The sequence below is a fragment of the Scomber japonicus genome, chromosome 1, assembly GCF_027409825.1.
Source record: "Scomber japonicus isolate fScoJap1 chromosome 1, fScoJap1.pri, whole genome shotgun sequence".
NCBI lineage: Eukaryota > Metazoa > Chordata > Actinopteri > Scombriformes > Scombridae > Scomber > Scomber japonicus.
In genome coordinates, this window is record NC_070578.1 from 23,008,762 (window position 1) to 23,152,940 (window position 144,179).

A 144,179-nucleotide genomic window follows, 5' to 3' on the forward strand; every position below is an offset into this window, starting at 1 on the left:
TGATCAATGTTATGTAAATATTTTGTCACTTTCATACATATCAAGACTGTTCTATTTTTTCATATTTTGTTAAATTGTAAGTGTGCATATGAAAGACACCAGCTATTTCTAATACCAGCTTTTTTTGTGTGTGTTGCTGCAATGTTTTGTCGTTTTTGTTTGTTTGCTCCATACGTGCAAATGCGTGACTGTAGGATTTTTAGTACACAGAGGGATGTTGGAAACACCAGGGATCATTAGTCCAACTGCCCTCAATGAGTTTAATGAGCTTTTTTATGTGTATATTAGATGATGATGCGTATTGTCTTGCATTTTCACAGATTAAGCATGCCACACGTTTGAAACACTCCATTTTAATTTCAACCGTCTGAGCACATTGACTCGAGTAGATGTGGTTAGACCATGCATGCAGTACGTTCCTCTGCCTTTTTGGAATAACAGAAATGATGTATTTATTTCTTTTGTACAGCTTCCAATGAAATGACAATGCATGTTGTAAAGCAAATGTTTTTTAAAATAGATCTTGTAAATATGGTGTTTGGCTCTTGGTCCATCCAAACCTTTTTTAGATTACAGGAATGGCAAACCACTACTAACACAATGTTTCTGAAAGGTGCTGAAAATGTACCTTTTTACGCTAAACCAGTGTGTATCTGTATTCACCAAGTTTTACCAAAATTCTGCATCTCATTTTCTCAAACATGTCTCTCTGAATGCCTGCAAAGCTGTAGCCTGTGCTTTTAAGTTTGCACTGATATGTGTGCAAACTGCAGGGAAAGGTAGATGCTTTGCTGCGTTATCGGTGTCTGTGAGCTGTAATAGTCCTTTTCTGTTTGATTGCTAATTGCATGCATAGGTGAGGACATATCTGTGGTCACAAACAGCATACAGAAAACACATGGTCTGCATTTTTTCCTAAAATGTTCTGAAAATGTGTTTTGATTGTCACTGCTGTGATGTATGTTCAGAATCAATTGTCAGAGTTCAAACTATGCAGACATTTTGAATGTGAGAAGTGCTCTAGTGCTGTCCATCACTTGTGCTCTTTATAGCATTAAGTTATGGATCTTGATTCAACCAAATTGGCTTGTAAAAAGCATCCATTACTTCAGCAATAATTTTACATTTTCAAAGTCACATTTCATAATTGTCTGGAGATATTACTAATGTATTTCATGTTAAAATAATGCTCAGATTGCACAGCTTTAGCCATGGTGCATACTGTCTTTCAAATTTATACTGCAATGACAGCGGTTGTTTTTTAAAAACAAAGTATATTATTGTAAACCATCTCAAACTTCATCTATTAAGTTGCTTAATATATAAACGTTATGCGGCAGGGTAGTTAAATGCTGAACATGATTTATGATTCTTATTAAAAGGAGAATTGCTGCTTCCTTTTAAACTGGAATATAAGCTTGTATTGTCCTTCGGGAGTTGCCATATTGATTTTTGCAAGGTACATTTTGGGATGTGAGGTGTGCCTTAATGAATTACCTGATCTTTTCATTATGATGCTCATGTAATTTATAATTATTTATTACAAATCTTTCTTTTTTAACTGAAATTTTGAGATAACTGGTGTAGAGCCTTTCAGAAAGTCTGTTTTTTGATTTTGTGCACTTCCTTTGAACATGCAATGTAGTTTTTTTAATGCTTCTTTTGTATACTGTACCACAAAGTAGAAATGTACTGTAATAAAAAAAAATTGAAAATGTCCCTGAAGTATTTGTTTCGACCGATAGATGGTGCTCAAGAGCTGCACAGAGAAATACTTGGAATCAACACTGGGTTTACTTATGGGTTAAGAGTTTTCTCCTTCGGTTTACAGATGTTGAGTAAATTGCCCAGTCAAGGTCAGCTGTAACATTCCTAATTGTACGTTTCCTTATAAACCCGAAAATTGTGACCCTTTCTGTAACTATAGACTCACCATTTTTTACTCTACGGTGGTCATAGCTTTCTAATGTGATAGTATGTAAATATGTGATAAACTATGACTTAAATAGTGGTTTATGCTATATAATGTAGCTGTGTTTCCTAAACTTAATCACAGAATCTGGTTTAACGTCTGCTTAATGACAGAAACGAGCCCTGCTGAAGACTCGTCTGGAACATTTATTGAAGACCAGTTGTATTAGGAAGGGAAACTGCAAATGCTCAAACATTTTTTTTCGTTTTAGCGTTACAGTATTTCTTTGACAACGTAAGTACGGGCTACACGGCGTTCGTCGTGTGTTTAAACCTTAGATAGGCTATATATCCGTAGAGGAATAATCACCTGACCTCATAACGGAGAGTCCTTACCTTTTAATGTCCGGGTACCGTTGGAAGCCGTTTTTTGAAGTTGGAATCGATGAACATGAGTTGCCAAGCAACCACGTTTGACTAATTAATGTTATTTATGATGGCTCGACAGATCAAGGTGAGGAAGGTTACTATGGAAATGTAATAGGTTACAGTTTACTACTCATCCTATTTAAAATGTAATATGCAATGTAACTATTTCAATTACTTAATCAGGGTAATGTAACTTATTACATTTACTTTTTGATTACTTTTCTAATTTGATTTTCTAACAAAGGTTTTAAGCGGTTGGTGGACCAAAATCTAAATTCAGGTGTTTTTCAGGGATGCTGACGTGATTTATAAGGGAGGTCATTTCTTATAAAGCAAGATGTATCTCTCATTTGAAAATGTATTCATTAGTTAATGTAGATTTTGGAATATAAAGTAAAGATATTTTATGAAAAAAGTCTGGCATGGGTTTAATTGGTCCTGTGACAAAATTTAAGCCCATGTGCGTTACCTTTAAGCCCACATCATGATTTATTTACAATATATATATATATTAAATATTTAAAAATGAGGGAAAAAACCCTCCTCCTGAGCAATATCTGAAAAATCTGACTTCAGATGTAACCTCCTTTGTAATCATCAACATTTTCATAAGTAACTGTAATTTAATGACACATTTTTCTCAGTAGCTGTAACAGATTACATTTACATTTATTTTGTCATTAAATCACGTAATGCCGTTACATGTAACTAGTAACTCCCAACAGTGACTGATGTGACGTAATTTTGATATAATAATTTCATTATGTCGCAGACACGTCATATTTTGTCGCGCATTATGATTGGGTAGTGTTACTACTGTCGCCATGGAGATTGTATTTTTCGCTGACCTTGCTTATCGATATTTTGGTCTGTGACTTTAGATAACTTGTAACGTCCTTTTTAAATTAGTGTAATGAAACTCTTGTAATTATTAATTAGTAATAATGTAACCAAACAAACCGGCTGGACGATGGTATCCAGTTACCATGGAGACGACTGAAAACTTTCGCTGAAGTTTAAATCAGCTTTTAATGTTTTAGGACTAACTAAGCTCACTTTTGGTAGGTAGCTAAGTTAGCTAATCAACCTCACATCACATCACTCATATAACTTTGATATAATGGTGTGGTCGTATTATATGTTCTAGTTATTTCTATTGCATCAGTTTGTTATGTTTGATTGTTAAAATAGACACCAAATTACCAAATGCCGTTTTCACGGACTTTAAAAAAAACTACATCAGGTCAAGTTTAACAACACGTGTAAGAGGAAGTGTGGTCTTAACTTTCACAATAAAAGACTCATTACGCACAGACAATGTGATGTGTTTTACATAAAGTCTCACTACTTCCGGTACGTCACTGGAGACTTGACGCTGCTCTGTTTCAAAAAGCGGGTTTTTCGCTTTCACGTGTACGCGCGCTCACACACACACACACATACACACACACACACACACACACACACACACACACTATTACTCACTCCTTTCTCTTTTCAAAAGCCCCTTGTGAGGCAGATTGACAGGCTAGAATGAAAATGAGGCGGACGCTCGGTCACGACTTCAGTGCGTACGCGTCCTTTTGAGGAGACCTCTAAACTTGGATCATATCACCATGGGAGCTATTTGGGCTGCAAGGGACTTTTGTTTGTTTTTGCTCTTGTTAAATAGTCGCCAAAGCGCAGCGCTCGCAGAGATTCGAGGTGGGACTTTAATGTGTGTGTGTGTGTGTGTGTGTGTGAGAGAGAGAGAGTGTGTGTTTATGTGTGAGAGTGTGTGTTGTGTTTTCCAGCCGTGTAGACACTACTTTACGCACGCTTTTAGGGGTGCGCTCCTGTTGTTTCCACTGTGGCGACTTAAATATTTAGTTTCTTGGTGTGTGGCTACATAAAAACTGAAATTCCCATCGTTACTGTAGGAACTGATGTGCTCCCTGTACGCATATAATACAAGTTTGTTTTATAGGTAACTTAATAATTCAGTCTGAGGCTAGTCTTTAATTTGCTTGTAGGGTGCTGTTATTATGGTAGTTTATGCTTTACTCAGTTTTTGTTATTAAAATCCTGGTTGTCTTAGCGTATGCTTATAAAATAGGACAAACTTTAAAAGTTATTTTAGATCATATATAGTAAATGTCACACTCTTTGAGGAAGTGTTAGTCATAACCTATTACACCTATGTGGCTTTCAGCAGATCCATGTGCAGAGGGAAGTGATGGCTGTCACATTGACGCTATTTGCCAGACTACCCAAGGCTCTTACAAGTGCACGTGTAAAGCTGGCTTTAAAGGAGATGGGAAACACTGTGAAGGTAATTGTGTCTTCTCTCTGTTCATATCTGGTTACCGACCATTTAAGTGTCAGGCTGGGATCACAGAGTTAGGATGTTTGGGCACATATTTTAATGCTGAGTGGCACTTTGGAGAGTTATATGTCAGTAAAACAAACTACATCTTTGTTATCACCATGTTATACTCTTTTTAATCTATATTTCTCATTTCTCCATACATATACGAGCATACAATTTCTTGCTGATGCTGGTAGCCATTTATTCTTACTCTAGTTCTTTAAAATACACACTATTTATCTTTCTATTGCACTCATGTTCTTGTCTTTTAACTTAATTCTCAGTAGTTAAAAATTGACATGTGGTGTTTACTTCTCAGATATTGATGAATGTGATTTGGAGTACAATGGTGGCTGTGTACATGAATGCAACAATATACCAGGAAATTATCGCTGTACTTGCTATGACGGATTCAATTTGGCACACGATGGACATAACTGCTTAGGTAAGATCAATTTTACACCACTAAGTGAATATCTATTGTGATAGACAGAGAGCTTGAATCTTCAGACCTGTCGGCAGAGTTAACATGTTGTCTTGACCGCATGTGAAGTTTCTCACACTAACTTTGAGGTCTCTCTTGTAAACTTGTAAAAATGTAGCCTAAAATACACAGTTCTGGTTTTGTTCATGCAATCACTTAAAAGGCTGATACATATTTATGTCTGAAATTTGACTATAAAAATCTGAATTTATACTTTGACAGAACAGCTTTATTTGATTTACATAAGTGAAAAGCTCAGTTTTGAATATCACAAATGCTCTTCATAGTAGTGTAAACGCTATTCATTAATGAAATCAATGTGATATCTTGTAGATGTGGATGAATGCAAGTTCAACAATGGAGGGTGCCAACACACTTGTGTCAACACCATGGGCAGCTACGAGTGTTGCTGCAAAGAGGGCTTCTTCCTCAGTGACAACCAGCACACATGCATCCATCGCTCTGTGGGTGAGTGTACGACATGCACACTTGTTCTGTAAACAGCAGCCGTACCTGACAACACAGATGAATTGAACTGAACGTGAAGTACAACAAGAGTTTGTGGCAGTAAGGTTTAAAAAGTCTGCAGCAAGTGATCTTTTTAACTGTGCCTTGTCCGTTTTTAGTTTATTGTTTGTATACTATAGTTTATTTATCATGTGTGTTTGTGTATGCTTGTTTTTGCTAATTCAGTCATGCCGTATGAAGCAAATTCTACAACATTCTCTTACAAATCTGAGATTGACGGCACAATGAGGGCTGACAGCTTCAAGCTGGCTCCCGTCTCTGAGCTTTTATCTGCAGCAGCGGCATGCTGTGGGAAAAGGATCTCTGTGTCCCGGAGAACAAAATAAGTTAATAACTGCAACACTCCGGTCTATGTTGTCTGTGTCACAGATTAGACTGAAGTGCCTTTGTTTTGTCTTCTTGACTGAACTGAACTAAAATGCAAGTGCTTTCCACTCCATCGGGTCTTGACAACCCTTTTAAATCCTGCGGGCTGATCCACTCAGCTGTGACCCATCTAAATAAATGGTGCTACATGTCTCATTTTCTAGCTCAAAGCATTATTGAGAATGTAATAGATGCTAGGATGGTTTCTGGGGTGAGCTTTCAGGCAGCTTCTGCTCTGCTCACAATATTTCCTTTTCCTTCTGGAGGTGTTAGAAATAACACAGTGGTTGGTGTTTTTGGATGGTGTAAAGCGTGAGAACAATCAGTGTCTTTGAGGTTGGCCAGACTAATCTCTCAGTATGAGTGCCTTTGTGTATAGTCGGTCAGTCACTGTAGGAGAGCTTCATTGTGTACCTCTCTCTATCCCAGAGGGCCTCAACTGTATGAATAAGGAGCACGGCTGCGCCCACATCTGCAAAGAGACACCCAAGGGGGGCGTTGCCTGTGAGTGTCGTCCAGGGTTTGAGCTGGCCAGGAACCAGAGAGACTGCATCTGTATGTGCTCAACAGCATGAAGCTAACTTTACCACACACCTGCCTACACATACACACACACACACACACACACACACACACACACACATACACACACACACACACACACACACACACACACACACACACACATACACACACACACACACACACACACACACACACACACACACACACACTCACAAATGTTGCACTGGCTGTTTGGCTCATAATTGTCTGTTGTTGACCCGGCAGTAACGTGCAACCATGGCAACGGGGGCTGCCAGCACACCTGCGAGGACACAGAGAACGGCCCCATATGCAAGTGTCACTTCAGGTACTCACTGCAGCCTGACAGGAGGTTGTGTGTAGGTAAGGACACTGTTAGTTGACCATTACTGGGAATATAAAAACATGTAAAACATAATGCTGCCATCAAACTTCTTTATGGAGTTGTCAATTCTGTCTTCTATAATATCCTCACATCCATTTTTAAAACTCTCCTTTAAAGTCACATCTTAATCCTGGGGAGGATGCAGCCATATTGTCTTAACCACTTAAACCCCACTGACCTGCCAGTAGGTCAGTCATTACAAATCATACTTTTTTATATCTAAAATAAACACTGCAAAAACTCAGCATTTTATTTTGGATTATTGAGGAGATTCCAAAGTTTCCAACTATACCAAATATGTCAGGATGCAGTTTTAGCGAAATATGTATAAAAATAATGCTGAAGACACCCAGAATATATCCATGATTTCTTTTACAATCTTAAAGCTACTTAAGAGTAGAGTTAATCCGACAGTGTTGGCTGGAATGAAATGGACATCAGAGGTGTGATTTGCTCAAGTATTTTGATCTTGTTCCTCAGAATTAATTGTTCTTAAAATCAAAATAGAAGAAAAACTAAAGTGCAGATTCATTTCAAATATAGTTTCTTTTTGTTTGCTCTAGTAAAGCAGACGTTATCTTGATGAATGAATGAATGAAAACAGAGTAACATCTCTCTGTGTCAGTTCTTCTGTTATGCAGAGTACATTTTTCCTTACAATGGTTAGGAAGGATAAGGATCAGCCTTCAGATATCGGGTAATATCTCTCTCTCTGCAGCGGTAGTGTGTGTGAGGTCCAGGGCGTATCACTGCAAGGTTGTCTCCAGATTCACTTTCCTGATGTGCTGCGTTATCTGACAAACACCAAGCCGCTACAAGTTGAATATCACAAGTGTAAACATGCATCTGGTTACTGAAAGGTGACCACGACAAACACCAAGAGGTGCTCACCTTAAGATGAATTCCTCAGAGTGAAGTCATCTTAAGTATATAAGGGTGTGTTATTTTGTAAAGGTGGTGAATTTGTGTACCATTGTTTAATTGTATTTTTGATTTGTTTTGTGGCACAGAGCGAGATGAAGCCACCACCGAGGCCTCAGACCACAACGCCACATCTTTTACTGAGGTGGACAAGAGGGTCAAACGAAGGCTATTAATGGGTAATAATTACACTCCTACATTCATTTTGTTAATACACTGGACAAACTGATACCAAATGATGGCTAACAGCTCAATTTTGGGCTGTACGTGATAGCATGTTGAGCTGCCAGGAACCACTCAGGGGTGTTAACCAGGGGAGAGGAGTAATGTCTAGTAAACCAATGCATTCCTCAGTCTTTTGAGCAAACTGTGAAATGACTACACACTCGCTTTCTTGCCCCCAGGTTCCCCCCAGAAAAATATGCATTTGTGACAGTGTGGTACATTTCACATTTTCCTTCGATTTTGGAAGGGCGGAGTGTGAATCTTTTCTTGTATAGTTAGTATTTATCAGTTGTGTGATTTTGGGTCACTCTATACATGTAAATCTAGAAGTTTTTGGCACTTTAAAAAAGTACATGGCTTGCACATGAGCTCTGGAAGTTTGGTCTTGTGTTAAACATAATACATGTTGTTATAGTAAGCTCGTCATCTGTGTTATGTTCAAGTTATCCTTCCACACTTTGCACCACAGCAACCACGCACTGTAGCTTAATTTTTCTTTGTCTATGAGAAATCATAAATTCTTAATATATGAATTCTATATTTTGTTCCAAGCACCTAAATTGATAATGAAAAATGTCAAAAATGTACAGTAGTATTATATCATCTCTACAGTCCAGGTGTTTTGTGAGTTAGATGCTCAGAAATTCAAGATTCTGTTTTGTGGAGGATCCAATATCTTTCATGTACATTCACATTGTATGCTGTATTTTCAGAGACCTGTGCAGTGAACAATGGGGGGTGTGACTGCACTTGTAAAGACACATCCACAGGCGTGCGCTGCAGCTGCCCCATCGGCTTCACACTGCAGCCAGATGGAAAAACATGCAAAGGTCAGACTTCCAAGTCCACTGAAAACCTCCAAGAGAGGAGCATGACACTCATGTACTCCAGCTGCTTTGTGCTGTTGTGTAGGAGAAGTGATGTCCGACTATCACCTGTTTCCCACAGATATTGACGAGTGTGAGCTTCACAACGGCGGTTGCGAACACTTCTGTAGGAACACCATTGGCAGCTTTGAGTGCAACTGCAGAAAAGGTTTCAAGCTGCTCACAGATGAACGATCCTGTCAAGGTAGAAATAACTTCTGACTGTTTTCCTCACACTATGGACAGTCAGCAAAATTTGGATAAAGTTGTGTTGCAAACAGAGTGGCATGACACTAGGAAATGTTTGGGGCATCCATAGTTCCCGTGTACATCAGTTCTTGTGATTTTTTTATTCTAAAAGGCCCAATCCATAATTTTTGACTATATAAAATAAAGTATATTGGTTATTGGTTGTAATGATGAACCTATAAACCATTAGAAAACATGAATAATTCCATTAGTCTGTGTTTTAAAAGAACTGTCAATCAATGTGGGACTGATTGTAGCTTCCATTACTGTGTTTTTATTTTTGGCAATAGATCAGAGTCTGTTTCTTTAATGATGCTGACCTGATGCAATTACAATAAACTGTAAGGCGTCTCAGTAAACTGCCGCCTTCTTTTACCTGTAATTAAGCTAAGGCTATCTTCCCCAATGTAGCACATGCCACATTGCATTTCATTTAGTGGGAGGATTCAGGATCAACTGTAAATGTGTGTCTGCGGGTGGGAAATCCCTCATGATGAAGATTGCAACTGACTGCCCTGCTATTATGTCATCCTTCTGATTTTGATTACAGATATAGATGAGTGTTTTTTTGAGCGGACATGTGATCACACGTGTGTGAACTCTCCCGGTGGTTTTCAATGTCTGTGCAACAAAGGCTACACCATGTATGGACTGGCCCACTGCGGAGGTGAGACAAAGTTTGATGGGAAGCAGGGCTACACATATAGTTACAACTCGAGAGTAACACACCAGTGTTTGATTTAGAAATATGTTAAAAATATAATAACTTTTCTATTAATGTGCTAGAAAAACAGAACCTGTAATTATAATAATGATTTTCCTCTTTGCTCTCAGATATAAATGAATGCAGTGTGAACAATGGTGGTTGTGACCAGGGTTGTGAGAACACCATGGGTGGATTTGAATGCTTCTGCCATCCTGGCTATAAGCTACACTGGAACAAAAAGGACTGTTTTGGTAAGCCAGGGCCTCCTCCATATGAGAGGCTGTCACTTTGGAAATAATGTGACAAAAGAGTTTATGATATTGCACATTTTGGACTAAAACTTGGGGGACAAAAACAGGAGATACTTTGAATTCTGTTCTCTTTTTCTCTTTGATTCTCTGTCACTTGGTTTTCTTGTGCTTGAGAAATATACTTCAAAAACTCCACAATGCTGTTGTTGCTGTCATGATGTTGGTCTGGTTTGTTGTTGTTCTTTCTGTGCCACCTCTTCTTCCTTGTTACAGTCAAATGTTTTCTTTTTTACCTTGGAGTTTTATTGTGGTTTCTATCTAGAGGCTGGGGGTTTACCACCTGAAAAAACCCCCTCTAAACCTACCTTGAACTGTAGTAAGCAGGAGGGAGGGGACCGTTGCTTCCTGACATGCCAGTCCCAAGTTCATTTCAGCAGCGGTGAGTTGGTTAAGCCAGATGTCCATATAGCAGGCTTTGACTGTGCCGCACCTGCTGTGAGAAGAGCTTGTGCAATGAGCACATTTCTAACTAAAACTAACAAAACTACTGTTCATATAGTAGCTCTTGCATAACATAAGTCACTGTCAGTTTTGTTACACTCCTGCTTATATTGCTGCTCTTATTATTCATCAGACTGATGAAAGCATCACTATACACATAGTGCAGTTCATCAGACCTTTAATGAAGTTTGCTTGATCCATACAATGTTTCAAACAGAAATATGTAGATTCTGTGGATAAAACAGTGCAGGAAAATGTCAAAATCTATGTCATTAAACAACAATTTAGCCTTTGTTGGCTAACCCTTGTGGCCCACACAGTACTCGCTGCAGCTGTTTCACATTGACAGCCTTCATCATTTCTTCGTTTACTGCACCTTTCATGTTGTTACAGTTCTGAGGCAGCCTAATCACTACAATGACATCAAGTGCATAGTAATGATTAACATTTTGCAAGTTAAACACTAAAGTTTTATGGCAAGAATTCATTAATTCAACAAAGTCTAATAGCAGGCATAAAGTGAAGAGAAGGAGCTGCAGAAAATGTTGAGCCTCTAGTACTAAATTCCCACTTGATAAAAGTTGGTTTACATTTAAATTTGGACAATGTTTGGTAATTGTTTGCTGGCAGATAAGTTTGAAATATTTTATAGGGTCATTATGTTGGTTAAATAGTCAGAACAGTGACTTCTGCGTTACAACACGTCTCATCCAATCAGGTGACATGAAATGACACACCAAAGTCGAGCACACCATTGCCTTTTGTTCATGATACCAAGCAAGACCCAAATTATGGGTTTCAGGGAACACAGCTTTGACTGTGTTTAGGAAACACAGCTTGCCACAGTACTGAATGACAAGCAGAATTAAAACATGCTAATGGAAACATAATTAGTCAATAAGTCAACCTGCTCAAGGTCTAGTTGTGTGAATAGTTGTCAACATCCTTCTGCAGAGCAACGCTTCATGTTCCTACATGCTGCCTGTTTGCTCTCAGCAACTAGGCTTTTGTGGCCTAAACTTTTGTGTGTGTTGGTCTCTGTGTCACGGCCTCTTGTGTGTTTTCAGGGACGGAGGATTCCTACACTGTGACCTGTGGAATGCCTTTGCCCTGCATGGCTGACGCACAAAAGAACAACAGTGGCTTGCATTGCTTAGGCAAGTACAAAAGATAACAGATTTACATCATACTTCTATCTTTCCTCTCTGCCACACAAAACAGCAACAACACAGACTTTGATTGTTTTCAGTTGGTGTTTAAATTGATCAAAATGAGAAGATGTTTTTGTTCCTCTGTGCTGCAGGTCCACAAATGTCCACGGTTCCACGCATTAAGACCACAGCCACTTTCAGATCTGGCACTACAAAGTGCAACTTAAAACGGAGCCAAGAGAGACTCAAGGAGAGCTTGAACTCAGCACGCTCAGGTACAGAGGTTGCCACACAACAAGTCAGACAATTCCTCAAAATACAAGACTTAGATCACAGATAGACAAGGATTAAAATTACAGCTCCTTCATGTCACTGGTTAAAAAACGCTTTGGGTTTACCGAGAACTGCCAGCATCTCAAGCCACAATCTTTAGGAGATAAAGCAGACCTGAAGGCTGCTTCAAAGTAAACCAAAAACCAAAGGCAAATGTGAAAGAAGTTTGTGGGGAAAGTGATGTGGTTTTGAGTGTCTTGAATGTCTCAGTGCAGCACTTTGTCTGGCAGTGACAGGGGAGGATGTAATTAGGCATAGCATGCTTTTCAGTTGGGTCTGACCTAGCCATCAATCAAATGAGTTTTCAATTGTAGGATTATTTTGCTTCTCCAGAGGGTTTCGGCATGGTCTTTTACATCCCTCACAACCACTGAAAGGGCACATAGTTGTTTCAAATAAAGGAAATTGTCACAGTGACATCCCATTCTTTTCCATTTTCCAGTCTACATGTGCAAAGATGATCATATTAACTGCATACAAGGGCTGTGTTAAAGATCCGTGTTTGGAGTGGCATTATTACCAACACTAAATTAGTTTATTGTTTCCTGTTATACTAGCTGTGATTTTCTTTACCAATTGTGCGATTGTTTGTGTTGTGTGTGTGTGTGTGTGTGTCTGCTGGATGTGATGTGGTCGTCGGGGGGTGGTTGTCTCCCATGTCCACAGATAGCAGGTTCCCCTTCACTGAAAATGTCCAATTCAGCTACGTGAGCCTCCGTTGCACCTCCTCAGGACAGCGTCTGCGCAGCCGCCACGGCAGAAAAGCAGGCGAGGAGGACGGCTCCTCCATCACAGCTGAGTTTGAGCTGGATGTGAACCTAGAGGAGGTAACAGGTTGGTCTCTCTGTGCTTCCTGCTTGCCTGCCTGCAACATCTGCTTCTTGTTCTCTGCTTATTTCTTTCATCGCTATCTGTCACTTAACAAACCAAACTGTTAAAGTATCTCCTGTTTTGACTTGGCTGTGGTGGTGGTGGTGGTGGTGGTGGCGGAGGTGGGCTCTAGTTTGGGATACAAGGTTGATGTGTTTTTTTACTTTTAGGATTGTTCTTTCCATGACTTAATGGTGCGTTTGTTTATGTGCATGCCTAGGTCAGCATGTGAACATCCAGGCATGAATTTATTACAAGTGTACGAGATTACATTTTTCTCTGGAGACAGTTGTGGTATCTAGTGCTTCTTTCAGCAGAGAGCTGTGATCTTAACTGTGTGCGTCGACGGTCAGAGAAGAGGCTCAGGAAGACCATCAGGACCCTGAGGAAGTCCATCAACAAGGAACAGTTCCACCTCCACTTTGCCGGCTCTGACTATGAACTTGCCAAGAGTCTGGGTCAGCCGGCAGAACACCCAGGACACTGTGTGGCAGGACAGGTGCTGGTGGGCAGGAAGTGTGGTGAGTTTGGTTTTCGTGTTTACTGGTTATTCAATGCAGATACCAAGGAAAAGCTCAGGACATGCACCTTTCAGCCAGACCTCACCTCTATTGGAAATAGTGATGTTTTTCATGTCTCCAGAGTGCAGATCCAGACCCTTTTGTCACACCTAACACAAGGCAGCAATGGCTCTGACTAAGCCTATACACACAGTAGACTCATAGTCATGTCTTTAAGTAATTGAAATAGTCCATGCCAGTGAGATATATTTAGACAAGCTGGTTTAATGATTGGATTTGGAGCAGGTGTTGGCCAGATGAGTGCCATATTTGGTTTGCAGACATGCTGTAATGAGCTGGTTTGAGGGGAGAGCGAGCTCACATGGAAGAACAGAGAGACTGTTGTTGGCCCTCTAAGCTGTGAGATCTTCCAGCATCTCTCCGGGATAAGAGTGTAACGTGAGGGCTGATGGCAGGTCCTGTGGTAGTTGTTGCCTCTCGCTTGGGTTTTATATACAACCTGCGATGGAGCAAATGTTCATTAAGTCAGACCGCACACTGTCAGTGTTCCTGAGCTGAAGGCTGGCATGTGTTTTCTCTGGCTGTTGCAACCGTGCGCCCCTAGTTTCGGGCCTCACAGTAAGTTTGCTGCCTTCTACACACCGTCTTAATATCATTGAGAGGAAACGGGTGCCTTTCCTCTGTTCAAATGTCTAAATATTTGTTCAAATGGTATGCGTTTTTGTTCGATATACGCACACGTCTACCACCAGTGTCGAAGATGTTGGAATTTGATGTTGGCCTAATCTCCAGATCTTAAGTAAACCTCACACAACTGTTCAAGTGTTTTTTGTTTCCCCCTCATGAACCACCATCCTCCACTGAAGGATGGGGCTGATGGTGGTGTTATTCCTCCTCCTCTCTAGGTTTGTTCATTTTTATTGGATACCAAAACAATTCAGCCACGCCACAGTTCCTGAAGAAGTTTGTTTAAAAATGTCACAGAATCCATCTGCCTTACATTGCACATATCTCCCTGTATCACTGTGTTTTTTCAGCTTCCACATTAACATTTAAGTTATTTCTGCTGTAAAGCTGAGCTGACATGATATAAACATAAACACTCCCAGTTTACAATTTTTATCTCTCGGTGTTAAGTGTCTTGATTCCTTAACTCCCCCGCTACACTTTCAGGTCAACATTAAGCAGTCTATTGGCCAGGGCAGGGGTGTAGACATGTAATTTGGCAGAGGAGGGGGGTGGGGGGGGACTGAAAGGCATTCTTAAACTCCAGCTCTTTAAAGGAGCTATATTTTCCCCTCCTCCCCCACCTCCCGCTCTGGCTTAGCTCTGAGTGCAGTTTAGTCCTTTTCAGTTTGCCCACTCCATTGAATACCCCATTTGGGTCTTGTTCTCATTGCCTCAGAGGGAGTGTATCCCTCCACGACAACACAGCCTCCTGTGCATTTGGAGAAATGTGCCTCACCTCTGTGCCCTCTTTCTACTCTCATCCCCATGTCATTTGGGTCACTCGTTGAATTTGTTATAACTGTTAAGGATCATTTAGTTTATTAATTATGTAAGTATTTTGTCATTCAGATGGTTTTGGTCATTTTTTTTAGCTTAACATGATCAGAGTGCGACCGTCGGAATAAGTGCGAACAGGTCAACAATTAAAATGTTGCAGAGTCGTTGCGACCAGTGTGCATCCGCATGTTCACATCTTTTTGACAGTGGTAGTCAACTTGTTTGCATGTTTGTTTTAACATTGAAGATGTTTAGGAAGTGCTGTTGATTCAAGCTGGCAGTTTGAGTGCTGTGTCCCCCCTGCCCCCCAGCTGGGGCCACTTTGCATGACCCCCAGCCACTAAACTGCTAAAGAGAATTGACTTCACCCACACCATGGGAATCAATTAGCATCAGCTGTTTGGGCCTCTGCTTGATGGGCGCAAGCAGCGATTGGGCCAAGCAGAATGGGGGGATTCAGAAACCTGACCCCTTTTATTGGGTTCAGCTCCTTACCACTGTGATACCGTAGTGTTTTCCTATGTCATCAAGTAGGCAAAGACTGAGGACTTGAATAGAGGTGAAAGGTCTTTTAAACCTCTTTGGGGCCATCAATTCGAGGACTCTATAGAAGCGTTCTTTGCATTTGAAAGGCTTCAAGGTTTTTTTTCTTTCACTCTCACTCTCTCTCTTCTCTCACTGCTTCCCTCTGTCAAATAAAAGCTGTTAGAGAACAATGCTATGATGGCTCCTCATGGTCTTTCAGGATAAACAATAGGCTTCAAAAAATGAACTGCTCTTGAGAGAATTACATTTTCTTTCTTTAAAGGAAAATCGAACAATTTGCTGAGCCACATCTAATGAATCTACGTTAAAGCTTTTGTGTGTCAAGCTTTTGGAGATAGTGGTTTTCTACTACAGCTTAAAGGCTACAACCGAGGCACATTTTGCACTAAAGGCCCGGGGATTTCATTGATTTATTCTTGTGTGAGATCAGCCTCAGTTTTCAAGTCAAGTTCTTAAGACCATCAGACAGACGCAGTAATTCCCAAATTAATTACAGGCACATTCTGAGTGGGAGGAACCAAAGCAAAATGGTGCTTTGGTCCCTTTAATCAAGTCTTTGCACTTCTGTGAGATAAGAGGGAAATGCTCTCTTTGATTAGCTTCTGTGTTTGCTTTTAAAAGAGGCGAGTGTGCTTATGGTGGTATTAAAAGTAATTCCCTGATGCACAGCCATGTTATATCAAGTACCGGGACGTGTCAGATGTAGGGCACAAAGGCAGCTGTGGAGAGAGAGGCCCGGTGCTCTTTTGTCTCAGTGTTTTTTTCCTGGATGCATTAGGTTGGTCTGTAAAGGCATTTTAACAGCTCAGTGCCGTGTTGATGTGTCTGTCAGTTGTTTACTGTATGTTTACGACTTTACTGCATTTCATGAAAGGCAGATGTCCATGTCTCAGTTTGTGTTAATAGGATTATGCAAGAAAATCTAATTCAGAGTGTGAGTGTTTATTTACTGTAGTTATTGAAAATGTGTTAAGTAAATATTAATAAGAAAACTCAGTCATATTTTTTTGTAATAAAAGCTAAGGAAATGTGTTTACTTGATAAATATCCAGATTGAAATTGGAAAAAAAAAACACAAATCACAATCCTGATTCTTCTCTTTCTTGTCAATTACTATTCCATACCATAATTTCCTAATTCATTACTATCCTTTAACACTGCCCCCACTAAAATAAAACTTTTCATTCCTCTGTGGAAATAATCCCTTTAGTTAGATTTACACATTTATGACTACCAAGGTTGTGTGACTAAATTAAACACGAGTGATGAGCAGAGCTGTTTCATTTTACTGTACAGTCCCACACCGTTTAGTTACAAGACTCAGTAAATGCACCAACGAAATGGCAAACAAATACATGGATTTAATTAATAAAACATACTCTTTAAACTGTATGTCTATGAGGTAAGTATTTAGGATCTACATGATAGTCCTGGCTGATGTACATGCTCTATATTTTCTCAGTTTTGATGCTTATTTAATACAAAAGTTAACTAAAACACTATATTCACTTTACATTAATAATACAACATTCATGACTACTTTTCTATCAAAGGTTGTGTACTGATGACTGGATTGAGAAGTTTAAAGTATATATTCAACAATAATTACCTAATTACCGTCATGTCAAGTTATATAACGATTTATGGGTACTTAAAAACGCATCAGTAAGCATGATGTATTCTGCTACGCTGCTGTTTATGAGTAGTTATCTATTTAATGTTATCTGTCTGACATTTCTGTCAAGTACTCATAGATCATAACACAAGTATTTTTTGGGCTGTGCCCTAATGAGCTACATAGTTGAACTGAACTGGGCTGTTAAATTGCTGCACCACTTTACGCTGTGATAAACTGCATCGAGGTCAGTTATATTTTTAAAGTCATTAATCTTGAGGCATTGTGCCCTCCATCTGCCAAGCCTTTTTTTCACTCTCACTATTATTAGGCAAGTGAAAATCTCAAATCTGTTAATACACTGATATTTTCATCAGGATCAGTTTTAAAATGAATGAGAATCAGTTAATTTGATGACTAAAAGATGCTGAGTCATTAAATCATGACTCTTCGCTGTGTTTATCTTTTTCAAGTATCTACATGATCCTGTTTGATTACACTGGAGAGGCAGCTGATGAAGTCTGGCTTACTTTGCTTTTATGTTCCTGTCATGCAGTTAAACAGCTGTATTTATAGTGTAAATCTACAGTGTGGTCAGGACTGTTTGATTATGTGTAGCCATAGGGCTTACCGCTATATTTGTTGATTCATGTCTGTATTTTACATTATCTAGCTCTCCTCTCATGGGTTTTGTAGTCGAGTGCTATCTGACACACCAGACACTGATCTGTGTGCTGAGTTAATGTAAATGACAGTAAAATACACAACACTGAGTTTTGTTTCTTAATTCTTTGTTTTCATCTTATGAGGAATCACAGCATTATTTTTGAGAGAATAGCAGACACATGTAGTGAAATCTCCACAGCACTAAGACAAAATTGTCACTTTTCAGAGCGATGAGAAACAGCCACGAGTATGACAGCTCCTTGTAGAAACACTTGTAAAGTTTGGTTTGTGTGAGTCTTACTACAAGTGCGTCATTGCAGAAATAAACGTTAATCTATCCTGGTTTCATTCCCCACCTGTCTGTTAGTAAGCTGCAGTGTCGGGACGTACTACGACGGGGATCAGGGGCGGTGCGTTTTGTGCCCAGCGGGAACCTATCAAGATGAGGAGGGACAGATGTCCTGTGAGGTCTGTCCTGGACCTGAAGGAAGAGAAGTCTCCAAGGTGGTCGGGGCTCGAAATATGTCAGAGTGCGGAGGTAAAACACTGTTAAACAAACCACACAGATTATCCTGCAGTATCCAGATACAACAAACACAGAAATCATATTGCCATAACATTTTTAAAATGAAAGCCTTTATCTCTGTGATTAAAGCACAGATCTGACGTTTTAATGTTTTGCTTGACATTGTACATACTGGTATTTAACTGCAAAATGTCTGTAAATTGAGCAAGAAGCTCAACTCAGCAAAAACTTAGAGATTAACATTTTATCTGATAAGTCTGTTGTTATTCTATATTTTTTGTTGCCAACAAATCTCATGAAAAGACAGAAAACCGAACATAATGTATAATCTGTGTAGCCAAAGTCTGTTAAAGCTCATTTCCCATTGCAGTAGATCTTCATTTAAAACATCTATTTACATGTTTGACTGATGAGTAATTATTCTTATTTAGCTTATAAATCTATTTTACTTTTTAAAGAATAAAGTAGGAATAAAATGACTTGGGGCTGAGTGCCATAGGCAGGCTCTTGTTGTTTGTTTGGTCTTTTCAGGGGATTTTTTACAATAGTTTAGTGCATCGACCGATTTATCCTGTAAAGTAATCAGCACCATAATATAAGAAGAGAGCACATCTACAGTTCACCTACATTCACTGCCACTCAAAGTCTTATAATGAGGATGTACAAACAGATTGCATCAAAGATCTGAGAAAGGTTTTCTTTCATGCTTTTGATACTGTAAGAGTTTTACCATTAAAAAACAAACATGAAAAGGCATAAACTGACGGGAAATGAAATATGAAGTCTAGGACAAATAAACACAGCAGGGGAACAGAAATAAAGGCACAGAAAGAAACTAAATGTAGATAAATGTTTAGTGAATACGAACAACACAGGAAGCGATGGTGCCTCGATAAAGATCTCTCCCTGCCAGATGTTCTGCTTTGTGTAAAGCCAAAGAAGCTTGAGCTTAGATGTTGAAGATGTATTTGAATTCAAAAGGTGAACTCCAGTTCTGAATAAAAGCTGAAGGAGCCACCATGTTTTGGTCTCCTCCTTTGCTGTTATCGCAGTCACTTTATGGCTGAATCCCAGATCCCATCTCCCATGACAGACTAAACAAGGAGAGCTATCAGTAGACTCCCAGTGGCACCCAGTTTGTATTAGTCATCCAGGGGATACAGAGGGTGAGAGGTGGTGCACTTCTAGATAAAACATGGCGTAACTTTCTTATTTTGAAGCTCTTGTCTTAATGAAAGGGAGTGCTTTTTCAGTTTTTCATGTGTAACATAGATAACAATGTATCTAACTTGTGCAACTTGTTCCAAAAGATTTGTAAAAGAGATTTCCTTGGCTTCAAACTCAGTTTACACTCCGTTCCGTGTTCAGGTCAGTGTTCCCCAGGTCAGTACTCTCATGATGGCTTCATCCCCTGCCTGCTGTGTCCACTGGGAACATACCAGCCAGAAGTGGGACGCACCAACTGCTTCCCTTGCGGAGGAAACTTGGTCACCAAGAGCAGCGGCGCCACTTCTTTTCAGGAGTGTGAGACCAAAGGTGTGGCAGTCAGTCATCCTTGTTATTGTTGTTGCCAGATAAAAACCCTCATAATATTAATGTTGTTCTGTTTCTCAAATTTAAAAAAGGGTTGGATTAGATGGTCCTTTTAGAGCTAAAACATTTATGAAGACCTGAAGCTATGCAGATGGCTATGCATTTTTAAATATAAAAGGACCTTAACTGGAGATGCAAACTGTTCACCCAACAGATGAACTGCATTATACTGACTAACATCCTTCTATCACTGTCTCCTGTAGTTCAGTGCTCTCCGGGACATTACTACAACACCAGTACACATCGCTGCATCCGCTGCCCTATGGGCACATATCAAGTAGAGTTTGGTCAGAACTACTGTGTCGCCTGTCCTGGAAATACCACCACTGATTTTGATGGCTCCACTAACATCATGCAGTGCAAAAGTATGTATGTCTGCACACAGTGATGAATTTATATGTGCTATATTACTCATAAACAATGAAGTTAAGCAGCAGGCAGTAATTCAGTTCTGGATCATTTATATTGCTACACCAAGAACAAAAACACAACTGTGTCTTCTCACAGACCGGCAGTGTGGTGGAGAGCTGGGAGATTTTACCGGCTATATCGAGTCCCCCAACTACCCAGGAAATTACCCCGCCAATATCGAATGCACCTGGATCATCAACCCTCCGCCTAAACGCAGGATCCTCATTGTCGTCCCAGAGATCTTCCTGCCAATTGAGGACGAGTGTGGAGACTACTTAGTCATGAGAAAAAGCTGTGAGTCTGAGCTGTGTTGTGTTTGGATAAAAACAAGTGTGTAATCAAAATTGTGTAAAAAATTATTCGGCTTGTATCACAATACCAATCAGAAAACATGTATGTATGTACCAGAAGCATATTTACATTGTCAGGATTACCACAGACCAACAGCATTATTGTTGTAAGCAAATTATGAAGGATGTCCTTTGATTCTGATATCACAGCTCTCTCCAACTCTGTGACGACCTATGAGACTTGTCAGACTTACGAACGCCCCATCGCCTTCACCTCCCGCTCTAAGAGGCTTTGGATTCAGTTCAGGTCCAATGAGGGGAACAGTGGGAAGGGCTTCCAGGTCCCGTATGTTACATATGATGGTAAGAGGAAATGTTTTGCTTTATCATATGGATGTGATGCTGCAACTGCTGCATGTATGCAAATGTGATTTAATTTGTTGTACTAATAAGTTGTTTACTTTAATTGTTTTTAGAGGACTACCAAGAATTGATAGAAGACATAGTCAGAGATGGGCGATTATACGCTTCCGAGAATCATCAGGAAATCCTGAAGGTATGCAGTTTACACTTGTCTAACACAAATGTTTAACAGTGTGATTTTTGCATTTGTCACTGTACTTGTTTCATCTTTCATTCTGCATCAATATTGAGTAGAACATTTAATGGAAAAAGAAAGACATTGACTCAGTATGTATTTAAGTGTTCAGGGCTTCTGTTTGGATCCAGTGGGTCTGTACTGCCCTCTTTTGGACACTGGTAGAAATACAAGCTGATGCTCACATTGGCTTTGTTTGTCACATATTGAATAAATGCCTCTTCTTTCCACTAATTTAATACATTTTCTCACCAGGACAAGAAGCTCATGAAGTCGTTGTTTGATGTGCTGGCTCACCCACAGAACTTCTTCAACTACACGGCACAAGAATCGAGAGAAATGTTCCCTAAATCCTTCATCCGCTTCCTGCGCTCCAAAGTCCTGAGATTCCTTCGTCCTTAGGATGGACTGGTTTCCACACAGTTTCTGAATATTTGATGAATTAGCTTAGATACTGGCCACAGTATCTGTTTTGTCCACTTTCCAGTTTGAGAGTATTCTGTAGTTATCTGTTTTCACACGGACCAATACGAGAGTGGACCATACACCTGATAAAACTGACCCTGAGAAGTAAGGTAGTCGAGGAAGCAGACTTTTAACTGGAGCTTTAAGAGGGAGAAAAGCAGTTCAGACCATCTTCAGATAGGCATCAGGATCTCTTCCCTTTGTTTGGAATATGTTTTAATTAGCAACAGAAAAATTGTAAAGACTTTATGACTTCCTTTAAATTTTAAAATCACAATCTCAGGATTCAAATCCAAAGCGCAGGTCTGCCTCATTATGATTTTGTGTGCCGAAGAGTTTTCTGCATTTTCATCTAATGATATTCATATATTTGAATACTGCTAAATACTGTACATTCTAACATTATGAGACTTTTGCTAATAGCATGGTGATGAAAAGCAAATACAGTAGCTAAGCAAATATATACTGAATCTCAGTGATGCTGTATAGAGTGTGTATCTAGTTTTAACATAGGCTACTTTCACAAGTAGAGTTGAACTGACAGAAAGAAATGGCTAAATGAAAGAAACAATTATAGCACAAATGTTTTCTTGGGAACATTAGCACTACTAAGAAAGTAGTGGGACCACAAAAGCAATTATTCTGATGAATGTTTTGTATATGATGTAAAAAGTTTTAGGTGAAACGCTATAATGTGTGGTATCGACTACATATTTGACAGTATAGAATTACTGCAGCTCCTGTCTCAGTGTTGCCGCTGTCCTGAAAAACCTGTTTAGATTCCCAAAAATTGGATAGTGGCTTTTTATGCATTCATGACACATTAACAGCTACATCAAAATGACACCAGTGTGCATTAATTATCATTTTTAAATTTTGAACCAACAACCAAAGACGGCTGTTCACTCTGCTGAGAACTGAGGACATAAGAATGATGTGTTTTTGAGTGACATGAGGTCAGGATAAATGAAAAGTTTTGTAAAATAGAATTGAGCTATTCACCTGTTTTAGATGATACATGTATGTATATTTTTATGGTTTTGTACATCTAATATGCTGTAAATAAAGATAGGAACCTTATTTTGAATTGTATTTCACTTGCATTCACACTTCAAACATTGTCTGTCCAATGTGACTCATTTCAATTATACAGATAAAGCGTCTTTTTGGTCACCACTCCATAAAATCTGACCAAAAGACTCACATTTTAAATAACTTTTGTTGTGTAACTTGCAACCTATATTCCGGATGGATATCTGTCCTCCATCCTTTATAATCTTGTACCAATACAGCAATGCAAAAATACAGTAAATACAGTAAAAAGTAAATTAAAAAATAAAATCTCTTGTGAAAGTAAAAGTACATAGGAATTAGCAGCAAAATATACTTTAAGTATTGCAGTAAAAGTAGCGGTTTTATTATAAATTACATAATTAGATTATTAATACTGAAGCATCCATGTTAGAGCAGCATGTTACTGTTGTAGCTGCTGGAGGTGGAGCTAGTTTGAACTATTGTACTTTATAAACAGTTAGCTGGTTTAATCCAGAGGGTTCCAACCAAGGGGTCGGACCCCTCTAAAGGGTCACCAGATAAATCCTAGAGGCAATGAGGTGATGAATGGGATAAGTTTTGACACACAAATCTGTTAATCTTTGATGTTTGGTGAAATATTGGATAATGTGAACACTCATTGAAATGAAACCATGTGAGAAGTGTATAGGGAAGAATCACTATTTGGTGGAACTGTTAACAACTCATAGACATCTGAAATGTGACCCTGACTACACACTACTTTTTATAAGACAAATCAAAAGACCAGAAGACAAAAGGATTGTAAACCATTAGTTTAATCTTTAACAATGTGTTGTATTTTAAAAGCTTAAATATTATCCATTGTGTCAAATCATCTGAAAAGTAACTAAAGCTGTCAAAGAAATGTAATGGAGAAAAAGGATCTCTCTCTGAAATGTAGTGGAGTGGAAGTATAAAGTGGTATAAAATGGAAACAGTCAAGTAAAGTACAGTAGTAGAAGTGTGTATTTGAGTACAGTACTTGAGTAAACGCTCTAACGTTCCACCACTGGACTTTATATCATAATAAACTTCGCCGTCCCCTGACGTTCCGCGGGCCAAAGTTTGGCAGACTGTTTACTGATGATGTAGAAGAAAATGGTGAGTTCGTTATATGTACAAGGTACTATTTCTGGAATCGGGAAGGGAAGGAGTAAAGCTACGCGTGTATGAGTTTACGGCATTTTAACTTAAACTCATCAAAGACATTTCATTCAGTTGTTGCACACTACATCTGTGGTCCCAAAACCAAAAAGTGGCCACTCGGTTCGGTATGAATCGGATTTTTCACCGCCCGCTTGGACATTACTGTGATACTAATGGAGCGCACTCAGCGGTTCAGTATGCGGAAGCTGAACGCTTCATCTCCGGAAGCTAGCAGTCAGCTGCTAGGAAGCTGAGTCTGTTTATCCCTGAGGTAGCTGAATGGCTAACGTCTTTAGTTGTTAGGTTGTTTTTACCTGTCGTCGCTGGTGTCGTTTGTGGAAACATTTTGAACTCCTTTTATTGAGAAACTGGACATCTGAGGTGAAGATGAAGAGTGTGTTTCTGCTCCAGGTTTTCGTGCTGGCGTGTTTTGTGCCGCTCAGACAAGTGACAGCGAAGGTGAGGCTAATGCTGGCTAGGCTAGCGCGGTTTAGAGATAAAAAAAAAAAAAACTTACATCTTTTCCACTCTCACTTACTGTTAAAGTGAGTTTTAATTTGATTAAATTACACTTTAAGGTTTTATTGATACGACCTGAGACGTCACACTGTAATACGGAGCTATGATCACATAGTCTTAGTTTATTGATTATAGGATTTAAAAGTCTTAATTTTAACTCACGAAGAAGTAAAAAATAAATTCTAGACACTCATTGGCATTAATGTTAGCTATAAAAAATCCTTTTGATGTAACTTTTTCCAGACCTAAGATCCTAAATGAATTAGGCTAGTTATCTTTAAATTGGCGAATATAATCATCTATTCATCCATTCATGTTCTGCTGCCTAGCCAGGTCATGATTATTGATTCGTTGGTTATGGGGTGGATTAGAGTAATGTGGGACACCTAAACTCAAGTGCATTTGTCGCCCCTTCTACATCAGTAAAGTGAACATGATTGGATGATTGGTGTTGAATCCAAGTAGGGGTGTCTTGTCATTGAAATCATGTGACTTTGTGGGTGCGATGTCACAAACAGGGGCAGGGAAATAGTCAAACAAGAAGTACCCCTTCTGAGGTCAGTGACATAATCAATATTAAGGATATGAATCTGTCACGATTAAAATGAAGAAAACTAATATATGTGCCATTTTCCCTTTGAGTATAATATCTAAAAATTGTCTTCTGATTTAACAAGGAAACATCTTGGGGATTTCATAATGATATTAGACATTGATTCTGATATTGGATCCATGTATAAATAAGGTAAACAAGTCAGAATTGCAAAAAGTGTCCCACATTACCCTAATCCACCCATTGAGAATGATTGTCATATTCTGCCAGGAAGTAAAGACAAAAATGTGAAATGAATTTAAATGAGCTGACATTTATCTCACTTAAATCTAGCCATGATAATCCCTGGTGGTTGTTATTTGATATCCTTCACACTTTGAACCCAGGAAGGTAATAGATTTGCTGTGTGTGCACAAAACTTAACATACACATTAAAAGAAACAGGAGGTGTTAGCACTGTCGCTTCATAGTTCTTGAGGTTTTGGGTTTGCATGTTCTCCCCGTGCCTATGTGGGTTCTCTCCAGGTACTCCGACGTCTTCCCTCAGGCCAAAAACATGCAGATTAGGCTGTAAGTGTGAATGTGAGTCTGTCTCTGTATATGTGAGCCTTGTGATGTCAAGGGCGTACTCTGCCTCTCGCCCAATGTCAGCTGAGATCGGCTCCAGCTCCTCCACGACCCTCGAGAGGAAAGACGGTAGAGAAAACGAATGAATGAGTAGACACTAAGAAGAAAAAACATCCAGATACAGAACAGATGCTGTGGTACAATATATAAGCTGGATTTAGTAAAGCTGAAGGGAGACCGACATAATGCATTATTGTAATAAGTGTGTTATGAAAGTTTAATAAGTGTGTTGAGTATGCATGAGTGTTCCAAGAGTCATGGGTTATGTACAAAGAGGGAGGAGATGAACCAAACAAACAAATGAAAAGGTGTAATATGTCCGATCAATCTCTTTCAGAATTCTGAAGACATCCGCTGTAAATGCATCTGTCCGCCATACAGAGATATCGAGGGTCAGATCTACAAACAAAATGTGTCTCTCAAAGACTGGTACGTAAAGTATTTAGTCATGCTGTTATTTTCCTGCTTACTGGTATACTACTAACAGGGGTTGTCTTCTCTTCCAGTAACTGTCTCCATGTAGTGGAACCAATGCCAGTTGATGGGAAAGATGTGGAGGCCTATTGTTTACGTTGTGAGTGTAAATATGAGGAGAGAAGCTCAGGGACCATTAAGGTATGTTGATGATGAAGTATGTGCTTCAAACAGGGTATATGAGTGTTGATTACTTTTCACTGTTAACGAGAGCAGCACGTAATCATTATTTTTGTGTAGTAGTGCTGTTTAGTCAGTTTGATTAGTGGATTAATAATACTCTAATTAATATTAGAAATGATCAGCCACAGCTTTAATTAACAGTTTACCATTTAAGTCATTTTTCAAGCAAAAATGCCAAACGCTTCCTCGTTCCAGCCTCAGGCATTTCCTGAAAGTCTTTTGGCAGTTTTTGATTGTTATTTTAACAAAACAAGCAATCTGAAGATGGTCCCTTAGTCTTTAGGAAATTATGACAAAGCATTTTTCAAATGTATTAAAAATTTCATTGACAAATTGATTGGTCAGTTTTTTGAGAAATTGACATATTAATTGATAATAAAAATGATTATTTGCAGCTTTATTTTCATGATCAAATAATCTCTCTATTTTTGGAGATAAATTGGGTTATTGTTTGGTCTTAATAATATAGGAAATTTAAGGATTCCCAGAATCCAAGGTCCAGTTTTCAAATGTTATATTTTTTCAGAGAACGAAAGATATAAAACAGATTAAAGCAACTCACTTATGAGAAGCTGGACTGAATTAATGTTTTTGAATTTTTGCTTAATTAATGACATGAGAAATTCATCAATTCTGAAAATGCAGTTTTCTGGCAGTTGACGACTTGCTTATTTACTTTACTATTTTCAATGTTTGGATTGTACAAATGTGGAGGTAAACCAAACTCACCGGTACTCCTTTCATATTTAGTTCACCATCATCATGTACCTCTCCATTCTGGGCCTGCTGCTTCTCTACATGGTCTACCTGACCCTCCTAGAGCCCATATTGAAAAGGCGTCTGTTTGGACACTCGCAGCTTATCCAAAGTGATGACGATGTTGGGGTATGTTTGGCTCTTTATATTACAACATTTGTTATGGTAGTGCTCCTCCCTTTCCACACAGAAAAAGACTCTGTCAATAACCTCTTTGCACCGTGAGTCACGTGGGATTCACATCATCTGAGTAAAATTGAACCAAGTTCATGGGTCTCTGTGATCATTTTCAAATCTTTGTGGGTGGCAAGGGCATTGTGTTGGTGTATTTGTGTGATGCAAGAAAAGCGCCTAATGTCCAAAATCCAACACAGATCCTTTCTTAGCTGTGTCTGGTTCTAACTTAACAGATGCTGTAAGAAATCTTCTGTGGTAAGATTATAATCCAAACAGAGAGGGAGTGATGTATAGTTTTAAAAAATGCTTGCTCACATATATCAGATAGATTTTTATGTGTGGGAGGGCTCACTGGAGAATCCATTAGAAACCACAATCGCAGACAACAGACTGCAGTGGGGAAGCTCTCAAACTGAGTGCCTGATGCAGACAGCTGTTAGCATTTCTTTTTCACAGCACAACTACAGAGACTCGGGTTAAAAGGACCCTGGATAATACAGCTTGATTTCTGCTAGGTTATTGATGTGAACATGGATGTCACAAAGACCACAGACAGGGAAAGCACTGTCTGTCCCTGATTGTAGTACAGCAGGATTAACTCACTATTTGTAGCGGTGTGTTGTTTCAGCCAAGGTACAAATCAAACTAAACTAAGTAACAGGCTGAGTAATTTTCCATAGCCGAACAGTAGTCTGTTTTTTAAAATGTGTTCTTAGATATCCCATTGCACCTGCTTTGGGCTCCATATAAAGAAGTTTATCCTCCTCAGAAAGCACTATAAATTACACATTTCAAATGACCCAGTATCGGTTGAAATGTTTGGTAGTGAGTATGATTCCAGCAAATGCAAAACTATTCTTCTAATTTCTGATGGTAATCTGGCTGTTTACATACTTTAAGTACAACAGATTACAGTTAAAATGGTCAAACACATAAAAAGACCAGTAAATCAGTTTGGTCTTCTTCGGTATGACACAGTGTTTTAGATATCGACTCCTCTCGTCCTCTGCCTGAGGGGAGAAGGGAAGTGCAGCTGACTGCTTTGTGTTTTCACTGGCAGACTTCAGGCATGAGGAAGTTCGACATGAGAGCTCTCTCTTTCTTTTCGCTGTAAAAATGTATCTCAACAGTCAGGACAAAATGTTTCATATGGTTGGTGTGAATAGTTTCTTTAAAGGTCTTTAACTTGAATAAAACAGTTAGGAATGGAAAGTGACAACTAAGTCAGCAACCACAGATTAGCCTAATGTAAGTGGTGACATTCTGGTAAATAAACTCTGACTTGTAACTTTTATAAAGGTTTTTTGTTGTTTACCACTAATGAAATATTTATGTTCCCTTTATTTGTGGCAGAGCGGTAGAACACAACATTTCTACTGCTGAGAGATCTTGAAAAGACTGTAGTTATCATATTGACCCAAAGTTCAGATTCAATATTTGTTGCACAGTAGCTTCCACTTAATCTGTCACTGAACCAGAACAAAGGGAGAGAGAACCGGAAGTGCCGCTGCTGCATTAATTATAGAGGAAATGTTGGGCTTGTAAGGTTTTTCACTCTTTGATTCACAGAGGCCGTTCACTAAAGAAAAGAGAAAATGTTGTTTTGCTTTACTCAACATGTTTACCACAGATGCCAGCTGCGGCTTTGATACTCGCAATCCTTTATTGTTCTGAACTTTAGTTTTATTATGTGGTTTTCTGATAATGATAGTAATAACAGCCGTCTATTGTTGCACTTTTACACAAACAAGTTATACAAATTCAGGAAAAAAAACACAAATTCAGGAAAAGGCACAAACACAACTCAATAAATCTTATTTCAGCAAGTGACATATATAATTTGTTTTAATTAATTGGACATAAAAGAATAAAATACATAATACAAGAAAATAATAATACATGCAGAACTTTTTTGAGATTGGGAAAAAAAGAACGAAAGAGAAATGTGCGGGATGAGCCGATAAAACCCAAACCCAAAACAAACCTTCTATTGTTGGACATAAAACATTAAAACTAAGGACTTAAGACTATAATACAAGTATGAATGAAATAAAAGCACAAAAAGATTCAGAAGAAATCATTTAAAAGTCAAATCTACATTGTTTTTAAAGAGTTTTGATGGGTGGAAGGTCAGAAATACACCATAAATACCATCTCAAGATCCATTATAACATGTACTGGTAACCATTGTCAGAATGCTAAAACTGTGTTTATGTACAATTTTATCCCCTTATAAGGACTCTCTCTCTCTCTCTTTGGCCTCAATCAGACAGCTAAACCACAGAATCACCTGTTCTTAGTCTGATCATAATTATGCTGTGACTCACTGTTCAGATCATAGTCATAACAGTCATACATCTTCAGATACTAAGCAACAGCCGCCACTAGTTTCTTCTCCAAGACTGTTAACTCCACTTGTTGTCATCACCACCACAGAAAGCTCCCTTTTCTGATTTGAGTTCAAGTTTTTTCAACCCGAGGCTTTCACTCGAGGTGAATAGAGTGGAAAAATGCAATGCAAAAGCAGTGAGCAAAAAGCTTTACTCTCATTGAAAACAATTACAAAAAGGCTCCAGGCTGGTAAAAAGCACTGTCTGATCAAGGCTTTATAAGAGAGGCCAGTTAGTGGGTGGTGTCAGATAAAGCTATATCAGACCCTTCCAGCTGATAGCTGTTTTTTTTTGTTTTCCCTCTGTGTATTCAGGACCAGCAGCCTTTTGCCAACGCTCACAATGTCCTGTCCCGTTCACACTCTCGACCCAACGTGCTGAACAAAGTGGAGCACGCCCAGCAGCGCTGGAGGAGGCAGGTCCAGGAGCAGAGGAAGTCTGTGTTTGACCGCCACGTTGTTCTCAGTTAAACTGCCCCGCAAAAAAAGAGTTACAGGTGGAGCAAAACAACAAAAACACTGTGACAGAGCCCTCAATTTATATCTCTTCCTTTCTCTCATTTGTGGTTTGTATCTCATTACGTGTGACTCTGTAGAGCAGAAGTCCCTGGCAGATATTTAATCAAAGCGAGGAACTGTTGGGTAGTCTGCAGGCGGCACAAGAGATTACAGTGAATTCATTATTGCACAATGCTGAAGGAGAAGTCTTTAAAAGCATTTCCAGAAGTAGAATTTAATCTCTGCCTGCTGTCCAATTTGCAGAAGTGCCAAGTCACTGGAGAATTTGTAATGGAAATTTAATGGTAGAGACTAATAAATGCCAGATTAAAAAAAAAAAAAAAAAAAAATCCTTCCAACTTCATGTTTCACAACATTCTATAATCCTCCGGCCAACAGTCTGACGCTGACCAGTCTCACAATTTTACGAGCCAAACGGGCTTTCCGAGTAAAACATGCAGATGTTTGTTGGTGGCACTCCACATGGCTGGATAAATGGTCCAACCCACTTGACTGCAGTAATGATCAGTGGTGGGTATTTTCCATCTAACAACTAACATAACTTACAACTACTGCTCCCTCCGCCGGGCAAAGCAAATCATGTAAAATAAAAATCTTTCAGCCTCCTTTGAAAATGCATGTTTTATAATAAATCTTTTATAAATGTGTTTTCAATCCTTCATCCTTACCATGACTTTTACTTTCTGATTACTGATGTGGAATCCGTCATTTAATGCATTCAATGAAATTTGATATTTGACAGTAGTTTCAATTGAACCTGGTTGCAGGTACTGATGCAATTTCTTGGTGATGTCATACAGTAGTAAACGTAGCTGTGCTATTGATCCTTAACTGTTGAAGACATTTAAACTCAGTGCCCTCTTCGACTGCCTGAACAAATAAAATGAGTATTTCCTTTACGTTTGTGGCATGTCTGTGTGCTTGGTCTAACATCAGTTCCATTATCAAGGTCCTAAATAATATTTGTTGTCTAACAGGCAGCATCGGTAGAGCAGAGTGGTGATATTCTGAGTTACAAGAAGTTTCTTTTGTGTATAGTTGAGACGGAATGAATGGAGAATCACAGCTGGGAGTCCTTTTGAAAGTGTTCTTAACTATTGTATATGTGATACCTTTAACTTTGAAATAAATTTATGTAATATTTGTGATTCTTGGATTTGTATTGTATTGAAATTTATTGTTGTTTTACATTAGCAGCAGGCTGAAACAGCAACTTTCCTTCCAAGTGCAAAAACAAAGTGCTGGCCAGTTTGTGCAGCAGTTAGTATATGCATACAGATTTATAATGGTTACAATCATCGAGGATTAAATCATAAAAAAGCCCAACAAACAAGAGTGATAATAAGAACATAGAACAAATACAAACAATTTACAAATGTCAACAAGTGTGTGTGTGTGTGTGTGTGTGTGTGTGTGTATGTGTACAATGGTTAGGTAGTGTGTTTTTCATGCTCTGAGCTCTCTTCATCATGAATATCAGGTTGTATACTGCTGAAAAAAACATATTTTGAAGGCCACTTTGAATATGTGCATTAATGTGATGAGGTTATTGGATGAGGGTTGTTTCATAGTACAGCTCTGTTGAATGGTAGCTGAGTACATTTACTCACATTCTCTACTTTACTTGAGTATTTCCATTTGATGCTACTTTATACTTCCACTCCACTTCATTTCAGAGGGATAATAGTATACATTTTTTTAATGATACAACACTTTGTTAATGATGAAACTAGTGGTTCACAACTGTTTTGACTTTTGATGTCTTACAAAAAGAAGTGTGTGATCTGAGTCACATTTCAGATGTTTATGCGTTAACAGCTCCACTAAATAGTGACCCCCCCCCCCCCCCTCAAAACTTCTCACATGGTTTCATTTCAATAAATGTTCAAGTGATCCAATATTTCACCAAAAATCAAAGATTAGAGAAAAAAAGTCCAAAAACTGGAAACAGATTTGTTTATCAGAACTTTGTTTTTCCCTCCTTCCTCTCCCATTAATCATCTCAACCCCTCACATTTATCTGATGACTCTTGGGAACCACTGGACTAAATTAGCTAACTGGATATGAAGTAGTTCAAACTAGCTCCACCTCCAGCAGCTACAATAGTAACATGCTGCTCTAACACTGATGCTTCATTATTAATAATCTAATAATGTCATATATAATATCATTAGAGGGGGGACCAAATCACTACTTTCATTGCGATAGTTCACATCACAGTAGTAATACTTGTACACGTTTACTTGAATTGGATTTTTCATGCAGAACTTTAACTTGTAATGGAGTATTTTCACATCACTGTATTGGTACTTTTATTCAAAGTAAAGAATCTAAGTACTTCTTACACTGCATATCCGCATCACGTTAAAACTTCATGTTGCCTTTATGTGTGTGAGATACGGTGACGTATTGTGTGCTGATGTTTTTGTGGAAAAAATAAATCAAATGAAATTTTTGAACATTTTTGTCACCATGTTGGCATCAGTTTTCTGATCAATAAGCATTTGACATAATGGAGAAATACAGATTTTCAGTTTGTTATAAAAATCAACAGGTATGTCACATTTGCGTTTAAAAAGAGGAGGGAAACTACGATTAGCCTAATTGGATGTATCAATTTCTGGCACATTCAAGAAGTAACTTTCACTGACTCTAAATCAATCTGGAAATGACCTGTAAAACTCGTCGTTCACATCCGTTGTGCCAAAGCGTGACTAACTTAATTTTGAAGGTTGTCTAAGTTATACTTTATGTTTGAAAGCCATAAAGTATCATCTTTTCTTTTAGAGAAGTGATTTACATACTGCTGCGTCACCATTTCCTGTGCAGTCCACTGTTTTTTTCATGCAGTTATACTGAGGAGACTATTTTTCCGCAGAAAAAGAAATCAGCTTTCAGGCTGCACAGACAGAAACGCGACAGAGCCTCTATTCAAGAATGGATCACTGACCAAACACTTCAACTACACAAAAAAGGCAGGTAGGTTTTTCTTTTATCTCACTACATGATGGAAATGTTGAAATCTAACGAAATGTAACTTTTTTTGGAGTAACTTACTGTATTTTCTGGCATCTGTGACAGATATGTTGATAAGAGAAGAAAATGTCTCCATATTCTACAGTCTGCTGTGTTGTTAAAATTTTTAACATGGCAAAGGTTAAAGTCATTAATTGACACTTGGTTTGATCGATGTTAGTAAACTGTCAAATCCTCCTCTACTTTAGGGGGGAAAAAGTTATCTTTCCAAGCTTTTGTGTTGCATTTTCATAGTTGAGCCTACAGGGGGCGCCTCAGCCTTTGGATTTGCTCTGTTCAAACAATCAATGTCTTTTTGAACCCTGCAAACATTTCTCATCAATCACCTTTACTTAATCTATTTCCTGGCATATCCCAACAAGTTTCTGTTCAGTTTTCTTTGGACAATTCATCAACCTGCTCTTACATGCACACTCATGCACAAGCTGTATGAAACCTCACACACCATTATTCAAGGTTTCAAGGTTTCTGAGCCCATGATGTTGTGGCTGCTGTGTGGAAACAAAAAGAAAAATGTCATGAGATAAAGGAATGTCCTTGTGCTAAACTTTGCTTGAATCATTGCCGCTGTGCTGTCGAGACTGCACTTATTCAAAGCATAAAGCATTTTAGCGGCCGTAGTTACTTGTTTTAACATTTTATTATTCATCTGTTAATCAAAGAATGAATGATTAGCTGCAGATTATTGTTTGTCAAAAGTAATCAGTTTATCATCCCAGTACTTTTCTTTCATTATTGAGTGTGCTGTTTGTCACTCATCATTGAATTCATGATGTGTGACAACAATGACAAAAATATGACAAAAAACATCCTCAGCCCTGGCACTGCCAACACAATAAGGGAGTCATGATGTTGATACCAGTTTTCAGCAGCAAAATGGAGTCTGCATGCAAAATAATAAGAGTCCAAACAGGTTTGAAACGTGCCTGAGGCTGCAAACTCTTGAATATATGAATAATCAAACAGCTCACATTCCTGAACAACAACAGAATAGCTAAAGTAGCACAGTAGGAGTGTTGTGCAGTCAAATATTAAAAAAAGAAAGTTTGAGGAGCTAGTCACACTATTTTTATTTCACTTTTTCTACAGAAGACACTTGCAGCTTATTTTTCTTTGCAGCTCATATCTCTGCCAGACAAGTTGTGTCTTCTCAACCTGACTCCACTTAATTCTGAAGTTTAAGAGTCGCCTCAGGTCGTTTCCCGAAACCAGATACAGTGTTTATTGCCCCAAACTTATTTTTATGACAAAATGGAGCAGATAACTATGCAGTGACTTCGACCTGTTGCTGTTCTCCTCTCAGATGTGTTCAATATTTCCATACTTTTCTCCACTCCTTGCTGTCTGGAACATGCAGAGGCTGAAAGAGGGTTAGGGTTAGGAATTTTTGGAGTGTAGGTGGCAAAAGCCCCATAGCTCAGTGGAATAATCCCACTTGAACGTCTGAGGGTTTTGGATTTACGGTGGATCCTAAACAAACACACATAAAATTCAGTGATTTTATTTCTGATAATAAATGTTCCCTCTTTTGCGACTGTGGTTTAAGCCAGTGTCTAATCATGAGAAGCCGAGCATAATGCTGAGTTTTGTCACAGCTGTAAGGATTTCATGTATCAATGCAAGTGTATACAGTGTATGGAGCAGATGCATGCTGTGGTTTGATTTGAACTTGGTTTAATTCTCCTGTGTCATGCTAGAAAAAGGAAGTGGCTTCTCATGAGAAATCCAGATGGCTCAGCGATCACTGGAACAATGAATTCCACGAGTTTAAGCTTACTTTCTGGTAAAACATCCCACAAAAAGCAGTGAGTGTCTCCCTCTTTTGTGTTCAGACAGTGAGGATTCGCAGGAAGGACAATCTTTACGAGGCCTTGAAAGGTTTTGACTGAGACCGAGAAAAGCTGCACAGTGGCAGAGCTGTAGGCTTCCTGCTGACTTGATGCTACAAACTGTGATGACGGATGTCTGTGTTTTGTGACTTCCTCTGTTCCCAAGTCTGGGGGATGATAAGCCACCCCAAGAGACTGAATGGAGCAGGTTTTATGGACGGGCAGTGCTTCAAACCTTTGGTGTGTGGATGTTTTGCATGTAGCAGCATTGACAGTTTACCATAAATGGCAACAAGATGCACATTCATTAGTGTGAGGTTCTTAATATATAGAGAACAGACGCTCTTGACAACAACTCTTGACCTTGGAAACCGCCAACAAAACACCCTCCACTATCACACAGTCTTCATCAGCAGTTTAAATTTGCTCATTTGTAATGGAGCTTTCATTAACTTCCAGCTGATAAGCAAATAAAACAGTAATTGTTCAAATTGCGTGAAAAGGCTCAACGGTACTGATAAATCAGATTAAAAAGGGGCAGAAAATCCCTTAAATGATGATGACCCCTGTAAATGAGATTATGATGCATGTCGCAGCAGCATAACTGAAAACAAAATGAAGTCTTCATATAAATATGCTTGTTTACTTCTACTGAACAGATACTGACCAGCGGATTATTGAGAAGCATGCAGTACAAGTACAAGTTGGACATACTTGTGGCTTTCTCATTTCGCTGTTGTAATCTTTAATCTTTGTGGAAATGCATGACATGAACTGGACAACATCAGCTGACACTACAAAGATGTGTTTTATTTGTCAGAGCCACAGTGAGAGTTAAGAGGTTTCATTTGGTTGGAGTTAACTCAATCCAAGGGGGGATATTTCATTTTGGGTGAATATTGACATTTTTGTGGTCACCTTCAGTTTTGGTCTTGGTCTTGGTTCAGCCCCAACACAGCAACATTTTATGACAAAAAGCCCAAATACATGCAGTAGAATACAATTCGAGAAAAGTACTGCTAGGATGTAACTATGTGCTCCACAGTTTTACATGAGTATTTGTACTTTATTTGAGTATCACAACTATATATCATTTTATAGTTCCACTTCCCTATATTTCAGAGAATTGATTAGAACACTTCTTCATCTGACAGCTGTAGGTTTTACTTTGCAGATGAAAAATATACAGTAAGTTTACAAAATCATTTGATCAGTTAAAATGTTATATAACAAAATGTTAGAGATTAAAATACACTCCTACACAGCTGCATATTTAAAATGTTGTTTAACTGTTAATGCACCTGGAGTAATAATTCAATAACATAATATTTATAATAACAACAGCTGTGATTCTTTTCCATTATGAGTACTTTTAACTTTTAAGACTTAACATATGTTTTGCTGGTAATATTTATCTACTTATACCTAAAATATTTGAAATGCATGAACAGTTTTGGACCATATCTAAGTACTGTGCTTAAGTACAGTTTTAAGGTATATGTACTTTGTGATATTTAATATTCTGATGCTGCACAACAGTGTGTAAAGTAGTTCCAATTATCCTCAGTTCATTAAGATATGTTATATTGTTCTGTGCAATAATATAACACTAGCCAGGGGCCAGTCTATTGCATGAGTACTTTTAATTTTGATATTTGAAGTACATTTTTCTAATTATGTATTGTTACATATAGTTACACATTTTACTTTTCATAAGGGAGTATTCTTAAACTGCTGTATTGCTAAATCTACTGATCTACTAAAGGATAAAAATACTACTTTCTATTTTCATACCTTATATTTTTAATAATATTATAACTGATGAGCCATTTTAGCTATTTTATAGTATGACATTTGTACTATAGCTTGGCAGTTTAACTAAGTGCATTTACTCAAGTACTGTACATAAGTACAATCTTAAGGTACTTGTACTTTAGGTCACTTAATACTTTTCAGCTGAAGATGTTGCAAACCTTTTCTCATTTTACAAACTGCCCAGCAGTATGTAGAGTGGCTCAAATCAGTTCCAACTACCTCTATAATAGAAACTGTACTGGTCAGTGATATAACACTGATAAGGACTATGATTCTGCAAAATGTGTTTGTTTACTTGTAATACATTAACTACATTTAGCTGATGTAAAGGAGTACTTTTAAATTACACGCAAGTATAAGATGAATACTTCTTTCAACATGTAATCTTTACACTACTGATGTACACAGTACATACAGTGTTTAACTATTAAATCTATAAATATTTTTATAAAATGATCAACAATTTGTATGTAAAATATGAATCTGTTACCATTAACTATGACTCATCACTCATTGATGTACTGCAGTAAACAGGACAGTACTTACCTCTGAAATGTATACAGCACAAGTAAATGGCACAAAACTGTAGTAAATGTAAGCAACCTTCATTATAATAGAGAGATAGATACTTTCATTTAGGCATCCAAAACGGCCAAGAATAAAATAAAAACTCTGGCCATCATAAAAGAGCTATCACTATGATAGAGTCTGTGCCAATGGAGGATGGTTAACAGTGCAATAATAATTATTATTACTGTAAATAATATAAAATACAACTTGGAGATAAAGCAGTACAGCAGTCCCACCAATGTTAGACATATAGTCATGTCATTGGGACTGGATTAAAAGTGATTTCAGTGCTCTCCTTGGTAGCAAACCTTCATCTTCTGACAAATGAAAGCCATCTTTGTGTGTGTGGGTGAAATGTATGCAGACAATGTCCCATAAGCTGCCCCCATCCATTCAACTGGTGCATATTCATCCACACTCCTCAAGCCCGGCGTGACAATAAACAAGAGGGGAGAGAGTGTGAATGCCTGGCTGAGGAGGAGGGCATGGGGCCAAATCTGGAGAAAAGCGGGGGGCAAACAACCCGTCTCCACGGCAACAAGTCCTGCCTCCCACTCTGCGGGCGGCTGTGAGAGGGGAGACAGGAGGGCTTTTTTTTTCTCTCTTTTTTTTGTCGGTTTTGGTTGGAAAGACATGAGTCGGAGTTTATTGACGAAGGCAGGTATCAGACCAAACCAGCCAAAGTTTCTCGCCGCATAGACGAACTGGATTTGTGTGCGTCGCATTGGGATTACAATCAGAAAATGTCAGCAGCCATGGATGAGAGGGGAAACCTGGAGGTAAAAAAAAAAAAAAAAAGAAAAGACAAAAAGACGCGAGTTAGTTAGTTACTGGACACGACTTTTAAACAGGAAGGTCGAATGTTTAGATAGCGTTACAAACTAGCGAAAACATGTATTAAAGTTGTGTAAAAGATAGTTTGTATTGTAGTGTAAATCTTCGCGTGACCATATTTGGTCATAGACATGTTAAAGCATGAAGTGCAGCAAGCTGGCTAAAACACTAGTTGTTGTTTTTTTAGTTGACCCTTTGAATGCAGGGAAATGTCCCAGCAGCGGTGAGGCTGTGCATTGTAATGAACCTGGACCAAGTGATCTGAACTAAGCTAAAACAGACATAAAGTTAAAGCAGCAGATAACAGCAGGACTCACACCACTCTCAACTGGACTTAGAGTGTCCTTTTCCTGTTGTAGTGTGTTCTTTTGTCTTGGGGGCTAAAACTCACATGAATGTTTGACTTTATGAATTATGCTTTATATTTGATCTGATATGATTATGGTCACACTTTCTACAGATTTTATGCAAGGTTGCACTCATGCAGCTGTATCAGTAAGTGCTTTAGCCTATGTATGTGCCATATACATCACATCAACAGTGCACACTCACTGTAGTGTATAGTTATGTACTTACATAGGTATATTACTGATATGTATTGTGTGTACATTAGGGCTGCAGTTAATGATTATATTCATTATCCATTATTGTGTTGTTTATTTTCTCAATGAGTCACCTGGTCTGGAAGATGTCAGAAAATGTTAAAATTGTCAATCATTATTTCCCAAAGCTCAAGATGTAACCTCAAATGTCTTCAAAGATATTGAGTTTACTATCATAAAAGACTAAAACAGACCAAAAATATTCACATTCGAGAAGTTGGAACCACAGAAGTTTGGCATTTTGTCTTGAAAAATGACTCAAAACAATGAATTATCAAAATAGTTGGTGATTTATTTCAACTTATTGATTAGTTGACTAATCGTTGCAGCTCCACTGTATGGTTTATGTACATTGTGTGTACTGCAACTAATTCATTTCATTATTTAGTCGACTCATCTGTTGATAATCTTCTCAATCAATTGATTAATTGTTTGTCCTATAGGAAACAGTGAAAAATGCCCATCCCAGTTTCCTGGAGCCCGAGATGATATGTTTCTATTATTACAATGATTCATCTATTAATCGACTAAACATATGATTTATTTTGATAATTGATTAATTGTTTTTGTCTTTTTTTTTAAGTCTCAGCTTCTTAAATGTGATTATTTCCTGATGTCTTTTGTTTCTTTAGTCGTCCAGGACACTAAAGTGAATATCTTTGTTTGGGTTTTGGTGTTGGTCTGAACAAAACAAGACATTTGAGGTTTCATCTTGGTCTTTGGGAAACGGTGATTGACGCTTTCACCATTTTCTGACACTGAATAGATCAATCAACTAAAATAATTGACAAATGAATCAATTATGAAAATATTTGTTAGTTGCAGCCCCATTCAAATGTCTTGTGTTGTCAGACCAACAGTTCAACACCCCAAATATATTCAGTTTAAAATGGTATAAAACAGTGTTTTTATGTTAAAATTAGAAGATTTTGATCAAATTTGGTTAAAAACCAAGCAACAAGTGATGGATGGACAAAATGTTTCCCTAGGGAAAGATTACCATTTTTTAAAAACATTTGATCTATTTTTCCATTAACTCCTACACCAAGAAAACAGTTCACGTAGTTTTCTACCACTGTGTAGGTAGAACAAGTACGCAACAAGTAGTTTATAGACTTGGGACAACATCCGCAGTTAAAGAAAGGCGCGTTTCTGCCTGTTTACATATTAGTTTTCTTGACAAAAGGATATATATTTTTATTTTATTAGTTTATTTGTCAGGGACAGTGCATATTAATAAACATTTCTGTAAATGTGCCAGAATTAGCCCAAAGGCTAGTTTTCATCTGTTGTCCCTGGCCAGGTGAGATTTGGCAGCCTAAAATCAAGATCAAGAAACAGATTTAAAACATTAGACAGGTTAGTTACAATAAGTATAAAACACAGCGTGACATAAGCAGCACACAGTAAAACAAAGCAAACTACGACTGAACAAAGCGACAAACAAACAGTAACGGAGCAGTTAGACAGGAGCAGACATAAGCAAGAACTAATGTGAGCTCAAATGGACATAAGCAGGTAAAACATATATGAGCAGCAATCAAACAAGAAGCAGGACAGGAACAGTAACACAACAGGACAATTCAACTGCATAAACAGGGACAGACATAAGAAAAACAATTTCAAGAAACATTATAAAAATAAAATGGGTCAGGCAACAAGACATTTTGACAGCAAACACAAAGACAGACTAGCAGGAACGAGTAAAAACAGGTAAAACATATATGAGTGAATACATGAATGACTCAATTTGTATAGGATTACTCTACACACAATGCACACCTAACAAAACCGATCTGTTAGAATGCTTCAACTAATTTTATTTAGCTCTCTTTATTTCCCAAAAGACTTTCTATTGTGCAGATCAAACAATGACCTCACTGGACAGGACTGTCAACATGAAGCTATTGAGGAGGTTCTGCCCTGTTCCCCTTTCAGTGCAGCAGCAGTGAGCCTGGCCTATCACCACACACTTTCAAAGGGACTGTTGTTCATGAACATCACAATAACACCTCTCTTTCCTCTTTTTTCATAGTACATCAAGCTTAAAACAACTAAAAACGACAAGTCTTTAGTACATTTTAGATAGATTTAAATAGACAGTTTTGACTTCCTGTGTTTGTACTTTGGTAAAAAAGGATTTCTCATGCAAATAGCAACAAGGTCTGTACATTTTTAGAAGTCACCGTGTTTATAAAAAGACGTTGCTGATGACTTTTTCATATGTACAGTGCTACTGTGTGTGCTGAGTTGGGGCTACAGCCAACAGCTCTAAATAGAGACACTTCAGGAAAGAGAAGTTTTATTGTGTTTTTGAGTCTCCGTCTTTAACAGAAAAATTTGCACCTTGTTAGCAGCTGATTCATACTTGACTTTACACAGTGATAGATGTAAAATCATTAAACGTAATAGACAGAGGTTGGAAAGATATTTTATTCTTTCCATCCATTGTTGCCTGATCATGTGACAAAATGTAACAATAAGGTAACAAACTAGTCATTGATGTTTGAAGTACTTCCTGTTGTTCCCTCAGTAGAGGCAGGGTAACAAGTGGAGCAGCTTTTTAAGAGGGAGGCTAATCTTTTTTTTTACCTGTTAAAGCTCCAGTGAGAACTTTTACATATAAATGAAAGACCATTACATTCAAGCCCTCGCCTAACAAGTTCACACAATGCTGATTAAGCCTATCACTACTGTATAAATCTCTTTGTATTTCACATATACCAGAGTTTTTCATCAAGTGTCAGGTTTGACATTCCTGCACTACTGCACATGCTCAATGGGCAGACTTCTGCTGGCCGAGCTGGCTAACTTCCTATTAGCTTTCTTCTAGCTTGAATGGGGATAAAACAGTGCAATCGCTCTTTTAGACTTTTTAAGTGTTATTGGAATAAATACATCAAATTCGGATACTAAAATTAGTAATTTGACGCTCCAAACTATTTATCCACCATTTTACTGTCACAACAGTCGTGACAGAGTAGGCTAAAGCAGAGTCTATGATGTAAGCATGTGTCGACAATGTTCTTGTAATTACTCTAACTGCCAAAAGGGGAAACAAAAGTCTCAAACTCCAGCTTTAAGTCTTGGAAAACGTTATTTGTGTAGCTGAACTTAGGTGCTGCAGGTATTTGTGTAGAATATGATCTGCAGTTCTGGCAGTTTCAGGAATAACTTTTGGTGTTTTTGGTGGTAGTTTACTTGCATAGTTTCACAGATTTTCAGATGGCACATAACCTTTTAGACCTAGAGTCAGGGGGTTAGTGGTTTACAGCTATGCTAGAGGACGGCGAGGAATGGCGTTGGTGGGATGGTGTTGATCTGTTGGTCGGTCAGGTTTTTAGACTCTCGCCTACAGTCTTGTTTGTCTTCATTTATACTGAAATGTTTTTGGGAAATCTTCGTTGTTCATCAGTATTTTATACTTCACACTCATACAAACAAACACATGCCTTGGAGTTGCTGAGTACAAGAGTCTGATGATACTTTTGGCTGTGGAGCAGCTCTGAAGGAGCAGTTTTGTTCATCATTTTGCCAAAGGGAGTTCAGATTTTATCTGTATGTATAATTTCCATTTGGCTGATCTCTCAGTCAGGACCATGAATTTTAACCAGGGTCGAGGTCACAAGACCATCTCTTCCTGCTTTACCCCCGAGCTCTAATAAAGTTATTAATCACTGAGAGAATTCCTCCTTTGATATAAAGACAATTTTTCTTTCATGCTTCATTGACTGGCATGAAGCAACCAAGCTGATGTGCATGTAAATACTCATTCAGTTATCTTTGTAACCTACCAGTGACTGTAGTTGTAGGCTGTGGCTGTATTGTACAATGTTTCAGCTTTTGTTTCACAATCACATGGCTCAAAATCACACATGAATCACACAAATGAAGATAGTAGGTACACTTTTAAATGCATTTAGGTGAGCAGGTAGAGTATAAAATAGTAGAGATTGGTTATAACCTCCATACTACATACAAGGATTAAGAGAGAGTGAGTCAGTATCCCAGAGGTAATGACGTGCTGGAAGAAAGCTTCTGCAACCATGTCTGTGTTGAAACAAATGGAGCAGAGTTCAACTCAAGTTCATCTTGAACATATTCTTTGCTTGTGAGTTTACAACATTGAACTCTAGTACATATACACGTCTGTTTTGTTTATTTATGTCTCTTTTTCCCGTCACAGACATGTTTGACTCTGTTGTGAGAACACAAGAGGATGTATTTTAGCTTGTTTAAGCCTGTTGTTCCCCAGTTGCTAGCTACATTCATTCTTTTATTATCCCTGATTCACAGCCTCAGACTTTGCTTTTATACTTGCTGCCATGGAAACTATTTTTTTTAAAAGCTAGTTAGCTTAGTGCAAGTGGCACCTCTTTAATGCCATTTCTTTATGTTTGCTGAATAGTAAATATATAACATTATAACCAATTAATAATCTGATTATACACTGTACATTTAGTGGTGTGATAAATTGGTCCTTTTTTTTCAGATGTGCATGATGTGCAGAGCTGTTCTTCATATCGTGTCACCATAACATGATGTCACCATGTGAACACGCCGGGCTTACTCATTGTCTGTGATTACTAACACTTTTATGAAGTTGATGTGTATGACGCTTTCAGCGGTTTAACACTTGTCAGAACCTGTTGATATTCAGAATAAATGGTGCACGTCATTTCTCAAGGCTCTCGATTCTTCTTCCTCTTTATAAAGTGGACAACTGTAATAAAGTGCTTACTAGGAACATATTCGATTAATATTAAGGACAGATGCAATTTCTTTGTCTGACTTTGTCATCATACACATTATGGTTTTCCTTATGAGATCACTTCCAGTTATCTTTATTCATTCAGTGACCTCATATGTCACAAGCACTAATGTAATGAGTGATGGAAAACAGAGGACATTTTGTATTGAGAGAGGCTCATGCAAAATACTGATGGAAACAGATTTTTGAATAAATCTCCTCTTGTATTGTCGTTATGGGCATAAAAGTTGTTGATAGAAAAACATTGATTTGATTTTTTTTTTTTTTTTGCTAACTTTTAAGATTTTTGTTCAGTATTTGCTAATTTAGATGGAAATATGACATTATAGATTCTAACCTGCTTGACTGGTAAAAACTGAAAAATGCTCTTATTGAAGAGAACGTGAGCAATGCAGGTGATGCAGCTAATCATTTTTGTTGGGTTAGTCAAACTTTGACTTCAGTGGTAAACAAGAATACACCTTTACCTCCTTTTCCGGGCAAAAGTCAAAGACTGTGTGTCAGAGGTCAGCTCTGTGACGAAAACAATCTACCCCCCCCCCCCCCCCCCCACCACCACCACCACCACCACCTCTGCTGGAGCTGAGATGGATATAAGCCTGTTTTCCACATGCCTGCCTCTGCAGCTGTGCATGCTCATATCTAGGTTACACAGGAGGGTTTTCCCTCTTTTCCACAAAGAGCAACATGCCATGATTACTCAGAAAAAAAAGAAGCTGAAACGGCTAAAAAAGGAGATAAAAAAAGATTCCAAGAATTGGTTGCACCTGGCTAACTGAGCTATATAATGGCAACATGGCAAAGTATGTGGTAGAGTATGTTGGTAATTACGTAGGTATGGCTGTGTGCAACTGCCAGTAGCATCAACCTTGGCGGTTTTCTTTTACATAGAGACACATAGAGGCTGTCAGAGCCTCAAACGGGCCTTCAGAGAAAGATTATGAATGGAATACATGTATTTTCAATATAATACATCAGTCTTTATGTTTCAGCACAAAAGTTTAGCTCTCCCACCATACACAGTTCATATGTGTGTTGCAAATGCTTTAATGTGAAGTCAGATGATGCAACTCAACCACTTCAAGTCTCTTTTTTGTTCTTAGCGGACAAAACTCGTCTGTCTGCTCATTTTGCAACAATGGCATGGATCAGTGTGTGGGCTCATACACCCACGTCTGCCAGTGAGTTGTGACGTCTGGGAAGAGTTGAGAATCGGCAGAGATTTTCACTCTTCCTGTACCCATAGCCTCTTGGATGCATGTAAGCTCTGTGGTGGTTTTTAAAAACCTTGAAGACAGGTTGCTGATCAGCAGAAACGGAGGAGCGGGTCAGCCAGGAAAGCTGAGTAGCAGCAGACTGGAGAGAATTACAGCATTAGCCTCTGTTTATGGGAACTGCTGTGTCTCCCCCTGCATGCTTTTAAGGATAAACAAAGATCTCATAGGAAACCCAGTCGCAGAAGGTTACTGAAAGTTTGTCAGCCATGATGTCACCTCATTGAGTGAACATCAAGTGCCAGGTGCTTAGACTGTGCGTAATTGTGTGTCGACTTTGTTGAATGAGAAAGAAGCTCTTCTTGGCATCAGATCCAGGTGTTTCAGCCCCGTCTTTTGTGTTTTCTTTCACTCTTTGAAAACATTCTTTAATACTCTGAATGCAGCGGCGGTCTGATGGATAGGGCAAATATTAGTACATTCCTGCATGAAGTGAGGAGAACTGTGTATCAGATGATCTGTCAAATGTGACAGGGCCAAGGACGTGTGGGCGCTCTTTTGAAAGATATTTAACCTAATTAAGTCTCTCTCTTCCACACACACACACACACACACAAGTGCGCGCACACACACACAGAGCTGATAAAAGACTTACATTTTAACCACCATCTCCCTCTCAAGGACGTATTGAACACAAAGGGCTCTTTTATTCCAGACCCAATAGTCTAATGGACACAGTGTTTCAATTCCATTTCATGAATATAGTCTTGTTGCTGAGGAAAATATGCATCACTGATATGCCTCTCACGTAATCAATTAGTCCTTCTTGACTTGAACATAGCAAAACCAGGAAAGCCCCAGAAATGGCTAAGCTAGGTCATTAAGATGATGGTGTTGAATTTCTCAATGGGGCAGTTTGGCTTTTGGGATTTATTCTCATGTAGTGGCCAAACACAAGCCAACTCATGGATGAGTCTTTACCTCCCTCTGTGTTGAGTTTGACGTAATGGGAATAACTGAAGGAAATGTAAAAGTATATCTTTACAAACAAAGGGAAGAAGAGCTTTTACTGTAACTTCTCTGAAGCTGGATGTCTTGTTTTATTAGCTATAAATTGTACATTTTGTTTTATTTTGTCTCAAATTCTATTATATTTTTCATCTATTTCTGTTTTTCTGTTATTTTTTGTTTATTGTTAGTTGTGGTCACTAATTCATTCATGATGATGTGATAGTCCGCTGTCAGACAGAAGTGTTTATGTTACTTAAGAGCAGATGTGCCTGGGGGCGAATGTGGTGAAATGGTTGCTTCTCTGGAACATTGATACACATGGGTGATGGTTTATCCTGACGTCATGATGCACAGCTGACATAGAAAAAGGACTGCGTGACATCCTTTAGACTTGCTTGTGTTTGTTACCTGATTTTTTTGGTTAGTTACATTACATAACAAAACCATAACAAAATGTTTTTCAGTGGCTTGCAACTAAGTTTTCATCCTTGGCAATATTGTTAATTGTATTAATACCCATTTGAGCCAATTTTATGAATTTAAGAGACACAAGCATTCCAGCATTTTCTCACGTTTAATCAAAATCTTCCACTAACTCATGTCTTGAATTAGTCTGGCTAACACCAGGAGCCGTTCATTTCCTCGTATTTGAGGCAGGATCAACGAATGTCGATCAAATGCTTCTGTACGCTACTGGACAAACTTACAGCCAATCATATCAACGATACACGATGACGTATTCAAAAAAAAATCATGTTTTGTTCTATTTTCAAAGTGAACTTGCTTTCCAATTTATTTAGCACACAATCTATTGCTGCTTCGAATGGTTGCTGCACCTCTGTGGCCGCCATGCTGGATATAAAAGGGTTCCCATATATATTAAAGGGGACTTATCATACTTTTTGTGATTCCTGTTTTTTTATTGGTTTGTTTGTTTTTTTATTGTTATGATGTCCAAAAATTCGAAATCAGAACAGAGTGGGCTCAGAGGGCGGCCTTAAAGAGACATTAGATAAAACTGCCTGTTTCAGACAGAGGCTGAACTGAGGGGCTGCTGCATGGAGATTATATTAAATCAGGAGGGTTTTTAACTGTAAATTATGCAAGTATTTATAACAGTTGATCCCCAGAATATAAACATGAACCTGAAAATGTGCACAAGACATCTTCTTTAATGTCCTTTTGTTTGTCATCAGGAAAGGCAAGGCAAGGCAGTTTTATTTATATAGCGCATTTCATACACAATGGCAACTCAATGTGCTTTACATAAAACAGAAAAACATGTAATTTGAGAAACATTAAAACATACAATTAACCCCCCACCCCCACCCCCCACACTAATAATAAAAACAAAGTACAGAAATAAAATGCTAGAATAGAGCATTAAATATAAGATTGCAGCATGAGATAATGATTTGCTTTAAAATCATTAAAAGGACATAGAGTGCAAATGAAAGATTAAAATGTAAAGTGCTTTAAAAGAGCCCAATCATAAGCACAGGAGAAGAGAAGTGTTTTTAACCTGGATTTAAAAATGTTCACAGTTGGGGCTGATTTCAGTTCTGCTGGTAGTTTGTTCCAGTTGTGTGCAACATAACAGCTAAAAGCTGCTTCACCATGTTTAGTTTGAACTCTGGGCTCCGCTATCTGACCTGAGTCAGTAGATCTCAGAGCTCTACTGGGTTTATATTCTACTAACATGTCATTCATGTATTCTGGACCTAAACCATTCAGTGATTTGTAGACCAGTAGCAGAACTTTAAAATCTATTCTATAGCTGACTGGGACCCAGTGTAAAGCCTTTACAACTGGAGTAATGTGCTCTGATCTCTTTGTTCTGGTCAGAACTCGAGCTGCAGCGTTCTGAATGAGTCCAGTCAGAAGACCGTTACAGTAGTCGAGTCTACTTGAGATGAAAGCATGAATCAACTTCTCCTGGTCTGTTTGAGACATAAAACCCTTGAGTCTGATCAGCACGCCAAGGTTTTGGACTTGGTCCCTAGTTTTTAGAGAGAGTGACTCGAGATGTTTACTGACAGCAATCCTCTTCTATTGCCAAAAACAATTAGCTCAGTTTTGTCCTGATTTAATTGAAGGAAATTTTGGTTAATCCAATTAGTTACTTGCTCTAAACAGTGACACAATGACTGTATTAGACTGTAGTCATCTGGGGACAGTGCTAGGTATATCTGCGTGTCATCTGCATAACTGTGATAGTCTACATTAGAGTTCTGCAGAATTTGACCCAAGGGCAGGACTGTTCTGCTGAGTCCTGCCCGTGTTTCCAACCTGTTCAACAGTATACTGTGATCCACAGTGTCAAACACAGCACTGAGATCTAACAGGACCAGAACTGACACCTTGCCTGAGTCAGTGTTCAACCTCATGTCATTTAACACTCTAATAAGAGCTGTTTCTGTACTGTGGTTAGGTCGGAAGCCTGATTTGAAATTTGTCAAAAAGGCCACTGGAGTTCAAGAAATTGCTGAGTTGATTAAAAACCACTTTCTCAACAATCTTAGCTATAAAAGGAAGATTTGAGATAGGTCTATAGTTGGTTAACATGGAAGCATCCAGTGTTCTCTTTTTTAAGAGTGGGTTAATGACAGCTACTTCTAGGGGTTTAGGAAACGTGCCTGATTGAAGTAAGCTATTTATTACTTGTCGCAAATTAGTTTGGACAGAGTTCACAATAGTTTTTAAAAAATCTGATGGTTTTAGATGCTGCACTGTTTCCTCTATGTTTTTTTGGTCAACTGTTTTAAATTCTGACATCGCAGTTGAGTTATTCCTGGGAGGTCTTAGGGATTGCGTCATTTTATTGTTTTGTTGATTTGTGTTGATATTTAACCTGATGGACTGGATTTTTTCACTGAAAAAGCAAGCAAATTCATTGCATTTTTCTGTGGAAAGGAGTTCTGGAGCTATCTGTTTAGGGGGGTTTGTAAGCTTATCAACCATAGCAAACAGAGTACGAGTGTTGTTGATGTTCTTATTAATAATTTCAGTAAAGTGTCGCTGGCTAGCATTGAGTAACTCATAGTTAAAATTACAAAGACTTTATTTGTAGAGGTCATAGTGAATTTGAAGTTTAGTTTTTCTCCACTTACGCTCTGCTTTCCTGCATTCTGTTTTTAAAGCCTTTATCATCACAGTGTTCCTCCATGGTGTTTTCTGATCAAGATCGTCTTAGTTTTAATAGGTGCAACAGCATCCATGACATGTGAGATTTTCCAGTTAAATTTATCCAGGAGTTCATCAACTGACTCTGCACTCACATAGCTATAGCCTCCATAAACTTTGCACTGGTATTCTCATTTATGTACCTTCTCCTAACAGACACAGAGGTTAACTGGACATTTGGAATGATCTGTAAGTCAAAGAACGCACAGAAATGATCAGAAAGAGCCAAGTCCTTAACATCAACAGAAGAAATATCAACACCTTTAGAGATAACCAGGACCCAGTTGTGCTTTGAAGAATGCCTCAAATCAGCATGAAGCTGTTGACTTTTCACAGTTGACCGTTAACTTGCCTTCGGCTCTGACATCTCTAGAGAAAATTTGTCTTCAATCTGGTTGAATGCACTTTAAAGGTACTCTTGAGCTTTCTTAGAAGTGGTTGTTTACAGACTGTGTAGGGAGATGGTATCAGACCTCAGGAAGTCAGTTGGCTAACGCCTTGGTGTTTACACTGCAGAGTCCGTCTTGGGCCTCTGTGACCTATTTCTGTGATTGTAGCTTTCTTTTTCCAAAATAAGAAAAAAGAAAGTTCTTAATTCCTACAAATGAACATAACAAAGGTGTGAAGAGCGAACATAAAATGTTAGCAATTTTATTTTCTTTGCTGATTGCAGTTTTTCCTAATTGTTTTGCTTTCATTAAACAACCAGTGCTTAATGTGACAGAGAAAAATCTTTTAAGCCAGTGAGAATATTAAGTCACACTACGCAAAACATACAATATTTTTTCAGCAAGTATTAATCAGAGGTAATGTTACACAGCTGTCACTGTGTCTGAATGATATAGGTTGAAATATTCCACCCACGTAACATTCATTTGGTTTAATTTAGGGCAATGTGAAACATTGTATTTCTCAAGCTCCACATATTATTTCTCAGTTTCCTTTTTATGTTAAATGTCCAGAATGGTTTGTTTTGCTTAATCTTGCAATCATGGATAAATTATTTAGCTACTTTTTGTTTATTTTGCTATACAAAAGTGTGTCTTCACTGAACAGTCGTTGATGCCCTGAATATGGCTCTGGCTCTCTGATTTATGAAAATAATGGATCAGATGTTGCTCGATAGGAAACTCTATCTCACATGCAAACTTGTCAAACTTTAGTTAATGTATTTTAGAGTAATTGTATGTTTAAAATGTCTCTGTGTCACAGAAACTATAGGATCTTAATGATTCTGCCCTATTTTTTTTTTACCAGTTTTCTATAAAAATGCACTTTGATTGTAAGGTTTTTCATGTTTTACTCTCGCAATCTAAAACACAGAATGACAACAGGAGAGGACAGTTATGAGCAGGACAGGACAACACCATTCTCTGTGTTTGATGAAAATAATGATGCATGGCCCATCCTCTTAGCACAGGCCACAGTTACAGGAAATAGCTGACAGCAGGAATGCTCCCTCGCTCTCCTCATCTGTCTCTATAGGACTCAGCTGCACTACTGGTTGGCTGGCTACTTCATACAACAACTTCCTGTAAACAAGTCATGCTGCCAAGCACCCTCCCATCCTCCACCTCTGATCTCTATGGATCTCCATTTGACCTCCTTATGCACCAGAACAATCGCTTTGAGCTGTCTGACAAGGGTCAATGCTGCATTTAAAAAGTGATTTTCAGGGGCAGTGGCCTCCAGTTTAAGGGGATGATTTGACTGAGTGCTAATGGGTCTAATTTGAGATTAAGTCCAGAAAGTGTTTTTTGTTTGTTCATTTGTTAAGACTTGTCATTGTGTTGAGTGATGATGTTGCATTACTGTAAATGAAATTCCTAGGTAATAACACCATGTCTCTGTGTGAGCATGCTTTTAGGAATACCCAACAGTGACCTGAATGATTTTAGCATTACCTACAGCCGTTCACCTCCATTGAAAAGTCTGTTAAGCTGTGTTGTATTCAGTCAGAGGCAGAAATCTCAGACAGGGATAATTTGAAACCATGGCACACAAAACCAAACCTACATATCTGCACAGTTAAGTATTGAGCAACTGTAGACCAGTAAATGTCTGCCAGGCTGATATATTGGCTGAAATTGTACATTAGTATCTGCGTACATGTCAGCTAATAAGCAACAATAAATTGCAGAGTAGAAATGCCAAAGATATGATTGTGGTCATTTAGAAACAGTGTCTCTATTATGTTGTTTGTTCACCAGAGAACACTGACAAGGTTATTGTTAAACACATGTAGGAAATTACCAAGTTATTAAATATTTCTAACTCTCAGTTTATCTTTTTCTGTGGAAGTGACATAATTTTGTGTTGTTTGATATTTGATGTTTTTGCACAACATTTTCAAGGGCTGCAATTCACAGTATCTTTCATAATCTACAGATTTGTTTGGTAATAAATCAATTCATCAGTTGGCTTAAACCCCAAAACATATTCAGTTCACAGATGACCATCGGCAATATTTTCAATGTAGATTCAACATGGCAGGTGCAGTGAAGTGGGGAAATCTGTAGCATTTCTTTCACAGCTTACCGAATGAAATGTTGTCTAGTGCAATACATTACTCTCCTCTTATGGTTGGAAAAATGTTGAAATCAGGGTTCAACGGGGTTATACTAGTAAAGTTTTATTATTATGGAAACAAGTGTTCACTAGTGATATCAAAGTTAAGCGGTCGGATGTACATTGAACCCAGGTGGTGAGCAGAGCTGGGAATTCGGCTCACATGAGTTATCCTGTTCATACTGATGGCACAAACACTTGTCCTGGGTCCTTTATGAGCACAGAAAGTACCTGTTTTGTTATGAGACACTGGATTAAGATCCATGTTCATGACAGTATTGCATCTTTTCATTACTTTATTAAGTGTAATCCCAAAGCTATTATAATAATAGCATTAATTCCCAGTTTAACCTTAGATTTTAGTTGCCATTATCAGTTCAGGGGTTTTTTTTTTGTAAAATGTATGGAATGCTGCAGCTTTTCTAATGTTTAACATCCTTGTGTTTGTCCAGCAGGTGAGTGGGCGGCTTGCAGGCAAACATGACTGCCAACAAGAGTTCGAAGGCTGCGCCTCGTGCAGGAGGGGTTAAAACTCCCCGGGACATCCCCGACAGGTCAGTAACAGCTGGGAAAGGGTGGGCTCATTGGTGTGCTCTTCCTGTAATGCCAAATGGTTATCAAAGTATATATCTGGCTGGATCTTTTTGCTCTTTTAATTTGAAAGAGAAACAAGTGCTCTTTTTTCCCCTTATGGGAAACTACAGGCAAAGATTGCCAGTCATTATAAGACATCCAAATCTTTTGCAAGTATGATCCTGTATCCTGGACAAGGGCCCCATCCAAATCTTAACTGTGAGCAGTGAGCTGAAGCTTGTGTTAGCATGTTGAGAACCGACAGTGTCCTGCTGCGAGAGAAAAACAAACATTGGGAATGATATGTGATATCTTGACTGTTCAACCTTACAGTCTGTCATCCTGTCCATTTTTATCAAGTCAAAAACTGTCAGTCCAGAGGGAATAGTCAGCTTGGTGAGAAAGGGTTTTTTTCTCATGTCACAAACAGCAGTTACACTTGACAATCGTACGTCACGGTTGTGAAATCTAGTTTGTTTACATTGTCAACGGTACACCAGTCTGGCAGGCTGATGGCTGATTTTGAACTAGATGATTGTTATCAGTGGTGCTTCTTTTACTATTGGACTGGCAGAGTCGCTTATTCCTTCCTTCCTTCCTAATTGTCTGTGCTGGTAAGGCAATGCTTAACACACAGGACAATATTTCTCACACAGCAGCTGTGGCAGCAGGTTTCTGTAATACTTGCAGTGTAAATTAGACCTACTGGAAGTGGCAAACCACATACTGTACATTTGAATCATAATGCTATTATTAGGATATGGATTAAGAAAAGTCACTTTCATTTGTTGGTAAATGTGCACACAGAGTTTGGGAAACCTGGAAAATATAAATGTGAGAAAACCTTATCGCAGAAGCACAAAGCTCTCTCACCCTGTTGGCTGCATTCCTCTGACATGATGACTGTTCATTTAACCCTTTTTGATTAAATGTATTTGTCTTCGTACTACAGTCTTATTAACAGCTTAGTGGCCTCGTTGGTTCAAGCTACCCTAGATTCTTTAAGATTGCATTCAAATCTCATGACGCACATATACTTTGCCTCTGCACATTTTAACAGAAGGGGAGATATTAGTTGTGTTGGGTAGCACTGCATAATACAATCCCTTAAAGTATAAAATCAATCTGACACTAGCCTCTAAGCTTGATTACACCTACGCTGAACATTATAGCCTCAAGAGGCACACACATTGCAACATGTATCAACATGGTGGGAAAAGAACAAAAAAAAAGAAAAGAAAAAACATCATCGTCTTGTGATGTGAGTCCACTGTGACAGGATAATTGGAAACGTACACAGTGTCTTACTTGGCAATTTTATGACGTTATAGTTTGCATACATGTCAAGTATTACAGTGAAATACAAACAATAATCCAGAGAGTGATTTACTACCATCTGTGACTAGTGATTTATATAACCAGAAATACATATTCACTAGATTGAATTACAAACTGCTCTGTTTGTATATGTACTGTATATCATGCACATGAGCAAATTTAACCCCAAACTCTCCTGATTAAAATGGGACATACTGTTTGCTAATACATAAACAAGTGGCAGTCAAGGCATAACTACACACTTATCTATGTTGAGCTAAAACAGTAGACATGCTGCTCTTGTAAAAAGTCTGCCCCCTCCATCCTGGTCAGTAACAGGAAGTGGATTGTGGTTGTCTTGCCCTGGTTGCCTGAGTGAAAGCCAGAGGCCAGGTCGACACTAGCATTTAGTGCTCTGTATGGTACTTTATTTGTGGCCGGCTCAGATGAAGCTGACTAAACTGGGATTATTTTTACAAGCATGATGGAGAGGCTAGCAGAACTTCCTAGAAAGTCCCCATGCCCCCAACAGACCCAAATTCTGCACATATTTTCTTTTTGTGTCTGAAAATCTTCACACTTGCAGTGTACAGATAACTAAATGAGCTCAAGGTTTTATTGATTTCATTTTTGCAGTTATAGAATCTATTGCTATGTAAGCAGATAAAATGTCAATGGTGTTTATTAGAAACTGATTTATGAACCAAAAAAAGTACACAAAAACCAAATAATGATATGAGATGAGGTCAACCATGTGCATTAAAACTGATACTAGACGTTCGTTAGTGAGTGTTTGGTCTGGTTGCTACTAAAACATAGCCATTGATACTTAACTTCAGAGACACTCTTCTCTCTCTCTGGCTTCCTACTTTAGCCACATGACTTGGCAATTTAAGTTAGGAGTTTTTCCGAGGAGCTGTTTGGGTTTTAATTTGCCAAAGACAAATTCAAATGACTCCCTTCTGAATCACTGCAGCCTCTGTATATTGACATTGATAACTGTATTTGAGTGAGAATATAATAAGAAGACCTGTTCAGAAACTTTAATGCCTTAGTTAAATAAAAAAGTTAAAAGTGAAATTCACACATTACCAAATATTAGACTGAAAACAACTTTGTAAGAACTATCATATTCAGTGTATTCCCTGCTAATCTAGCTGATACAAATCCTGTTGATTCAAACCACTTTTACACTTTTTTATCATTCTGGTTAAGGCGGGTTCACTGGTTCTGAGTTCTCATATTTCTTCAAGTGAAGTAAGATAAGATGCATCCATCATACTACTTGCAGTTTTGCAGGTTCCTAGGTGTTGTAAAAGTCTCTCCGCCCTGGAGCAGGAGGAATGAAACCAGGGAAGGGCAGATAGGTGTGAAGCCAGATATGTCCCAACCTGCATTGTTGGATCACAGTACACAGTCCTCAGCTTCCTCCTCCCATAACGCTTGTTATTCTAACCATGACTATGACATCAGATCCCCAAATTCTCTACTTTCGCAACAACTCACCAGCTTCCAAGTCATGAGAAGGTTCCTGAACGACTATGAGTACTAAGGTGTCTGGGATCTACAGGGAAAGTTTGGCCTCTGTGGAAATCTCTAATGAGGCAAGCACCGTGAGAAACTGTGTGTGCGGGTGGTGAACGATGATACAGTCAGCAGTAAGCTGGGGAAAAGCACTTAGTATCACTTAGCAGCAGAAAGCTTTGAGGACCAGAGAGGAACAGAGAGACTTTTACAGGTAAGACCTCTGTAATAAATCCTGCTTTCTGTGTGAGGTCCACTGTGATTCTCCTCAAGATAGTTTGATTATGTGGAAAAATCCACAGTGGCATTTTAATGTAGTCTGTATTTCCTTTGGCCTTAATTTTTATCTTGTGTTGCCAAAGACAGAATACTTTCCTGTGGTTATTCTAAATAAGTGGCTCAGGTTTTCATTCGAACTTTGATCTTGGAAATTAATTCAGAGTTTTCTCCCATCTGTTCCACATTGAGATTCTGCTGCAGCAGGGTTGGAGTTGTTGGCAGCTCCTATAACTTGCCTCGTTCAGTTTGTTTGTATCTGTTGGACTGAAATGCTTTTTTGTTGTTGTTTTGTGAAATATTTTTTCATGCCTCTTTTTTTTAGGTGCCAGTCTACATCACCCTGTCCTGTCCTATCTGCCTGCCAGGGGAAGAGCCAGCAGCCTCTCCTCAGTGACAGTGAGAACTCTGGGAAACAGAGCAGGTACGCCAGGACTGACGGCAGGTTTCTGGTACGTGCTGGCTGGAACAGCAAGTCTGCTACCCTGTGCAGTGGTGCATCTCTCACTGGTGATACTGAACCCCAAGGCCGTCTCACCAAATCCAGGAGCATCAGTTGCCTGGACAACAGGCTCTCCATCTATAAGCCCCCAACTCAAACCAAGGAGCATCAGGAAAGTCACGGTGTTGAGGACCAGAAGGACAACCAAGCGGCTCTCTCTCTGGGAGATGGACTTAATGGTAGGCCCCTGAGTTGGAGCACACTCTCACTAGGACCTCACTCTAGCCAAAGCCACAAGCGCACCCTATCTCTCACCCGCTCAGTAGCAGGTGTTCCTCCCATCACAATCCGCAAAAAGATCTCAGAATGGGAGTGCAGAAGGGTCTCTCTGCCTAGGATGAGCTTGTGTCTGGATAAAAGACCAGGAGGGGAGCGTGTAGGGGGCAGTGAGGGCTGCCCGAGCCTGCTCTCTTCTCCCTGTAGCGAGAAGACGTTTGACTTTAAGGGGGTTCGCAGGATGAGCACTGCGTTCTCAGAATGCTCCTACACAGAGACAGAGGAAGAGGAAGGAGTTTCAGATAAAGATGGCCTGGGTCGCTTCCAGAAAAGGATAGGCAAGAACGAGTCCTCAGGAACGTTTGTACGTTCCCTGTCTGCTCGGAAGGAGACATCAGCAGTCCTCAACAGGATACAAAAGATAGAGCAAGCCCTGAAGGAGAATCCCACCCCACCTCCTCCACGCTATCTGAGTAATTGCTATGCTCCAGACAAGATAAGACAAAAGTCTTTTGTGATAGGTGATGACTTGGACAGTACATGCACCAGCAAGCGCAGCAGCATTTGCTCAGTGGCCACTGAACCAGACTCTGTTTTGGTGTCTGATAAGCTCTCTAAACTCAGACAAAGGTTTAGTGTGAGCTCAACCAGGTCTGAGAGCCCAGAGCCACCCAGCCAACAGACTACTGTGGGCTCTCCAGTCAACCCCTTACCCAAACCCAAACGCACTTTTGAGTACGATGCCAAACGGGATCAGAAGAACGCGTTGCCATCCAATGGACTACCTCCAGCTTCTGAGTCTCCCCCGCCTCTCCCCTCGACCCCTGCACCCAGCATGACACGCACGGCAAAGTCGGAGGGGAGCACTCCCATCAGAATCCAAGACAGGTGAGACAAGGATCAGTGTATTTATGGTTCTCCACATGCTGATGTAAAAATACTCTATATTATTAAAAATCAGCTCAAGCATGGAGATCAACTGTGTATCAGTTTGTCTACTACATTCTCAGACAATAAAACATTTGTGTCCTTTATCTTGAGCCCCTTCAGATTAAACAACATGTATCAGAGATGAAGCGCCGCTGCATAACATTGCACTTTACAACCTGCTTCCTGCTAGCAACACCCCTTTGGTGAAACCAACAGTTGTACACACTAAAGTTTCTAACATGTCTGATAAACTTCTGCAGAACCTGTGGAGTGTTTGCTTTGTTCCTGTTGCAGTATAATAAGTTACTTATTAACGTGTCTGGTTGTAGTGTTGGAGAACTTTAATTTGCTTCTCATGTAAAAAGCATTGTGTGGTGTTATAAAGGCTTTCCCAATGTAATGTCATGATTGGTTTATCATAAGGTGAATGCCTACTTGGTAGAAAAGGCAAATAATGTTTGTAAACACTCATAATAAATCTATATTCAATTTCTTACTAAAAAAGTTCACTTGTACACATACTGTAATTGAAATATTGTCATTCTCCAACTTCCTTTAAACTGGCAGCAGCAAATAATAGAAACTAGTAAAATCTTACACTGAATCATCATGTTCCTCTGTTGCGTTCATATTGGCAGAATTTTTGCTGTTGTCGTCTACTCTTATTTATATTCTTATAGTTCTCAGGATCAGATGTCCTCAGATTTTTTGGCGTGAGGGTGGGGCCTCTTCCAATTTTCCCAATGTAAAATGGGGATGAAAATCCTTAAATGTTCATCCCTTGGACTGTGTTTAAAATTCCTGTGGTTCAAGCAATTTCAGACCAAGCTTAAAAGCCACAAGCTGTCGATGGAGCGACATGACCGTACTGTAGATCCCTGCTCTGATGTACTAAATTTCCTCTGCAGTGCCACAGCATATGTTGTGTGCCTTATAGTGTGCAACGAGCACTCAGAAATAGTAAGATATCTGCATGTTACTTGTGACTTGTCAGGAATTTCCTTGTGATTGGAGCACATGTTCCTCGTGGCATTTCTCTGTAACACCCTTTTCTGTTTTTTATACTTAGTAGCCTCTGATTTGAGGCATTTTGAAGGATATGTTATTTTTTGTGAATTTGGATTGGATTAAAAGTGTCTTAAGAACATGTTCAGGTTTTTTCTGTGAGCAGTTGGCCAGTAGAGAGTGCCTTACTGCATTCTTTCTCTCTGCTTATCTGTCTTGCGTTGTGCAACATCTTGCCCATCTTGCTCTGTTTTGATTTTATTTCATTTTCAGGGAATCGTGTGAGTCAGAGGATGCTGCAAGCTTACCATCTTCATATCCGTCCTCACCTGCGGAGAATGGCACAATAACCACAGAGACAAGGAGTCGACCCAATTCCAAAAGCACTTTAGAGGAGAATGCCTATGAGGACATAGTAGGTAAGCACACTGTTACGCAAACTTTGAAAACAGGGGTGGTGTCTGCGTGACCTTTTGGATGCAGTTTGATTCAACTCATATTGGGGAGATGATGTCATATTAGTTAATATTGTTATGAGTAAGACAGTGAAAGTATGTGAGTAAGCTAATAGTTACTTATCTGAACTCCGGATGAAGTATTCAAGCTCATTTCAATTCAAACTCTGCAGCACTGCGAAGAAATGCATTAATCTTGAAATTCTTAGTATTTTTGAAAAGCTTTGTTTTTAATTGCTCTGTACTTACTTACTTTTTGGATATGTAATAATACATTGACTATGAATTGAAAGTATACTTAAAGTGTAAATTCATAAAGTATGTTGATGATAGTGAATGTAGTAGTGACCAGTAGACAGATGTTTTACTGAATGTGATACAGTAGCCCCTGTTTTGCCTGGTTTAATAAGATTGTCAGTGTTGCGTTGCTCCTCCTCCTGCATCTGCCTCATGCAGAAGTGTGGGTTATAGAAAAAGAGTCAGTGAACACTCCTGTGGCCTGAGAATGAGATTAATGGATAACATGTGGTTGTATTTTACTGTCGAGATTGTGTGGTTTTCCACCAATTTCACATTGCTGTCCAGCACTATCTGAAACGTATAGAGAGGATGAGCAATCAGAAACTATACTTATTTTAGCTATAATAGTGCAGCTTGAGGACAAAACTAAAGGTGAAATCTATACTTACCTTAAATTTGGATTCTCCAGCATCATCTTCTCACATTGTAACTCTTTTAGAGACAAGTCGTGTGTCTCACTGTAAACAGGATTGACTTAATAGTTCTCTGAGGTAATGTGTGCATGAATTTCTGGACATACTAAACTCAAATTCCTTTCCGCTAGCAAATGACCCCAGGACTTCTGCCCAGTCCAATTGCCGGATCTCTTAGTGCATATTTAATGTGGTGGAAATGTGTGTCAGTGTAATTATAGTTTTGCTTAAACATCATGAATTCTGTGTTTCATGATGAAGCCTGACTTTGAGGTGTGGTAAAAGGTTTTCACACACTGAAATATCTTTCATGATAAATGTTCAGCGATGATCAAATAAGAGTTGAATGTTTTTGATATGCAGGTATTATATTATTTCATGGTATTCCTACAAGTAGCCGTTCAGATCAGTGCCGTGAACGTCAGCAGTTTAGTGAAGCCGAGGATGTGCAGCAGTCTCAGAGAGAGCGTAAGGGCATGACTGATTTTCATATGAATCCCAACAAAGCCCCCATTGTTCCGCCAGCGTTGTAGAGTGTAGAGTTTGCAGTTTAGAGAGGCACTTCTGCCAATGTCTGTTTGTTCCTGACAGCGACATTGTCTCCGATTGAGTTTGAAATTGTTCCAGCTATTTCCAGCTATTTCAAAACAGGTTTTCAAACTGAGTCCTAATGGAGTATAACAGTGGTTTCCAACACCACTATGCAGTGGTTTACAGGTCAGATGATCCATTTGAGAAGCAGCCACAGCAGACGGAAATGAGCCATGTTTCAGTCCCTCTGTGCCCCTATTTTAACAAGTATCTTATTCAGAGAACCAGAACTCTCCACTTATTTCTCTCAAACATCTACTGTACCAGAGTTAACATGAAAATGAGGATGCTCTCTCTGAAAATCTTGTCTTTTGGCACATGTTTATGATGCCTGATGTTGACCTTGAAGTAATTTTTTACCTTTGATACCGTGCTACTGCAGTCTATACTTGATTAACAGTGCCCCAATAAGTGATTTCTTTACAGGCTGATGAATCACACCCCATGCACTTGTGAAACTATGATTCAGCTGTCTGAATTTTTGAGTCCTAGCCTGGTTCATCCTCACAGTGTTGCGTTACCTTCACTGACGTAGTTTGCCACTTTAATTCTTGTGAATAAATCTGGGAGAAGGTTTGGTACGTGTTAGGAGTGATTCACATTCAAATCAAGTTGCACTGGCGCTATTGAGCCTGTAATTTTGTTAGTCTTTGGTGCAAAAGATATGAAAACTACTGTCCATTACTTTACATAGTTTGTATGTGGTCACAAGGAGACTGTTCTCAGGATGGACACACTGTATAGTTTGCAGTGCTGCCAAATATTTTAACAATACAGTAACCTATTTTTTCATCCCATGCACATTTGTGTTCAGACCATGAATGGGCGGGCAGGGCAACTACACTGTAGCTTGTCCATTTCATAGGGTAAGCTGATACTGACATTGTTGGTATAGTCTGTTCTGTTCCTCACCCTGCCCAGAGAGTCCATTGTGTACAAAGAAATGTACAATCACAGTGTGCATTTGAGGTGTGTCCACTCCCCACATATTACTGTGTGTCTGGGAGTGTGTTAGAGAGATCTGGATGCTTGCAATCAGAGAAGTAGATTAGTACCCTCCAGTATATAAGCAGCTATACAGACATATCATTTTCCCAGCAGGCTCTCATTACAGGTCTACTTCAGTTTAATGGAGTTGCAGCACAACATGGGGTCAGACTAAGCCCTCTTATTCTGCCCCTCAGTTTCAACGATGCACAAAAAATCACCCCAGTAAGCTAATTTACTTTGTGACACAGCATGTACAGTGCATGTTGTCTACATGTGAGTGCCTGGGTGTGAGTACTTACCTAAAAAGGTTTAATAATTAACCTCAAAATAAAGAACAGAACAAAGCTCTGCTTTAGGTTAATGTTAATCATTTTTAACACACACAGTCATTATTTGACATTTTGAGTTCATCAGGTTTTCCACTAATATACTCAGGAAGAAGGAACACAGCTACCAAATAGATTTTGTTTTTTCCCCTTTTCTATTGACAGATAACGCTGCTTTTCTTTCTGTTAAAAGTTTTTCTCAAGGATTTCGACGCCATCTGGCTCTGTTTTTATACTTCAGTGTGGTTTCTTCACTTTCTCACAACCTTTTTTAGACCCTGCCAAAAAGCTATTCTCAGAGCACATGTCTGAATAGACATGGACTGTGGTGTTACACAAGTTTTCTCTTTATTGAAGTTGGCCTTCTGCCAGGTGACATCAGTGAGAGCTGTGCAGAGCTCTGTAATGTGCTTTTTCTTTCTTTTTCTGCTATCATCTATTGACTGAAGTATATCTACAGAGAATACAGTAGCAGCCACTGCTTATTGGGATTTGTTGAGGTGCAGTGTTGAATTTTTCATGTCATTCCTAAAATAGAAAGGAGAATTTAGACCCTAGTCAGAGTTTTAAAGCTTATGGCTCTGCTCTGTATTTTTCTTATTGTCATGTGCAGAGTTTTGATATTGTATGTAAATTGTGTGTGTATCCAAAGCTGCATTTATTGTATTCCTCTGGGCTGTAGATCTCTGTTATTGCACAAAAGCTATTAAAAACACGTCTATGACCCTCACGGCTGCACTGGGTGACGTGTTCCTTGGCCCGGAAGAGTTTGGACATAGTAGTTTGTTTAGAAATGCCTCCAAAGACTAATAACAGCAATCAAATTTTCAGTCTCTGGAGAGTAGTTCTGTTGTATGCGCGGGAACATGGTTCCATTTATAGAGATTTGCTAGCTTGTTGTGCTAAATATCCTAACCTCTTGACTTTATGAAGTTATTTAGTTATTTAGTTATTTTCAATGTACAATGTAGTACATATGGATTTGTATATGGGAAATGCTTCAGTACTTCACAAGAAAGAAAAATATGTGCAGTACCTTTCAAAAGATTGACACATTCTTATTCAAATTAATAGGAACATGTGTCCAAGTTTTTAAGTGGTACTGTATAACAAAAGCTATTCTAGTCATATTTGTACAAAAAACTTTCATATCCAGAATTGTTGTCTTAGAAGATGAGCCTCCTCTTCCTCACTGGGAGCAGACAGTTTGCATGCCTGGACAGTGACTCACCAGCAGTGCTGCATCCAGCAGTTTCAGCTGGGCCCACTGGGGCCTGAGGGGCCCAGTGCCAGCAGCAACTGTTTTGAAAAAAAAGGAACTCACTTGAGCCATTTGGGAGTGATCTTTGACTTACCTTTCATGACTCATCTTCTGTAAGACAAACCATAGTGAGGCCCTTCTGTGCCCCTGACACCTTTTATTGCTCTGTTTACCCTTTTTGACCCTATGACTTCTGGTGTCTTCTGTCAAAAACAGCCTTTGGCCTTGGACAGTTACTGACATTATGTTTGAGCCACATTGAATATATATATCATCCCCACAGAGAAGGAGAATCCATATGAGGATGTTGACCTGAAGCGGAGGAGTTTGGGTCGGAAGGCTTGTCTTTTGGAAAGAAATAGACCTTGGACCACCATGGACAGGAAGCTGAACTCTCCACCTCAGGTAAGTCATAAGCCTGATGGGATTGACAACCCTGACATATTTTCCTCTTGTAAACAGAGCTCTTTTTTTTTTCTGGGGGAGAGTGAATCCACTCAATGGATTTCAGTGCTGAATACCCTGGAATAGATCCTTCTAAAGAATCTCACACCTCGTTTGTGGTGCTGCATGAAACAATTTGACCTGGTGATGTTCCACAGACAGGTCCAGCTGCAGATTTATCTCTCACAAAGCACTTATTTCCCTTAAAAATAGGGATTTATTTTTACATAATTAAAAAAAGTAAAATATTTAGAATTAATGGACTGGGATGAGTGTCAGGTGAAATGTACTAAACCCTCTGTCTTCTGTTCTCTGTGACTAGTTGCCTTCTAAACCCAGTAGCCAGTCCCTTCGCCTCTCTGGTCCCAGTGACAGGACAAGCCTCCGGTTGTCGCAGTTATCCAAACGCCACAGTCATGATGAAATGCTGCTTCTTCCTCAGCGGAGTGTATCAGCTTCACCTTGTGGCCTGCTGGACGATAGCCTCTGTGGCACAAGTGATACCCTGGCCTCACACAGGCACTGGAGGATCCCCAAGGTACACATGGCTAGATCCTACACAAACACCTACGCTAACTCCTTGCAGAGCTCTGTCTCCATCCTCTTTGGCTTCTCAGACCAGCTCAAGTTTCTTTAGTATCCCAGTCAGAGTTAGAGCAGCTCTGGATCAGTTATGCTGCCTTCATTTAGACAATAGGTATTTATAAAACAGTGCTTCAATGCATGTAATCACTGCTTGAGTCTAAGCCCTTGTGGTACCATTTCTCAAGAACTCTTTTTAGCCTTTTTTCTGCAACACATGTACAGTGTTTTAAAGTGTTACGTTTGGCCATGTACATCATCTACTTCCTTTATACTTAGAATCAAAAGAAACAAAACTTTCAAAGGTTTCCCACAGAGAATCTCTTCTTTCCTCTGTTTACTGCAGCTGGTCCAGAGGATCAACTCCATTTACTGCACTAAACGTGGGAAGAAGAGGCTTAAGAAGCTGTCCATGTCCAATGTTGAGACTGCATCTTTGAGAGGTAAGGACTCCCTTTTTTCTCTTTATCCACCAGACAGATAAGTGTGTAAATATTTGCATCTCAGCCACCCACATAGAGTTCTAGCTATGTTCCTTCTAGTGACATAAACACATGTTTGTGGAATTGCCCTTTGACCCGTAAAAAATCTTCTTGTTTGTCTCATGTCTGCCTCCAGATGACAACAGCGAGAGTGAGAGTGACTCTGACGACAGGTTCAAAGGTGAGTGACCACAGAATCCATTTCCATGGGTGAGGTGCTGGACTTCTGTTTGTTCTTACGTTTTTCTCTGAGCTATTTTCTTCTGTATTTGTGGAGCAGCTTCTCATGGCAGTTATGGTTTTAACAGATGACCCGAATTACAACAGCCAATACAGCAACATTTAATTTCTTGACTGTCTGAAGATGAATTTCATGTGTGTCTAAAGTTGCATTTCAGTATGAATGAATGCTTCCTTCCCTCCTCAGCTCACACCCAGAGGTTGTTGAAACTGCAGTCCATCCTTCGACGGGCCCCCAGCTACCGCACACTGGAGCTGCAGCTCATTGAGTGGCAGGAGAGAGAACTCTTTGAGTATTTTGTGGTTGTTTCCCTGAAAAAGAAACCCAGCAAAAACTCTTACTCCCCAGAGGTCACCTATCAGTTCCCCAAGGTAAAGGCATGACAATCATAACTGAAACATGCTGTTGAACCTTTTAGATCTGGCATACCATATATCCTCAGTGACTGGATTTATTTTTACATGAATCCCAAAAGTCTGTGTGCCAGTGCCCTTAAAATGCTTCATAGTATGTGATTTAGCTCAGGAATGACAAAATACTGCCTGGACAAACCACTGCAGACACTATTTCAAAGCTTACCCAAAATTCCTTGAGTTAACATTTTGTTTTTGTCTGTGAGATTTGATGTCATTTTGAATGTCAGGCTGGAGGGTCAACATGTTGTTAAATGAGAAAAAAACAAATTGAAATGGTTTTAATAATAATATTAATATAAGCTGTAAAATGTTGCATGTGGATCACAGCAGAGATTACTCTGTGTTGATCACTCCTTGTTTGTAGTCCACAAGAATACATGTGCACAATACAAACAAAACAGGGACCCATTCTTAAAAACATTGCTCCTGAGCACTGCTAGTGGTCAGAAACTGCACATCATATCCTAAAGATTTATAACACAGAGCCAAGGGAGTCTTGGGATCCTGTTTCAAACACCAGGATCCATTTCTGTAGCAGTTATTCAAAGCTATATTTTAAAGATGTTAAGATTTGGCTCTGTAGAAGTGACTCTTGGGAGAAGTACATCTCTGCCAGCCAGAGGAAGCATACACTTAATTGTTAAGTTGATGAGAATCAGATGGGGCAAAGGTTTCAGTTTGTATGGGAGAAATGTTAGTCAGGTCATGCACTGGTCACTCTGAGATCTATGGGGATTTTTAAAAAAGGAGGCCAGAGTTTTCTGAATGAGAGTGAGCTAACTGAATCTCCTCTCCTCTCCTCTCCTCTCCTCTCCTCTCCTCTCCTCTCACAGCTAGAGAGGCCCACCAAGCAAATAAGGGAGGCTGAACAGAGGCTCAAAGCAATTCCTCAGTTTTGTTTCCCTGATGCAAAAGACTGGAGTCCTGTGTCTGAGTACTCCAGGTATGGCTGAGAATCCCCCCCTCGTCCAGGGTCATATTCATTACAATGAACTGATCTGTTGTCTGTTTATTGTTACAAAATATTTATGTTTGTGTAAATTAAGGTTTAGAGGAAATGAACTATCTTTGAAAACAGAAACAACTATTGTCTAAGCAGACCATTGTGAAGCTACTGTATGTCATAAATAATTATTTTATGTACAGTTTATCAGTGTGATTATCTTGAAAATATCTCCACTCTGTCATTGCTGTTATACAGAATGAAATGTTTATCCATGTGGTACAGCAGCTGACAAGAGCTCTGTACCTGCCTACCTTACTATGAGCGTTTCTGTTGACCTTTGCTGCAGTGAGACCTTCTCCTTTATGTTGACCGGTGAGGACGGCAGCAGGAGGTTCGGGTACTGCAGACGCCTGCTGGTAAGTCACCATTCAGCTCCCGGTCCTCTGCTCCCTGTTCACACCCTGCTGCGGCCTGTTTGTTGTGACAGACCTTTTCACTCGAACATGGTCTTCCTGTGTATTGCGTGAGAGTCCATTGTGGCAGCAGGAAAGAAAAATCTATAAAGACAACAATAACAAGTCATGACTACATTGGTGTGAAACATGTTGGCGCACAAAAAAGACCCACACACTTATAATCACAGCAGAAAATCTGCATGAGGATACAGGGATTTCTCATCCTTTTACTGTTCAGTTTTGCCGAGGAAGTAAATACACATACAAGTAGTGTAGTATTAAATATGTGAATCTGACATAACACATTTAGTTTGAATGTGATATAATCATAAATTGATCTTATAAACACATTTACTTGTGATCTTAATAGATTTAATACCACAAAAAAAATCAGTAATAGAAAGTTTATAATAATATAATAATTTAAGTTGAAACCCAGTTAAAATGGACTAATTTAACAAGAGTTTCTCAGGAAAGGCAAGACAAAGAAAAGCCATGAAAAATCTTAACTTTGTCATTGTGGAGAATTTCTTCTATGTAATGAGGCTGCAGAGCACTTTGAAGTTTTTTGTTGAGCTTCCCGTTTAGCTTGTGGGCACTGACCATGACTATGTGGGATTCTGTGAATGTGGTGATGATTTTGTTTGTCGTTTGGTATTTCTGAGTGTGTTTACAGTACTGCAGTGTGTATGCTCTCAGAGGTTTACTGGGAGTGTCTTTACCACTGTGCATGTGCTCGGTAACATTGTGTATATGTGCTGGGTAACAGCCGGACATCTTTTGAATTCTTTGACCAGGCTAACCTGTGTTTCTCTCATGCTTGATCTCCTCTGAAATTCATCTTGATAGAAGCAGAGTTTAATGAAGGTAGAGGAAGAGGTGAGCCTCTCTCCTCCAGTAACTTTGTTTCCTCCCCGCTGTCTGTCCAGCAGTTGGCAGTAACCAAGCATTCCTGAGGACTTGAATCAAGCTCCACATAGTTGATTTAATCATCCATTTGGAAAAGCGGAGGAGAAACAAGAGGAGAAAATTGTATACCTAATATGGACAAGTAGTTTGGCGTTTCTTGAGTGCTTGTGTTCATTTGTGTCCGTGTGTTTGAGTGTCTGTGTCTGTGCCCCGATGTCTCGAAGCACATAATGGCCTATGAGTGTACATAGCAAGGTAGATATGATCAGCAGAAGCAGATAAATCACCTGTGTTTAGGAAGTTGGTATCCACATCAAAGACTTCCATCTCTGATGACTAGATTTTAGACTTCATCTACAGTATTTAAGTAACTTATCTGCATATTATCTGCTGATTCTTTGTGTTTCTATGTGTTTGTTTATTTTAAGAAAGTTTTTCTGTGTTTGTAGACAGCTCTCAGAATGTCTGTGAATATGGTTTAACACATAAAACCACTGTCTCATTATTAAGTCTGTCATCGACTCTGCCCAATGAGTTTCTGTTGCTTTCTCTTTCAGCCGAGTGGGAAAGGACCTCGCCTGCCAGAGGTGTACTGTGTCATCAGCAGACTGGGCTGTTTTGACTTGTTCTCTACGGTGAGCTCAGTCTTGCCCTTTCATATGTACATACATACAAACACGCAGCCACAGTGAGCTAGCTGTGTGTGTGATGTAGCTGTGTTAACCCATCTCATAGCTGAAGTAAATGACATTCAGCAGACCTTCTGCTGAACGTCTGCTCATTGGTAAACCTTATTTCAGTCTATTTTTTTCACTGTCTGATACCCCAATGTAATTGTTTCCTTCACTTTTGTCTCAGTGGTGCTAACAAAGAGCAGAGCAGACAGTGTGTTTGACTTTTTCTGCCTTATCTGGTGACTTATTAATTCAAAGTGAGAGAGTCCAGACTGGTGAAACAGAGTTGCTGCTATATGATGTAAAAATAAAATAGCATGGTATATTTCAAACATGTTCCAGTGTTTAATAATGGGGTCCTTGTGAAGCCCTTTAAGTCTATAAGTGAAGTGTGATCAAAATTTCCTTGCAAGTTAAAGCAAAATAGTTGTGTCATGTAGGTTAAGTAACCATATACTGCAGCTATAGTTGCTTTGTTTTTATCATTTATCATTTAATTTGATATGTGTACTTGTACTATGGTTTGTCTGGTTTTGCATCATGTGATATTTCAACAGTGAATATCTGAAATGTCTCCAGTTTGGTAATGGTACAGCAACACACCTGTGACACAAAGGAAATTAATCTGATTTTCTTTTGAACACTTTAGAGTGCTTTGCTGGTAAATGGTAGAGGATGGAAGTGTTTGATTTCAGAAGCAGTTGTGTGTGAGACAGACAGAGAGATGGAGAGAGAGGTGATATCATATGACCTTGAAAACAAGTGATTCTCTTGCCAGACAGGAGGCAGCTTCAACCAAAACAGACAGACAGGCACACTGGGTGGAATTTTCCAATCACACAGACATGGAAAGAAATTAATTTGCTATTTTTGAAAACAGAAAAAGAATACTGAGCTCCAGGCAATTTCTAATGATAGATGGATAGATAGATATGAAATATGTTGAGGAAATCATTCTTTTTTCTCTCAATGTTTAGATCCTGGATGAGGTGGAGAGGCGGCGAGGCATCTCAGCAGCCCTGGTCTACCCCTTCATGAGGAGTTTAATGGAGTCACCCTTCCCTGCACCAGGGAAGATCATCAAAGTAAAGACCTTTCTGCCTGGTGCAGGAAATGAGGTCAGAACTGCTGATAGAGCAGAACACAGCTCGTTTTTCTGTCATGACTTTTATTATACCATCTACATGGTATTGATAGCTCTCATCTGATAGTATATTTAATTAAAGCTTCCTTTATTTACTCAAATTGTTTCCACAGTCCAATTCCAGTTCTTTGTGCTTGTTCAGGTCATTGAGCTGAGGCGTCCCACTGACTCCAGACTGGAGCATGTGGACTTTGACAGTCTGTTCAGTTGCCTCAGTGTACGGCAGGTGATACGTGTCTTTGCCTCGCTGCTGCTGGAGCGTAGAGTCATCTTTGTGGCTGATAAACTCAGGTGAGGCTTCATCACTATCGTCATCTGCAAAATATCTTAATTTCAGATAAACAAAGCCATGTAATTTTCTCCCTTGCCCCTCTTTGATTTTTGAGAGTGGCCACTCTGATACTGTTGTTTTAACCTTTGTACATATTTTTAATAATTTGTTCAAAACAATGGATTATTTCAGAATCGATAATTTTAGGAATTTTAAACAAAATAATACAGTCTGAGCTACTCTTGCATTTTTAGGTTACTGTGTCCCCACAAAGACATGTTGGCAGTAACATTTCTCAGCAGTTATTATAGTTAGTTCAGTGTCTTAACTTTTCCAAAGAGAATTTGCTTAATGGTTGTCCCATGCGTAGAGCTGCTTGATTATTGTATACTGACTAGAATGAGAAGGTCAGAACACAGGTTATTTAGTTAGTCAGTCAGTCAGTCAGTCAGGCCAGAACTAAAGTAGGTCACAGAAATCGAGGAGAAAAGGGTGGGGCTGATAAGATGTGAAGGGTCTCCAAGGGCTCAGTGTCCCAATCTGTCCTCTTGTTACAGAATAGAGAGGGGTACTTTTGGAGGCAAGGGTGGAGTGGGAGGAGATTTGAGTAGAGAAGTAATCTCTCCATGTATCAGAGCCCAGTTTAAACAAACATCAGTGGGGGCACTGACTGTGAGGGGAAGGAATGCACTTCCTGTGTGCGCGACTCTGCCCTCTGATCTGTGGCTCGACTGTCACCGTTTGACTTATGATGCCACGTTCACTCCCTGTGTATGAGCAGCGGCACTCTCTGTGTCCCTTGAGAAAATTGGTTTTAGATGCTCATTACCAGAGGTGATAATATCAAGGAATCACTGGGTGGGAATCATGAACTAACTCATGCTACAATACTAATAGAATATATTGTCAAAGATAGTGATGCGTCACTTGTATGTTATCTTTCAAGACAGTAATTTATCACAATCTTTGTAACCGACTAAAAAAAACATACTTCTAAACTAAACTACTAAAAAACTAATTCAATCATCATAAAAGATTCAATCATATAGTACATAATTTAATACATTATGAAATAGTGCTAGTTTCACAAAATTTTGTAGAACAAAGCCCACAGTGTTTTAGCTTGTTTTTAACATAAACAGTGACACCATTCAAATTTTAAATGGTCATAAATTTGTTCAAAGTTAGGTGACTATGAAGCAGAACACCAGTTAAAATACTTACAGTGAAAGTAGATACATATATTACATTTTCAAACTGCAAATTAAGTTACAGAAAACTAAAATAACTACAAAAAAGCAAATTGCAAATACAAAATCTATAATTTTGTTGCTTAAACTGGAAGTCACTGTCCTTGATGCCATTTACTGCATGATGTGCTCAAGTGTGTGTGTGTGTGTGTGTGTGTGTGTGTGTGTGTGTGTGTGTGTGTTTAAATGTGCAAGCGTGGATGAATACATTTAGAGCTCCTGTGTTTTGGTTTCATTTGAAAACAGTGACACATTGCAGCATTAATGACTTCTATGATAAAAGGGCTTCTCCCACTGGGGCTCTTGTACATAATCCATTCCCAAAATACCTCGGCAGTAGAACGTGATGTATGTTTCTTTCCCTTGAAATGTATATCCAATACAAGCAGGAACTGAGAGGAAACACCATGTTAGGAAATGGTTCTCTGTGGAGTTTTCTATCCTCTGTTTCCTGAGCGTGTTGCGTTCACTTACCTGTTCTAATATTACATATTAAACCTTTGTTTGTTTATCAAAGGTGGTTTCTGCTTTTACATGAAAGTCTGCAAAGACAATTTCTTTTGAAGTGATCATTCACTGTTCACTGCCTGTAATAACACATTGGATGCGTAATCAGATGAATTTACCGTTAGCTATGTCACTCTGTAATTGCTTAATTCAATTGACCGGCAAATGCTGAGTGAGTTTTGTCAGTGCTGCAGACTTGTGTAAACATTCTCTATCAGTCCTCAGGCAAGAGTTGAGGACTGTTACCAAATTATATGTGCATGTCTGGATTTATCTCTTGGCAGGGTGATGAAATACTCCCAAAGTAAAAAAAAAGAAAAAAGAAAAAAAAAGACTGCATATTGGATCTTAATGACTTTCCCTCATGTGACTCTATTGTTTGGTAGTTGACTTAGTCCTTCGGAGGACAAAAAAAGCAATCATAGTATAAATCCAATGCATTTTTGTTTTTTTAATCAACCAGTAAGACAAAAATGTTTTGCAAAGGAAAGACAGATGAATTATTGCACCTCAAAACACCTTTAACCTTTTAACACCTTGTTAATGTTTGCACCGCTTTCTGGTTCTTTCTGGCATTTCTTATGCACCTGTATTTGTTTTTTCTTTAATGCTACTCATAATAGCGCTCATAGCCTTTTACCTGATCAGCTACTTGAGAATTTGTACCATGGCTCTTTTTGAATCACTGTCTTCTAACACATGATTGTTTTGCCTCATGTGTAAGTGGCTTTCGATAAAAGTGTCTGCCAAATGACGAAATGTAAATCTTAAATGTATTAGACATAAAAGAGACAAATTCTTAACTTGATAATGAAGTTGAGAGCAAGATCATACTTGTCATACTTAGGAGAGGGTTCTAGCTGCAGACCTCCAGTGTGGGGCCCCTTCCAGTGCAGGCTCCACTCTCAGGGCCACCTCCAGTGTGAGGCCCGGAAATAACAAACACACAGTTTGTTGTAGGCCTAATAGTTAATGTTGCTGGCCGGCGTAATCATGTCAAATGCTACAAATAAAGGATAGACAACATCAAAAGTGTTCTACATTTAAGAAACGAATGTTTTTCAAGTTACGATGTTGATTAATTAAATATAAATCCAAGATGAAGCTGCCTCCTCCAAAAGCGATAACATGATTTTATTTTGAAGTTTGACGAAGCTGCCTCCTCCAAAAGCGATAACATGATTTTATTTTGAAGTTTGACGAAGCTGCCTCCTCCAAAAGCGATAACATGATTTTATATTGAAGTTTCTTGTGCGCACTTCCTGTCTCAACCGGCCTAACACTGGAGGTGGCCCTGAGAGTGGAGCCTGCACCGGAAGCGGCCCCACACTGGAAGTCTGCAGCTAGACTATCTTGATATTTAGACTTCAGCTGATGTGTTTACTCAATGAGCATCAACTCTTTTATTCTTGCAATAGTCAGTACACATGGCTGTTCATAGTTACTTAATGAATCATATTATTTTAACTGTATGTTCTCCACATGTCACAATGCCGTCCCTCTCCAGTTTGAGAACCACAGGTTAAGATGTTTCAGTCTTCCTTGCATTATAATAATTAGATTCACCACAATAAAATAACATTTGTTACAGTAAGTTTGTGTCTCACAGATTGATTTGGGTAGCTAAGGAGAAGAGTGAGGAATAAAATGAAAGCTGAGAAGTCTTTGTTTGAGAGGAGGAGAGAAGGGAAGAGTGAAAAGGAAAGGAGGGGACTGTAGAGGTAAACTAAACAATGGCTCTGAAAGCTTTTCTCCTGGCCATGTTGAATTAATCATGTTCTCTTTTCTGTGGTACAGGCGGCTGCTTGGGTTTCTGCATAGACACTCTCTGGTTTCTCTTTAATGCTGTTCATTTTGGTCTTCATATGTGCCAAAAGCAAACTCAAAACTGGTTGTTGAGGAGCCCCCTGGTAGCCAAATGGTACAGTGCATGCCACATTACCACAATGTCCATGGTTTGACTCTGGCTTGGGACCCTTGTTGCGTGTCACCCCCCCCTCCCCGCCCCCCCCCATCTCCATTATTAGCTCTCTATTAAAAAAGACAAAAACATGCCTTAAAAAAACAACTGGTTATTAAACTGGATGATAAATAGTTTCTTTTGCAGCTGCAGTATTATGATAAATGGTGAAGACAGGTAGAGTTATAGTCACTGCTGCTGGCATTTTTCTAATCAAGTTTACTTCATTTAGTCCGTTAGTTATTCTGAGACACTTTCTGTAACATGCTCTGGAGTACTGGCACAAGGCCAAAACCACTTTTAACAACTTAACCAGTTTCCCATGTGGTATTTAACTCAGAGGTAAAGTGAAATCCACACACTGTAAACATGTGACATGTTTCTGTTTTCAAAGAAAAGAGGAGGACCCAGCTATTACCAGAGCCTGAACAGCTGATTTTTACATCAGTGTTTCTCTCATGAATGCTTACATCCCCGTATAGACGCTCACATTCACATGTGTACCCAAACACCTGCACACATTCATCTGTCCTCTAGACAGATCAACTGATCAAACTTGGACATTATTGTGGTTTTAATAAGAACATGTATAGGGTTTCCTATTGGGAAGACATTTTTCATTGTAAAATGACTTCTGCTGCTGTCTCTGGAGCTGGAGCCGAGACTGTGAGCTGGTGGTGGAGAACCTTATAGACAGGAAGAGAGGGAAAACCATTTGGGGACCAAGGGAGCAGAGATCATTCTGCACAAGGATAAAAATACACCCTGCACAGCTTGTCATAGTAATCCTATAGGTCTATGTACTCTACTCCTTCTTTATATGATTTCTAGGTGTTATGGGGAACTTGGGAAGAGCTTTAACATTGAAGAATGGTTTTACAGAGCTTTGCAGCACAGCTGGTGTCTGACAGCTGTGGCTCAGTTTGCTCTCGGCCTAGTCCTCTTCTGTCCTATGGAATCAAGACTTTGCAGAGTCAAGACTGGTAGACACAATGCTTTGTTTTAGCAGAGCTGTGAAGCATGTGGTGGTACAGGCTTTTATCTGCCAGTTTAGCCTTACACACGCTGAACCAGGCCTGGCAAACTTGCAAGAGCTAATATGTCAGGATTAGCTCCCAAACCTCAACACATAACAGCTCTGCACAGCCCTCACCTCTGCAGACCTGCTTCTTTTTTATTTTCCCAGTCAACACCAGCATAATAACTTTGCTCCTTTGACGTTGTGTAGAATTTTGGGTTTCATTAAAATTGCTCAGATCAATATTTTCATAACAAAGATTCAAATGACCACGTGTGATGTTAAAGGTGCAGCTTGTTGTAACCAACCAGAGTTAACAGCCAACTCTGTAGTTCTCCATCAGAGCATTATAGTATCTTTCGCCGAATTCTTTTGGTATTACAGCCCACAACTTCACTGTTTTTTTTTCACTCTCAAAGCTCTCATGAGCTTCTCGTTTCCAGCAACAACAGGCAGCTGTTTTCATTAAAAAAAGGCTCAGATGCTTCATGCCCAGCATTAAACGGCAGACAGGAAGAGTTAGCAACTGGTTGGTGAACATAGCAGAGCATTTAGCGGCTAAAGAGACACATTTTTCCCTCAGGAGTTGGTAGAGACCAAATGAGAGCTAAAAGGAAAATTAATACTGAAATTATATTCGTCAAGTGCTAATTTGGCTTCATATCTGCTTAATATGTAAAAGGACAGCTTTTTGCTTACACTACAAATTAGTCCTCTTTTAGCTATGCTTTGTTAGAAACCAGCATATAGCATAAAAGGTTTGGAGTTAATTTGTCCTTCTTTTATATGTTTTAAAGAGGGACAAAATAAAAAGAACATCTTAACATAATGCTATCTGATATAAGGCTGCTCAATTTGATCGTGATTATGATTTAGAGGCCAAACGGTCTCAAAACTAATAAAATCGAGGCGAAATTATTTTGAATAATAATGAAATATCACACAAGAACAAAGGTTTTATTTTGAAAAGTTTAGACCGGAAGCCGCCGCAGCTCTATTAGTTTGACAGAAGCTGAAACACACGGCGAAAGGTTTTAACTGTAAATAAAAGTGCAGAGTTTCCAGCCTGCTGAGTTTGCTGACTAATTATTAAAATGTGTGAACTATTGTCATCTTAACCTGCTCAGCACTAATGTCTGCACATTTTCTGCTGTGTGTTGCGTTAAGCGGCAGATAAAAGGCTGCTGCTTGGAGAGAAAATTAATTAAATCGAATGGACAAGAAATGCAGCATGTTTCTAACGTTTTAAAAAATTGTTTTAATAATTGTGATTTCAATTTTGACCCAAATAATCATGATTATGATTTTTTCCCTAATTGAGCAGCCTTAGTCTGATACACCACCAACACAGCCTCTATATGTATGTACATAACAAAGAAGTATCAAATAGTGAAGTAAAAGCAGACATTGCTCACAAAATCTCCCCTACTCCACTTTAATTCAGGATGTTTAATTTCCTGTTACTTGTATGTTATCCTCACCTATTAGAAACCATTTCTCTTTGTATGGCTTTTATTATGACCCATGTGTGATCCTGGAGTCTGAAGTTTTGGTCTGGATAAAACAGGAATGTCCCTCACTTTTTCCAGAGTTGAGTGGCAACCTCTGGTAGTGCAGAGTGTTTTCATTGCAAGTTCATCTTCTCCCAGGAGTGTGTGGTTGGGGAATGAGTGTAATTGATCCTTTTGGTATCAGTGTTGTGTCGGACCACGTGTAGCCCGTGGCGAAGGTTTTCAGAGATCTGTGCCCCATCACTCCCTGTTGGAACTCGTCAAACCCAGGAGACGGGATCTGTTAGGAATTATCAAGCCCTCCTCAGGCAAATGGAAATTAGACCGGCCAAAGCAAAGCTGCAAGTGCTTCATGTTATGAGTGAACTGGAAGAGGCCTAAAAAGACTGAACGCTGTGGTTATTATAGCCTTTGGGTTTCCACTGGTGTAATTCTATTTTATCCTGTCAAGAAAACACATTTTAATCTTGGCAATTTGACTCATGGGAAGTTAAGATGAAAAGGCCTGTGGCAAACATATAGCCTGGGCATGTCGTTTATCTCAACACGTTGACTATGGATTAACATCTTCTCTGATCCCTGTATGTTCTTCAAAGGTTTCTCTGTCTGAAGCTGAAGCTCAGTGTGAATGAGGTTACATAAAAGGGAGTAACTTGTGTTTACTTGGATGTTCTGTCTGCTGTTGATGACAGCAACCACAGAAAACATTCCTCATTAAAAGTGTATATATCTCAAGTGGGGTGCGTTTGCATACCATGTTTGATCCCTGGTCTTGTTCTTGATCCATACTGATTTAGTGCTCCACTGAGTGTTTCTGTGTGTGTGTGTCTGTGTGATTGGATCCACAGTTTATTTTCACTCTCTTTGTGTACATGGACTGGACAGTATGTAGAGGACAGAGGGGAGGAGGGTCAGCCACTGTCAACAAGCGACGGATCGTGAGAAAGACTGGCTGCTATTTGTGATCTTGATGTTATACCACAGCTGTCGAAGTTAAACCGAATTGGTGCTTGTTGGTATTGCGTCAACAAGCCTCCAGTTTAACCACAGCAATATGTCAGAGTCACGCCACCCCTGCAGATAGAGTAATGTTAATTACTGATGATAAGGCTCTTTTTTTTAAATTACCATCCATCTATGTGGTTTGTATTAAATCAATTTACATTGACATTGAAGTGAACCCTGTCTGTCGGATCCCGCTGTCCCTCAGATGAGCTGCAGGAAGAGCAAAGTGTCAAATCCAGAGTACATAGTTGGGCTGTTACGCCTCATATAAAAGTAACAGTTTCAAGGAAAAGGATCAAGTAGTCAATTTAACTTCGGGAAAGAGCTTGGAGATGGAAATGGACTGTTTCTGCTCATATAGAACACTATGTCCCCCAGTCAATGATTTAATGATAGTGATTTAAAAGTAGTGATATTCTGTTTTTTTCACTTTACAAAAGTTCCTAATTGCAGTAGGCTGTTTTTAGGAAAAAGCTGTTGCCACAAACTCACCACTCCCCTTTCAGCCTGGGAAAAAAAAGATTTTCATTATCTTGTGAAACATCTGCCCTGCTTTTAGTTGAATCTGGTGTGGCCTGCTGCAGGGCGGTGCTGCGTGAGTGTAAAGGTGATTGATGTTGTTTGTCCTCTTTTTTTTGTGTCTGCCATCATCAGTACCCTGTCCAGCTGCATGCTCGCAGTGGTGGCGCTGCTCTACCCCTTCTCCTGGCAACATACCTTCATCCCTGTACTGCCAGGGTCCATGTTGGATATTGTCTGCTGTCCCACTCCCTTCCTGGTGGGGCTGCTGTCCAGCTCATTGCCTAAGCTTAAAGAGCTGCCGGTAGAAGAGGTAAGTTTACTCTCTCTGGATTCTCTCTGACCATCTGGTTGCAGTTTTTTTTTTTTTTTTTTACCAAATTCTGTTGTCTGTTAGGTCATATGGATATCACTTCAATCTGTCTCTCTTTGTTCTCTGCCTAATTGAAGTGTGTTTTTTTGGAATAGTGCACATTTCTGTCTTGGCTGATAAACTTAAGAAATACAGATTCAGAGTAATTCCATTATGAGTTTGGCTGGCTACTGCTGTGTCTGTTAAACCTCCTCTGCCTCTGGTCTTATTATATTAGGGAACCAGCCAGGTGACTTCCACAGGTTTACATGGTAACATTCAGACCATGTGAGCTTTTACGCTGATCACAAATGGAGTTTAGATACAGATTAGTGAAAAGTGTCAAAATTAACATAAGCAGAAAATACTCTCATGTTGCAAATTTGACAGTTTGACATTTCAAAATATTGTATAGTGTAGCCTAATTTACATGTGACTTTTTGGTGATTTTTGATTGATTGATGATTTCCTCTTTAGTAAAGGATTGAGTGTTTTCAATAAGTGACTCAAAGTGTTTCTTGTTAGTTTTTTCTGTAAAGAGCTATAACATTTAAGCTATACCTTTTGAAACTTTGATTTCAGTTCATACTGTGCAAGCCTGTGAAGTGTTGCTGAGCTCAAAATGAATCATCCATGTATTACATTCATACTGTACATGTACGTGTAAATATTTCACACAGATACAGAGCAAGTCATCTCAAGTAGTGCTGGTAGGGTCAGTTGGTAAAGAGCCAGAAAGTAGCAGGCCAGCACCAGCCAAAGATCTCAGGCTTCCTTCTCATAAAAAGTTTTGGCAGGGGAATTTGACAGGCCTAGGGAAGCATGCTACTTAATTAGTGCATATAAAATACAGAAAAATGAGGAAATGCTGGTTTTTATTACATCTCAAGCGTGATACACTTTTTTTTTTCTTCTTCTCAGGCTTTAATGGTCGACCTGGGAACTGACCGCTTCATCCGGCAGGTTTGTCTTTTAACTTGTGAAACAAAAGAGAGAGAGAGAAAAAAAACTTGAACATGATTAAGCTGCGGTCAAGTCAGTTTTTATTGTATAGCCCAATATCACAAATCACTCATGTGCCCCAGGAGGACATTACAGTCTGTACAGCTTCACAAAAACATTGATCCTTAGACCCTTGATTCAGATAATGAAAAACTATCCCCAAAAAACCTTTTAACAGGGGAAAAAATGGGAGAATCATTATAAAAACTATTACATTCTCTGTTTTACGTACTGTACATGCCTTCAAATTTAATTCTCCAAACATTGTAGATGGATGACGAGGCCTCGCTGTTGCCGCGGAAACTTCAGGCAGCCCTTGAGCAAGCGTTGGAACAGAGGAATGACATCATCAATCAGGATTCTGACAGCGAGTCAGATGAAGGTGAATAAGAGACAAGTCATCTGACTCATCAAGACAGATGTTTTCCTTGTTAATTAAAACAGTTTCTGTCCCAGAACATGTGCAGTCAAAGTCTGTGTGAAACTACTTAAATGACAATGTCGTCTACCAGACTTTTTATCACTGTGAGTCACTATTGCTCACCTGAGAGGTAAAATGATAGTGTTATTCTGCTGATGAGAGCTATATGTTGAACTGTGTGGTCGTAAATTATATGTATTTTTGTGATCCCTAAGGCATTCATTATTTTAATTAATGTGGTCGTATAACAACCCTCTAACAACCACAATTATTAGTAGAAAAAAACAAAGATCCATTTCCAAGCATTTTTCTTTTCAACATTTTTTTTTTAAATTTTCAAACATAAGGATGACACCAGAGATGCAGAAAACTTTTTCGCATCATTTTGTGTATTTTCCATTTTGATAAATATTTTTTTTATATAAATGTGGAATGATATAAGTTATGTAATATCAGTTTTTTTAAATGCTTCAGACTTTCAGTTGTTTTTCAGATGCTAAGGTTAAGATATTACTTTGAGCATAGTCATGTTTTGCAAAGTTGCAGCTGTAACCTGATATCTGAATGTACATATGCACCTCCCATATGGTCTAGCGGTTAGGATTCCTGGTTTTCACCCAGGCGGCCCGGGTTCGACTCCCGGTATGGGAACTAGGATTTTGTCAATTGCTCCCAGGGGATGAATAATATCTTTATTTTATGAAGCAAGTTTTGCAACAACAGTAACGAAATGCTTCCCTGAGCAAAAATAAAGTCAATATTATAGACAATCACAAGACAATAACAAAAAGCTAAATGTTAGTTTTTGAATGACTGTTTCATGTTTTTATACTAACCACGAAGAAAGCCTAGACGTGGCAAAAACTTTCTGTCTTTCTGCTTCCCATGTCTCTTGCAAACATAAAAGTTTCACCCAATAACTAACACTGTTGTTAAATCTACTGCATGTCAATAACAACTTGCTCAAGCTAAAGCAAGACACTTGCGTAGCATATAGTTTGTTAGATTAACTAAAAGTTTAAGTTTGATTTTATGTATTTATGACTACACATATCAATTAAGTAACTTGTAATATATATATAGTGTACATTTCACAATATTTACTTTCAAAAATAGACAGTGATTAGAAGCAAATAACATAGAGTTAGCATCGTAAAATAAACTAGCCAGAGGGCATACAGTAAAAACCTCAGTAAAGCTGGATTTGTCCTTTAATGAGGCCCCAGATATGAAGTTTGGGTTCCTCGGCTCTTGTGGATTTCAGCTATTTCTGTAATATTCACAGAGTTTCTTGGCATGTACAGTAGCTATAGACAGATTTATCTTTGGTCCTGTTGGCTTCAGCTCATATTGTTTGAGAAAATCTTTGTCAGAAACCTCAGAGTTGATATTCGCTGTGTCTTTTGTGGAGTCATGAAGGTCTGGGCCAGTGCCCATGTAAGCACACTGAAATATTCAGATAGCTTCAGGGTAACAACCATTTAACATCAACAATACTTTGATATCACCAATGTAAAAGACCTAGTTATAATAAAGAGCTAAATACTTTGTCATCATTATTGTTATCTCTTCTTTGTTGCTTTAGGCTGTAGGATCATGAGATATATCCCCAAGTCAACAACAGCAGCGGCTAGTTTTTATTGTTTGTGTGACTGAGCATTGAGCCAAACCGTGTTTTTACCCTAATCTGACTCTGACTGCTCTCAGGCCACTTAAAGACCCATCTAACAATTTCTTTGAAATGTGTCAACATGCCGTCCAGTTTGAAAAGTCTGTAGTGAATGCCAATGCACTTAATAATGTGAATATTCTCCTTTCCCCTGTGTTTGCAGAGTACAACTCCTTAAACAGTCTGGTGTCAGAGGCTTTCATCCGCTTCTTCCTGGAGACCATTGGCCATTACTCCCTGTTCATCACCCAGAATGAGCGCGGGGAACGCGTTTTCCAAAGAGAAGCCTTCCGCAAGTCTGTGGCGTCTAAAAGTATACGTCGCTTCTTGGGCGTCTTCATGGAGTCTCAGATGTTTGCAGGGTTCATTCAGGATCGGGAGCTGAGGAAGACCCGAGCTAAAGGTAGACTGTCCATCCCAGAGTGTCACTTACTTCTTCTTTAAAGTTTTACTGTAGTCTATCTCTTTGTAATTATTATTTACTTATTATTTATGTGTATGTATGTGTGTGTATATATACACTGCCTGGCCAAAAAAAAAAAGATGAAAAAAAGGTGAAAAATTAATGCAACACTGGATGGAAATAAATCTTGTGACATTGCAGAAGCTTATCGAAACCATGCCACAGTGAATGCGTGCCCTAATCAAAGCTAAAGGCGGTCCAACGAAATATTAGATTGTGTGACCTTTGTTTTTGGTGGCAACTTTTTTTTTGGCCAGGCAGTGTATATATATATATATATGTGTGTGTGTATGTGTGTGTGTGTGTGTGTGTGTGTGTGTGTGTGTTTGTATAAAGATGTATTTATTTCAGGGAATGTTCTATTGTGTTAAAATGAAAAGAAAAGCGAAAAAAAGTTTTTCTGTAATGAAAAGCCTGAACCTCAGTGGATTTCCATCCCAGCTCTAACAGAAGATACTGCACTAACACTGACCTCTAGTGGCTCCCTGGCAGATCAGAGTCATTAAAATATCCTGGAACAATCTTCATATCTACATGTATTATTATTATTTTTATTCTTAGCATTATATGTTTATACATATATATATATACATACATATATATATATATATATATATATATATATCGTTAGCCTCATAGCATAATTGTAATTATATATATATAATCTCCTCTATTCTGCTGTCAATAGGTCTGTTTGAGCAGAGGGTGGATCAGTATCTGGAGGAGCTGCCAGACACAGAGCAGAGTGGAGTCAACAAGTTCCTCAAAGGCTTAGGTGAGTTCTGCAGGAGACATAAAGGACCAGGCTCAGACTCCAAGAGATTAAAATGAGGTTATGAACACTCTCTGAAAACTCTCACTTTGCCTCAGATTTTCACACTTCAAGTTTAGATTACAGATGACACTTTGTTATTACGGTTATGTTGCCAGAGGGAGCCACACACCAACTTTTGTCTTTTCATGATCACCATTTGTTGTTGCTACTAGTTTTCTAAGAAAGCAGAAGGTTCAGATAAGTTAAGTCTTACGTATCTCACAGGGAAGAAATCATCCAAAGTTCATGATAAGGTTTAAGATTTTATCAGACATTAGCAGATACTCAGATTTCTCTACAGACTACTATGGGACAGTTTAGGTTTAATTCAAGCTTCCTGTTATCTCAGTTTGTCTTCATCACCATGAATTGTATAATAACTAGACTTAAAAAGACATACATTACTGTGATTATACTTCTCATGTGGTGTGCATTATGCATGATTTAATGGATTTGTTTTCACTGTTTTTAGGAAGTAAAATGAAGTTTCTCCACAAAAAGAACTGAGAGGAAAAGATCCTGTTTTCAGGCATATACCAACAAACTGAAGACCTGACGTCCCAAATCTCTGCATCGTGATGATTCTCACTCTGTTTTTCTGTGTAAACTTGTATATATTTCACTGCAAGCTGGCTGTGATACTCTTCAGTGTATGTTTATAGTACCTAATGAGATAGTGATAGCAGGACGGTACACGACGAGTGAGCCATAGAGTAACCACTGATGTCCAGGTGTGCTTGTAAAGAATGTTATCAGAATGTGTGAGCGTATGTGACTTAATATGGGCATAGATGTACAGTTTCTATGTTTTCATTTTGCATTATTTCACGACAGTGTTGTCCTCTGTTTAAGGAGTGTAGAACCTATTCGAAACTGTACATGCATCAAGACAATGAAGAAGATGATTGTAACTGTTCATAAAGTCTTTTGCAATCTTTTATTAAAAAAAACTATAATTCAAATGTACCAAATGGTTTAGTTTGCTAATGAGTTTACTAGTGTACATGTTATATATTTATGTTGGTAATTGTTGTTTGAAGGTGAATCTGAGATCCACACCTGCCTGGCATCCTAAAGTTGCCATTATTTTTTGTACATCAAGAGTTTTCCTGTCATATGAATCAATTCTTATTAACAACAATATGGCTTTTATTTATTTCTTCTCATTGTTTCCCAAAAATCAAGGCCCAAATCATACAGATGTCACTTTTAGGAAGTGAAATATGTAATTCACATTTTGACAACCAGTATAAAATCACCTCACTTTACATGTGACAACTCAATGACAGCTTCCCCCTAAGCTATGCATTAGGAGAAGCTAGTAAGATCCCTAAAGGCGCAGTTAGTCTAGCACCAGCTACCACATGCTGCTGGTAACCTAATTACGTCTGTGCACATCACTCTGGTGGCTGTCACTGCCATGCTGTTATTAGCTCTCCTAACTGAGAGGCTCACTGTTGATTTCAGCCACCATGTTACTTTTCCACTGCTTGCGGCCTTTACGGCAATTAAGGATGACATTTGATGCTAAGTAAGTGTGTTCTGTGTTTCAAATAATCCTGAAAACCAAACTGAAATTACTTATCTCACAGGACGTCTGTGATGTCCTGTAGGAAAGTATATTAAACAGTCATGTAAGATTTCAAGGTACAGTAGAATAATAATTTCACCTCAACAGCTACATTTCAAAAGAAGATATTTAACTTTCAATCCATTATATTATCTGATGTCTGTTGCTTTGCAAATTAAGAATTTACATACCGAAGATGAATGTGTTTCTACACAGCAATAAAAGACACAGGGCAGTGATACTGGACCACCTGCTACTTTAAAAGACTGTTTGCAAGTCGGTGCATCAATAATTGAACAGTGAGGAGGGCATGGTTCAAAGTGAAGTTAACTTCAGTGCATTTACTGTTAGTGCTTTTATCTGTATAAGAAAATGATTGAACGCTGCTTTTTACACACACACACACACACACACATATATATATATATATATAGATATATATATATAGAAAACGTACATGGTGGTAATGGTAACTTAGCTCCAGACTTAGTCAGTCAATTATTTCAATTTCAGTTTGTAGTAATGTTTGTTTCAGTCCATGCCTTGGTATAAAATATGAGAGTAGATGTGAATCATTAATATATGTAGTCATAATAATGTGTCAGCTGTATAATGCACTTGCAGCAGTGAGGGAAGGTTACCAAGAACATTTTCTGCACTTGAGTTTAATTTTGAGCTACTTGTTCTATATTATTCAATACTCAATTTTCTACTGTATACTTAATCCCATTTTAGAGGTGAACATTGTACTTTTTACCCCACTACATTTATTTGACAGCAGATTATGATTATGATCTTTAAAAGCTGTCAAAGCATATAAAATATTATCAATTTTCATATAGCATATTACACTACATTAAAATGTTTTTATGTCAGTGCATCAGTAATATTATCCATTCTAATAATATAGTATATAATATATACAATATATGTCACACCATGAGGGAGGTTTTTTTTTTTTTGCTTAATAAACTTATTAATTTTTTTGTGTGGTTATTTTTAGCTTAATAAACTTATTGACAAACCCCACAAAAAACCCTCCCTCATAGTGTGACATAGATAGTATATATTATATACTATATCATTAGAATGGATAATATCACTTATTAAATACAAGGATTTTTAATACTTGTATTTAATAAGTCATTTTTAATAATAAACTTTTCCTTCAAGTAGAGAATTTTCTCATTATAGTATTACAACTTGTATTTACCCTGTGCAAAACCTATATATGATATACATAACGCCATGTTGTAAACTTTATAAGAACAGTGAATACTACAGCTTTGAGAAACGTCAGAAGTATTGCATGACTGTAAAATCTCACGATTAACTGCGAGACTTGAAATCTCCAAAATTTGGCCGGGCCAAAGAGCAACATCCGATGGGGGGATCGTCACTCGGAGATGAACGGGTCAAGGTAAAGGGGAAAACAACCTCTCACACACAGAGCAGGACAGCTGACATGATTGACAGGCTGACACTAGAAGTTGAGTTGCTCTGCAGACACACTCGTCTCCTCGGGACTGAAAACAGCACTCTGACATCCCCACACGCGCACATAATGTCTAGTTCTAGGATGTTTTGTATGAGATGTGCACTTCACAGCAGGATTTATATATAGGCACACACACAGTCTCAGGAGGCTTTGTAGTGCGTGCTGTCTTTGTGCTGTCCTCTTGTTGTGTTTTGGATTGCACCACGCACGATGCCATGATAGGGGCGTAATCTCATGCGCACTTTCTAAAAAATAATATCACGCTCAGTGATGCGCTGGAGGTGAGGCTGCCAATGAAATGCAGAGGATGCGGGGGCAGGCACTCTGCAGCTCTGACTGACACCATGGTTGTTGTTAAGCGAGGACGCGTTAAAAAAGTGCTGTCAGACTGACACGTTTATGAACAGGTGGAACAGGAGCGTGCCGTAAGGAAAATCACTGGAAATCCCAAATTCCCACAGCTTAACAGTGAGTAACAAGACACAAAACACACACAACTGTATACGTGCAGGGATTTATTGTTTTACAGTGATATATCTCAAGAGAGTGACACCATAAATGACGATGATGATGATGATGATGATGGTGGTGGTGGTGGTGGTGATGATCGAGCTGAGATGAGCCTGAGTTAAAGCTTACTCTAAACTTCAGTATCACAGAAAGTGCTGCATGCGGCAGATGTTATCAGGGGAAAATCAGATGTATACTCTATTTGAATTTTTATCAAAGTTTACAAAGGCATGGCCATAAATGAATGCTGCACCAAACACACAGCCTGCACACTGCATGTTGGATTTTTTTCAGTGAGTTCAAGTACGCTTTAAAAAATGAAATTGTAATAATTCTGGTAAAGGGATACCAAAAACTGCATTACATTTTTATTTATATGTTGCCTCAAAAAAAATAAAAATTGAAAATTCAACTTTAAACATATTTAGTTTCAAAAAAAGAATTAGACTTCAAATCTGTACAAATTAATCACAAATTCATAAGATCACAATCTGATCTTAACAATAAAAACACAACAAATACTGGTCAATATTTCTATCATTTTGTTTAACATGACACATAACAGTTTTGGGATCTTTTAGATTTGGTTATTAAATAATCTAGACCATGATATGTACTTAGCGGGACATCTCAGCATGCCAGTGCTCGCTGGTGGATTGACTGAAGACACATTTGGTATTTCTGTAATGTCAATTGTTGTTAGTTACAGGTCGACAAATACTGATATATATCAGCAATAAGCTCAAATTGTGCTCTTTTTATATTTCAAACTGCCTGGCACCTGTTTTATGCATTTTCAGTGACAGTTGGCTGTGTTTGTTGTGGTAAAATGTTGGCACAGACTGCAATTACAGTTTTAGAAATCAACATGCAAAAGGCTAACTTAACGCTGCATTTATCACTACGTTTTATGTTAATACATGTAATGTAAAAACTATTACAGTGACAGACACATAGACAACAAAGAAAAGTCACCCAACTCTGCTGCTCTTTGAATCTTTTGATGTCATTGTTTTTGTGTTTCATGGCCCACACTTAGCAATTCTAGCAATACTAGCAATTTCATCTGAGTGTGTAAATAGGCAGTTGTTGACTCCCATGTCAGCTAACTACAATGACTTAAAGAATCCCCCCTCCACTCAAAAATAGGTTTTCTAGGTTTGTCTTTTAAATGAACAATATTTGCACATTCATATATTCTGAATTTTTTATTGAGGGTGAAGGATGTGGTGTAATTTCTAGAACTTGAACGTGGTAATTATACTTTTTTGTGGAAAAAACTATCAGACACACGTTATTGTTCAAAGTAGAGTATTATATGTCTTAATACATGTCTGTGTCTCAGCTTGTATTAAACTTTATCTGGCCCCCAGTGGCTAAACATTAAATTGCTGTTTTGAACGACATGATGGAGGTTTTACTAAGTTTTAAGATGGGAGATCTCTGAATGCATAAGTGTGAGGTGTCACAACAAACAGAAAGTAAAACTGCAGTAACAAGCAGGATGAGCTGGTCAACCTGTTGTAACCGTTTGACAAGAGGCATGGTGGAAACCCAACAGTTCAAACTCTCCATGAGTACAAAATATTACAGAATACATATTTTTTCAGAGTCTCTGTCAAGTTGCAGTGACTGAAAAACCCTTCACCTAGAGTTAATATCATCCAGTAAGAATTTCTTTTTCAATGGATAAGCAGAAGACTAGTGAAGACTCTTTTCTGTGCAATTCCTGAATTGTCTGAGGAGAGAAATGGTAAGATGTTTTAATATTTTAAGACTGGTTGAAGATAATCCTGCTTTCTGTGTGATCTCATCAACCTAGTGTTAATAGATGTTAAATAGGGGTGCTTTCAAGGGAGAGATCACTGTGCAGGTTTCTATTATTGTGACATCTCTTGAGATGGCATGCATAACTGGTGCCAGGTTCACTTAGCTGTACACGGAAGCTGGCGGGAGGTTTCTGTTTGAAAGATAAATGCACGGCGGGTGCAGTGAACGTATGTGCGCAGTCTGAAGATGCTACAGAGCTGAGTGAACAGGAGGCAGGGTGCACTACAACTGACTAATTGTGTTTCAAATTGGGTCTTTGACTGCACAATGGGGAATGGGATTGCTCTAAGCTCTCCACTGAAGCACCCAAGGATGAGAAAGTTGTCAGATTTGTAGGTCAGGCTGCAGGGGTTGTTGTTAGGCAGACTTGCTCGCAGCTTCAGATGTTACAATGGTTTCATTTTGGGTTATATTTGATGTTTGGTGTGTGCCTCAAGTTTCGATTGGTTTTAACACTGTCCTGTGCATCAGTTCCCTTTTTCAACTATCATCTGCAAAAGAAGACACTGGCATGGTTTTTGCAGAAATACAGTCAGAGCATTGTAACCGTATCCTCTCTGTGTCTAGATTTTACTTTAGGTCTTTGATCCTACACTATTTGCCATTCACTTGATCTGATCTGCTGTGTTAAAGTCTTAATTGATTTCAGTCCCATCTGGAGCTTATCAGAGCCTGACCCGGTTTTGGTGTGCCACGTTAGTGTGCAGCTCCACTGGGACCTGTCCCCTCCTTGTGCTGACAAAGGGATGAGGAAGAAGGCCACAGCCAGCCCATTATAGCCCAAAACAACTTGAGCCTAACATCACCTAGTACTTCCTCTCATTGCTTGCTCTAAAGACCTAAACAGTGCTTACAGTACAATTCCTCCCTCCTCATTGTAGGTCACTTGGTCTTCCTTCCTCCATTTTGGAAAGCGCTTCCGGGGATATTTTGCCCTACAAAAAAATAATTATCTTATCTCCCTAATTCCCAATTATTATGCACAGGCTTATTTAAAAAAAAAAAAAAAAAAGGATTAGATTTTCTCCCTTTTTTGGTGGCTGCACCAGCGAGCAGGGGATGAATTTGAATGTGACACTCCTCTCCTCTGCTGCAGTGAGGGGGTCCTACACATGGATGAACTGGGGGAGGAGAGAGCACAGTGAGGCTGTCATGTAAGCCATCTCCTCTGAGGCCACCTCTCGGTGCGCACTGCTTCCTGCCTCAGGTAGAAGCCTTAGTGTTTCTGCTGCTGAGGCGTCAGGCTGCTCGCTCTCCTCTCCTCTCCCTCCTGCTGAGAAGGCAACTCCACTCTCCAAGCCATTGAAATGGAGAAGGTAAGATATTTCTTTTACCATTGTTTCCGAGATGTCTGAGATGTTATTCATGTTATTTCTTTTTTTATGGTTTCTGGGTTTGCACTGTTATGTGCTTGAATCCCTTCAGGGCAAACCAGGGCCTATTTGTATGGAGTTTGCATGCTTCTTATGTTTGTTTTGGTCCCTTACCACCCGATCAGAGTAGTCTGATCTTCAGTTTGATAAGGCACATTTAAAATTAGAGTTGGTCCCTGGGTGCTGCTCAACTGCAGAGGATGAATTTCTCCACAGAGAATAAAAAAGTATAACTTAAGTGAAAATAACTTTACTGTGCAACATCTTAGAGGATTTCCGGTGACAGCTTGAGTTATCTTTTACTGCTTTTATAGCAAAATTAGATGTAATTTTTTGATAATAACATTGTGAAATTCATGCTTTGATTTATGTACTTAAAAAAAAAGTTGTACATAATAATGTTGACATGCTTATGGTTGAAAACTTCAATTAGTTTATAAATTACAGTAAATGATGATCCCTGTACAGGTTTAGTTTCACCCTTGTGAGGATTCACTCGTATGCTTCTGAAAGTTGTTCTCAACCACAAGAAAACAACAACCCTCTGAAGTGTGATTTAGTCCAAAGTTAGGGTGCAACTCATGTTTCTGACATGCCACATCATCTTTTTATCATATGGCCCTCTGTGTGTGTGTGTGTGTGTGTGTGTGTGTGTGTGTGTGCATGTGTGTGTGTGTGAGTGTGTTAAGTGTATATTTTCAACACAAGCTTTTTCTTTATGTGTCTGTCAGAGCTGCTCAGAGTGTTCAGAGACAACACTTGCACACAGCCTGTGCACACTCTGCAACAAGTGGTTGTGTTACCAGTGTACAGATGCACATCAGCATCAGAGAGTCCCTTCTACTTCCCAGTACATAGACTTGCACCAACAGAGGCCCAGTGCTGCCCAGTGTCTAGACCTGTACCAGAAAGGCTCCAGCTCCCTGCCTCCGACTGGACAAGGCAAGCATGGCTATTTACATATTTCAAGAGTGTGTTGCCTCCACTTTCCAGGCCAGTATGACAGATTATTAGTGTGGCTGCACAGTCTGTCCCTTTGTCATCTAAGACAACTGTTTTGTTTTTCTTCTTGTGCCCTGTTTGTTTGTTAGTCATGTCTCAGTAGGAACCATTGCTATGAATTATGCATGATGGCAGTGATGGTTGATAATCGTTCTTAGAGATCCCTGTTTTATTGCACCTTTATTTCAAATGTGGCCCAGATTCTTAGGGGCCTGCATGATTTCATTTTTGCTAATATTAGTGTGTTGCTATTTAAAGACCCTCCAGTATGTGTGGCAGCTTTGTTCCAAGCTGCTTTTGCAGACCTGCTCAGAACTAGTTATGAAATAATAATGAGAGGACTCTTGACACCTTTATTGTGATGCGGGAGTGTTACTGTTTGGTTTGTGTATTTGTGAGAACAGCAGTGTTACTGCGCTGACAGTCAGGATGTGGTCAGTCACATTGGGTTTATGCACACAGGATGATGCTCAGCTCAACCACAGATCTGTGATGAGCAGCCGCGTACAGGCAGGAGGGGGTTGGCTGAGGTGAGGCGGCCAGCAGAGAGCAGTAGGGCTGCGTTCATTAGCCTTAACTGGCTATTGTTAGATTAACGTTCTGTGGGCCAACAGTTTCTACAGTGACCTATTTAGAACAGTGTGAAAGACGTTTTTGCATGTGTGCTGTTGTATTAATGTGTTGCGGTTCCTGATGCATCAAAGACAGATTGGACAGGGCTGAAATATTGTTCACTTACATCTTTATTAGTCGATACTCTTTAAAACTGTCTTACTGTAACCTCAACTTGAGGCCTAACATCCCACAATTGTATCGTCTTTGTACAGATCAAGGCCTGCTAACATTACAGGCAGGCTAATATAACTCATCACAGTTTCCTTTTAACCACTCACTGTTCTGCCTGTGTAATGCTTCACCTTTTCACAGACTGCTTATACTGTGAAAAGTTTAAAAGTATTTAAACAAATAAGTGTATAAATGGGTTAGACATTTGTCTTTCAGTCATTTTAACAAAAACACCCTGTCGAAAAAATTGTACAGGTTCAACTCCTGGTAGACTATATCCAGCTGAAACCTTAAAAACATGCTGTCTACACAGCTTCAGAATAGTCTGACAAGCATATATTAAATTCTTGAAAACTTGATGCACAAATTCCTTCAAGCAAACAAACATCAGATTTTGCATGGAGCTCCAGCGGTTTAGTATTGCATTTCCATAAAGCTCAGACTTGTAAAAGAGAGATATTAAAAAGAATGTCAAAAAACACAAAAACACACTTCCCATAATGCAACTCAGAGGTGTCTTTAGTTTAGACCCCCTCTCTCACCTGCTAATCAGTCATGTCATTCAATTTCTTTGTCCCAAGTTTGTAAAGCAGGTTTTCTGTTAGAGTCTTATAGTCTCCAAGCCTAAACTGAGATAATCTTTGCAACATCGCTATGACATCATCAGGGTAATTTTTTATGATTTTAGAAAGCTCCCTCCAGATCCTGAGACATTATAAAGCTTTTTTCACTTCTTCAAATATGCTTAAAATAGTACCAGTACAAGCTTTTGTTCTCCCCAAATGTGCTCTCAGCTTTTGCTCACATGCTGCACACTGATAGCGCTCTTCTTGCTGTGGGTGTGAATTGCTTGTCGAGTGTTGCTAATGCTCCATGCTCTCTCCCTCCTCCATTTCTCCCCTCCGTCTGTTTTTTAGGACCGGGGTCGTATCCTTGTTCCCTCCTCATGTGCCACTCTCACAGACAGGAGCCCTTGGAGCTGTTTTGTGAGTCATGTGACCTTCTGTGCTGTAGCAGCTGTCACCTGTCCTCCCACAAAAAACACAGGTCAGTCCTCTGACACTCAGCACAAGGACGCTGCCGAGAAGGGCTAACCGCAGGTTAAAAACTTCCTCTAAGAAACAGTGCTCTCTAAACGCCCTGTCACTTTTATCAACACTATCTGCATACACTACCCTTGGCCTGCCTAATGCCTATTAAGTATTCATACGCTTTTGTTTTCTGTGATGTTATAGTACAATAGTTGCCTCTAAGGTCACCTGCATAATGTCTTGTCCCCAGGAGTAACAAATTTAATTCTGGTGTTCTTTGAGCCCAAGGAATAAATTAATAAACTTTCTATCTGGCTCATGCTGTGATCCTCTGCCTTGCGTGTTCAGGGTGGTGCAGATTGGGAAGGCCCTGCAGGATCAGCAGTGGTTGTTTGAGAGCCTGATGGTGCAGGTGGAGGAGAGGAGATCTGCTGTGGAGAACAATGCCAAGCAGATAGAGGACAGGTTGGTTTAGACTAAAGAAAAAGCCATCTTCTAACACAAAAACTCAAAAATGAAACAGTGTTCAATATAGAAAATGCATAAATTAAAGACTGAAAAAATGCTAAAATGATCTGCATTTGGGATTTTCCTGCTAAGGAGTGAGACATTTATTTTCTCCTTCCTGTCTTTGTAGAGTTCACGGAGTGAAGATTGCACACAGGAAGGCCGAGAACCAGATTAAAATGGCAAAGATGATTATGATGAATGAGTTTAACAAACGAGCCAACCTATTAATAGAGCAACTGGAGGTAATTACTGTCTCTCTTTCTTTCCCTCTTATCGTTCAGCCAGCCATGAACCTACATGCAAAGAATCAGTAACCAGTGATCTAACCAGTCTTAAAAGCAAGCAAATGAGAGCCCACAATAATCTAGCAAAGCTGCTTAATCCAACATCTCAGGAACTATATCTGTCAAAGAAACAGAGCCACTGATTAGTCCACAGTCCAGCCATGACTCTCTGTGTGCCAGTGCTTACTGTATGTGTTTTATTGGTTACTTGCAGAAAATCTCAGAGGACTTCCAGCAGCGTCTGGAGGACCAGCTGCAGGGGGCAATAGAGATGTGTGGCCAGCTGGACCACGTGCAAAAGTTCATCACCTGGGCTACAACTCACCACTGCAGAGGCCCTGTGCTCTTCAGCAGGGCACTGGTATGCTGACAGGCCAGTCAACACATGGCCAGTGTCTTACTCTAACACACAGTCCTGTGAGATAGTAGTAGTTCATTTCTGTGGGGAAAAGAAAAAAAGCCCAATGTCTTTTTTTAAATTTAAATCTACTTTGTAAACCCCCCGCTAACAGTTACCATAACTCAGTTTAAGGGATTTTTTAAAGTCTTTTTTAGCACATGTTAAACGGCTGAAAGTGTAGGTTTATTTTTAAGGGGGAAGTCCAACATTTATACACATATAGTTCAGTTTATTAGTCACACATAGTACTACTCAGCCTGTTGTATAATGTATTCTACATCTCTGGAGGAGCTTTGTCACTGTTCGATCCACACGAGGGGCAAAAAATCAGAATGTGTTTCCTAACTGCTTTTAATTTGCTTTTAAAGTTGTCTCTTGTACTTTATGGAAGTGCTGTACTCAATTGTGACTACTCTTTTAACCTGAAGTTGAATGTTAGATGTCAAATGTCATATTTGATTCCAGTGGCTTGGGTTCCAGTGAAATTCATAAATCATTGTCTTTCCAGGTGTTTGTTGAATGCACATCTATTTTCAGTCATTTTACCATGGAAGTCAGTGATGTCACATACAGAAGGAGAAGTCTGCAAAATGCAATTTAGAAAATATACATTATTCTTTCAGATTTCACTCCAGATGCAGCAACTGCTTGAGCCATCACTCCATCCCGACTCCTGGAGTCCAGTGAAGATCAGATTCAACTGGGATGCTAGTTACTGGACAAAGCAGATTTCCTCTTTAGGTAAAATTAATGTCATTAAAGCAAGCTGGGGTACTACATTGTTGCATGATGATTTCTCACCAATTCAATCACCAATTTAATTAAAATGGAAGTTAGGCCATAATACAAATCTTATTGCATTAGAATCACATTGAAGTGTTTTACATGACAGAATTCAGTGAATTTCTAAAAAGTTTTTAAAATTATAAAATTGATTATGTTTTTTTTTAAGTTCAGTCAGTTGTTTGTGTGAAATGAGATACCTACCCATTTAACATGACTGTATGCAATGTAGTTGTTACTATCATTATAAATATTATTTTATGTATGACACATGAAGTTTTTAACACAGCTCTTAATGTGACTGTTGCTCTGCAGGGCAACTGACTGTTGAGGGAGGAAACTGCACCTACCCTCAGAGTTTGGCCTGCGCCAGTATTCTGAGGCCGCAGCCTATCACCTGTTTGGCTTTGCCGTCTCTGTGTCACAGGGGACGAGAGTCAGGCTGTGGGTACCAGACCTGCTGTGAACCCCAGATGTGTTGCCTGCATGGCATTCCCTCTCAACCCGATCTGTCCAGTCTGGACAAAAGCCAGCTGGGAGCCACACTTTACAACTCCAGCTGTGTTCAGCCCACCCTTCTCTCTGCCTCCCTGCACCAGAGCCAGCAGCTCCAGAGATGCTGGGACCCAAACAGCTCCTCAGCCTTACAACCACCCTCACAATCATCCCCTGTCTCGATCATGGGACCCATCCAGCTCAACTGCAGCCGTGCATCGTCATCCCAGCCACAAGCTGCTGCCTCCCAGCCCCTGTCTCAGACTAAATCATATCTCTATCACCAACACCAGAGGGAAGCTTTTCCAGACAGCCAGCCTCAGCTGAGTGCAGACCGTAACAGGCTGGGTCAGGGCCAAATGCAAAGCCAGCGTCAGAGTAAGCTGTCCACTGGCACAGCTCTGCAGCAGGAGCTCAGCCACACAGCTGTAGACCGAGATGTGATGACTGTAGAGAACTGGGAGGAGAGGTGCAGTGTGGAGGGGACTCATGGACAAACAGCAGTGGTTGAACACAGAGAGCTACTGGATGAGGAGCTGCAGGAAAGGGGGGAGCAAAGTCCTGTCCAACAGCAACATCACATCCAAGCCTCTCCAGCAGCAGAGCTGAGAATACAGCATCAGAGGATGAGACCTACACTGATGCTCAGAGACCACCGAGATGGCAGGGTGAGCAAAACAAAACAGCCTGACAGACATTATTAATACATATAATAGTGCTGATAATTAAGTGATTATAGACAACTAAATTTAGAAAAACTAATAAGATGAGATGTATACATTTAATAAGAAAAATAAGGGATAAATTCAGCCTGTAAAACATTACTGTACTTTAATTTCATATTTAGCTAATATTGGCCCTGCAGATTGGTGAGGCTGTACTTAACAGCCCATCAGCATATAAATGACATTGATTTGATTGTAATAAACTTCATAAAGTGATGTAGTGAAGTATCATAGTTATGAACATATGTTAGAGATTCAGCAGCAGTTGCCTCTCTGAGGTAATGCATGCAGAGGGATGTTTTGCACTTCGGTCTTCAATTTTTTCGTTTCAGATGTGGTTTTGCAAAGTTTCTGTTGGCTCAAAAAGTTTTAACGCAGCTCACAACTCATACCATGTTAAAAACCACAGAACTCTGTTTACACACCTGTCAAAAACCACAATGCATTAGTCAGGCTTAAGCCTATTTCCTATAAAGTACAGCCTTTCAAACACTTGCTGAGATCAACTGAAACAACAAAAAGAACAAAAGCCTAATTGGTAGTATAGTATAATTAAGTGACAAATACAATTTAAGTTTTTAAAAAAAGCTAGAAGGAAAATGTTATATTTATGGGAAGCATTTATTTTATTTATTATCCAAGGCAGGACTATATATTTAGTGTTAATTAAAATCTATAAACGACTGAAACTGTTTATTTTAATGCCAGAATGATCACTTCCCACAGATGACAGCTAGCCTGAAAACAGATGGTGCAACAGAAAAATGCTCCTCCTTTCATGAAGAAAGGATGACAGGAAAACAAAGAGCTGCCCTGACAATTAAAGTTGAGCTGTTTATAGCAAAGCATCCTAGAAAGGAAAGCACTGTTCAACATAATCACACTTGATGCCAGCAACCGCATAATCATATTTCTAAAAATTCTTGCAAATGCAGATATGTATTAACTTTGCATTTTCAAGTCACAGCATCTGAAAATGATATGAAACCACTGGGGTGCAGTCATTTATGTACTTAACCTGGCATTAATAAGTCACTAAGGGAATAGTGGAAGCTGCCAGCTTGATTTCAGCTCTGGTTAGCACTGACTTAAATTCCAACACCACCCCATTGTTCAAGAGAGAAGGATTATAGTCTATTTTCCTCCACAGTCACAATCTTGCGTACCTCTTCCAAGGGGCATGGATCAGGTAACTGTTTTAATCACACAATACCTAAGAGCAGGTGCTCTGTGTTAGCCTGGTCTGAATATGCATGATCGTGCACTAGAAAAAGAAGAAAGAGAGACGCTTTAAAAGAACTGGTGTGAAGTGATTTGTCAGCCCTCCTGCTTACATTAGTTGAAGACACCGCTGATGTGTTTAAAGGAGCTTTTTGGGATATTTGCATTAGTTAAATTGAGGAGGAGCAGAGTGGAGCAGTAAGTGATTGCAGTTCTGGCTTAATCAAAGGGCCACACTGCACCCCAAATGGTGAATTTACATATGATAATTTGTAACCAGTCCTTTCATTGCCTGTACAATAACAGTAATATATGCAGCCATGTTTGTAAGGATTGAGTTGTTTTGAATTAGTCTCAGAAAAGGCTCTGAGTGATGTTTTTGTTAATTTAGCATGTGCCTGCATGCGTGTGCGTCCATGTGTTAATGCCTAAGTGACACTCAAGGTTGTTTCCTCTGCGCGCCTTCTCGCTCCCCTCTGTTGTTAAGGGCATGCATCTGTGCATGTGATACAGCTCGAAACTGCTGCTCAGTTTTATATGTTTGTGCTCCTGACAGAGATCCACGTCCCTGGAGGTGTCAGTGACAGACCACAAGCGTGGATCTGACGTTCAGAGCAGCAGGCTCAGCCCTAGTTCAGTGTGTGCGAGGAGGAAGAGACGCTCCCAGAGCATCCCGGCAGAACTGGCAGCCCCAGCCACCAGCCCTTACAATGAAAGGCCCACAGGATGCACTCACAGCCGAGAGGCAGGAGCTGCACATAAGGTAACACGGCGTCAGAGGAACTGAAGCTCTCTAGATCAAAGCATCAGTTTTAAATTGGCTGTAGTTGACAAAGGTTGATGGGTTGTCAAGGACTTGTAGGTATTAAAATTTCAATATTCTCTGACAACTTTAAAGTTATCTTATCCGAGAAAAGACATGAAAAATGAAAATTTGAATTTCTATAATTTCATGACAACAGGGCAAACTCCATCTGCCAATGTAGATCATGTGATATGATCGTAAGCTCTAGAACAGTTACTAAAGAGACCTCGTAGTAAATTTGTTTTCTCAACTGTTTTGTCTGAGGTCAAGTATGAAATCTGAACCTTTAGTTTAGATTTGATCCAAGTAACTATTGTATACCACTTCAGGCAGGGGAAAACAAGTAATGGCTCCAATTTTGGCCATGTTCATAACTTTAAGTGAAAGACAACTGCTTCTATAACCAACCACAAAACCCTTTATAAGTCAGTGATTGGATGAAGCTCCCTCAAATGACATCTGTTTTGTTCCCAGTTTGCTGGTAAGGATCCCAGACAGAGGAGGAGAGCTTCAGATGGCGTACTTTGTGTTGTCAAGGAAACTTCATTTGAAACAGCGCCCTCCAGAGGTCACCGGTCTCCATTACTGTCCTATAAGACAGAGCCAGGTGCTGGAAAATTACTTTCAATCATTTGATTACATCCTTGATTAAACAAAATACAGAGTTTGTGAATACTTGCTCATCATCTTCTTCTCTTTAGATCATTCTTTTACTTATGTAAATGAAGAGATTGACTATGAAGCCAAAGAAAAGTGCAGGTCGTCACGAAACAGTCACAACAGGTACGTACTAAAAAAAGACGTGAAAATAAGTCATGAAAATAAGTTGTAGTTTTCATCATTTGTTGTCTTCTTGCCTCTAAAGCAACATGGATGTTCAGAAGGACTTGGGAAGGCCCAGGGTTCCAGTGGTTTGCTTAGAGCGTCTCAAAATCCTTGTGTCTCAACTCCCCCCACACGGAAGACGGCAGAGTGACCCTTTACCTGCAAGCACAATGGAGAAGAATGAAAGTTTGCTGAAGCAGAGAACCTGGCATGATGTAGCCCTTGTAGTATGTATCATTTATTTTTATACAGTGAAGGCAAGATTAAGATATTAATAATTTACCTGTTGAGCTCATAGGATTTGGTTTTACAATCCCATATTGTAATTGGCAATCATTCCTGAAGTGGAGATAGGGGGTAAACCATAGACTGTTTAAAAATAATGGAAGAGCCACTGTGACGTCACACATTTGTTCGTGAACTCCCATTTTCAAGCCTTGAATTCGGCATTTTGAGTGATGCTAGTGATGCTAGTGGTGATGAGATGTGACCATATTTGGACGAGAACCTGAAGGCAATTTAGATCAATACAAACATTTTCTCAGGGTTTTGTCCCATGTAGATGATATATAATTACCTTCATACAGTGTTGGGATGATGGTACAAATTATTATTTTATTTGATACATCTTAAAAATCACTGGATGCTCTAGTTAACGTTCTGGTAAAAGCCATCAGGGAAGCATCAAATATCAAAAATATATTTAAAAAATGAAATAATTAATAATGGCACATAACTCTCCTCTCCTTGTTGTAAATCTAGGGTATTACTGGAGGCTCCGAGACCATGACGACCACCCACTCAGTCACAGCGCCACCATATGCAGAGCGAAAAACTTGCAATCAGTCTACCACACACTCAGCCAGCAGTGAGTTTGACAACCGAGGAAGACTAAACTCTTGCAAAGCATCCACTGACCCTGAATATTTGCCACAGAGGTACACAGTGCTTGATCTGGATTCAGACTCTGATCCCAGATCATTCTCAGAAGTAGCAGTTGTTTCTCGAGTAGATCCAGACTGTAACCCACAGCTAGATTCAGATGCATCTCCAGATTCTGACTTAATTGCAGAGTCTTCATCTGAGGCTGAACTTGAATGTCTGGTCAAGGAGAAATCCGTGGCTGCAGGGGTAGTGGGGCACTGTGAGGAAACTCACACTGTGGGGGATTCAGAACCAAGCCTTGAATTTGAGGCAGACCCAGAGTCAGATGTAGGTGCAGGATCTGAGGATGGCCAAGGGCTGGATGCTGATGCAGAATCAGGCGATGCTGAAACTGAGTCAGATGTCCAGCGTGAATACGATCCCACCTTCCAGGCAGAAACTGATTCTGACCTTGTATCCGATCAACCGCTGGATTCTCAGGGCTCTGTGGAGTCTGAAATCGACATTGAATCTGAACCTGAACTGACAACGGACGACCCACAACCGCTTCGCTCTGACTTGGAAGACGAGCCCCACATTGGACCTAGTCAGAGGCAGCTTCTAATGGCAAACCCGGACCTGCAGATTGGGACAGAGGAAGTCCAGACTGAGCAGGACAGTGCAGAGATGGAGAGTGAGGATTTCTGTGCTGTGTGTCTGATCGGCGGGGACCTGCTGTGCTGTGATCGCTGTCCAAAAGTCTTTCATCTGTCTTGTCATATCCCATCTCTACTAAGCTTCCCTTCGTAAGCTTCTTATACTCTTACCTGAAATATGTTCACTGCTATCATCTTGCATCCTATCAAGTTGTTTATGTGAAATGTTATTGTTCATGTTTCTTATCCTGCTCAGAGGCGACTGGGTGTGCAGTCTGTGCAGAGATGTTGTGCAGCCTGAGGTTCAGTACGATTGTGAGAATGAGAGAACGTCAGGGGAACACACGTCAGCACATGGACTGTCTGCATGTGACCAGAGAGTAAGTCATTCATAATGGCGACGGTGGCGAGATGCCAGTTCACTGTTTTCTGTTATTTAATTCCTTTTCCTGCTTTTATAATATTTTTTTTCCTGTTTGGTTTACTTTTTTGTTTTTTAGAAATGTGAGAGGCTGACTCTTCTGGTCCTCAGTAACATCCTGAGTGCTCCCTTCCATGAGCCCGTCAGTCCACTTGTGAGTGATGGCCCTTTTCTGACAATCCAGTGACAGTAAAAGCCAGTTCCCCCTTCATTATCTCATTTGTTTGTCATTATACTGTGCCTATAGCAAAGTAGCATCACAAAGAGCTTTTCTCATGTTTCTGCTTACATCAACACACATATTCATTTTTGGGTCAGAGAGATTGATAACGAGCAAGCTTTACTTAAGGGAATAGTTAAGCATTTTGGGAAATATGTGATTCAATTATAGTAGATGAGAAGACTGATACCACTTTCATATCTGTTCCTTGAATATGAAGCTGCAGCCAGCAGCCAATTAGCTAAGCATAGCATAGCATAAAGCCTGGTAACAGGGGTAGTCTCCACAGGTTTCCTGGTAATCTTAAACACTTCTTGTGAAACACCAGCCACTTACAAAGAAGATCTAATTATTACACTATTGCAAGCACTTCAAGCAAGAAACACACAGACTAAATTGCACAACTGCCAATGCAAATGCAGCTATGTGTCTGTGAAACTGCAAGTTCATAGAATGTATGATGGTTTATTTGGTAGCATTTCATAGTGTGACTGATTTTACTTTTTGCATCAGTAGACTACTGTACAAAATTAGGTGCGCTAGATTCCCTCGCTCAACCCTACCTCAAGCTTTCAGTAGTGAGACCTGAGGTCAACATACCCAGACCACCCTCCCCATCTCCCACTGCTCACTGTGAGATCTTCTCCGCTAGCAGAAATAAGTCTGCTAGCTCACAAACTAGAACTAAGGTGCACACGTCCAACAAGGTTAATTGACACATACAGTGATATTATATCATTGACACAATGTGCGAATGAGTGATAGAAAACCAATCCTGTCAATGTAACCGTTCAGTTTGTATTTGCTTTTTTGGTGCATGTGCCTATGCAGCCCCCAGCAAGATGCTGCCATGTTTCCCCTATCTAAATCCACTACTGTTCAAGAGCATAGAGAGACACAGGAAACGTGGAGAGGGGAACAGAGGTCTTGTAGGTTTGTTTTTAGTGTACAGACACGAGTGATATCAATCCCTAAGTGTAGTGAATAAGAATAAACAGTAAGTGCATTTCCTAATACCTAACCTACTATTCAGTCCAGTGAGGTTAAAATTGCAACTAGTCTTAATCTATGACATTATCAAGACTTGTGCCTTCATCGCTCATCTATCACTGCTTGAGTAATATTCTTCAAACTGCAGTGGCATGATTTATGTCCAAGCAAAACATTTGTTTGATGCCTTGTGAAGGCAAAAGGATCTATGAGGCAATTCAGTTCAAATGAGTTAGAGGGAAAGAAATGGCTGCGTGGATTATATAAATATCTTAAACACCACTGATTTCTTATGCAGGCTCGTCATTACTACCAGATCATCAAGCGGCCAATGGATCTGTCTGTGATCAGGGCCAAACTCAACAAGAGGAATACCCGACATTATAACTCACCAGACCAGTTTGTTGCTGATGTCTGTCTCATGTTCCACAACTGTGCAAAGTTCAATTATGTAAGTTACATTTTGATTACCTTTATGTGTATACAATTTTACCCATACTGTCATTACAGTTATTATCATGATTATAATTGATCTCTTTTAAAATGATAAATGGAAGTGATCATCCATTAAATTGCACTGATCTGTGTGTAATAGCTGTGTCTTTCTGACTGCAGCCTGATTCTGAGGTGGCCCAAGCAGGCCGCAGCCTGGAGGGGTTCTTCACCTCCAGGCTGAAGGAAGTTTTCCCTGACAGAGTTTTTCCTGTGGCTGAGGCGGACAGTGACAGTGATGAGTACGATGAGGCCTACAGGACCGCCGAGGGTGGTTTCCCCTGGCCAGAGAGGAGGGAGCAGTGTCACAGGAAGAGGAAGAGGAGACACTCTCTCAAGTCAAGGAGAAATCACTTCTAACCAGAGATGAATGCAGTGCAACTAAGGACACATGAATTTCTGTATTTATGTGTAATTTTGCTGCTTTGTTAAGCAGCTGGGGGGCTGTAACAGCGTTTTCATGCTGTAATTTAACAGTAACCCTAAGGTATGTTGTGGTTTGCAATAATATCACAGTGCTGCCATCTGATGGCAGCTAAATGTAATGAAACGAATGAAAGAATATTTCAGCATTAGTAACTCAAGAATCTATTACTATTGAACATAATATTGAATATCCCTGTAGATTTCAGTTGAGCATCTTACAGACAGAAACAATTGATTAAAACACGTTTAGGTTACATACTATATGCTACGTATTTGAATGCATATCCGGTTGGAGAAAATTAGTCAACAAACCAGAATCCAGAGTTTGTTGGGTTGTTTCTGCAGTCGTTTATAGAAGAGATTTGATGTTATAATTATTACCATTTCATATCATATTTTGCCCATGATTTTCCCTGATACACTGGAAATTACTTAAATTAATTTAAATCATGTACCTAAAGTTTTATGCTATACTGTACAAAAAGAATGCTGTTGTTGGATGTTTAGTAAACTCACTGTGTGTCTTTATTAAGTGGATTTCTTGACTTTTTTTAGGTGAATATAGCCCTGATTATACACAGCACTTTGAAATATTGTATTTACCACCTTGGTAAATCTTCAGCATATTTATACATCTGTAACTGTATAGAGGTTTATTTTATTATATTTCCCTCTTTATTTGTAGTGACTAAATGATTGCAGGCAATTATCATAGGTTTGATTATTTGACATAATTATCAGTAGCTTTCTTGAAAAGCAGCAGTGAGTCTTACTTACTGACCCAAGTGATGCAGAGAGTCCACGATAACTAGTGTTAGACCTCAACAGGTCATAAAAATGTACGTGTTTGTAATATGATTCAATATCTGTGGATCCAGATCAACACAACAATGCAGTAACAGTGCAGTAACTCTCTGTTAGTTAGAGGTATTTAAGGAAATTATACATTTAACCATGAATTAAGTTTGTGTATGAAACATTTTTGTTCCAAATGTCAAAAAGAAATGGTTCTCAGGCCTAGTAAGAGTGAAAGGTATTGATATAATTCTGTATTGATAATTATAAACTGTCCTTGTGATTTGTAGAGTCACACAGTAGAGAGGAAAAATATAATTTTGTACCCGCTGCTGTAGCACATTTCCTCTTTTTAAACATACTTTAACTTGCTTCCTGCAGCTTAAGATAGAATTGACTTGACTTTTAAAGTTTTACTGCACAAATTATTGTCTGTGCACTCCTTGATTGTGGTCAAGATTACTGAATATACAGCATATGTAATGTTGCTTTATTTGAAATCAATAGATATAATAGTATTCCCTACAGTATGAAGGAAGACTTATTATGCTATAACTGTACTGACTGTAGTTTTCTGTCACCGTTTCAGGAGAGCAGTCTGTTTTCCCCCCTTTTTTTTACTGTAACTATGAGCCATAAATGCACATATATGAATATCAATAAAAATGCATTCAAGAGAAAATATGTCTCTTATTATTTTCCATGTGCTATTAATCATTATACAATATGTTACAGAAGATGGACGGATAGAAAAGCCACTGTGTGGCCGTTTAATGTATGTGTTAATTGCTTTTCAATAAAAATAGTGCTCGTACATGTTACCTTACATTTTATTTCTCCTTTATTTACTTTGGAGGTCGCTCAAATATGATGGCAGTATCATATTTTCATGGAGTTAATTTCTTCTAAATGCATTTCAATGCTATAAGATGTATTCTGATCATTTCAATTTGAACTAAACTCTATTGTCAGATTTGGCCCAGCAGTGAAAAAATCCTTTTTTTTTTTTTGCTCCCTATAAAACAATCTTCTGAGCTTCATCTTCTGGTCTAATTCCATTGTGTCTACTCTGATTAAACTCAATAATAATGATTGCATCCAGTGCTGAAATTGCTTTTAGGTACGGGATAATAAATGTATTGTGTTGGATGATATAAAATGGTTTGGATTTCAGTGTGGTGGAACAGAGACCAAACTGGAGCTTATTTTTGTAAGAACCTGCAGAAGATTATTTCTGCAGGTTTTGGAGCTAACTATCCAACTCGGGGAATAAAGAGAATTCAGAAGATATTGTAAAAATAGTAAAAAGCCACACAATTAACAAACGAATATAACAGCAGCTTTCCCTGATAAGATTAATAATGCAATATATTTGAAGGAATGTTTTAAGAGGCTTCTGAACCACATACTGCATTAGCTGTGAAGCACATGTAAACCATATATAGTTCAAAAATAAATCATGTCATTACTTGTCAGTGATATCAAAATCTGTCAGATAAGTCCATCAAAAGTTTCTAGGTATGTTATGGCTTTATGCTAATTTGATATAGTTCGAGTGGGGCTGTGAGTTAACAGAGCTAGTGCTAAAACTGCAAGATTAACTTAGCTTGAACAAAACATCCAGTTGTGACCTCGCTGCTTCTGAAACTGTTGCATTTTTGGACAACAGCAAAATCAATGTTAATCATGATTTGAAATATCATGAAGGTACAGTACTGAAGGAATATTAAAGTGCTTTTTTGTATTGTGGGCATATGCAGTGGACTCTAGTTACTTTTTTAATACTAACAAAGGAATTGATGTAAAAATAATGAAACTGAGGAATCACATGTACCTCCATGTTTCCACATGTGTAACACCTCTGGCAGCACTTTGAAGGGGCCCGAGGGGTAGCGCCTCCTGGAAGACCTCATTCAGAGCAAAAAACGTAATAAAATTCGAATTTTGGCTTCCAGGTTTATGATGGCACCAATTACTTTTCAGTTTTAATCTTTTTACACTTGCCTCATTCATTTTTGTCTGCTCTGAATTTCTAGACCTTGGCGATCTGTTTACAAGCTTTTGTACCAGTGTTTCAGTGTTGCTTTAAATAGATCTTTAAACAAATCTCTAACATGTGATGAAGAATGAGATTGGCTAGAAAACAATGAGAAAAATAGCGATGTAACTGGAGACTGTCTTCAACACAGACATGATGTCACCCTGCTGCCTGGCCCTGCAGCATTTTGCCCAGGAGACACTGCTGGCTCACATCACACAAGAAATTAAATCAAGGACTTTTTTCTTAGAGAACATTCAATTGCATGTAAAACGATGTTGTGATTGTGGTGCAAGTTGAAAAACGGTGTCAAAGGCACAACATTTCTTTCATCTTGATTTTGGTATCTGTATATCTGTTTTATATTTAGTCATATAAGAATAAGGGATGTATTTTAATATGTACAATTATTTCTGGAGTAAGGACCGCGTCTTTAGGTGTGTTGGAGTGTGGCAGTATGACATCAGTGTTACAATAAATATGAATACTTAGTATATATACTAACACTGCACATTTTCTTTCTTTTTTATTCTTCTGTTTTTCTTTTTTTTGAGTGTACACACACTAATAAGTAGTAGATGTTAAATGTGTTATATGTACACTGTTTTGGTCAGGGGGCATCTTGCTACATGTTATTCTTCAGTGAGGTTTGTGACCTTTCAGTCAGCAGGCTTGGAGTAAAATAATACAGGTTCATAATGAGACACTTCTGTGACCTTTGGTGAACAATGAAAAGGGCAGACAGAATAGCACTGAGAGTACGGAGAGAAAAATGAAAGCTGACCAGTGAAGCAGTCAGGGAAGAGAGGGGAAGCTGAATTTTGTGCCTCACGGAGGTCAACTGACAGTTTTTACATATGCTTTTCTTGGTTTTATGCAGGTTTGATTCTGCTGTAATATATCTGTGGTATCATCAGTTCTGCCAAATATCCTCAAAGTTTGATATTTGCTGCTGTTTACTGTGTTTGCATATTGCACATTGTATTGCATATTGCACACCCTTATAGGTTATCAATGCTTTATTTATTTCTTAAATTGTTTTGAATTGTCTTTAATATTCTTATGCCTCAGGGAGTGCTATCTAAATTTTGTTTTATTGTTGTCTGACCCTCAATTTAATGACAATAAAGATACTATTACTACTACTACTACTACTACTACAATAGTAGTCTCTTAGTTAATTGTGCACTATTGATTCATTGCCCTGATCTTTTACCACTTTTGTTCAATGTCCTATAATCATATTTTTTGTTTTTGTTTACATTTCAGTCAGGAACACTCTCGTCATAAATTAAACCATTCATTGCAACAAATGGTAATAGATGGATTAGCCAGCAGCAAGCTGAGCTAAAAACAGGGAGCGCAATGCAAGACCCCCTTGGAGTGGGCCGAAAGAAAGGCACGAATTGCAAATTGACCCTAGAGCCATGATGGGACCCTGAACCAGAAAGGTGGAGGCTCGGTGTGGTGGAGGCAAGCTTTGCCAGCAGCAGTGAGAGCAATGGTGAAGCTAGATCAGTGTAGATGGGAGTAATATTTAAAGGGACCGCCTTGTGGTGAGAATGGCTGTGATTGGTGTGTGATTGATAAGGTGTGCTGGGGCGTATGACTTGCATGAACTAATGCTATGGTTCATTTATACACTGGGAAAACCAAAGTCTACATTTTGACATTGTGACTTATGTATTCTACTGTGCACCATAAAAAATATCCTGCACATCATGTATAACATTTCCTGTTTTGCAGAATAATCACTTTTTTCAAAAAAGGTTCCTTATTCCAAAAACATCTGTATCTATGTGTATTGTGCTGGTCACCCTTCGTGTCCCCGGCTTGGAGAACTTGTCTCACTTCTTGAGAAACTGCAGAGACTCTGCATGTGTTCTCACCGAGGGACGTGTGACGGTGAAGTAGCTCTTCCAAACACTTGTGTGCGTGCAGCTCATAGAGTGGGAGGTAGTACAGTAGAGAGACAGACAGACAAGTAGTGGGAGAATTTCAACAGCTCACTTCCAACTTACCGTCATGAATGACATCAAGTTGGCTCTGCTGGGGAGCGAGGGTGCTGGAAAAACAGGTGAGCAAATCAAACACTGACAACTGAGAGTTTTTACAGTGAAGACGGACATGTACTCTTTTGCTGATTTGTCTCTGTTGTCTGTACATTATGCATGGCAGTATGCATAAATGTGGACAATATGAAAATGAGACAACTTTGTTTATGTTTCTGTTTGTCTGACATACTGTATATTGTAAAATACACAATTTGTAACTTTTTGAGCTATGTTAAATCAAGACAGATGATTACGGCAGAGCATAACATTCATAAAATAATTTGCTCTGCAGTCGACAAATGTGAGAGGAGATAAAGACTGATAGTAGTAACTTGTAGCCAACCAGTTCTGTTTTGAGTGAAATAAGTGATTTGACATGAATGTGTCCCCAAAGGCTGGCTGGAGGATTTCCACCCTTTAGCTGAGGATCCTCCTTTCATGATCTCCTTCTAAGAAAAAGTTTAAGTTGAGGAAACCTATATCAGAATTTTTGTGTGAATTTCACAAACAGTATATTTTGAATTACATATTAATCTAGAGTGATTTTTTTTCCAAATGTTATCATGTACTGTATCAAAATATATTTTCATTGCATTGAGCTGTGCAGGATAAAGACACAAACACATCTGTATATGATGAAGTCTATGAACAATTCCAACTTTCAGCTGTCATTGCATTTGAAATTTGGCATTGATTTTGCACTGCTGTATGGTTTGCAATGATTTCGCATTAAATGTGATTGTATCAGTAGCCTGCATGTACCTCCAAACCGACTCTCTCTTTCTTGGTCTCTTATTCCCTCCAGCTGTTCTGGTGAGATTCCTGACAAAACGTTTTATTGGAGAATATGCTTCCAGTACCAGTACGTAAATATACTCATAACAGTAATGTTATTATATCACACAGTAAGACATATCATATATTGCACTCATGGGTTTTCCACAGTGTTTCTGCTGGCCCCACAGTAATTTCATTATATTTAAGGTGACTCAACTAAATCCTCTTTTCAGTCTTTTTCTTATGGGTTTATAGTCGTTGATGAGCACATTTCACCATCACTCAGTGTTTATCTTACAGGCTGGATGACTGTAATAGAATTACAGTTTGCAGAGGGATATAACGTTTCAGACCTTTCCACTTCTGGCTTAAATTAATTAGCTTGTTTGCCCCCTCTGAGCAATCATGCACCACAGTAATTATAGTAATCATTGTTCCATAGTTTGACTAAACTGGCACAACACTGTATTCATTGCCTCTCAGTAAGAAAGCTTTGTGCACTTTAATTTACTCCACTTGTATTCATAATCATTGGTTAATTTGATTCATAGTATTTATTGCTTTTTTAAAATAGCTAATTTTCACTTGATTTGTTGCAGATTCTTTGTACCATAAAAGGCTGTCAACTGATGGGAGACAGTTAAACTTGGATATATTCGATCCATGTTCACAGGTAAATAAGAAATAAATATTATATATAGTAGTTGCTTAATAGTTATTCTCCCCTGTACAAGGTATAGCATCCAAATCATTTGTGTTTTGGTCTCAAGTTATTACAAGTATAACTTGTAACTGAGGACACACACTGGCCTTTAAAGGTTTATGTAGTAACTATACGGCAGCCGAATGTGTACACTGAGCACAAATGGTTTTGTTACTTTCAAAGTTTTTACTTTTATTGACTACAAAACTCTCATGTAACATGATCTCCATGGCTATACCGTGTTGTGGATAATTTACTCTTTTAGAGCAATTTTTTGTTTATCTTGAAAATAAGATGGATCACTTTTTACAGCCTAATGTAGGACATAAAATATCCTACATTTTAAAAACTTTTCATTGCTTCTGTCGTCATATAAGTTGATAAACCATTTGCCATGTTTGAACTCCACATTTACCTTTGTTGTTCCAGGGTGGAGGCAGCAGATGTATCCTGGAGGAGCCTGTGCACTGGGCAGATGGATTTGTGGTGGTATACGACATCAGTGACCGAATGTCCTTCCTCCATGCCAGAAGCATCGTGCGGCACATCAAAGAGACCCGAGAGGAGAGCTGCAAGGGGTGAGTGACCGTAGTCTGCTGGGAATGAAGCCGAGCTGAGGGATTTACTTTGATGAACTAATGAGTCCCATTCCTGAGATGAGTGTGTGTAGGCCTATCAGGGTGAAGATCAATATGGTATGCTGCAAGTTAAGGGCTAAATTCCAACATGCTGTACTAGGATGAGTAGATGTATACTGGTATGAAGTAGAGTTTCAAAGAGGCAATATGAACATAAGCAAACAGGATTGAAGACACTTTGATTGTAGACTTCATAAAGTTTCTTTTACGACTGAAACCTCAAACGCTTCGAAGTTCATTAATGGATATAATATATAATATGCTCAATTAAATAAACTTATGGGGCTTTATATCCATTTTTCTTGTTTGATTTAACAGAATTATGATGAAATACTCAGGCACTTGATGAATTTTGGCTGAAGCTAGAGGGAGAAGATGAAAACTCCCTGAATTTTTGGTTTGTTTGTTTGTTTTTACATGTTTTTTGGGGCGGGTTGTACAAGTTCTCACCTGATTGGTAAATTAAGTAGAGCTCTGTGGGCCTTTCCTGCAAGAGTCTGAAAACTCTTGATTACAGATACACAAACACACATAACTATAACAGCTGATTGACACTATTCAATGTAATAAGCACCCAATTTTTCACATTGTTTGTGAACTGTTTGCATCAGGTCTGTTATGAATTTGACCTTAAGGGACGGATTCTGCACCTGGTTCACTGATTGTTGAATTGCTTTGGTGCACTCTGCTGTGACAGATTGGTGGACGTCCCAGTCTTTCTGGTGGGGAACAAGCGGGACCTGTGCAGTGCTCGGCGGGTAAGGGAGGAGGAGGGCCAATTTGTGGCTCAGGAAAACCGCTGCAACTTCCAGGAGGTGTCTGCAGCAGAAGACTATGCGGAGATATCCAACCTCTTTACAAAACTCATTCGCCATGTGATGGAGCACCTTAAGCAACGTGCGGAGCGCAGAAGATACAGTGGCTCCAAGTCCATGGCCAAACTCATCAATAATGTGTTTCGTAAAAGGCGACAGTCTGTCTGATGGAGAAAATTAGTTACAGTCATGGATGTAACTAACCATGTTGTTAGACTGAATACCCCAGCCTTTTTTTGTTGTTTTGTTTAATGTTAAACATATGTGGAAATGTTTTACTGAGAATTTCAAAATGTAATAAAGTGATATCAGGCTTTCAGTTATGTCATAGTTTAATGTTTCACCTCCATTTGTCTGAAGACAATTTGATAGCAACAATTATTTTAATACATTTCTCCTGTCTTATTGAACACAAGAAGCATAGGGTCAAAGGTCGTCGTCGTCGTCTTCTGCTTATCCGGGGTCGGATCGAGCTCCCCCTGGATGACTGAGCTTCTCACCCTATCTCAAGGGAGAGCCCAGCCATCCTACGGAGGAAGCTCATTTTGGCCGCTTGTGCCCGTGATCTTGTTCTTTCGGTCACTACCCAAAGCTCATGACCATAGGTGAGGGTAGGAACGAAGATCGACTGGAGCTTTGCCTTAGTTAAAAAATTATATTTTTTTCTTTTACATGTTATGACATATACTAATTCTAATATCTTTGAAATGAAGAGTGTTTTTGTTGAAAAAAGGTCAATTTATGCTACAGTTTTCATTGTGACTGGTTTGGTGTGGGTTACAGACAAAAAATAACTAGGCCTAAATGTACTGTAATCTGCTTTGTATATCTGCAAGTAAAACTGTTAGTCTATAGCCTATTGATTATAACTTTCAGAGAAAGTTGTATCATAAACATTCTTAGAAATAAATGACTTTGCAATTTACAGTTAGTAGCTAAAAACTTAGTATGCAACAGTCTTTTCTTTGTTAATATAGAGAAAATGGGAGTGCTTCATGTAGAAGACCTGCTGAAAAGCAGATGTTGTTCCAGTAGGATCACTTACTGTAATATACGGTGTACTGGGGTATAGTTAATTGCTATGCCAAGATTAAAGTTAAGGCTGCCCAAATAACAGTTATGGTAAAATATTTACAAAGGCCCCATTTCACTGATCACTATAAATTGTATTTAAACAACCCCATTTTAACCTAAATATAGCTGAGAGCTAACTCAGTTAACAGTTTTCAGTGGGATTGCTGCTATCCCTCAGTTAGATAAATGAACAGTGTAATGATAGAAAGTAAGAAAAAGCATAACAAAAATTCGAACAAAAAAATGGTAAACAATATTTGAAAGACATGAATGAAAACCAAACCACTTTAAGAGTGAATTAAAATTATGCCTGCTGTTCTGAGTTTAGAGTAGACATTTAGACATTGGTTTAATATTACTTTTTTGTAGTGCAGTTAGAGATCCAGACAATAATTGCAGTAACAGACTAGTATTGGTATGATATTGTGCCACATTTTTTGCACACAAACATACGGGTATGTCTTGGTAAAATATGACACAGTTTAACAGAGAGTGGGTTATCAAAGTTTACTCCAATAGCTCACAGCCATAAATTGTTTGATCACACCACTATTTTTTAACGTATCCTACAGTTCATGTCAAAATATTACAATTATATTAGTTTATTATTTCCAGTTTTCTGTAGATTTAATTAGGCTACAATATATGAACACAGGTCAAAAACAGCAGAATAACTGTTAAGTGTTGACCTTCTAAGCCAATATGTACCCTATTGCCAAACGCCATTTAACAGTTCTAAAATCTACCACCACCATCAAAGACAACTTCAGTAACAATTTTCTCCACTAGATGGAGACTAATGATCGGACAAAATCCGGGGTGTCACTGAGAGTACCTGAGTGTCATCTTAATATAAAATAACCTGTGCATGCTGGAATTTCACTGAAGCTCCTGCAAGGACCATGTTTATATTACAGTGTGGGCTGCTTCAGCTCAGGTCGACAGGTTTAGCTACACACACACACACACACACACACACACACACACACACACACACACACACACACACACACACACACACACACACACACACACACACACACACACACACACACACACACACACACACACACGAGCCACAGGGGGCGCTGCAAGCCGCTAAATTAAAGAGAAGAACCGTTCATTCATTGGAATTTTGTCCATCTTCGCTATCCGTAGTCACTCAGCGAAAAAGTTTGGGGTTAAAATACCAACCTGCGGACTCCAACATGATGTCTTCGAGGAGGTAAGAAACTGGTTTGTTCAATTTCACAAAAGTAGCTGCCACTTTGTCATGTATACTTACAGCGGCGTCATTTAACGCGTTTTACCCACATACAGACGTTTGTGCAACTTTATGTGTCGTTACCATGACAACGTGCACTGTGCTGAATGCAGTTTGTCTGAATTTGCTGTCAGAAACTTCACACTGTCCGCAGTTTTCACCTTTTAAAGTAGTGTATTTCGCAGGAAAGATGCAATACGGTGCACAACAGAGTAACAGTTGATTAGTTTATCAAAAATAAAGGTCTGTTGTTTTTCTTTCTTAAAAATAAATGATACCTATCTCCTACTTTATTCGATAACTAGCCAGCTAATGTTAATGTTGCACGGAGAAAATGTCGCTTGTATCTTGAACTTTAGTGAGCAAGAAAACACATTTTATAGGTCTGCAATAATACCTAATTAGAGTTAGCGTTTGGCAAGTGTAGCAATTGCTGTCGAATAAGTATAACATTAAGGTTTTTTGCACTTGTATACTGAGTGTGTGTCTTGATGTAGCTACGACTTCTTATCGAAAAGTTGTTCATTAAATGTTCTGAGTGTGTTAAAGCCTCAGCTGCTGTCATCTGTAATCGCAGATGTCGTTGGTGTTTACGAAGGTTGCCCTCTATCTTTTGTTCTAGTTAAACAAACATTACGTTATCGGCCTGGCAGCTGGACAGTGAATGATTTCTAAGTGAAGGTGTGGACGGCTGTGTGCTCCGATATGAATGTGCTGAGTCCTCTCCGGGTTGTCACTAAAATGAATTTGATTTGTTCTTGTTTCTGCTATGGCCTACATTTTTCTAGACATCTGCCCTCCTAGCCTCCCAAGGCTGAGCCCAGCAAGGGCAGAGATTAGCTTTAACCAGGATTAAACCTATGAGAAATTTTGAATTTGTTGGCCCTTATCTCCTAGCAACATGTGGAGTGCTCTGAGCAAATGGCAGAGTTTGATCGTTTGCTTCCTTTTGGCGAAGCATATTTTCATGCCAATTGACACTACATGACCATTGAAGACAGAGGGGATTCCTGAAGGGGGGGGGGGGGGGTTAAATTATTTATTTATTGGGACGCTACATGCATTACTTGTTTGCTAGGACGAATAGGAACTTAAAGGGAAGGTTCACAATTTGTTTCAAGTCTGCCTTAAAAACCAGTCATGTGACAGAGGTTTTCTCGTTGTAATCATTCCTCCTGTCTATACTGGCTATTCAAAGTAGGGCCCGACCGATATCGATATTAGGGAGTTATGATTTATAGCAGATTATTTTATACCGAATATACATAAAAAGCACATTTTTTCAATGTGGTCATCAAACACTTGTGACAAAGATATATAATGGAGGCAGGATATTTTACAGTTTAACTATATCTATTGTATTAAATGTGAACTTAATAACTATAAATTATATATCTTTGATATAGGCTATGTATGGCCTGTATAAAAGATTCCCTTCAAATGTGCCTTATAAGTGATGGGGACCAAACTCCATAGTGTGTAACCAGTCATTTTGTGTAAAAATGCTTTTAAAAGTTATGTGAAGCTTATGTGAGGCTTCAGCAGTCAAAGTCTAAGTTAGTCATATCAAGTTGTGGATATCTGCTACATTTACAGTCTTTTTAGCAGCAAAAAGAGGGACTTGGCTACGAAAAAGACTAATGCTGAAAGATATTTACTTGATTTGACTAGTTTGGATTAGCTTCAGATAAACGTTTATATACAATTTTTGCACACAAGGAAGCTTGTGGATTATGTGCCCTATCACTTAGATTGCAAGTGGATTATAAAGGGATCTTTTAATGGTCAATATAAAAAGGAGGAACAATTATAGCAAGAAAAACCACACACATTTGGGCACTTGACCGTTGTTTTGAGACAGACTTGATAACTGAACCTTTTTAAAGCACCTCCTGTCATTTGGTCCCTCAGCTGTCAGGTACACTATATTTTCACAGCTCTTTAGTGATGTTGATGTGTTCTTGGAATATTACATTTAGACCACAGGCTTTGATAATCTCTCTGCATAATATTAGGATTCACCCCATAACGTAGCGGAGTCGACGGGCTCTGTATTTGCATTCTAAACATGCAATTTCTTGCCTCATCAGGTAATGTAATTCCACGCTTCATTAGGACTGTGAAGTTTATCATTTGTCATCAAAGCCAAGCTGTCAATAAATGATTAAGTTTCACATGAGGAAAATGTAATATTTGGGCTCAAGCAAAACGGATAGAGTGTACGTTTTAATTGCAGTTAGTGAGACTCTGTTTTTGTTTGATTTTCAGGCTATATTTTAGCGGCTGCTTGCTACAGCTAGAGGCAGCGTCATTAGAGAGCTGCTTAAGCCTAATTTATTCTACTGCCTGTGCCATTAAAGAAAACAAACTTCTAAAGGCCCCACACAATAATTGAAATGTGCATTATCCCGATGATGTGGCCGAGATTAAAAAGGGGTAACTGGTTTGACTCTCTGGTTTCAGTTCTGATGGGGATACTCTGCCAATGACTTTTGGTGCAGATGGCATTTATAAACGTCATTCAGTAATCTGTCAATTATTTTTACGATTAGACAGATATCAACACAGCAATTCCAACAATAAGTGATAATGATGGCATTAGAGCTCCAACGATTAGCCAATTGACTGAAAATTAATCGACAACCATTTGATCAATTGTTTAGAAAATGTCTTTCACTTTCACTCTTTAAATGTGAATGTTTCCTGGTTTCTTTTGTCCTCTGTGACAGTAAACTGAATATCTTTGAGACATTTGAGGCTTTTGGAAACAGCGATCAACATTTTTCACCATTTTCTGACATTTTATAGACCCAACGACTAATCGTTTAATTAAGAAAGTGATCAGGTGATTAATCGATAATGAAAAGAAATAATCATTAGTTGCTGCCCTACTTGATAGGCAGAGAAAGCTAGGAGGCAGAGTTCAACACATTTTATATTGTGAGACGTAAAGAATGTTGCGGCCTTTACGTGCTGGTATCTAGTTGCTTACTGGCGTTAAAGGTGAGAGAAAAAGTAATCTATATTATCTCGAATTAATGGAAAACAAGGATCTGGATCAGAGTTGTCCTCTGTATATTGACGCTCTCTTTGCTTCACAGTGAAGTTGATTTTGTGTGCTCACTTCTTTCTTCGACCCCTACATTCTCTCAGTCACTGGGTCCTGTTGGTTTTCACTCAGAAGTGTAAAATAAACATAAATCGCTGTCTGACAGAATGATGGAGAGATGAGGTGTGTTTGGACTTGACTTGTGATGAACTGTCAGCTCTTATTACCTCCTCCCGAAACTGGAGACGAGGCAGACTGTCTGTGTAGGTGGACCACAGCCCGTGTCTCCTCGTGATTTTGGGCTGCGTGTGGATGTTTGCTCATCCTTCGGCGTGTCTGCCTCTGAACAAAGACCATTATGTTTGACATTGTTACTCAGAAAAGAAAAAGAAAAGGATCTGGTGACACCATGGCTCTCTGACATTAATCAAAGCAATAAAACTGAGGATGATCAAAGATTCTGTTGTACACGGGCAGCTACTGCAAAGAGAATTCGCCTTAATAAATAACTTTTTAGACTCACAGTTGGCACAGTGGTCAAATTCTCCTCCATCATAGCAGTGAGGTTTATTTCCCTGTTGTGTTTCTAGCAGTCAGTCATTTCAACAAACACAATTTGCAGTGTGTGTGAGTTTGATGCCAGGAAAGGATTGTTTCCTCGTCACTGCCCCGAAGAGTGGAGGTATACAGTAGGAGTAGCATGAACAGCCTGCCTGGTCTTCACTGGGTGGAAAGAAATGGAAGTATTTGTTGTCGGCATTTACAAAATACAAGATTTTTTCCACTAATAGCAGAGCCAGACGAACTGTGTATGTTTCTCATTTATGAGCTTCAAATGCAGTAATTCTTGGGTACATTCGGGCCCAAATCTGATTCTTTCTGGGGTCTTCTTCCTCGGGCTCCTCCGTGTACCTTGTTTGGGCTTGTGGGTGAGTGCAGGCTACTGTGTGTAAGTTTTAATTGATCAAGTTTAAATGAATAAGTAAATAGATAAATAACTAAAGTAACCCTATTTTGTGTTTCACCTTTAGTTTGACCTCTAGATGTAGAAAAACAGGTTTAGACACTGCAGATAGACAACATTCAACTCCTGTGTCTGTTTAGTGACCTTTTTAAGGTCAGACTTCTCAACCTGACCTGACCCTGAGATCCCATTTCCTTTGCATTGGGGATCTGCGGCCAAGGAACCAGACACCTCTGTCTTGGAGACATCTGAGGTGCACAGGACCCTCCTCTGCAGTCCTTCAGCTCCCCAGTGATACACTCATTGCACATCTCTGTCTCCCACAAATGAGCTATGATTGAGGTGATTGGAGTTTCCAGAGGCTGTCACAATCATTTTGATTGGAAAATAGACGGGAGATAATGGGAGAGACAGGCCTGTTATGAGAGCCCTGTCAGGGCTAAAATAATGCATCAGAGTGAAGAGGTTAAAGACACCGCTTCCTTGTTAATAATTAATCACTGTGCGTGTGGTGGATCCACTTCATCGCTCCCAGTCATCACTTGATAATTGCTTTACATTTAATTTGGCTTTAGAGACTGTTTTTCAAGCTGGGTAAATTGTGCTTAAAGTTAATATGGACTCAGACAGAGACAGCAGTTTGGTCATAAACCAGAAATAAAATTTAAAAAATGGACAAGTTGAAGTTGAGAAATTAAAAGTCAGCGACATTACTCATTTTTTTGTTTTTTTCAGTATTATTTATATTTACATATTATATTTTGAATTTAGGCAAACCGGAAATAAGATAAGATAAGAAGTTGATTTGGGATACACAATCTCTCTGGAAAAATCTTATTATTATTATTACAGATTGTTGTAAATGAAAGTTTATCATCTAAAAAATGATTTGGTAATGAATTTATAATGTATTCTTGTCAAATGTGAAATAATTTACAGCTATTTTCTCTGTTTTACATATAACTTTAAATGTAATACCTTTTGACTATCTGACTGTTGGTCGGCCAAAAGTCACCTTGGGCACTTGCTAGTATTTATGGCCATTTTCATTATTTTTAACCACTGTAACTTATTAATTGAGTAGTCAACAATATCAATAAATTAATCAGTAATGAAAATAATTATTAGTTGGAACCGCACTTTAAGTTGATTGGACAAACCAACAAGCACTTATTCTGTATTTTGGTTGGTATGTTCTCTGCTGACGACGTGAGTACCAAACATCAAGTACTGATGGAAGAACTTTGAATGCTCATCATCTTGTCTACAAGTGTTTGCACAAGTTTCAGTTATTAACGTAAAATGATGGATCACATCAGTGGCACCATGACAACATTCATACATTTGTGTTGGTCTTTATTTTGTTTTAAAAAAACAATTCCCTCTGCACGACTGCATTCATCTGTAATATAACATTATTTAAAAAATAATTTCATTGAGTTCAGTTATTTTGTAATAACTCAGTGATGAGTCAGTTATTATTCATTAGCCAAGGATTTCTTTAGCCATGCACAGCGATAATGACTGCCTTCTTCTTCTCTAGATGACATAAGCAGATGTTAGTGGACTAGACATGAACATGGTCTCTCAGCGGACCGGCAGGGACACAGTGGAGAAGGAGGCGCCTCACATACGTCTGGAGGATGACGCTGACCTTAAGGTTCGGAGAGCTTCCATACATCAATCCACTTCAGTCCTGTGTTGTGCTTTGGGGCCACCATTGAATAAGTCACACTCACACACCGGTAACTCTATAGTACTCCATCTGCACCAGAAGAGGATCAGACTTCATGTTGCTGCTGTATGCCCCCCCCCCTGCCTCCCCCCCCTTGACTGGGGAATTTTACTGCTCCCTTTGCCAAATCCAAAGCAGCCCGTGCTCAGCCTTGCATGCACACAGATAATGATCAAGTTAATTAGACCTGAGATTGAATGAACTGCAGCAGCAACTTAATCATTTGTAACTTGATTAGAAATACTATATTTTGCAGCTCCGGAGACCTGAAAACTTTCAGTTTTTTTAGAGAGCTTGAAATTTGAATGTGCTTCAGAATTCAGGTTTTGAGCTTAGATGTAATGTTTTTGTGAAACAAAGCAGTGAAATGATCGTTGAGTCTTAAATGCAAGCTCAAGGGAAATCCTCTGTGGTCTCTGACTGACAGTGAGCAGGTGTAGATTGCAACTATATTAATGTTATTTTCTCTTCCCCGTAGGAAATATATACATTTGGAAGGAAATTGGGTCAAGGTAGCTTTGGGGTTGTTTATCAAGCCACTCACATTGAGACAAATACACAATGGGCTATCAAGGAGGTTTGCAGACCAGAGGTGAGTGCATTTTGTATCCCGCTGGGAAGACAATTTTTTATTATGAGTTTATTCTTTGGAGAGAAACAAATGGTCATAACAATGCTAAAACTCAGGTCTGATTTGACTTCCTGTTACCATCCAGGCAGGAAGTTCAAAAGTCAAGCTGCTGGAGCAGGAATTAAAGATTCTCAGACAAGTGAATCATGCTAACATAATACATCTCGAGGAGTCCTACGAGACAGCTAAGGTGAGTCTCACTGTCTTCTAAGTAGCAAACATAATCTACTATTACTGTGCTACTCTGCATAAATATCACTGATAATCACCCACAAATTGGCTCTATGGTAAGATGTATTCTCTCTACTTGTTTCTAGATGACTTATTTGGTTACTGAGCTGTGTGATGGAGGTGAACTGAAGGAGCTGCTGCTGAAGAAAATGTTCTTTACAGAAGATGAGACAAGACATATCATCCACAGCTTAGCTGACGCCATCGTCTACCTTCACAAAAGAGGTAATGACATTCTACAGATTGACATTTTGATAGGACATATTACCTTTACACCACTAGAAAACCTATTTTTATGACCCCCAGTGATTTCAGTCCTCATCTTGCTTGTGATACAGATGTGTGCCTCCTGAAATCGCTGTTGGGTGTGTTTACAGATTTAGTTACTTAAGCAACAGACAAGAAACAAGTGAAACAATGCTTTTCAGCTTGTTATTTTCCATATATTTCATATTCTCCACTTTATAACATGTAGTGTGGCACTAGTGGTATGAATGATGTTTTACTGTTTGGTATTTTATAAATTAAATGACCATTTCAGATTGTGTGTAACATGTGCTTCATTTACTTTAAGTAGTAATAACACCATGGTGCCATTAGCCCCCTTTCCACTGCAGGAACTTCGAGGTAATTTTACGGGGCCATGGCCGTCAGTGTGTGTCTCCATAGCAGGAACCTCCCCCGAAGGACAATCTCTCTGGGCTAAAACGAGTCCCTGCCTCAGGGCATGTACTCTGTTCGGTCCCAAAAAACTCCTGGGTGGGACTTACTCGGTGCTGATTGGGTATACTTAAAGTGGGATGTGGTGTCAACGGGAAGTGTCAAAATGAGCGGCATTTTTAAAACCCAGCAGAAGAAGAACAGTAGTAGAAAGCGACCACACTGCCGGAAAAAAAGTTCATAGCGTCCACCGCCATGTACACGAACACACAGACCAGTAACACGGCAACCACCTCAGTTCCTTCCATGTTTACCTCCTCGTTGTCGTTTTCTTTGTTATGCTTCTGGCGCGTCACCTCGGTGACTACACAGTCAAGAGTCCTGTTGGTCCTACTCTGCGATGGACACACTACGGCTGAGGTGACCGAGTGAGAGGATGTTCCTGTAAAGTTCCCACCTCCTAAATTTTACCAAGAACTTTCTTAGTGGAAATGGGGCTATTATTCCACTCAAACTATTGCCCTTAAGTAATAATAAACAACTGTTTGAGAACAACACAACAGTTATTTTAATTACATCTGCATGTTTTATTTGAAAATGCCACTTCCCCTTTTAATGGTGAAATCTGTGGTTAGCTGTAATTTAGGACATTGCCTAGCAATGAGGCATCATTACATGTGTCTAATGACTAATTTACAACAAGCTGGGGAGCAATCCTGATTAATAGGTGTGTTTTCAAAGAGAGAGTCCCTTGGTGCTGGTTTGTTTTACCCCTACAAAGACTAATGATACTATGATATAAAACAGTGCTGACTTTGAATTAGGTAGGCATTTGGACTTATGACCAGTCATGATGATCATGATGATCATAAAAGGTCTCTCAGCCTGATTTTGTGAAGGTTTTCTCAGATTATCACAGTTTTGCTGTCAATTATCAGCTTCACCTGAGGTATTACTCTTACAGTAGTTGTATTTGGGCTCAGTTGTGCTTTGGGCTTTAATGCTAACATATGCTACAATTAAAATATGGTACATGTAACTATTAACACTGCAGATCACATTTTAAACATGAAATGCATAATTGCAATATATTAAGGTAGTTATTAAGTGATTTAATCTAATCAGAAATTATTAAATAACCCAAAGAAATGTATAATTATTACATTAAGACAGTTATAAATATGAAATTGACAGATCTGCTGCCAGCTAGCAGTTGAAAGAAGAAATACCTCAAGATGGAAAAAAGAACATTTTCAGGTGTTTTGTGCACACAGTTGGTCTAACTTACCTTTCCCACACCATCAACACTGTTGTGTTGTATAATTGGTTGCTTCAAGCAGTGCAGTGAAAAAGACTGCCCAGGGCAATTGTATTTTCCACCTGCCATCTCTCACTGCACCAAGTTTTGTTAACAAGGCCCTTTAGCCTGGCAAACTGTAAGCAATGTAAACAGAGCACTGTGTTAGTGTGTGTGAAAAACAGTTGGTGACTGACATCATCAAGTCATGTTGCAATTAAATATGATCACAGTAAATATTTATTTTCATCAGTACTCCAACTCCAATCCCAAATCTATTTATAAATCAAATTAGAGTCTTGTTATATTGTTTATGAAAATAACCCCCCCCTCCCCACACACACATATGTATGTATATATGTGTATATATATGTATCGGCATGTAAAAGCATTTTTCACTTGTCAAGTAAATCGAGATGCTCACTGTTTGTGTTCTTTGTTGACTATATGTTGTTAAAATGGTAGGTTTAGGTAAGTCTGTCTATAATAATTCCCTGTAGGCAAATTGGTCCGCTGCTTGACCCATCTTAACTATTTAACTGGTACTATGTACCCAGAGACCAACTCTTGTTTTGAGCCCAGTGCCTCAAGGTCAAGGTCAATGAGTATTACCAACATGCTTATCTTCTGGGATCACAAGGAGAATAATAATATATCCAGATGTTTTACCTTCACATTATTTTGGTATTTCACTTAGAAAATCAGCTACACAGCAACTGTGACAACTTATATCAAACCTGTTATGTCTGTATAAAATTTTGTTTTCTCCATCTACAGACATTGTGCATCGGGATTTGAAACTTGAAAATATTCTTGTGAAAAATAATCTCGACAAGGATGGTAATGACAAGATTAATATCAAGGTAAGATGATGAAACTAATTTTGAACGTACTATTTTGAATACTTCTGGACTGAGCACAATGGGAAATCTTTTCTTGCCCACTATCTCCTCTATATTTAGTAAAGGCTTTTAAAACTACCTCATTATGACAGACTCCCCCTGGTCTTCCTTTATAGTACACCTGTACAAAGAAAAGCTCAACTGTATCTTTAAACAGCTGAGCACAGCATGTTGTGCACATTGACAACAAGCCAACTAAAGACATACGTGGTTGTGGGAGCTAAAATGAGAATAGGCCACACATACACAAATCCACATGTGCATGTTGTGAGAAAATATTGTCATGGAAGAGTATAAATTACTTTAATTTCACAGGTATTGGTCTATTCTTTCTCCTTTTTTGCTTTTGTATTCATGTGATATCCCATAGCAAATATGTGGATCTATTTTGTTCTCAAGGTATTTAATTCTGTGAAGACATCTAAATTATGTTCATTGTATTTTTTCTATTCTGTTCTCTACCTAGGTGACAGACTTTGGATTATCAGTAATGACAGGTGGTGTTGGGATGGAAAACATGATGACAGATGCTTGTGGGACTCTTATCTATATGGGTATGACATCTGCATCTACTACAGTACATTAGTAGGCTGCACAGTTGACCACAGAGGTAGAGCTTTAAGTTAGAATGAATATACATTGTTGTTTTCTACGCTGTCTTTTTGATCCTCTCAGGTGAGGGGTGCAAAAGTTGGAAAAATTCAAATCCTATTCACTGTCGCTTTTCTTAGCAGTGAGTGTTATTTTAATTTTTGAATCAAGAATATGTCAGGTATAATTTATATCCACACTTATTATATTTATATTATACTTGAATGTAGCATTTGAACAGTCATGATACTAAAGTGTAGAGTATTCAAACTACGTTGTGATGTAACTTCTTTTCAAGCTATTTCACTGATTAACAATTGGTAACAATTGGAGGTAACATGCTAGAAAATGCTGAAAAGGGTAGGACAGACTGCTAGTCAATGTTGGAGGGATATAAAAACATGTAAATAAACAATGCAGGTTTCAAATAATCACAAATTTGGTTTGTGAATGTTACATGAGTTGTTAGGCCTCAAGGATACACATAATGTGTTTAGTGAAAAACACTAAATCTCAACGTAACAGCGTCCCCTCAGGATGTCTTTAAATTAGGCTCCTCTCTTTACTTACATCACCACTGACCTTCAAAACATTTTAATTTTAATTTTGTGAAATTTGCATTGTTCCCAGCTTGTTCTTCTTCTTCTCCATTTTTAATGGTGTTAAAGCCATCTTTTACAGTTCATTACTGCCACCAGCTGTGGATATGCATTAAAACCGCCAAGTGTATCACATCACTCCTGTGCTTGTGGTACGCATATGTATCCTTGTGAATGTACTGATAAAACATGATACAAACTATATGAGATTTACCCCCGAAACATGCCCAACAAGCATTGCCTAGTTTTAACTAGTAGTCGTTTGAGGCCTTAACTTTCCATATCTCCATACTGTCCATTTGTGTGTGAATTTCAGCTCCTGAAATGATGAGCGGTCGTTGTTACAGCCAATGGTGTGACGAGTGGAGTATTGGAATCATTATGTATATATTGTAAGTACAGACACACACGCAAGCACATACATACTGCAGGATACATGTGTCTGTATGTGCTCCTGTGTTCCTGTAGGCTATCTGGGGAGCCTCCATTTATGTCCAAAACAAAGTCAACCCTACTTGAGAAGATTATGAAGAAAGAACTTAAATTTACTCAACCCATCTGGTCCGCAGTCAGTGATGCAGGTGATACTTCATCTCCATTCTTAAATAAAATAAATGTAATCCTGCAAAAAAGAAGAAATTGTTTGTGATATGGCGTGAAGGAATATATGGATGGTGCATACATTCAGATTGATCAAGCAGTTCAGATTGTTACCAACAAACTCACCGATTGGCTTGAGTTTGTCTCAACAGCAAAAAATGTATTGACTTGCCTTCTGAAGGTTGACCCTGCCTACCGCATGTCAGCTAATCAGCTACTAGAAAACCCCTGGATTACAGTAAGGCACTGTTTCTTCCAGCTGCATTCAGAAACTGAAATGGAACCAAATGGGTCACACGAGAAGCTCTTATGGAGTGCTTTGTCCAACAGGGTGACACTAATATGCCTGCTATACCATCCAATGCTCTGGAGATGATGCGGCACCACAAGGAACAGGAAGAGAGTAAGACAATGATGAAATTTCAAATAATGGTAACACTTTCTATGACGTCCACGTTTATAATGCATTATAAACAAACTTACGGTATAATGCATTATAATCTGCTAATAGCACTGTATTACTAGAGTTAGCACTCATAAGTATTTTCTAATGCTTTATAACAATAATCATACACATAAAGCATTTCATAATTAGTTAGAAGGTTAAGTATAATAATACTTAATTGTTGGTCACTCACTGACATATTTCCTAAGGATTATATTGTATTATAATTCTCATAGTTGTAATACATTATAATCATTTTATAATGCATTATAATCACTGTTATAATGCATTATAATATGATTGTAAGTTACTGTAAGGGGCCATTATGTGTTTTAAGTGAAGTAATGAAATTCCTGAGGTATAAGCAGATATATTGCATTACAAGCTGGTCAAGAGGTCATTATTTGTTTTAAGTAAAGTGAAAAAATAAAATTAAATCTATGCAAAATGTAAGATTAATTTCTTTGTTCAATGGTTTTAATTAATACTCTATTTTCACACATTTTTGAAATGATGAACAACTGAATGATGGACATTCACATTTCATTAATGTAACATTTCCCCAAAAAACTCACTCTAATTATAATACACTATGATAGTGTATTAACTATTGTTAGTTATCAGCAATTATGAAGTATTATGATAGTTGATATTACAGTTAATTAGAAATGATTTTATAATGTGTTATGATTGTTGTACATAATTATTAATATTCACAAGTACTTATTACAGTGCTATAAGTAGACATATAATATAGTATGTTTATATTACATTATAAACATGTGCATCACAGGCAGGTTTGCCAATAATATGATTAAAATCTTCCAGGTTTGATCATTTGAAGAAACAACAACGTGAAAGTGATATATACACGTTTTTGTGGTATATGATAATAGAGCAGGAATAGGAAGAGGAGGGAAAAAATGGAAAGTTTTAAACATTTTAAAAAATAGTTTATATTCTGTTTAATTCATGGTTGGTTTCATTTTAGAAAAGAGAGTTAACTGATGGTGCAAGTGTGATAAACCAAATCCACATCAGATTACTTGATGCTGATGTTATTTATTATTGTCCACAACAGTTACAAGAGCTCTGGAGGAGTTTACCTCTTCTGAAGACACCCTTGACCTGTCCCTGCTCCACAGCACAGCTTCAACAGAAACAGACAGCAGCTGCAGGAGCCAGGCTAAGCTCAGTCTTGAGAGAGACTGCAGCCTCTGCACACCGTCCTCATCCACCAAACCGGTACTGTATGTCTGTTTAGCATAGCTCCGTCACAACATTATTGACCTGACCTCCCTATGTGTTTTTCTTATTCATAAACTTTTTACAACTTGTTGAAATGTTGGCCATAATTCATAATGGTTCTGATCATTTCTTAAATACTGACTTACAGAGGTCACAAGGGTGACATTAGTGGTCAGATGATCAGGGCAGTATATAATAACCATGTCATCATATTGGCAAAAAATATTATTACACAATCTTGTATTTTACAAAACAGCTTACATTTGTGGTTTGTATATAATCTCCACAATTCCCTGCATGTGGTTTTACGTTGCAATACAGAGTTAAAACAAGTATTTTGTGTGTGATCATGCAGCCTTTTTTAAAGTTACTGTTTTTATCAGTTTCTGATCGTATTTATTATTCATGTCAATATCCAAATTAGAATCCTGACTCTCATTTTGATCAGAAGACAGGTAAAAAAACCCCTGCATTTTCTGCTCTATAGGTCAGCCTTTATCTATTATTTATGGCCATGAGGTCCAAATATAGATCTCTAATGTTTCTGTTTGGGGTTTCCTTTTATCTGGGTCTGAAGAACAAAGAGAGTGGGGGCCATCTCCAGCAGGACAAGCGCAAAAATGTCTCTGAAGTCCAGGGACCACCTCAGCCCAGCACTGCACAGGTCTGTTGAACTTTTGAACCTAAATTCATATGTAAATGTTTGTTTCTATATATATATTGGTTGTTAAAGTTACATGTTTGTTTTCATATTGCTGTGCATGCTATGTCATATTCAGTCACCACTAGATGGTGCCAGATTAACCTGTTACAGAAGATGGTAATGAAGGTGTAGCCATGCAGCTGTTTTTAAATTAATGTGATAGTTAATACTGTTATGTAAGATTAATATGAACCTTATGCCTGTAGATTCTTCCTAGTATGAAACCCACAAGACAGTCGAGTGCAAAGCAGCGCAGGCCTCAGGACAAGAGGGACGTTGGTACAGTACAGAGAGCAGCCCCTGACTTGAGTAAAGCAGATGACCAGAGACCATCTACCTCCATTAAAAGTAAGACTGGTTTCCGCAAACCACCTGCCAGCTCTAAGACCACTGTCCCTTCAGAACAAGACAAAAACCAAGTCAGATCACGTGAGAAAGTGTGAGACAGATACATATGAACAAAAGAAAGTGAGCATAAAAAAGAGAAAATGAAACTAGAGGTGGACTTTATTTGACATATCTTTTATTTAATGTTATTCTGGTAATTGTATGTCATTCTGTGGTTTAGCAGTGATGTGAATGTAACTACTCTGAATGGTCCCACCATTATGGTGAAGACCAGAGATTAAGCAGTGACAGCAGTATCAAATGAATGGGCCTTATACAGCATACAGGTTTACTGTGTGAGAGTAATAGATGAAGTCTCAGCTGTGCTGTGTGCCAAAGTAAAGGGCCCTAGTCTGAGGTGATCCTCCGGATGGGGCAAAGCTGCTGCACAAATGCTTACTGTTACATGGCCAACTGTTTGAGAATGCCAAGCAGCACAAATACAGACTCACACTTTTCTTTCGAGTGACCAGTAGAGACTGAATGAGTTTGTCACATATTACTGGTGGCATCTGAATGTTTTAATTATAACGCAGCAGACTGGAGACACTCAGGAGATTTGAGCTGAGGACAGCTCAATCCTTACTCAAACTGCTATTTAGTAATTTACTCACTTCTTAGCAGTATATCGTTAGTATAATTATTAATGCCATGTCTTTATACACACTGTGAATGTATGCCTTTTCCATACAGAAAGTAATCGTCACTTGAGAATAATTAAATCTTTTCTATTAAAAGGGAATGTTATTTATTACATGGGGAAAAATACAGGGATGTATATGAATGAGGTCTGTGTATTGTGAGAGAGTGTTTTCAATATCAAAACAGATATATATTTAAAATGAAATGTAGTAAATTCCCAAAGAATTAGTGTTTGTTATAAATGTGAAGCTGTTTTTAAAATCAGTAATATTTTCGGGGGGATAATTCAAATAGCGACACTTTATGTGTGTATGCTTTTTTGGGAGGGAGACTTAAAAACAATGTGCCAAATACCATAAGAGATTAAACTTTGTACAACAATTGTATTAAAATATGTCTTGTTATTTTAAAAGAAAAAGACAGTTTTGTTATTTTGTAATTATATGCTAAATTTCCCAGACTATTCAAAGAGCACAGGAGGTTTTGCTGTATATCATTTCACAACACTGCAGTGAGCAACGGGGATTTTCTTTTTTCTGTTCTGACCTCTCAATTCCACAACACCCTATATGCAGTGACTGCACCCACTCAGTGTCAAAACAGAAAAACTGTCACACAGGCTGGTTACGCTCCATCTGAATGCAGAGGATTGGGACCGAGGGCAGCCACGGGTCTAATCTCGTTTGGAGGCCATTGAAAGCAGTAGGAGCTACTTTGAGGGCACTGCCATTCAAGCACAGGTTTTTTCCACTGTAGAGAGAATAATCCCCGGCATAGATACAACATTAAAGTAGCCAAGCATAACACACAGAGGCTGAATTTCAAATCCACCCATTTGCATCTTGAAGTGAATGAGTGCCAACAATGGGGCCCCCACCCGTTCATGCACAAGCTCTGTGTTTTAGTGCGTATGTGTGAATGTAGTGCACATTTGTTACAAACTGTTTTCAAAAGGTGTTTTTATATTTCAGGGTTGAGGTGATTGTCTTAAAAGTGGGGACACAACATGTTTACCTTTTTAATAAATTCTGTCCAGGTAGTTCTCGGTGATGTTTCTCAGTATAGGGAGTATGTATGAACATTTGTTTTTCACTTTCTGATTTTTGAAGTGTGATTGATTTAAAAAAACAACAACAAACAAACAAAAAACAAAACAACAACAATAAAAACAGACAGAGAATAAACAAATGACACATGAATTATATTTGATTCAAGCTGCTTGCCAAAAAGACTGCACCATTATTATCATACTGTGTGCCTTTGGTTTACTCAGACTGGTATAAACAGCAGATGGAGCTGTAGTGAGTTGCTGAATTCATTTCCTGGAGTAAATCTGACAGGAGAGTGCTTTCCCTAAAGCTCACTACCTGGTTTTTATGCATGAAGACGTGTAATTAGAATTGATTGCTTGAGTCACTGCCCATTAAAAACTGTGATGTTCATGTAATGTGTCACTAATTAATATGCTGTATGGTTATGTCTTGATGGTCCATTCAAACAAAATAAATGGTTAAGACATGCTTCTTTTTGGCTGCCGTTGTACTTTACAAAATATGATTTTGTTTGTAGATAATTCCAGAAATGAAAATCAAAAACACAGAAATGACTCATCCAGTTAGATAAACCTCTTTTCCCTTTAGACTATCAAACTGGATTTGCATAAAGTCTGTTCAGACAACCTCCTGTATGGCTAATTTTTTGTCAGAAGAGGAGATGGGATTTCAGCATATGGTCCTCATTGTCTTGTGCCAGACTTTTAATTAATTATAGGAACACAAAAAAAAGGAAACCCAAATTAATTTGTGCAAGTAGAGTATGACCTACAGCAAATTATAGGAGAGCTTGTACATGCCTCAGGGTGGAACAAATGTAAAGAGACTGAAACACATCAAGAAAAGTACGTAAAAATCAGTGCCTTCTTCGTATATGATGAAAATACTGTCAGTTTGTATTGCTGCAAGCCAACTAGAGCCTCCAGTTTTACTTTTACTGTTTTGGCCAAAACAACACAGAGAGGATGTGAGAGGGGAGGGGTTGACAGAACGAGCAGGGCTGTATGGTGGATAGGTTAGGGGCGTGAATTTGGGACAAAGCATGGAGGCAAAGGAAATTAGAAAATTCGTCGGGATGGAACAAGGGATGCGCCCCCTGCACCCACCCCACAGCCCTCCCGCCTTTCCTCCAGCAGTGCTCCTGACAGATGGAAGTAAGGGAGGGTGGGTTGACGGGATGGAGGGAATTAAAAACTCTGCAGCCCCATTTTGGAGCCTGAAGAGAGTGTCACTCCTGCAAAAGGTGGGGTGCAGAGAGGCACTTGTGGCGAGAGTCGTGGGGCGTGTGGAGTGGGTGCACATGGGCTAATGTCAAAAGAGGCAAGGGTGCCCCCCCCCCTCTCCACCCTCTACTCCATCCGTGCATCTTAATAACCTTAATAGAGCTCCCTTTAATTAATCAGCTCATCTGCAGAGGCCCGATACCTGCAGCTGACCCCCCACCCACCTCCTCCCACCAAACCCCCCATACCCCCTCCCTTCCTGTACTCCCCTCCATCCTCACCCCAAACACAACATCCTCACACTGCTGCTGTGACATTGTGGTAATGAGGTAACACAGCTACAATGTCATGGAAATGTTGCGGAGACGTTATCTGTGGGAGCTCATCACACATGCTGATGTTCCTGATCCCCGTCAATGTTTACGTTACCATGTGTGTGTGTGTGTGCATGTTCATGTCGCCTGATGCACCCCCCCCCCCCCCCCCCCAAAAAAAAACCAAAAACAAAATATGGCCATATGACACAGAGGATACAAGATACATATGGCCAAATGGTGGGAGGAAACCAAGAAGCCCCTATTACCAGAGAAGAAGAAAGAGGGGGGTAAACCCCGTCTCAAGTAAACATTTGAAACAGATGGCAATTTAAAAGCATGAAATGATAAGAAAGACTCACACATCCCAATACCCAATAGGATGGGTCCTGGATCAAAAAATACCTTGCAGAGTATAACAGAGTGATCCAAACACCAAATATGTCCCGTTTAAAGAACTTTAACTCAAATTTCAAAGCAAGCCTCATCAATCTTTGTTGACACTACCCCCTTTTTTTAAAACTATACTTATTTGGGATATTTGCAATTATAATACATACTGTAAGCTCATTTGAATATCAAATTAATTACTGAACACACTGGAGTAAATACCTCTTTTATAAGTCCTTGTTAAAAGTGAAAAGGTCTTGACTACGGTTGGATGGCGTGTTAATTTACAGTGATATCTAATCCCAGGTTACTTCACATAAAAGGCATTACTATACATATTTTAATGGGGAGGTGGTTGTTTTCCAAGCAATTTTCTGCTAGAGTACATTTTTAATTTATTCTTATTTAATTTATTGGTCTCTGCATACCCGCTCAGTAAAACTAATCAACACCATGTATGGGCCTCTTAAAGCGGCATCTCTCCTTGGCAGAAAGACAGACAGGCAACCTCTGCATTAGGATAAGCTCCTCTCTTGTGCACAGAGCTGGGTAAAATGCCCCCCATTCAGTCAAGCAGGAGGATACCACCTCCAAGGAGACTGTTCAGTTCTCACAAACAACCTTTTAATCACAGGGAAAAAAGGGTGGAAAATGAAAAATGCCCAGCCTTGAATGATCCAAAACATTTCAATTTCTGTGGATAGTGACCACCGTCGCTGCTGTCAGAATATCGTCCATTGGGGACAATGCCCCCCTCCCTCCCCTCTGTTACTTCTTGCCCTCAAAACTCCTCTGCCCTTGAATTGGTTTTATGGTGTTTTGGCAGTCATTTAGCAGAGTATGACTTGAGTTCTTATCACCTGACTCCACTATACACTCCAAATATCTATCGACCCATTGACACACCTTGAGGAGGGATCTACACAACCTTACACATGGAAATGATTTTAATTAATTACCATTCCCCTTTGACAAGGCAGAGCTGAGGAGGGGGGGGGGGGCAAAATGAGCCCAGACAACAGGAGCATTTCTCTAGTGTAATGTGCACCATGTGTAATGAGCAGCGGAAAGGTCATTTGACACATTTCTGCCAGAATGAATTCATTTATTTCAAGCACTTAATTCTGTAGTCACCTCATTGGTGCACGGCTTGGCAGTGCACTGAGAGGGTGCATTACCACAAGTGGAGGCCTAGTTTCCTCCCAACAGCTAGTGCTGACCACAGGTCTGTGGGAATGCCTGAAGAGCAGGGAGATAGTGAAATGGAGTGTGGGGGGATCCAATCACCCCCTCTATCATAGGAAAATCACCTCCATCACCTTCAGTGTAATTGGAGCATTCATTACAGTTCAGTAAAAATGCAGGTTGCCATTAGATGGGCAATTTAAAAGTAGGCTTCTGGAGAATGAGAGACTTGAGGGGTCATGATACAGGGTCACAGTCAAGTAAATAATGGGAATTGGTCCCATGAGGCTTGGAAAACCACAAAGCCTGTGGTCACGCACCAAAATACAAGTCGGCGTAGTAGAGGGGCAGAAATTCAATCATCAGACAGAAAAATAAAATGCCCCTGGTGCCCTCTCAACATCACAATAATTACAATTACAGAGGCAATTTACCTTGTTACATTTACTCTAACCTCAATGAATTTAGAGAGCGCTGCAATGTGACAAGTGGAAACATTCTTAAGATTTAGAAATTAGAAATCACACTTTAAATTAAACAGTATTTTAGATGCTTCAGATGCTATGTCTACATATACTGTATGTACAATCTATGAAAAGATATTTACCTTGATTATTAGATTTAACAAACACTCTTAAACACTCCATGAATGGAGAAGAAGAGGAGTCAAATAAGGTGTATGTTGCCTTCAGCTGCCACTAGAGGCCTCAGTCTGGCTAAAAGTTGTACCACTTTGTTTTTACTGCACTGTTTTGCTGCTGCTTATGTTTTGTTATGTTTTTACATTTCTCTAGTGGGAAAATGTAACTGTAAGCAAAACCAGAAACGTTTGGTTGATCAAAGGAAGCATATTTAATATGTTTAGGTTGGAAAACGAAGTTGTTACTCATGTTCTGAAGGTTATTTTATAAAACTTTGTTCTAAACAAAGAAAGCAGAACAATAGCTCAGCAGTGTATGTGTGGCAGAGCTTCACTAACTGCAAACACGCCTGCAGTCACTGCTGATAACACGATTTCAGATTCTCTTTGAGAGATTTAAACACTCTCTCAACAAATCTGCGTTTATTTTTTTGGAAAGCTCCCACTAATGACCATGTTTTTGGGGGAGAAATGCATCTACATTAAATATGAATAAATACATCATGATGAAACAATTAGGCAATAGTCTTCTGTGTAGCTGGATTATATATTTGGATGCCTAAAAAACTATAATAACAAAAACAAAGCTGTGGTGTATTGACAAGCTGTGGTGCATTCACAAATTAGCCTCTCTTCTCAGTGGAACAAAATGTAATTACTGAGTTTTGCTGTGAAAACCCACACAGGCCCTCTCTTGGCAAGCCTTCACGCTTTATGGAATAAGATAATAATCAATCAAAACTATGCTTACCTATCAGAAAGGATGCCCAGAGGTTCATGATGGAATGACACGCGGCCTCGGAGCCAGGCGCTCTCACACAGCATATGGGGTGTACTTTCCTGCAGCCCTTTTACCACTCAGGAGGCAGATTGGACTTCTCACTCTCAGCTACTCCGCATTATTGTCCATTATCACACCGTGGTCCATGTGTAAGGTGACACTGGTGCTCTGATGGAGAGGCGACAGGGGTATCTAGACTGCAATAACATATTATTAGCTTTTTTCACAGCTCCACCGGGCTGGATTTACACTGGATATCCAGAGACCTCAGAGGGCAGCCCTCTGTCACAGCGGTGTCCACCAGCAGCGCAATTGCCAGATATACGCGGGTGTGTGTGGACTGAATAGCCATGCACCCACGCAAGGCACCCGGGACACATGTACACACATAGACACACAAACAGAGTGTCTGTAATCAGTAACAGGCCTTTTCCAATTAGCCTCAGTGTGCTCAGTGTCATTCTTGTGTGCTATCATAGTAGTGCATGTTCTCCTTTTGTTCTGTAAACTGTGAACACATCTCCTGCCATCACTGTAGTGTTTCAACACACAAACAAACAAACGCATAGATAGATAAATACGATACATACAATACTAAAGCAGAGTATCAGAGTGCATTCATATTCCATATGAGGGAGAGTGCCACATCTGCTGCTCCTGTTTAATGCGAGATGTTCTTGTCCTTGGTAATGTTAACAGTCTCCCTTGTGACTGATGTCTCTTGTCCCAGCCCTGTTTATAAAACAGTCAGAACTTCGTTAAGGGACAATAACATCAGCCATGCTCAATTATAGTGACATTTTGCTGACATGCAGATTGCTTCCCCTCAATCTTTTTTTATGTAAAATACTGATGTGCCAGTCACATATGGATGGATGAACTTTGGGAGAATCAATTGTATTGATGAATCATAGATCATACAAGTCAACAAGACTGACACCAGCAGAGTGAATTCATTGCACGTGGAAAGTCAATATTAAATTGTAATCATAATCAGACAAAGTGAGTTATGTATAATCAATAGCACAATTATGATAGTGCGTAGGACTTGTCCTTGCAATGCAGACAATAAATGCATTCAAACAGGCTTCATTGTGTTTATCTCAGTATGGGCATGTGTAGACGTGTACGCACATTCATGCTCTTCAGTTATTTATGGTGGCATTCATTGTCTCAGGCAACTAATTTAATGATATACCTGAACAGTTAATCACCAACGGTAAAAAATACCCTAATAAATATACCAGTGACTCTTCATTGCTACATGTGTAACTCTAGGAAATAAATCATACATTGCCATAAATTGTTGGAAACTATGGAAGTGACCACTTTTGTTCTGAAATATGTCAGAGGGAGATTGTCAGGAGGCGAGCTAAATCCAGTGAGACAATGGCATTTGATTGTCCTTTGGTGTGCCCTGAAATATTGGAAGGATTGAAAAGTGTTTCATAGGAGCTACACTCAGCAGCTTGAGCTGATGTTGGCAAACTAACATTACTGGCAAAATTAACCAAAATAGAATATTATGTAAGTTAAAAATATATAGTTATGAGAATATAAATTATTAAAATGTAACATATTAACAGTGTTCTCTGGATAATTGTCAAATTATTTATTTTTCTTTAATAAATTCTTTGATTCTGAACTAGAGTTACAACCGAAAGTCTAAGGATCACCTAGCATAGCAAATGGACAGAAATGGATGCCTCTTCGGCACAAGTGATCCTGCACTGAATAGCATTAACCTAAAGAGAAGAGTAGCATGGGACAGCCACGAGAAAAGTTTTTGTGGTGCACATAAAATGACCAAGCAAGAGGCTGATAAAGCAGAAATAAGTACAGATAATGAAGTGATAGAAATTATAAATTGCATGCAGTTTTTTAGCTGTATCCTATTTGGGTGTATCTAGAGTTATTTTTATTAATGGTGGATGATTGATAATTGGCAACTTGGTGATGATTACACATGTCCTCTGTGTTCAACAACATAAACAGGGGCATGTCCTGGTCCAGGTACAAGGACTCTATGGTTCATGTTGGCACAAAAGAACAGACAAACAAAAAACTTTTCACTATTGAGGAAGAGAAGCCTGTGTTTCAGATTCACTCTGTATGTCATATTAAAAGAGTCAGGAGGGAATTATTGGTGAGCAGACAGGCAGAGAGAGCTAAGGGAAGCCAGGGATTGGAAAATGTGAGCTGACATACTGTAGAGCAGCAAATCAAGGGCATATATCTAGAAGGTGGACAGGTATCTACACATGCCTACAAATAATTTTCGTAGATACAGTAGATGTGGTTTTGTGAATAACTGCTCTTTTTTTTAAACGTCCTGTAGATAAACTGTAATGTGTTGCATATTTTTTCTCATATTCTTGTTACACACTTTCTCATACAATATCTCAGTAAGGTGTGCTGTTATTTTGGCCACTTTGTGTATATCCAAATATTATTTCTGAAGTTGGAATATATGTTTATGTAATAGTATTTGAACTTGAATGTGTGTCGATAAGATTGTGACAGCTGTTGATACTGTAGAACAATAGTTGAATGCACATAACTCCATCATTTTGGTACAGTATCTCTGCATGCACAATCACAAGGATGACGTGATCAGATACATTTCTGTTGACTGAAGAGCGCGAAAGATTCATGTTGACAATTGGTGACAGTAATGCACCTTGTAGGTAGCAACGCGCCAGTTAAGGAGTAGAAGAAGACTACAATACACAGTTATGTAAAACGAGAACCTTTAAAGTATCAAACTTCTTCTTGTTGCAGTTCCCGAATGCAGTTTAATACCATATAACATAGTGTGGGTAATATAATCTGATCTGAGACCAGTATTTAATTCAAGACTAGCAAAACTGTTAGCCCACTGTTTCAGCCTACTTATGCTGTATAGTACCAGTTTACGTTGAATTTCAATATTAAATCAACTTTAAGGTCCAGCCTGAAATATTCATGGCCTTCAGAACCAACTTTTTGGCTTCATACCACTTGGCGAAAGTGGGAGTACATTCTGGTTGTCCTTACCCTGTAAACACACGTTTAGGCCACGCTTTAGGTCTTCAGATCCCAAATTTCGCAGTATGAGTAGGGTTTAGTATGTTTGGGTTGTAAAGAGGCAGGTATTAGCAGGGTCTGGATCTCAATTTCAGACTCATGTATGTGATCTGACATAAAGCGACTACGCTGATTTTCCACCAGGTTTTACGCTTTAAGAGCAATTGAATTCACCTTTGATGCTTAAGTACGCTGACCTCCATAACACACGTCCAATGGGATTTTGGCCTTGATGGATGTAATGGTGTTAATAACTGTACTGTACAGAAAACAAAGGAAACCTGGGTGATCAGAACTTGGGTAAAAATAATGGCATGGCAGAAAGTATCACAGAGAGATGGGAGATGCTAGATTTAAAAAAAATTTAAACAATTATTTATATTCCTATCTAGTTCTCCGCATTATAGTTAGCCACTTTGTAAGATTATGTGCTGCTCTTCACTTTACACTCTACCTGAGACAAATTGCTTGCTCTTGCATGTTTGGTCTCAAACTGCCATTCTGCCCATTAGTCACTAGCTTGATTTCAGTTTATTTAGATATTTAATGACCTCAGAAGGAAGTAAGACCACTTTCATAATTCAAGTCAAACACACCAACATTAATTCAATTCAATTCAATTTTAGAACAGCACAAAGAATTACAATTACATATACATTTTACATACACACATGTACTATTATATTGTAGATTGGCACTGTTCCTCTCTCCGGCTGCTATTCCTCTCTCTCTCTCTATCTCTCTCGCTCTCTCTCTCTCTCTCTCTCTCTCTCTCTCTCTCTCTCACACACACACACACACACACACACAGGATTTATGCAACTCAAAGAGATATTAATATATTTTCAAGACTGAATATAATCATCAAAACAAGCTCTCCCTCCCTCCCTTGCCTGTGACTACAGCAATAAAAAGCATTACATGTGACTCACATGATGTGAGGCTCCTTTTTCTAATAAATTCCCCAGAGAGTGGGACAGCCTCTCTGTCATCTTCATTAGAAGATGACAGCTTTTCTCCATCAAAAAACTCATCCCAAGGATGTGTAAGTGCTTTGAATCAGATGCTGTAATTGCTGACCAATGAAAATATTCAAGGCTGTGCCAAAACAGTCTTCAGTGAGGCCTAATTTTCTGTTGTGTAGATTGGATGGCGTTACAAGGTCTAATAATTTCAAAAACCTGATAGGTGCATACCCTGATACTCTTCATCTCTTCTTTTATCAACTTTTTTCTTTATTATTTCCATTTAAGTAGTGACAGTTTAGAGGCCACAGATTTTTCCTCTTCAGTGTGCACTATTAGAGAGACAACCCATGAACTCTACCACATTGAATTAATGTAATATCCCTGGGATAAAAGGTGGGTGAGATTTAAGACCTGCACCTCAGTTTTTCTCCATTAGACATCCCTTTGCCCTTCACTCTGTTGTCTTTCATTTCATTTGTTGATTAACCATAATGAGGTGACTTACTATAGACCCAGGGCCAGCCCCCTCCTTTAGTAAGGTGGCACAGATAAAAAAGTCCTTCCAGGCAGCCGTCATAGGGGGTCAGCACAAATCAGATGGAGGGGCTTTCTTGTGTCTGGCAGCCGACACTTTCAAATGTTAATGGATGGGGGCGAACAAAGTTGAAGTGGGTCTGAAAATGCTAATTGTCCCTAATTCATGTAAATAGGTTTCTTAATGGAGGAATTAAGCATTTTAAATATGCAATTGGAGGCAATCAGTCCTTTCATTTGGTGGGGTGGCACAGGTGTAGTGGATTGAAATTCATCTTTCACACAGGGTGGCTCATTTGTCATTTGGCTGTGTTCAGGCATGGGTGACGGGGATTGGAAGAGAGGTCCTTCTGAACTGATATGTACTGATATTGGGGAAAGAAATACGTTGCAAAACCTATAATTGTGTTCTTGCTGTTGATTGTATCAAGATAGAGTGAAAAGCAATTAACACAGACTCCAATCAATACTGGTAAATACAGCCAAGGTAAAAAGATTTTTTTTTCTCACCACTCAGTTAGTTTTTAATTCTACACTACACATAAAATGATATATGTAACTATTGCTACAACTGCAGCAATACAGTATTATGTTTCGACTCAAAAAAGGAGAAGATCCAACAACAAAGGAAGAAGGTCTACCTACATATCATAGACAGAGGAGCAGCAGAGTCGATAGCTCTGACTTATTATTCTGATCATCTCAAACAGACAATAAACCAGGAGGTCATGTTTCAGCATGTAATAACATGGTGTAGCAGCAGGACCAGAGACAGAAGGAAACTCACAGGCACCGCGTATGGGCTATGAATCAAACGGGCAATGCATTGTCTCAGAAAATGACTTATTAGTCAATATAAAGCGGGATACTGTGTCTTTGAGGTGTAAATAGCCGTGGCTCTGCAGAGAAAAGGAAGCAACCCTGGTTAATGAACGAGACAAGAAAAACCTTGTTTAAAAGGACAAATCAGATCACAAGATTTCAAACCCATTAGCTGCTACTCACAGGGAATGATAATAATGATAAAGGATGGTAGGGCCTTTTGATTTCGCAGTAGCAAACTGTGTTGTCTTGGGAAAAAATCTTTTCCTGGAGGAGAATCAAAGAGCAGTTCATTTTCACACTGACCTTCAGGGCTCAAGGCGGCCAGACAAGGGCACAAACAGATTGAGAATTAATTGGTGCAATTAACATTTTGTGATTATAAGGACTTCAGATCAATACCCTATGCAAATAGCAGTATTGATGTGCAGCAGAAACCTTGTTAATTGTGTTTGGTGAACAAACAGGCCCCTGTGTTACTATTCCATAATGGAACAGGAGGCACGGACAGGTTCAAACTGCTGACCACTTTAGATGCATGAGGACATGCGGCAGTTTGTCTCTCCTCCATCCTAGCGGTCCACCTCTTCACCCTCCACTCCGCTCAAGACTCTTAAGAAAAGTTGCATGCAGAGTTTGATGATCTTGGTTGCTTTTAAGTTGGCCTTTTAGTGACTCTTTGAAGAAGCTCTTGACGGCTGGATGAAGATTCTTCGATGTTTCTGTGATCACCATCCTCATGTCAGGCTGCAGCAGATTACACAAATGGCCTTCTGCCTTCTTTATTTTTTTTAACAGTTTTTAACAGTGGGAATGGGCATGTGAGGAAGAATAGAAACACTCTGTGCCGACAGCCATTGAAATGAATTAGTTTCAGCTTTATTGCTATGGACTGGATTTTCCACTCTCGTTATTAAACTGCGTTAAAAATGCACTTTCATTTCAGATAAGTACCAGTAATCCTGTTTGCGGACCACAGCAGATGAAGTTAAATATAATTTAAGCAGAAACGGAAACGGGTGGAACAATGTAATCACTGAAAGTGAGATTGAAGTGATGCTATTCTTATCATTATTATTTTCATTACTGTTAGCGTGGAAAGACACTAGTGATGGCAGCAGCAACAGCAAGCAGAAGGTGAGAAAAGAGGAAAAAAACACTCCATCTAATAACTATCAGAGCCAACAAATCCCTGCCCACTGCTGCCCATCTCACTTTTTCTTTCTGTGACAATTGGCTTGTAGATTGTTGCAGATCCTGCGGCCTTGAAGGAATACACAGAGCTGGCAACATACAAAAAGCACAGAGCTACTGTTAATTAGCTGAGTTTACAGGCCGGAGAAAAACAGTTAGCAGGGCCTTTTATGTGCTGTACTACCTGCTGTGGCTGCGGTGTTGGTATAATGATGTTGCACTTGATGTCGGCTTACCTGTGTTTAGCGGTGTTGTGTCACATTTGCTAAAGAATAATGCACAACAGGTAAAGACCCTGAGAACAGAGCAGCGCTGCATAATAAATATGCTTTTTTTACCCATTGTTTATTAGATGTATGTATTTTCCCTAATTAAACTGATCGATATTAAAATAACTCTATCAATTTTCAGCATACTTTAAAATGAGGTTCTCAAGAGTAAGATTACAGGTTATATAATAAAAATATTACAATTGCCATCATATTAGCCATTTGTTAGCACACTAATTACAGTTAATTCTTTTCAATTTACGGCTGTGCTCCTTTAGGCATTAGCCTTAATCTCCCTGGTGATGAAGTTGGTGTATTAAATAGAAAGCACTAGAGGGAGGGGAGAGTGGACATGGAATTAAACAATCATACTTATAACCATGTTCAACAAACACCAGGAAAAATCTCAGGTATTATTGGGCTATTTGATAATGACTGAAAATACCTATCTGTAAAATGTGTCTGTCGAGTGAGTCCTCGTTTTATCAACAGTAATCCAATAAAACAAGTATATAGTGATGGATTCTGACTTTGATACTTGAAGAGATATATTACAAAAAATAAAGATTAGATTTGTAATGCAAAATCTCTCTCTTTGTTAAATGTTACGTACAAATGAAAGTTCAGTTTCAACTCGGCTATATCTAAAGGCAATGTATTTCTTCTGTATTGGAAATCATAAAGTAGTTAATATATATACCAGACTCAATCCTGTGGGGCCATATAGTGACCTTGTGGTTTTACTGAATCCATTAATAAATTGATGCAGTTGCAAGCTGATGAACTTCCTCTTTGACTCAATCAATTAAAGGCGACGGTCAAGAATGTAAAAATCAAGACTCAATAGAAAATACAAATACATGAGGATGAAAATCAATCCAAAAGTAAACATCCATTTTAAGAGGACTGAGGTGCCTCTGGAAGCTGAAGCTGGTTCAACGGTAAAGTAAAAATTGTATAAAGATGATTGTGGTGATGATGACATTGATCCTATCAATTATTCCACCTGTTATAAAATTGATTGTAAACCTGCTGTAGAAGAGAAGAGACAAGTTATTCAACCAAAGCAATCAACATATAAAAAACACAAAATGATGACATGTGAACCATTTCCCAAACACTGCTATAGAGGCAAAAATATTCCAGATAGTAAATCATGAAACCGGCAGTAGAAATACCCCATCTGTGGTCAGGCTGTGGAGAGCAGGTGAAAAATACACAATGGTATTGCATTTTTAGACATGGTTCAAAAAGACCTTGTCAAGATTGATGTCTCTCCTGTAGCCATAGTTAATAGTAAGGGAACACTCCTGAAATTAGAATCCACTTCTTTCTAAACGCACCCGCTGTGAAACGAGGACATCTGAGGGGAAAAAAATGGAAGGGTACATGTCATTTCTATAGGTTGCCAAGACACAGGGAAAGGAGAACAGCCAATCTGTGAGGTGTAATGGATATGTCAAGAATTGCTAAATCATAGGTGTCCAAGACAGAAAGACAACTAACCCAAACATAATGTCGTTCTGAAGGCAGAAAAGAGGCAAATGCAAGAAAGAAAGAGGAAACAGCACGGATGGATAAAGAATTGCATTTACATTTGGTGACCCAAAAATGAGAAAAAAAAATTAACTGTTTATTTTCTTGTGAACTGTTCTTTATTATTACCTATTTGGCATCTCTGTCCGGGTGCATTATGGAAATGAAGTAATGCTACTTTGCTTAACAATAACACACTGACTTTGAATCCTCTTACTTAAGGTTTGATTGCTTCTTGACGGTGGTTTTAAATGAATTGTGTTGAGGAGTGATAAAGAGCTTATTGCCAGGAATAAAAGCCCAGAGCAATGAAGAAAAGCTACACATGGAGTGGCTAGGCGATACAGGCTATTACGGTGAGGGAATGGTGTCCTTGACTGCCAGGACGGCTTAGAATTTTATTTCATCTTGTTTTGCTGGCTGCTGACAATGATGCGTGACTCTGGCACCGGAGGAAGAGGGCAAGCATGAGAGCCATTTTAGATCTCATTTACATACAGTGTGTCTATAACAGCATGCATTTTTTATAGTATATAGCATCGTGAGTGTGCATGTGTATACGGAGGCATGAATACAGTATGTGTACAGGTGCATATGCGCATGCAAGCATTTTAAAAGTTAGTTTTTAAGCTTTACATGGAGGGATTTAAAGCAAAGTTATTATGCCTGCTGTATCATCCTCTTTGTGTTGCATGTGTTTGTGAATACACACTTGCTCTGACCTCTAACACTCACATGCGCTGAAGACCCCAAACCTCATGTAAATTCGGACAACGGAGGACTCAGGGACTCTGGGAATTGTTGTTTATCAGTGCAGTGAAAAGAACGGTTGAGCTGTAATGGCCCTCCAGTGGGTTCAGTATGCAAACTCTTCTGTGTAGCAGCAGTTTGAAGACTCCCTTCTGAGCTGCCCATCTCTATGTTATGTTGGTTGGCTGCTGGATTTGGATGGGACCAGTTCAGTTAGAGGTTATCGCTGCTTCTGTCAAGGTGAGTAACTGCTTTTGTTGCGTATGGCGGCACAAATGAGGTAGCAAGATCTTCCAAGTTCATCTTTGCTGTTTTGTTTCTGCCTGCAAACTGTCCCCAGTGTACATTAAAGCGAGAGACTATGGCGAAGTTATAACTTTCAAATGATGTTAAAGAGATTTCTAAAATGTATAATTTTCAATAAATTTGTAATAGTCAAATTACATGTCACACTGTAATTAACTGCTTTTTACCAGCTGATATAACTGTCTCTGCCGTCTGTGGCTTTACATGAAAAGGTCTGTTAGAAGTTATTACTGTGACACTGAAAATACCGCAGCTGCTTTAAAAAAGAGCGGTAGCATATCAACTCTAAAGCTTTAGGTAGAAAACAAGTTGTATAACTAACAAAGAAAACAGGAGTGCTTTTAAATGATGGCTATGCAGTATAGGCTGTGTTACATAAGCAATGGTGTGCCTTCCTAATGGTTTAAAAGGAAAAGCATTTCAACATTGTGTTTATCGCAACCAGATGCATGAAATCAAAAAAAGGAATATTCCATTCAGTGAAAACGTAGCCACATGTCCATTATAAAGATTCTACAATATATTGAGCTAGCACTATATTGATACAAGAGAAGCATCCATGTTCAGGGCTCTGTACTATACAGTGGTGCTTTGTGCTACACCAGTAAATGTTAACAGCAACTTGCTAATATGCTCACAATGATAACACTAACATGTTGATGTTAGCATCGGGAATAATGCTTACTTTGGCCACCATCTTAGTTTAGCCTGTTAGCATGCTAACATTTGCTGATTATGGCTAAACACAAAGTAGACTGATAGGAATATCATTAGTTTCAGAGGTATTTGGTTACAAAACGTAGTGTTTGATTTAAATAGAATACATTCAAATTCAAATATTTACCTGAAGGTGCAACAATCTGCAACTGTCATCACAATCCATCAAATAGCTGTTGAGACAATTCACTAAACTCCACAAGTCAGCGCATCAAAGACATTAGGCGTGATCCACTAGTGACCATGAATATTTGCACAACAGTTCACGCACTCTGTCTCATGTTGATTTATTTCAGTCTGTGTGGTGAACTAATAGACTGACCAACAAACCAACGTTGCCATCCCTTGAGCCAAGCTGGTAGCATAGCTGAGTACTACAGTTAAATTGATGATAAACTGGTCCAGTTGAAACTGAATAATACTATGTTGAAAAAGATCATGTAGTAAATCAGGCATACAGCGATGAGGAAAACCTTACAGGAGAACATAGTTTGTTCATAAGCAAGAAACTCCAAGCACTGACTTCATGACTTTCTGAGTCAGGCATGCCAAGAGCTGTTACTCTTTAAAGAGAGTATATGTACAGTAATTATCTCATATGATGCTGCGTGTTTTCAGGCATACAGAAAATAATGATCATGTGCCACAAAGTGCTTGAAAAATTGCAGGGGTGAAACCTCTCCCTCTGATAGGTTTAGGCATTTCAGACATCCTTTTCCAAAGAGATTTGGTCAGAGCTTTTCCTCCACTTAAACACAGAAACACTGAGGATCAATTTGTGGGATTAGTGGACACTGCTGAGATAAAGTTGGTGCTGAAGAGGCCCACGTGACTATCGTCCCCCCCAGTGTCCCGCTAAAGTCCTCTTAGCTCCATTCCTGGCCGCAGAATAAGCCCATCCAAACCCCAAATGCAATCACAACCCCAGCTCAGTCCGGCCCCTCAGAATCATCATCTCCAACAGCACCAGCCTAAATTGCAGCTCTGTCCCCGATCTCCAGCCCTCCCTGCCTCATCTCCTCCCAGAACTTTATTTAATGAGTGAAGTTTTGTGGTGGGTGTTCGGGGGTCTCACGCCAGGCCTGGAGCAACAGAGGAGGAGCTTTCATAAACCATGGGCGAACAAATGGGATTTAACACACAAGAGGCTCTGATGGCCTATTAATTCTGCTTTGGCTGGCATCCAGAATGAGCCCAGCCTCTCTCCTAATTCATGGCTAATTTCTATCAGAGGTATCAGGAGACTTTTTTTTCTCTGTGCAGGATGCATCCACATAACTTTAATGGATTCATTCAAGGGCTACGGCACGCAGACATTGATTAGATTGCCTCTAAGGCCCTGCTGCTGGTCGCTTGACATAGGCAGCAAATGAAATGTGACCTCTGGTAAAAGGCCTGAACCAGCCAGCCCCAGTCTAATCCATTAGCTCAGAACCTTTCCCAATCCCATTTAATTAATGAAGTGATTTGAAAAAGGGTGAACATTTACCAATCCCTAGAACTGGAAAATAGTGGGCATATAAAGTAACTGACACAACACAAGCAACAAGAACAGCAACAGCCTCAGCCAGAAAACAAATACCCTACACAGTGTAAAAGCACAAGAGTTTGGTTGCAGCATAATTGTTTGCAATGAGATGGAATATTATTCCAGCCCTGAGACAAGATGGTCCAACCACAAAACACATACAGATGTGAGGTAATGAGTTGGGTTAAGGAAAATTGCCTTTCTTTGGCTGGATTGCTTAAATATTTGTCAGCAAGAGAAAAGTCGATTTATTCAAATTCATCAAAGCCAAACAGTGACAGCAGGGGAGGGGGTAGGGGGTTAATCAGTGAAATGTAAAACAGAAGAGGAGAAAATATTTTCCACTTTTGTCTGTAGAAAGATTTCTAATAGTATGTTCATCTTGGCCATACAGCTGTGATCCACACCGCACTCATCGGCACCACCTCAGATCTGGTCTCTGGAATTTACATTTTCTATAGTTGTTCCCTTTTTAACAAAGATCTCTTTCTTGGTGTATGATCTTTATTCGGACAATTGGACTTGAGGCTGTGGCACAGTATTTTTCCAAAAGCAAAACCTCAATGTCAACAGAAAGACAAGCACAAGATCTCTGTTGGTGCATATGTTGCATTACTTATTTTTTCTAATTGAATTCATTTATTTATCTCCAATTAATAATTTATGATGCAACACACAGTGATATGCAAATGAACAATTTAAATTTAATGAGTTTTTAATGACCAAACAAATAATTAGTAGAGCCCGGTGTGGCGTGCATGTAATTTGAGAGGGAATGAATTTGAGAGCTTTGTTCAATGTTTGAGTACAGACAGGCTAATTTACTTATAGAGCAGCTTATGCAGCAGAAGAACTGTGTGGTACATACAAAAGCATTGGAAAGTCATTACCTCAAGGTCATTAGGAAGTCTCCAAAAGGCCAGTACTGGACATTTTATGCTAAAGAACTAATGTGAG

General features: G+C 39.0%; 6 protein-coding genes and 1 non-coding gene across 12 annotated transcripts; all 7 read left to right on the forward strand.

The window, feature by feature from the left end:
• The first annotated feature begins 3,839 nt into the window (after positions 1-3,839).
• scube2 (signal peptide, CUB domain, EGF-like 2) lies at positions 3,840-22,877 on the forward strand. Of its 5 annotated transcripts, none has more exons than XM_053324552.1 (23): positions 3,840-4,044; positions 4,532-4,651; positions 5,007-5,132; positions 5,505-5,639; positions 6,495-6,620; positions 6,855-6,971; positions 8,004-8,093; positions 8,853-8,969; positions 9,088-9,210; positions 9,805-9,921; positions 10,089-10,211; positions 10,534-10,650; positions 11,780-11,869; positions 12,016-12,138; positions 12,863-13,030; positions 13,381-13,587; positions 18,288-18,458; positions 19,815-19,982; positions 20,243-20,404; positions 20,547-20,744; positions 20,951-21,103; positions 21,217-21,296; positions 21,594-22,877. In XM_053324552.1, the coding sequence occupies exons 1-23, from the start codon at positions 3,957-3,959 to the stop codon at positions 21,738-21,740; spliced, it is 3,066 nt and encodes a 1,021-aa protein (XP_053180527.1). In that variant the 5' UTR covers positions 3,840-3,956; the 3' UTR covers positions 21,741-22,877. The 5 variants fall into 5 exon arrangements, with proteins under 5 accessions (XP_053180527.1, XP_053180529.1, XP_053180528.1 ...); XM_053324554.1 differs by having other exon boundaries at positions 13,384-13,587; XM_053324553.1 differs by having other exon boundaries at positions 4,535-4,651.
• A 1,402-nt stretch (positions 22,878-24,279) lies between these two features.
• On the forward strand, positions 24,280-31,376 carry tmem9b (TMEM9 domain family, member B). Its single transcript, XM_053324565.1, has 5 exons — positions 24,280-24,482; positions 26,060-26,151; positions 26,229-26,337; positions 27,130-27,264; positions 30,017-31,376. Exons 1-5 carry the CDS (start codon positions 24,411-24,413, stop codon positions 30,170-30,172), a joined length of 564 nt encoding a protein of 187 aa, XP_053180540.1. The 5' UTR covers positions 24,280-24,410; the 3' UTR covers positions 30,173-31,376.
• Positions 31,377-38,065: 6,689 nt separating this feature from the next.
• dennd2b (DENN domain containing 2B) lies at positions 38,066-82,365 on the forward strand. Of its 2 annotated transcripts, none has more exons than XM_053324548.1 (20): positions 38,066-38,250; positions 52,107-52,208; positions 55,670-56,950; positions 58,271-58,416; positions 62,617-62,738; positions 63,100-63,315; positions 63,706-63,802; positions 63,978-64,022; positions 64,269-64,453; positions 65,332-65,441; positions 65,791-65,860; positions 67,366-67,443; positions 68,460-68,600; positions 68,769-68,917; positions 76,803-76,980; positions 77,941-77,982; positions 78,292-78,403; positions 80,275-80,514; positions 81,263-81,349; positions 81,861-82,365. In XM_053324548.1, exons 2-20 carry the CDS (start codon positions 52,135-52,137, stop codon positions 81,893-81,895), a joined length of 3,408 nt encoding a protein of 1,135 aa, XP_053180523.1. In that variant the 5' UTR covers positions 38,066-38,250; positions 52,107-52,134; the 3' UTR covers positions 81,896-82,365. The 2 variants fall into 2 exon arrangements, with proteins under 2 accessions (XP_053180523.1, XP_053180524.1); XM_053324549.1 differs by having other exon boundaries at positions 52,110-52,208.
• trnae-uuc (transfer RNA glutamic acid (anticodon UUC)) lies at positions 79,022-79,093 on the forward strand. Its single transcript has one exon. It is a non-coding gene; the product is annotated as a tRNA-Glu (tRNA).
• A 5,531-nt stretch (positions 82,366-87,896) lies between the features above and the next one.
• Positions 87,897-102,502, forward strand: trim66 (tripartite motif containing 66). The gene is made up of 17 exons (XM_053324569.1): positions 87,897-88,112; positions 88,901-89,111; positions 90,875-91,004; positions 91,337-91,453; positions 91,626-91,740; positions 91,997-92,143; positions 92,806-92,923; positions 93,281-94,128; positions 95,963-96,169; positions 96,686-96,818; positions 96,913-96,994; positions 97,077-97,263; positions 97,799-98,706; positions 98,813-98,936; positions 99,057-99,131; positions 100,486-100,638; positions 100,803-102,502. The coding sequence occupies exons 1-17, from the start codon at positions 88,104-88,106 to the stop codon at positions 101,037-101,039; spliced, it is 3,801 nt and encodes a 1,266-aa protein (XP_053180544.1). The 5' UTR covers positions 87,897-88,103; the 3' UTR covers positions 101,040-102,502.
• A 3,461-nt stretch (positions 102,503-105,963) lies between these two features.
• Positions 105,964-109,093, forward strand: rerglb (RERG/RAS-like b). Its single transcript, XM_053324566.1, has 5 exons — positions 105,964-106,015; positions 106,798-106,854; positions 107,369-107,442; positions 107,902-108,050; positions 108,808-109,093. The coding sequence occupies exons 1-5, from the start codon at positions 105,964-105,966 to the stop codon at positions 109,091-109,093; spliced, it is 618 nt and encodes a 205-aa protein (XP_053180541.1).
• Positions 109,094-116,819: 7,726 nt separating this feature from the next.
• Positions 116,820-125,361, forward strand: stk33 (serine/threonine kinase 33). Its single transcript, XM_053319415.1, is given in 13 exon segments — positions 116,820-116,936; positions 117,490-117,603; positions 117,728-117,832; positions 117,960-118,098; positions 120,608-120,693; positions 121,199-121,286; positions 122,239-122,314; positions 122,391-122,503; positions 122,675-122,760; positions 122,853-122,925; positions 124,049-124,212; positions 124,793-124,879; positions 125,125-125,361. Coding segments are annotated over 13 exon segments (1,485 nt in total).
• Positions 125,362-144,179: the final 18,818 nt, after the last annotated feature.

Excerpts from the sequence above, each read along its gene's own strand:
- scube2 (XM_053324552.1), top strand. The coding sequence starts at position 3,957 with ATGGGAGCTATTTGGGCTGCAAGGGACTTTTGTTTGTTTTTGCTCTTG. Across the intron at positions 4,652-5,006 it reads AGATGGGAAACACTGTGAAG|ATATTGATGAATGTGATTTG; the intron begins GTAATTGTGTCT and ends TTTACTTCTCAG. Across the intron at positions 9,922-10,088 it reads TGGACTGGCCCACTGCGGAG|ATATAAATGAATGCAGTGTG; the intron begins GTGAGACAAAGT and ends CTTTGCTCTCAG.
- tmem9b (XM_053324565.1), top strand. The coding sequence starts at position 24,411 with ATGAAGAGTGTGTTTCTGCTCCAGGTTTTCGTGCTGGCGTGTTTTGTG. Across the intron at positions 26,338-27,129 it reads GAAGCTCAGGGACCATTAAG|TTCACCATCATCATGTACCT; the intron begins GTATGTTGATGA and ends TTTCATATTTAG. Across the intron at positions 27,265-30,016 it reads AAAGTGATGACGATGTTGGG|GACCAGCAGCCTTTTGCCAA; the intron begins GTATGTTTGGCT and ends CTGTGTATTCAG.
- trim66 (XM_053324569.1), top strand. Across the intron at positions 91,005-91,336 it reads TCCTCCCACAAAAAACACAG|GGTGGTGCAGATTGGGAAGG; the intron begins GTCAGTCCTCTG and ends TTGCGTGTTCAG. Across the intron at positions 91,741-91,996 it reads TATTAATAGAGCAACTGGAG|AAAATCTCAGAGGACTTCCA; the intron begins GTAATTACTGTC and ends GGTTACTTGCAG.
- dennd2b (XM_053324548.1), top strand. The coding sequence starts at position 52,135 with ATGACTGCCAACAAGAGTTCGAAGGCTGCGCCTCGTGCAGGAGGGGTT. Across the intron at positions 63,803-63,977 it reads TGAGACTGCATCTTTGAGAG|ATGACAACAGCGAGAGTGAG; the intron begins GTAAGGACTCCC and ends GTCTGCCTCCAG. Across the intron at positions 65,442-65,790 it reads CCTGTGTCTGAGTACTCCAG|TGAGACCTTCTCCTTTATGT; the intron begins GTATGGCTGAGA and ends CCTTTGCTGCAG.
- rerglb (XM_053324566.1), top strand. The coding sequence starts at position 105,964 with ATGAATGACATCAAGTTGGCTCTGCTGGGGAGCGAGGGTGCTGGAAAA. Across the intron at positions 106,855-107,368 it reads AGAATATGCTTCCAGTACCA|ATTCTTTGTACCATAAAAGG; the intron begins GTACGTAAATAT and ends GATTTGTTGCAG. Across the intron at positions 108,051-108,807 it reads CGAGAGGAGAGCTGCAAGGG|ATTGGTGGACGTCCCAGTCT; the intron begins GTGAGTGACCGT and ends CTGCTGTGACAG.